Here is a 133,711-nt window from a genome sequence, read left to right on the forward strand (position 1 = left end):
GTTCCACTACAGTGTGTACATGTGAGCAAAGAAGAGGGAAGAAAGCAGAGCAAGACTTCACACAAGCACAAATCTGATCCTATGGCATTTCAATCCTTTTTTCAATATATAGGTAGGTCATCAAGCTTCACTTAAAGGCTTATAAACCTGTAAGCAGAGTCAGCAGACTGTTTTCGCACTCTTTTCTTGGAAAGGCCTTGCTTATATGGTGCTTTGTCACTCTACTTCCTGTTATCTGGGATTTGTGACACAGAATTGAACTCAAAAAATAATCCTGTGTGTGAGCACCTGTGTGAAGGCACCTGAGATTGGCAAAGAGATCAGGTTATAGGCCAATGCCAAGCTCCCCCATCTTTCCAAAGGCCAATCGTGTGTTTGGTGGCAAAAACATACTCCTGTATGGAAAAAGCAACTTGGGGATCAGCATGATACCTATTAGCATTTAATCTGTGAGTTTGGATGCTTCATTTGTCTCTGAGCCCTCAGTTGCCTATGTATGTAGAGGGAATGATATAAATACTAGACTTAAAAAAATAGAGCCCCTAACTCTGTGCCTGGCATTTTTACAGGCACTATTTCATCCAGTCTTCATAATGCTCCCATGGGGGTCAGAAACACTCACTTTGTATCATGGGGAATGGTAAAGTTCATACGATCCATTAACAGAGGAGCCTGGGTCCCAAATCCAGACCACTTAGCCACTACTTCCTTGTACTATGTCTCCTATTCTAGCAGGCCATTGAGAGAGCCTCAGAAAGAAATGTATTTAAAAGAACATGATAAAATTCTATGCAGTTTTAAGAGTTAAGCACTTCGTTACATTAGAGATGAAGAAGTAAAACCTGATTAAGATTTTAAGGGGGATGAATTAATTACCAGAGAACAGGTTACTTTTCTCTCAAGAGTGGTATTCTTTCCTATATTTCAAAAGTTTTCAATTTAAATAATAAAATAGAAAAGAATTCCATTTAAAAATGGGCAAAGGACATTTCTCCAAAGATCTATGAATGGCCAATAAGCACATGAAAAGACTATCATCAGCCATCAGTGAAATGTAGATCAGAACCACAAGGAGGAACCACTAGGTAGTTTATAATTAAAAAAACAAAAACCAAATAATAGCAAGCATTGAGGAGGATGTAGAGAAATTGGGACTCTCCTATATTGCTGTAAAATTGCAATCCCTGTAGAAAAGAGTTTGGTAGTTTCTCAAATCATTAAACATAGTGACTGTATGCCCCAGCAATTACACTCCTAGATACATATCAAAGAGAACTGAAAACAGATGTAAAAACCATACACAAATGCTCACAGGGGTACTATTCACAATAGTCAAAAAGTAGGAACAACCCAAACGCCCATCAATTAATGAATGGAGAAATAAAATGTAGCCTCTCCATGCAATGAAATATTACTGAGCCATAAAAAGGAATGAAGGACTGAAACATGTTACAACCTTGAAAATACTATGCTAAGTGAAAGAAGCCAGTAACAGAAGACCACATATTATAGGATTCTATTTATATGAAATGTCCAGAAGAGGCGAATGAATCCATAAAGACAGAATGAATCCATAAAGAATGTAGTTTAGTGGTTGCCTAGGGCTAAGGTGGTGGGGTGGATTTCCGGGGTAATAGCTAAGAGCACAGGGTTCTTCAGGGTTATGCAAATGTTCTAAACTTGGCTGTAATGATGGCTGCCCAACTACAGTGAAAACCACCGAACTGCACACTTTAAATGGGTGAATTGTATGGCGTGTGAATTGACTCCAATAAAGTGGGTTTTTAAGTTCTCTAAGTTCACCACAAACTGCATCTGCAATACAAAGCATCTATCAAAGTTTGCTTTAAACCAGATGGGTTTTTCTTATCACTGCCTGTAAGAGTTGTTAGGATCCTAATAATTTTGTAGCATTTGCAGCATAATCTCTGATATCCTTCACAAGGATTGACTTAAAATTACATTTAATTTGTGGACTTAAACATAGGTAATACCAATAGATAGAATGCTGAGACTTTCAGGAAAAGGATACCTGGAGATCCAAATACGGCATCACCACGCATCCACTTAATCAAGAAACCCAAGAGTGGCTCGTGTTTCCTCCTGCCTTTGGCCCTTGCACCCATTCCATCAGCAGGAAGCTCTGTTTGTAAACTCCGTAAGGGGAGGATTTTCTGTTTATTTACTATGGGATCCCTGGTGCTTAGAACAGCACCTGACACACAGTAGATGCTTAATTAATATTTGCTGAATAAACAGAAGAATTCATGCTCTCCTTTAAACTAATCCCTTTTAAAGAAAAAAAAAGTTAAATCCCTCACTTGATAATTTGTGGGGTTTTGTTTTTTTTTTTAAGTATAGACTGTGGACGTTTTGTCTGCTATGCCAGTTGCTGAAACATATTAAGGCTAAATTCTCAAAGGGACACAGGTATGCTATGCTGCCAGAATATGCAGAAGTAGAACATAATAACTTTATTCAAGTTTGCTCCTGTTACCTGATCCATGAATATTTAAAAGATATTTTATTTTATAAAAACTTACATCTGTAAGTAATGGACTGACCATAACAGAGGGCTTAACCTTGAATACATGGATAGGCTTAGGGGCCCATGAACCCCTAAAATTGTATGCAAAATCTAACATGTATGTTGGCATGTGTATCTTTTTAGTAAGAGTTCATAGTGTAATCATATTTTCAAAGAAGCCTATGACTGGAGAGGTTAAAAAAATTACTTAACTAGAAACAACCACAAGTCTTTTAAACATGAATTTGTACAAGAAAATAAAATCCAACAGCTCCATCTATGGGTAAGTCGTTACCGCTTAGGAGAAATAATGACAACTACCAGAGATCAGTGCATCTTATGAATGCTTGTGTTTAAATCTTCAGTGTCACTCTAGTGGGAATTTATTAACTACAGTATCACAGTTTTTTTTCCTAGATATAGATGCAAAAATTAGGAGACTGTTGATGAATTCTACTTACAGTACTTCAGCACCAAAAAATTGGGCAGTTATGCTGATATATGTATGTACAGTTCAACATTTGTCAGTCTTAAAATGCTTATTTATAGTGAAATCTATATAAAACCGTTAAAAACTTCTCTATTTACATTTTTTTAAAAACAAAAAGAATTGCTTCCTTTGCCACAACTTGTCAAAACTGTTACCCTCCCCACCCTCTTACCCCTTGCTCTACTTGTGACAGACAGTGATCACAAGACCCAAACATATTGCTTAAACAAACTGTGTCCTAAAAGGCAGAATGCTTAAAAACATTACATTTAGAACTGTAAATGAATTTTTATACATTTCAAAGGGGGTTAAACGAAACTATGTAAAAGTTATTTTCAAAGTCTCAGTCCAACATGAATGTGCAATTTCAATGTTAAGAGAGCATCATATGAATAATTTCTCCTGAACATAACTGAACAAAAGCTTCCTTTGGGCCAGAAAATGTTTCTTTTCCTCTCCTTCACAATGAAACATTTTCTCTTAACTTCTCTTTAAGTTTTCTTAAAGGTGCTGGGCAGAGTGGGAGGTGGAAAGGGCAGGCAATCCTGGTTTACAGGAAATTTGTCAGAAAGAATACAGCCTGCTTTGAAATGTTTACATTTAAATAAATAGAAGGCAAGTGTGCTGCCTTGAGCACAAAGGAACAACGACACAATAAATTAGCATACAATTGGTGAGAATGTACAAGCCATCCAAAAAGCACTTTCCCACTGGTTAGGGATCTGATTTCCACCATCTAAACAAGGATTCTTTAATGCCAGTATTTTTCTAGTTATTTTATAAACTATAAACTGAGCAAATGTAAAATGTTAATCAATTCAACACTTCCAGGGATTTGCAAAAACATACAAGATTTTTTAAAAAACCTGTTCCTGACACACCGTTTCAAAATATGAACTATTCACATTCTCCTTTTCTGATGGTGTTTTGCTCAGTAGAAACCAGTTGAGGAACATTCACAGGAAAAGTCTCTTTCCACTGCACGACAAACTTTTCCATCAGCCGTGGTCCGACAGAGAAATATCAGGTCTTAACGTCACTGTAGATGTGCATCTTTCCTTTTTTTTTTTTTTTTCTTTCCTTTTTTTTTTAAAAGTACATTCCCCTGTGAATTTTATCTTGTTTTAAAACGCTGCTCCTGCAGCAGTTTTGTTGAAACACTGCTATTTTGGGGTCCACAGCCTAAGCATGGGCAAAGTGCTCTCTTTAGACATCAAAAATCAAGGGCTTCCCTGGACACTTGGTAACCAAGTAGGTTTTAAAGTGCACTCCTGTGTCCAAAACACTTAGGACCGTTCAGCAGAACTCTGAGAGGGGCTGGGCTCGGTTCCATCTTCTGTGCTACTGTCTATGTCTTGCTCCATTGCCGTCTCATCGTCATCCAACTGCTGGCTAGTGAAGTTGTTGAGCTCAAGAAGCCCACTGGGCTCTACAACCACGTTGGAACTAGAGTGACAAGGAATAGCATACTGGGGAATGGCCTGGAAGAGAAGACAGGAGAGAGGCTTTACGGTAAGAAAAAGAACCAGAAGGATGTCCCCAACATCACTAAGGAAGAATAAGGGGACACTGACATTTACTGGACAACTACTTCACATCAGGTGCTGTGCTGGGTGCTCTCACGTATAATATTCTACTAAATCCCTTCAAGAACACTATAAGGAAAATAGGATTCCCATTTACAAATGAGGAAACTAAGAGGGTAAGTGACTTAATTGAGGTCACACAGTTGGTCAAAGTTAAAGTGCCAGGATTCAAATCCAAGTCTTGTACAATTTAAAGTGATCTTTCCACTTCTTGATGGCACCACTTCTAGTAAAGGAGGCTGAAGTCTGTGCCTAATTCAAGAGACAGACATTAAAGGACATTTTCACTCGACCATTAAGCAAATTTTAAATGTAAATGTAGTCAGATTTCACTCATTATTATCTGCAAGATGAAGAATTAATTTGCTGACACCAAAATTTTAAAACCTTCAGTAACCCTCTACTAGTTCAAAAGGAAGTTATTTATCTGGGTCACATAGTAATACTTTCTTGAAAATGAGAGAGGACAATACTGCCTTTTAAACAATAAAAACACCAGTAGACAAACACATATTATGGCCATATTGCCTTGTTAGGTTCTTCTTTCTCAACTTTATTACCTTTTTAAAAGGTCTACCTGTTTATATCATACCCCTGCTTAAAGTTCTACAATCGTTTCCTGTCGTACTTGCTATATAATATCAAACTTCTGATCGTAGCTCCAGGCATATGCCAAACTCACTTGTACCCTGGGCCTTCCCACTAGCTCTTCCCCTCTTCCTGGAGTACTTTTCTTCCAAGTCTCTCCATGGCTGGTTCCATGCTCTCATCTGCATCTTAGCTCCAATGCTTAGGGTAAAAGGCTTTGAGAAGCCTTCCTTCTATGACCATGCAACCAGATCACTGGGTAGGTCCCACCCCACTTCTATTACATTGTTAATTTTTCTTCATTGCATTTACTGTGTTTGTTAATCTTTCTTCTCGCTTTTAGAACGTAAACTCCATGAGAATATGTATCAGAGCACATATCTTGACTATCTTTTTCCATTGTTAGATGCCCAGAGCTCTGAACAGGGATGTCATGCATTAGATGCTCAATAAACATTTGCCAAATGAATAACCTATCTTTAACATTAAAAGTCCCAGAGCAAAATTGAATATCATCATTTTAAAAATATACCTGACCAAAACAATCTTCTTTTGAGGGGGGATGTAAATTTAATTTTAACATTGTCAAGAAAATATTGCAAGATGTCAAGGCACTGAATCTAGGATAGTGGAGTTTTGTGTTATTTGTTTTTCCTCACTCTGTCCCATATAGCTGATCCTTGTGTTCAAGTCCCAGGGGGGTCAGAAAACCTGGATTTTAGTTCAGCTTTGGTTCAGACTTGCTGTGGACCTCTGAATAAGTCACTTGACCTCACTGAGTTTTAGTTTAACCTCGTGTAAAAGGAGATAGAGAAGATACACTCTAAAGATCCTCAAGATTCTAAAATTCTATTAATTCCACACATTCAGACTCCTTCAGAACAGAAGATACATTCATCTTATTTATTCCTCTAGTCTCTGCACCTAGCACAGTGCCTAGAACACAGAGGTTAAATAATACATGTGGCATGAATGAATGAATGAATGAATGAACAAATGAATGAAATACAGATTACATGTCTACAGAGAACAATGCTTTTCACTCAAAGCACTTATTATTAAACATGTTGAATTTTCATAAAACATTTTTCAAGGGATCAAAGCACTTCTGCAGACTTCTTTCATTCATCCCCATACTATTTTACTGAAACAGTAAAATCAATACTTCAGGTCAAAGCTAAGTATAATTAGTAAGATCTGAAAATATTCTAACAATATATTAATGATGATTATAGTAACAGGAGCTATCTTTACGGAGTATTCCTCTGTAGCAGACACTTAACAAGCTGCATTATATCCATTTTCCCACTTGATCCTCAAAACAACCTTGTGAGGTAATTGATATTGTTTCCATTTCATAGGCAATGAAATTGAAATACAGAGGTTAACTCCAAACCACAATGCTGGTAAGGGGGAGCATAGGTGAGATTCAAATCCAGGTATTTTTGACTCCAAAAGCTTGATTCTTAACCACTATACCACTGTCCCCTTCTCTCTGACATAGCTACCTAGCACATGGTATATGCTAAAAGTTAGTTGGCATATTCTGTAGAGAGCCTACTCATTAGGTACCATCCTTGATACATGAAGTATATTTTCAGCCGTGTTCCTAAAGTGCAGAAAATCATTTCCAAATAAGCAATCCCAAATAATTTCCGATTTAGTGAGCATTCCAATTTAAACCCTCAGGAGCCACAGAAAATTTTAGCAGAAATAGTAATAAATAACTACCATGTATGGGGCAATCACTAAGAGCCAGGTACTGTGCTAGGCGCTTCATCTCACTTTGGTGTAATCCTTCCATCAGTGATGTAGAATAGGCATTCCTTATTTCCGTTTTACTGATGAGGAAACTGAGGCACAGCAGGGTTAAGCAGCCCTGCCCAAAGTTAAACAGTGAGTGGGGAAGCTAGGAACTCCCTCCTTTTCCACCACACTCTAACTTCTTCAGGGGAAAAAACCCCAACAAATCCTTTGTCAAGAATTCCTTAAGGTGTGCCTGGGTGGCTCAGCGAGTGAAGTGTCTTGATTTCAGCCCAGGTCATGATCTCATGGTTCTTGAGATGACAGCATAGAGCCTGCTTGGGATTCTGTCTCTCCCTTTCTCTCTGCCCCTCCCCACCCCCTCAAAATAAACAAATAAATAAATAAATAAAAAGAATTACTTAATTCACTAACAACTATTTTTACAGGAGGAACAAATCATTTAATAATTCAATGGCCAGTTCTTTTTGCCTTTAAGCATTTCCCCCCTATATTTATATCATATTTGGATGAATATTGGTCGGTTTGCATTCTCTCATAGCCTGGCATCACGGCAAAGGGAAAGTTTGCCACAGAAACTTCCAAGTCACACAACAGTGAATTTATGACAAGAAAACAACCCGATACCCTAACAAAGAGAAAAGGAAGTAAAACACAACTTCTAAGGGCTAGTCTGGACTCAATAATTCTTCAGTCTTGATCTATTATGCATGATGACAGATGAGTTTTAGAATGAAGGGAATGTGAGGCATAGGAAGACCTATTGCCAATGCATAATTCATTACATTCACTTACCAAGGCAGGACAGTAACCATAACAAGATTTCTCAATAACAATGATTGAAATAAAAAAGCAAAACTTTATGGCTAATCCCAACTTAAATATAAAATTAAATCATATAGAAACATTTTCTTACAACATGTTTCTCCAGATACTGCAGTTAATTAAAGTTTTATTATCCTGAAAACCATAAATCTGAATCAAGATAAAGAAGTGTGTTTTTCAAAGAAAAGGATCCCTAAAATTAACTTGAGATAAAATACAATCCAGTTATATCTCAGGAGTTTTTGAGCAAAGACCAGGGAGCCCAAAGTTTGACCCCATCAAGTTCCTGATTTTCTGGGCTGACTTTACTGAGTTAACACTGGCAAGTATGTTTTGAATCTATAATAACCAAGCTGACATATGGGCTTAGGGCTCTTGATTGTCTCTAAGGTGTGCCGTGATAATATCCACCAATTTTCTAGGATTCTCTACCAGAAAATATAAATTTTTATATTTGTAATAGGTATTAAACCAAATTTGTCAAATGCCATCTCAAAAATAATCACTTTGTCTTTTGCCATCTTGGCTTGACTCTTCCTGTGACATTCCCAAACATGCCAAACCCACAACCCCCAAGATGCCCAATGTTTCTCATGTTCCTTCCAATTCTTACCTGGATGATAATTTCTGCTGGGCTCTCTTCAGCTTTCTTTTGGCCTACATTCTGAATACGCATGAACTGGCCTGTTGTAGGCACTCCCGGTGCATCGATTTTCCTTGTCGTTAAGGGAGGGCCAACAGCAGATGGACTTGAACAGGACTCTCTACATTTCTGTTGCTGGGGAGTGGAATTCGCCATCCCTGCCACCACCACGTGGGTGGAGGGTAATGATCCTGCTTCACCAGTGAGCATACTAGTGGCAAGAGCCTTCTTTGGGGGATCCACTACCATATGCTCTACATTTGTATCAATCTGAGCTTCCATCAAAGACATTTTCAAAATGTCTGACACAGCTGTCTTCTCAGAAGCCTGAATGGGAGATATGCTTGTAACTGGTGATGTCAGCTTAGGCACAGAACTGCCACCAGTTATCTTTGTAACTGTGGGAGGCTGGCGCCCCTCAAAAGTTATCTTTGTAACAGAGGATCCTTGGGTTATAATTGGCTGCTCCACCTGAAAACAAATTGGGGTTGTGTGTGTTACAGCTACATCTCTTTGAGAAAACCTATCAAACACCCCAGATAATATGGCAAAAGAAACATTCGTGCGGTATACTAGGAGGACATTTTGAAGCTTGGTGTTTTAATACAAGGGCTGGATGGGAAAGTATCTGGTTACTTTTAAGAAACCTAGGGAAAGAGAAGGGGTTGAAAGAACCTCTGTCAAGCCAGCCAAGGTTCATAACATAAAGGAAAAAAAAGTCGTAGCAGCCTTGCTTCCCTTTGGGATTTATATCCCCATACAGTATACCTTCAACCCATTCTCAAATTATTTGTATCATCTTCAGCTTTTAAAAATAAAAAGCAGGGTTTTTCAATTTTTTTTGCTTCAAATACATCTTACAAATATATTCTCTATATATGTATTTATAACATATACACACATATATACATTACTCTAAAGCCACTGGTTTTCCCTAATATAATTTTTCTTTCGAATATCCAGATAATTCCTCTGCAATCTAGAAGATAAATCTAGAAGATAAATTTATTAACTAGAAAGTGATGATGTAAACTGCAAAGGAAGATGTTCAATGAAGCTCCTTAAAAGACTGCGTTGTTCACTTAGCATTACTACCACAGATAAAAGAGTTTACAAGCATAGGAAAAAAAATTTTGTACCTAAAAAATACAAATAATTTAGGGATCTCGCTTCTACGTGCTGCTGATCAATGCTGAAGTGATTTCATTTAAAAACTGCCTAGAAAATCAAGTTCTGAGTGCTACACTTTATTTGTCCTTCCTATATTAATGCGTGCATTTCTTCCCTAATGTCAACCTTCTGATGGGGTAAAGTAATACCAGCATAAATGAGGCTTTTGAGTTTCCTCTTGCCAGGAGAAAGCACTGCTAATCACGATAGGATCGTAATGTTCTCATTTTTTCCATCAACAGAGAAGCTTAACTTTGCATGCTACCAATATTCCGTTACCTGGCTTGCCGGCTGTTTCTCTGATGAGGCTGGGAGCGGCATTTGGCTCTGGGGGGTTTGGGGTTGCACGTAGATTTTTGGTTGGTTCGGAGCCTGCTGCAGTTTAGGGAGCTGCTGCGTGGTTTTCACTGCAAGCACCTGTACTACAGTTTGCGGGGGCTGTGCCATTAAGGTAGGAAGCTGCCTGTCTTTGGCCACCATGGGATGCTGTGTGTGCTGTACATCTGGCTTGGGCTGTGCTTGTTCTTGCTGGAGAGGGGTGAGTTTCTGATGCCTGATGGAAAGCTGGGGCATTTGCGGGAGTTTGTGCTGGAGCTGGTCTGCCTGCAGGTGGATGGTCTGCTTCTGTTTAGTCTGGAAGCACTGCAGAGTTTTCACTTGCAGCTGAGTCTGTTCCAGCTGGGGCTGGCTAAGTTTCTGCTGCTTAGCTGACTGTGACTGAGTCAGGGCAGATCGGTAAAACAGACCTGTCTGAGGGTCTAAAGTGTCCATCTCTTCAACCTCGCCCTCCTCAGTTCCAAGTTCCTCGCTGTGTTTGGTAAAAGCAGTGTGACTGCTTAATGCCTGAGTAAAAAAGGCACAAAGTAAGAATAAAGTAAAGGCACCTACATTGCTACATTTTCCTCAAACTGGAAAAGACTTGGTTATGAGATTCATTCAAAAATTTTCAGAAGAAAGAGCTTAAAAAGACCATGAAACCTCAAGTTTTCTAAATCTAAAGAGGGCTTTAAATTGAGACTCTTGTAATTTCAACTCTTAGAAATTAAATACTGCAACAACTGGTCTACTCTTTCTTATAGAAAAGTGGACCCAGAATTTATAGGTAAGAGGAATAAGGTTACCCTGCAAGCACAGCCCAACACAGAAAAAGAACAGGCTCCCTGACTCAGGACACAGCTGTCTAGCCTGGTCATCAGAGATACTGAGCCACCCAAAGAAAGAACACAGCCACCCAGGTATGAGGTGTCCAGAGAAAAGTCAAAGTTCAGAGAAGCCCACTTTGGCCATGCTGTCCAGTAAGTCAGAGTCGCTGTCTGAGGGACATGCCCGTCCAGGTCCCCACAGAGGGCCTCTCCGGTCAGAGTGAAAACGGTTCATCAGGCTTCACCAAACCCGTGTGAACCACCCTCTGTACTAGTCCTCCTCGCCCCTTTGGTCATATTCCGGGCCCAGCAGGCCACAGTTTCCCAGAGGCTCGGCTGCCAGGAGGGAAGGAGACTGGGGAGGGACAAGAGCACTCCTGTCAGCGGCAAAGGAGACTCTCCCGTGTCGGTTTTCACAGCGAGGGGAGGAGGTATTGATCTTGAGCGATGTGGTGAGGGCCAGTCTGTTTGACCTCTCTGGGTGCCTTGAAAAAGGTCAATGTCAGGACTGGTCAGGTGAGGGCTAGACTCCAGGCTGAGATCTGGTACCCACTTAAACCTCTGGCCACCTGGCTTCCCTCAGTGACACAAAATCCACCCCAACCTCATCCTTCCCACTTCCTTGTCACGTTATTCCTTCATTCTAAACTTTAAAACTTTTTGAGGTTCCACTGAAACCCTCCCTTATCTCAGAACGACCTTGCACATACAGGTTTTTAATTCAACAATTTCTTTATTGCCTTTCAGGTTAATTTGCTTACAATTAGGATCAACTGCTACCAGTCAAACTGATGGTGATTTATGTGACAACTAATGATATGTCACGCTTAAATCTGGTATCTATGATAATCACTTTGTATAGAGGCAGGATGCTTTGGGTTTAAATCCTAGCTCTGCCACCCAGAATAAGTTACTTATTTTTACTTAACTTCTGTGAACAGAGTTTCCTCATTTGTAAGAGGGATAATATACCCACCTTACAGGATCACAGTGAGATTTAAACAAATGAATGTATTTAAAGCTCAAAGCACAGTAGCTGACATAAAATTAGCTTATCCCCATTACCCTTGGTACCAGACTTTCTGTTTTATATTAACTCTTTCTCCTTCCCATTGGGTCTCTTCCTCCTATTTAATTGGTCACATATAATAAAAGTCAGATATTTATACCTACTTATTTGTAATGTTTCCCCATGAGAATTCATCATAAAAGCAAAAACCCAAGCAACACACAGCTAAAGAAGCCAACTTCTATTTCATTTACAAAAATCTCACCTACGTGATAAATTCTTCTGTAACAATAAATATACAGAAACAGTGGCCACTTTTGAAGTCACAGATTCATCTAGAAAGTGCCACCCTTTGGAAATGTTCCAAGTTTGCAGAAGATCCAAGAATATTGTTTCTTAATTACTTTCCAGTGTTGAGACTCTCAATTCATTCCCTCTCCTCAGTCCTCACAGATGAAAGAACGACACAAATACTCTTCTTCAATTCAGTTATTTCCTTTCTTTCAATAGATGAAACTAAACCTTATTTCAAAAAGGAGCAGTTATAGAAGGTAGGGAGAGAAAGAAGAGATACAACCTGCTGCATAATGTGGGTGATCGCTCCAGGGGAAGATGCCGGGATGGACTTCACCACCACCGAAGTCTGTGTTGCGGTCTGTGACTGAGCCACATGCTGGAGCAGGGTCCGCTGGGGCTGGGAGGGCTGTTGGGGCTGGGAGCGATGGCTGACTGAAAATAGAGGAGGTGATGATATTTCTCCAGAAATCACCACAGCATCTGTAACCAGTAGTCATTTTAAACAAATGTCTGTGAGATTGCGTCACAGAAAGTGTGGTACTGTGAACTAGGAGGCAGAAGACCAGAGTCTGCCCATCTATGAGCTGTGTGACTCTGAGAAAGTCACTTATCTTCTCTGAGACTCTGTGTTCTCATCTGTAAAATGGGAATAACAGAGCTATTATAAGGATGAGATGAGAAATGTGGAAGCACTTTGAAAACTGTCATCACAAAGGAGGAACAAACCCCTTAAAGTTACATCCTCCTGTGAGCCGCACTTACTTCCTCCAAGAATCTTCACCCCATTAAGGTAACAAAAACAATAATGAATTTCTGGAATCAAATCCCAGACTAGTATCTTTAAGGATACTAAGATAATACTTAAGTTACTAAGATGGTATTTTCATTTCTTGGTCCCAGTTCCAAATGCAATACAAAACCCAGAAACATTCGTTCTTTTACATGAAGTAGACACTGTCTTGCAGCCTTACAGTTCCTAAAGATATGAGAGGTCAAAATGATACTGCAGAAAGAACCGGACCAAGAGTCACACCTGGATTCTGTCCCACTCTGCCACCAACCAGCTATGCGAACTTGAAGAGGTCACTCAAATTCTATGAACCTCTAAAAAAACAAAACAAAATTCCATTAACCTCTAAAACTCAGAGGTTTTGCTTTTGTTTGTTTAATGGGACAATAAATTTTTTCTAGCTAGAAGAGGATCAAATGAAGTAACAAGCTGAAAATGTTAAGTATTAAAATATAAATTTAATTAAATTATTAAGTATTAAATTGTTAACTATCACAATATAAAGTTAACAAAAGAACAGAAAAATCGCTCTTCTTTCATCTTCTCCAATTTAGCTCATCTGACATAAACGGGTGAGAATTCAGTAAGGAAAACAACCCCATTTCTTATTCTCTTACAAAGGTACAAAGGTCCTTCTCTGGTACATAGGGCAAGAGGGGTAAACTATACACTTATGTTTATATTGATAGACAGATGTAAAATGATACATCGACATTGGTGCCAATCTATCATCTTTTACCAGCCTCAACTTCAACTTTTTAAACAGTAAAACATTCACCACCTCTTAGTCTACAGAGCTTTAGAAATGCTTATGGTTACTGGGCAACAAACTTTCTGAAACAAGAACAGAGTACAATAAATCTGTAAAATTAGCTAAGGTTTTTGAGAATATAAAAATCCTCTCAATAACCCATGATTCCAGTGCTCATATATCTTGATCTGCAATTTCAAGTAGCTTCATATTCAAGTGGTTCCAGGTTTAGAAAAATCATAGTGGAATGTCCAAGGGTAAGATGATCACTACAGAAATCAATGTCAAAGTGCTACTTAGGTATTATGAGTACAGAACTAAAACTACCCAGTGAAATATAAATAAGCTTTATTTATTTTTTAACTCATTCTATCTATATTCTCAAACACAGTTTTTCTACTGTTGCTTATACACACGCCTACATGTGATATAAGAGATTCCAGGCAGCATCACTGGTAAAAATGTAATGCAGGATCTTACTGCGTTTCACAGTATGCTTTATATGTACATTTTAAATTATATGAGTTAACCAAATCTTCCGTATGTGCTCAACCAAACGGAAAAAAAGGGCGTCAGTGTTGACATTAAAACAACTACTGCTGAAATCATTTATAATGTGACTGAGTAGGAGAAAAACAAATCACATAATATTAAAATTGAACAAGCAAATTCATAAAGTTTTTTACTGATGGAAGCATCATCAGAAATGAATGACACTTGAAAGAATAATAAGTAAAGATAATTTCTCATGAAATTATCAGATTATATGGAACATTTCTGCTGTCCATACTCATCTTCATAATTATGACATTAGAATCTTATTAAGAAATGAAATGGATTTAACAGATGATCAACTAAAATCATTTAAAAATAATCCTCACTCAAGATACTACAAATCTCTTCACAGTAATTCCCCAGCATGCAGAAACGTCAGAGAAGACTAATACCCACTCCCGGATAATACAAGAGGTCAGGGCTAGGGAGCTGGGTTCGAAGCCAAAGAAAATGCTTAATGTGGCTGAGGATATGATGGGGAGAAGATCATGGAAGGAGGTCACAGAGTGAACATTCAGAAAACAGCTGAACTGACCTTAATTGGGCCATAAAAACAGGATAAAACAGTCATTTATTTCTGTAAACAACTTTTATTTTTTCCAATGTCAAACTGCTCACTTCTGAGAAAGGATCCCACTCTCCTGAAAAAGGAAAGTCTCCTTTTCACTGAGCGGAGCTTACCTTTCCTCTACCAGATCAGAGTAGAGCGCATCCATTTCACTGGTTCCCCCCAAAACAACAATATTTTACCTTCAGTTATGCTACAAATGGATGCACACCACTTACCTAGAAGGGGAAAAGCAACCTCTGTCCCCTCATCAGTGCGTTCTGAAAAGGATAAGTAAGGGAAGAAATCATAGGTCTTTTCTTCTATTTACCATCTGATAATCTAGTCTATCCCCAGAAGTTAATACTGATTTCCCCAACATACTGCCCTCTGCTTTATTTAGCTTTTTGCTAAATATCTCTGAAGAAAGATGCTAGATGGCTTTCCATAGTCTTTAACTGGATTTTCCCTTTTGGCAATTTTAACCCGTTAGTCTTAAAAATATCTCCAAAAATGATACCATACAGTCCCTCTTCTGCTTTGGTATTTACATCCTTTAAGTATCTGTAACTTTATGTTCTCTTTTAATTACTGCTTAAGAAAACTCAAGACAGGCATTCTTTATATATTGCCTTGTAAGTCATTTCTCCTAACCCCTAATTATTCGCATTACTATTCTCTGAACTATTTCAAATCTCAAGGTAACGAAGTGTCCAAAACAGAAGGCAGTATTCCAGGTGTGGTCTCGCCAGAACACGAGAGAAAGAATCTATTATCCTTCCTGTTCCACTTTTCTATCTATGCCATCCAAAACTCTCACTAGTGTTTTGCTGCCAGACCACATTTGAAACAAATGCCTAATTTGCCTTCCACCAGAACTCCTAAGTATTTACAGGGACTTAAAGTTTCCCACATTTTTTTTCTTTACATCAAAAAAGGTATTGGATTTTATACCTCCTTTCTCCCCTGACCCATCTCCCCTCCCCTCTCCCCTCCACCAAAACTAAAAAATTTAGATGCATCAAAATATTTATTCTTCTGTAAAAGGTATTTTATCCTCTCTCTACAACTGTCACCCTATATTCACAGACGTTATTTATGGCCAACTTGCAATTTTTTATTAGCTGCCAGTTTGTAACAACTGATTGGTTTTCTTCCCTAGTCATTAAAGACAGGGTTAAGTCCCAAGGACAATGAAAATTTGCTTTCAGAGCAAACTGGAAAAAGATCTAGAAATATAAAAGCTATATTCTCCCCCAAACAACCATCCCATCAAATCCAGAAAGGTAGCTCTCCTACCTTAATACTACTTTTTAAGAGGACACCTACCAGTAGTGATGTATTCAGCAACTAGTTCTGACTCTACCACAGCAATGGATGGACTCTCAGGAGAATGTCTCTTTTCCTGGGTCATCTGAATAGGCACTGCCATCTGACTCAAGTCAATAGTGGGTTGTCTTGGTTTAGATTCCAATTTTTCCTTTACTGCACAGAAAAGGCAGGGGAAAAGTTAACTTTTGTTACAAACAAGTATCAAAACCAGAGTTGTCCATGGGAATAACGAGCCAGACCTCTGGGGTGCCACAATTGGCAGTGACTAAGGAGACAGTGAATTGAAATGAAAAAAGCAGACTGCTCTATATGGTTGTATGGGCACAACTTATGCAACCATAACCAGCAGCCTAGCAAGAAGGACATACGCAATCAGACTAAAATTCCCCATTATGACTAGGCTAAAAAATCGGTTTCCCTTGTACACACTCCTTTTAGAACATTTCCTTTACCCTTCTTCAAGGTAGTTCCTGGTATTCTGGAGTTTACCAACCTGAAAACAAAGGGTGAATAGGCAGTATACAGCATGATTTGCTCTAGATCATACCTACCCAGAACAGACAATACAATGACTAGTTTAATTTGATCTATTAAAAATTTAAGATAATCCCCAAAGAAATGTTACCAAGTATTCAATGGCTCTTAAAGAACAAAAATCTTCAGTGTTAGGAAAAAATGACCTCTCTGTTCCTACAAAAATGTTTTATGGAGTGCTCTGGGATCAAGAATGGGCTCCATGGATAAATTTACGTTCTATCTTGTCATTTTTTCTATAAAATCTACTTACTCGGTTTTCACCCTCTGTGAGACATTAATGGAAATGGCTGAGTATGTCAAAAACAAGAAACTAAGGAAATGCCTAAGGCCAAAAGTAACACCAATAGAAAGATTAACCAAAGATACTAAGTGCTCATATTCTTTGGCTAGTGTAAGGTGGATGTTACAACAAATAGTTAGTTACCAGTAATTAAGTCCACTGAGTGATCATTCAGATTATTCCCACGAAGCATATAAAGTGACAAAATCAAGATAATCATTTAAACAAAGAAAGCAAAACCAAACCAAAATAATACCACAGTCACCCCACAAGTAGAGGACACTGAATTAGGAATCAAAAGACATGGAGTCTCACTCTGCCACTAACCAACTGGGTAACTTCTCTGGATCTCAGTTTACTTATGCATAAAATGAAAGGCTTGGATGAGATCATTGCTAAGGTCCCTTAAATACTCTAACAATCTTTGACTTATTGTAATAGAAAAGTCAGTAATAACTAACATGGGTTTTGCCTAGTTTATTGAAGATATTTAGTAACTAGAAATACTAGTGGGATCTTGTTAAATGAGGGCAGCTTTGCATGGAAGCTCAAGTGGTTAAATGATACAACGAAAATATAAAGATAAAACCAATTAGAATGCTAGCAAGGGCCATTAATGGTGTTTTATGACCACAAAATTGCCCCACCAATATCAAGGAGGATGGCAGGGGCCCTTCAATCTGCCTCAAATGGAACTGACATCTATGCTACATCTATCCTTGTGCTTAGAAATGATAGAAACTACTCCCTTCTGGTGAAAGAGGCAACAGGATTGCCCATTTCAAGCAGGAGACAGAAAAGAAAGGGCTCTGCCATTTTTTTTCCTCCCTAACTAGTCTATCCTTTAGTAGTACTCCTCTGCACATCTTATTGAACTGACAAGTAAACAGACTGCAGCAATGATTATAGACCAGTCCAGAGGGGGGAAATGTGCTCAAATAATAACAAAGAAAATATAACAGTGGTAGTATTTTAGCACAACCCATCTCTAGAGAAAACATGCTTCATTCAATTGAGCATGTGAATTCATACCTGTTGTCTGTTGGAGTTCTAACAGAGCTTTGATTGTTGAAGTAGCTGATTGTGATTCACTGGATACATCCTGATAAATTATGGTGGGGCTAGTCTCCATTGCAATCTCATGTTCTGACCAATCCTGACGCCGGGAAGCAATTACATGAACTACAGGCTGGGAATCTGTTTTATATTAGTTAAAAAAAAAAAACCCTATAAACAAAGTTTCTCTTAAAAAAAACAATTTGTTTTTTTTTTTTTAATCTTTGTATTTATTGTAAACTTCATGCTTTATCTCCCCAAGAAGACTGTAAGCCCCCACAGGGCATATCTTTCATGTCTGTATTCACTTACTCATTCATTCATTCACTGATTCAACAAACTGGGCACCTATATGCAGGAGTCTATATTTGGCATTGAGGATATAAAGGAGCTTACAGAGTAATCAGAGGATGCTCAAGAAGCACACAATCTGGTTGGGGAGACAGACATGTAAAAAGACAAATTACAATTCAATGTGATAATTGCTATAATAAATAGGTGTGCATTTGTCTAAGTAGATGTATGTTTGTGTATAGTAAGAACAAAATGCTGTAGGAGTCTTTATTTTCCCCAATGCATCTGAAAATGTGTTTTGTATTACAACCTGAGCATTCAGTCAACATTACTTATTTTTGGATGGCTGAACTACTGAAAAGAAATCCTGTCCGCCAATAACAAGAATGGATAGATGATCTAGAAGCAGGATGATATAATAGCACACGTATAACATCAGAGTTCAAAGTCTTAGGTTACAGCCCCAGCTCTATCTATTATTCGCCAAGTTGAGTCCTTGGGTTTTAGTGTCATTATTTCTAAGTTGGCAATGATAAAATTACCTATCTACCTCACAGGACTTCTGAGAATATAATGAAATAATATATGTAAAAGAGCTTCATAAACTATGAAGGACAACAGAAATGTTATTGTTGTTGTGTCCTAAAAGTTCTCGATTCTGAGATGTTGTGTTAGTTTCAAAATAAATTAAGGCCCTAATTCAAGGCTTATTACATTTATGCGAAAGGTAGGCAAGTAAATACTAAATGTGCATCAAACGAAGCAACAAATTATTGAGTTTTCCATCTGCAGAATAATCAGGTTGGACTAGACTATTATTAAGCTCCTAAACTCCTTTGTCCAGGACACCATACAGGACAAAAATTATGCAGGATATAGAGGCACAATCCCCACAGCCAAGTTTAGGTTACAATGGAGGAGACCTAAAACAAACATACATATAGCTTTGTATTCTTGGGAAAAATCAAATGTCTAGGGCAAACAAGACAAATATATAGAAAGAAAAAGACTGCTTTGAATTGGATTAGTCAGTGAAAGCATCACAGAAGAATGAAAAAAATTCATATAAACGAGAATAAATTCAACAGAAGTTCAACCTTCTTTGAACCTTGTATTTTTGAAAACCACAAAGTTGTCCAAACAGAATGGGGAAGGCAAAATGACTCTTAAGAAGAAAAAAGCCTTCCCAAAGAAAACAAATCAATATACAATAGCACTGGAATTTTTAATTACCATTAACAAACTGTATTCTCTGCCCCTCAAACACTGAGTAGAATATATGCCACACCAGGGAGGTATATCCTCCCCCCAAATTCTAGAAGACTGAAGGACACTATCCTACAATGCCAAATGTCATGTGATGCACATAACAATTTTTCTTTACTCATTCTAAGTAGACAATAGAACTTACACCTAAAAGAATTTTATTAGGGAATCATTCTTTTTATAAAACCTACGTTCTCAAATTTAAGAAATTCTCATGGCAATGTAAGTATTCCTTGGCTAGGTGAGAGAACCTACAGGCACAGAATGACTGCCACCCAATACTGTAACATTCACTGAAAATCCAAAAGAAAGCAAGGATTGCATCTGTAGAGAGATAAGGTAGAAATAGACTGAGAAAGGAAAACAAATTTCCACATGGGAGCACCTGTCAGAGACATCAGCGCACATAACATTATCCTGTGGGGAGGGACTGGGGAGATGGTTCACTCTTTCTGCCCACACCCAGAGAAGAGCCAACCATCACACAGTATCACTGCGGCAACTTCAACAGCTGAGACAAAGAATGAGTGTGTGAACCTAGATGTGAAAACCATTCCTTGAGCGATTTTCCTCTCTACTCTTGGCTTCTTCTTAGACTAGATAAATCTACTGCCTATTGAGTCTGATGCTGAGGTCAGGGTGCAATAACCGAGACACCAAGAGCCTGATCTCACAGTACCATTTGATTATGAGGATGGTGGCCCGCTAACCCTCACATGTCTTTCCCCATGGGTCATTTAACAAATATTTCCTGGACATCTACTACCTGTTAGGTACCAGAAATACACACTGTACTGTTATATGCAGAGGCAGATCAGGCATCTCTGTGGAAGAATGCCTCCTGTGACTTTACCATAAAAGGCCTATAACACACTTTCATAGAATAGTAAGACCTCTCAGCTAGCAGGGATCTAACAGTTCACTTAATGCTATCACCAATCCTATACTAAAATCTTCACATATCCCCCACCAATCAAGAAATTGCCACACCAGGGGCACCTGGGTGGCTCAGTCTGTTGAGCGTCCGACTTCAGCTCAGGTCATGATCTCGCACTCTGTGAGTTCGAGCCCCGCATTGGGCTCTGTGCTGACAGCTCAGAGCCTGGAGCCTGCTTCAGATTCTGTGTCTCCCTCTCTTTCTGCCCCTTCCCTGCTCATGCTCTGTCTCTCTCTGTCTCAAAAATAAATAAAAACATTAAAAAAAAGAAACTGCCACACCAGAGAACTCACTACTTTCTAATATAGTTTCCTTCCATCTCTGCAGTTATGACAATGAGAAAATTTTCTTATATGAAATGGAAAACAGGTCTTCCTGTCTACCCAGTGGTTCTAGTTTCTGTCCACGTATCCACAAAGATCAATTCTTTTCCCTCTTCCACGTCACAGTTCTCAGGAAAGCTGACAACCCCCATGTCCCCAACCCAATCCTCATCTTCTCTTCTCCATGAGAAATGTGCTGTTTCCACTGACCATTCCTCATATAAAATGATTCCCAGATGCCTTACGCATCTAAATCATCCCTTCTAAACTAAACCTAAGATGTCTATGTCCCTTCTATGATATAATATATACCTTCCCTCTGAAGTACTGTCCTAAAACCCAAGGCCTTCACAGTACGTAAGTGCCTAGACAGCATCACTCAAAATGTTTCAGAGAACATTAGTTCCTCAAGATGTTCTGCAAAAGGTTCTATGGTCAAAAAAGTTGGGGAGTGTTTTACATTATATACACCACTCTTCATTTTTCACAAGATATATTAGCACATAACGGCTCTGAAAAGTTCTGTAGTAAGTATGTTTTGCCTAACCTGGATTTATTCCCCACCCTCACCGTAATCTACTGAGATCATAAAGCTTCTGGAAAAATCACCCTAGAAACAAATTTGTGACCTCCTTAAAGTGATGTCTTATGTATTTTTTAAAGTGATGTCTTTTATATAGGATACAGGATGCATTTCTGTATTTACCTCACACCTTAAATCCATCTTAAATCCCTACTCTTGGTTTTCTCTCCTTGTTCTCTTTCATTTTACTTCATATAATCTTGTATTCTACCCAATCCACCTTAAAACCTTCTGGAAATAAACAAAATATAAATAATCTTTATATTTTTCTTTCTTTTTTTAAAATCTGGGGGGCACGATCTTGGGGTCATGAGTTCAAGCCCCACGTCAGGTGTAGAGATTACTTTAAAACAAAATCTTGGGGCACCTTGGGGCGCCTGGGTGGCTCAGTCGGTTGAGCCTCTGACTTCGGCTCAGGTCATGATCTCACGGTTCGTGAGTTCAAGCCCCACATGAGGCTCCCTAGTGTCAGTGCAGAGCCCATTTTGCATCCTCTGTCCTCTTTCTGACCCTCCCCTGCTTGCGTGATCTCTCTCTCAAAAATAAACATTAAAAAAAAAATCTTAAAAAAAAAAAAACATCACAGGAGTTCTTTTTAACTCTTCTTACAACATTTTTGTAAGTCTGAAATTACATTAAAAGAAAAAGTTACCAAAGCAGGGGAGGGGCAAAAACTACAAAAGCAATAGAAAGGAAAAATGAACTGCTATGTAGTGCTTACATTTCCATTAGGTTTCATCCTCGTATAGTTTGAAAACCAGCATGATCTTAGACTGACCAAAATCTTTATCCCTTTCTTTCACTTTAAATCATAGCATATATATTCCCAGCTCCTGGTCTTTGTGAGAATGCACTAAAGACAGTAGCAGGGGGGAGGGGAGGGGGGAGGAATGTAGATTATAATAACTGGCTTTATAGTCAACTATATTAGATATACCTATTCTTGGGGCGCCTGGGTGGCACAGTCGGTTAAGCGTCCGACTTCAGCCAGGTCACGATCTCGCGGTCCGTGAGTTCGAGCCCCGCGTCGGGCTCTGGGCTGATGGCTCAGAGCCTGGAGCCTGTTTCCGATTCTGTGTCTCCCTCTCTCTCTGCCCCTCCCCCGTTCATGCTCTGTCTCTCTCTGTCCCAAAAATAAATAAACGTTGGAAAAAAAAAAAAATTAAAAAAAAAAAAAAAAAAAAGATATACCTATTCTGAACTGAAATTTTTCCATATTACAGAATATTTTTAAAAGAAAAAATATGTGATGATACAGAACAAATAAAAATACATGAAACCATGTATAATAACACACTGAACAGCAGAAAACCTTAGACGGAATTACTTCCAAAAATAGCCAAACTTTTGTCCCATTCTTAGAATGAAAACTGAAGACTGCCTAATGAAATGGCATGTTTGGGAAGTAATGCTTGGCTCATAGCTCCCTCAGATAAAGACTAGCAAATTCAAAGGAGAACCCTAGATTATGGATATAAAAACATCTACTGTTCATGTTCCCCTCTTAGCACCAACTCATGAGCTAAATATTTTACCTGCTCTCTATAAAAATATTTCTCAAGGGAAAAAATGGCTAGTATTATTCAAGCAACCAGAGGCTTAAAAATAAAAGAGGGAAATGCAGCTGATGTGTTGAAATAAGAATGGAATCTGTAAATATCAAATCATTAAGAAATAAAGATAGAATGAAATAGATAATAAGCATCACTCCATGGGGACTAGTACAGAGACTAATTTATAATCAGTATAGAATGATAAACTAAATCTCAGTAAATTGATTCAGAAAATATTACTATCATTGATAATATGCTGAAGAAAACTATCTACTTTGTAAAATGAGTACCATATAGTTTGTTAAAATCAACGTTTTTATTTATTTTTAATTGATGAGTTTTCAAAGACCATTTCAAATGCTATCTCTTTTGTGAAGCTTTCTTATCCTTTTCTCACTGGAATGTGAATTTTTAGCCTTCGGCATTTTTGTTTGTTACTAATAAACTTATTAAACTACTACTGAAGTTATACACGTGTATTTTTTAATCCCCTACTCTAGATTTTAACAAGAACTATATTTTACTCAATGTTTACAGGGCCTAGCACAATGCTTAGTATGTAGTATAAACTAATACGTAACTGTCAAATTGAATTAATGGATGAATGGAATAATCAGCAATATGAACCATGTGAGCAATCTGAATTTCCCACTAATCTGGGAAGACTCCTTTAAAGAATTAAAATAATAAAAGTGCATAATATGAAGAATCTGCAGTAGAAAAATGAAGATACCTAGAAAGCACTCCTGAGAGAATAATGGGGAGGTGAGGAGAGGGAATGGAGTGAGAGAGTGATGACCAGGGGAAGATAAACAGCTTTGCTTATTAGATGCATCCGAGCATACAAGCAAGCATAGGCATAAATACACCCACCACCTGACAATAAGGGCAGTTAAGGTAACTGATAGACATGAGTATGAGATGTGCAGGTCTCAAAGCTTATGATTAAAAATTTATTTCAAGAGACTTCCTAGATGAACAACATAATTAAGATAGCACTGAGGATAAAGAGCTTCCCTACTCTGGAGTCTGGCTTCATAGCTCCTTTCTTGTAATTAGGACAACCATACAGTATCATCTAAATTAGGAAACCTGTGAGAGCGGAAAGGCATGCTATTAATAATTAGGCTAGAACAGATATAAACTAGGACTTGTGCTATGCAAACTGCAATGTATGGTCACTCTATTTATAGCCCACTCATGGCCCACCTCTGGCCACTCTGATTCTTTCTCAAGGTTCAACAATAACCATTCAAAAGATACATTTACTTTCCTGCATACTTCTTTTTACCCAGAAGGAAACAAAAAGAATCACAGCACTAGCCAGTTTGATAATACCTACCTGTCAAAATCATCATCTAAAGTTTACCAATTATTTGATGAACATCATGCCATGCCATCATGAACATAACGGTAAGCCTTACCAAAAACAAAACTTCAGCTCACTGATTACGTATCAAACAAAAGAAAGTAAATCAAAAGACTCCACAAGTCAAAGCACACGTTTGTTTGAAATCCCTATACACAACTATTTCGGAACTAGGGTACTATGTCGGTAATAATTACGATAAGTCAGGAGTAAAATGGATCTTACCTTGGGAACTTTGGGAGGACTCTGTAGAAGAGGAACTACTATCTGTATAACTCTGTGGGTCTTCTTTTCCCTCTTGAATAGATGAATTACCAGCTTCTGCTACCCTAGATGCTTGCTGTAATGTTTCTGTGACCAGCTGCCTTGTTTGTTCACTAACAACTGTGGCTTGAAATGTCACTGGTTTGGGTTTAATAAGAACCTAGAAGAAAAGCAGAAATATACCCAGTTTAAATTTTAGAGCACTATTTAAAATGCTAAACTTCTAGTCATGAACTATTATTTTCCCGACATGGGAAACAGCATTCTGTACATTAATTATGCTTTGGGCACAGCACTGTTTATCAAAGACTAATTCCATCTATGAACAAATTACAGTCAAGCCACATACAACATTTTAAATGGTACATGCCAGAATGCAACAGCCATAATTCTGACAAGAGGCTCTGTCCCTGTTTTTTCTTGTCTATAATGACTTCAGAAGTCATTTACAGTCTGTTGGCTATACACTAGAATGACAGCCAGCCACCCACCATGGATTTCAGAATGCCTAGATTCCCAATGGCACAATAACAGTCCAGAATTTCTTCCTTCTGAACATTTATTTTACTTTTTTGAGAGAAAGAGTGAGAGGCAGACAGACAGACAGCTCATGAGCAGGGCAGGGGCAGAGAGAGAGGGGGACAGAGGATCCGAAGCCCAATCATTTGGGCTCTGTACTGACAGCAGAGAGCCCGATGTGGGGCTCGAACCCATGAACCATAAAATCGTGACCTGAGCAGAAGTCGGGAACTTAACCAAGTGAGCCACCCAGGCACCCCCTGAATATTTATTAACATAATAAAAACAAAACCCTAGTTTGTTTAAACCACCATTCTTCAGGTTTCTTTTCATTAGCAACCAAATGAAATTCCTAATTGAGACACCTGTGCAAAGTAAATATGGTTGGGACATAAGTCATCTTTGAAGAAATCCCAGGAGAAACACTGACTTACACAACTATCATTAGAAGCAATACGGTACAACAGATCAACTCCTGGCAAAGGTCAAAACCATAGACACTAAAACAAATAAAATGGGAGAAAAATTTCAAACTGAACTATTCTACTTCAAAATTTGAACTCTAGGAGTTGACTTCAATTGGGTGCCTGGAATGAAAATGTTAACTCACCACAATTATTTTTATTCTCCATATGTAAGACTCTAAACCCTTCCAGACTCTTATTAAGTCACTCATTCAAGAATTCAAGAATGAAAACATGGATTATACTATGACTTAGATGATGGAGCAAATGAAAATTGTTACAGTTGAAACTTAAAGGCAATTTGGACTTATTTCTAATCACAAAACTTATTTGTTTAGATATGCAAACTATTTGACTATGATTCTGAGGGAATGCATTCTAAAAGCAAATTAATACCTTTTACAAAAATTCTAGGATACCATTTCTCAACCAAAGCTGACATTACTTCCTTTGATAGTCTCACAAAATAAATAGTACCCTGGCAATGTAAGATTAAATCCTGAGTCTCAATTTTCTAGGCAAATTTCCAGAAAAATTCCCTTATCTTCTATTGCTTGACAATTGAGCAGTTCTCTAGCTTCTTCATTATTTAGGTTTCAAGTAAAATAAATTTTATAAGTAAATAAAGTGCTTTCAAAGGCCATATTAGCTTATAAAAAATACTTTTTTTTTTTTTTTTTCAATGTTTATTTATTTTTGGGACAGAGAGAGACAGAGCATGAACGGGGGAGGGGCAGAGAGAGAGGGAGACACAGCATCGGAAACAGGCTCCAGGCTCTGAGCCATCAGCCCAGAGCCCGACGCGGGGCTCGAACTCACAGACCGCGAGATCGTGACCTGGCTGAAGTCGGACGCCCAACCGACTGCGCCACCCAGGCGCCCCTAAAAAATACTTTTGTTTGAGAGATTCCAAACAACTACCACTCTCTCTCAAACACCTACTTCTCAAATAACAATACCTTCAGCAAATTTTATTCTAAGGGAGTTTTTTTCTCCAATCTTTGCTTATGACATGGCACAAATATTTAGATACCCACCACCCCCCAAAAAGTACTGAAGAGAAAAACACACATTTTGAAAACAGACAATTACACACATTTGGTCATAACTTTTAACAATCTTATTTTTTTAAAGATTACTGATCTTTTCATTCAAATTTCTAACATGGAATTTTATAAGTTTGAAATATACCAGAGCCAAGAAAATTCATCATATCTTACAGCATACCTGTGTTTTCCCTTGCTGCCCATAAACAATTTTTGTCGGGATGATTTTAGCTGCTGGTTGAACTGTGGAGCCTATTCCTTTTGGCTGAGTTACAATCATTTTGGTGATGGGTCTTGTAGCAGTGATAATAGCTGGCTTTGCTCCTGTTGGTACCGTCTGAATAGTCTTTTCTCCCTAAATTAAAGTCAGTGAATATATGAGCTTTCTGTGTATTTCAACGATAAAAACTGTCCTTTTACTGAAAAATCGCAGAGAGGTTTTACCAGGATGATAGGAACAGGAATGTAAATTAAACAGCAAAGTACAATGTTTCTAGGTGATCACAAATCCTAGACTTAGTTGAGATGGTCCTAGAAGTCCTCTGCCCAATTTTCTGTCCAAAGAAGGCATTAATCATTTCCTGATGAGTGAATTTTAAAAATTATCTCACACGGGAATACTTACTACACCATTCCATTCATAGAATACATACATTAGAGTAGTTAGGAAATTATAAAAGAATAATTATAGAGATTATAGGTCTCCCTCACCCCAACATTATCTTCATTTTCTAATTTACCCGAAATAAACACTCATGTAACAAAAAATTACTGTGCATTATACCAGTAGCTAAATGTACACATATAAATAAGCTAAGCTCCCCAAATACAAAATTATAAGGCTAAATAGCAGAATGTCTATGTGTAAAAGCATGGGCAAGAGAGGAAATTAGCACATATTAACAATCTTTCTGAGGTTATATGGGAAAATTAAAAAAAACAACAGTGCATTTCTCACATTTTACTATTAGCATGTTACTAATATCACTTTAGTCTATTAACTAGGTAGCTTAAGCCCATTAACTTTTCACCATTTTTTGTACTTTTGTCTGCTTTATTCTTAAGTACCATCTTCTGGTCATTTATAGAATCAATACTTGAGCTTTCTTAAATTCAAAGACAGTGATTTTACTAAATTATTAAAATTTTACAAGTTAAAATCCATAAAACTGAAAGGAAAAATGTTCACCTTTTTAGTTTGTAACTTTCAGTCATCATCATCTAAATGTGTGGCCATCCAACTTAGTAGCCATAAAAACAAAGCACCCAGGTGAGCTGGCCAAAGGTAATCACTCAATTTAGAACTAAATATGATTATAAAAATCACAAGTTTAACTATCTGCTATAATAATCTAAGGAAAACATAAAGTGCCTGTCAATCATATTATTACTTATTTTAATACACACACACCCTTCACAGCAGCTTCTTTGGGAGGAGCTCTAATTCATTTGCCAACAGCCACTAGTTTTCAAGTGGCTGTGCCTATCTATTAAACAGCTTGACGGGCTTGGTCCAACTATAATGACCCATTCAAAGCCTATCAAAACCAACTAGCAGGCTATTTTTAAAAAAATCTCTTCTGATGTATGTGTGTGGACATGCCCAGGTGAGCAAGCTGTTGAGTAGAGGAGAATATACATATGTGTAGTCTTATGCTCTGATCTGCTTGTTTTACTATCATTTCCTGTGTCAAACTGTTGCTCTTAGACATTATGTGGCAGATAGGATTCATACACAACTCTTCAATGTTTGTGACCACAGGACTTAGAGTACATGGCATCCCATCTTCTATATCAAATTCTATGAAGTTGCCAAACAAACTACAAAAAGGGTTCTGAAAATCTGAATTCTAATCCAGGCTTTACTATTGGCTTACCATGTGAACTCACACTAGGAACAATCTATGTTTTCCAACATGATGGAACTATCTAATGCCAACAGTTTAAAGACTGTGATGCCTAGGAAACTACCAGAGATCTGCAATGAAGTACAACATTCTTTTTTCTAGCAAAGTAGGGACATTAACAAGCCTAAATAGTTAAGCACCACAAGTAATAACAATAAGAGAAAAACTATTTATTGGTGACGTCCTATGTGCCAGGCACTGTCCTAAGCATTTCAAAACAGCTCCCAGTTACTGAACAAACTCACTGGTAAAGATCATAATCACCAATTTACCAATGAGGAAATTAAGGATGAGAGAAGTTGAATAAATTTGCCAAAAGTCAAACTACAATACAAGAGACAAAGCCCAGGTTTGTCTAACTCCAAACCTCTGCACAATTGCCTTCAGAACTATAAATTAATCTGTTATTTGCTATTTTTTTTAACTAGCTCAAAGAGGTAAAATGAAAGTAAAACCCTCTCAATTAATTTTCTTAATCCTAAATATCTCACTTGGCCCAGCCGAGGCCCATACTAGGCTTATGTCTACTGGCCAGAGGCAGGAGTAAAATTGTCCTCTAACAGAGGTCTCCCTGTAGTTATGGCAGTGGAATCTTCCATTTGGACCAAGCTAAGCATCTAAATCATGGTCATAAGCAACCCAGTTATGAGCAACGTGTTTTAGGAATTACTGTGAAAAATGGCATCAGTTAGTGGTGCTTTAACAGTTATTACATCACAGTAGTGGTAAATCAAGCATACAGGCCATTGTGGGGTTCTGAAGTCCTTAGGCAAATATTTGTATAGCTGGTTTTTAAAATCCTCAGTGGACTGCTGAGTCTGCAGTACAAGCTCTTACTTACTCCAGCATTTAGCAATGTTGTGACAACGTTTTTGCCCGGGAGGCCTTGAATGGTCGTTCCTTTTCCTGTAGTCTTTTGCACAACAATCACATTGGGCTTGGAAGTCATTGGGATTGTAGTGATTTTGGTAGTCGTTCCTTAGAGAAGGGGGGAGAAAAGGAGGCCTGAGTTAAGGACTAGTGATATTTGGTTATTTCTGTTTATGTTGTACACAATTAACACACGTAGTCCGTGTCATCCCGAGATGACATGAAGGCTGTCATGAGGATGAAAATGAAGGCTCGGAACAATAAGCACAAGTTGTCCTAAAATGAGAGAGTGTTAAGAATTGACTTTTACAGCGGTCATCTTTTTGGAATTTGAAAACCTACACACCAAAATCAGAATCTAAAAATATCACTGTCATTTTCCCCATCAATATTCCTCCCCTAACTAGTTAACTGAAATCTAAATCTGTATTCTTTGACAAATACTTCCCCAAACCCAGTATTATATCTATTTTTGACTGGTGTGATGGGAAAACTCTTCTAAAAGAATATAAAGAGAGAGGTAAATACTTATCAAAATACTTATCAAAATTCACATAACATTAGACTCTTGAGAAAATTTATGAGAATAAGCCATTTATATTTGTGTGATCAAAAAAAATAAACACTCAAAGACCAAGTCACAGATTAAACATGTGCTCTTGTTATCTGCAGCACTCTGAAGAGTCTGAGGATGATATCCCAATGTGTATATTTATACAAAAAAATTTATATTTTCAACAATTAAGATCTATTTCATAGACCTATATCTACTGAGCCAAACATATCATCATGCCCTCTTCCCCACATCCTTCCACAATCTGCTTCTCTTATACCTATCAAATTTGTACCCTATATTCTTCTGACTGGCATGGCTGGAAATCCTGGTACAAATCTTGCCTTGTCTTCCCTGTATCACCCAAGAAAACAAAAGCCCCTTGCGCTCCACACTCTATCTTTTTGTATCACTAATTCCTCAGTGCTTAGCACATACTGTATGGCAATTACTCAGTAATAGTTGTTCAGTCGAGTATGTGAATGAACTCAATCTGTCACCAACACATGTTTTCTTTCAAAATGTTATTGATGTTGACTCAATAGACCCTCATCTCTTTTAGTTTCCCATATTTTCTCCCTATTGCAAGTTTCATACAAATAGATCTGAAGCTCCTGTTATATCAAACATCCTGAAAAAATTTTTTTTGTCATGTCAAGAACCCAATACATTGGTCAAATTGGTCAAAAACCTTCCTAGGGCAACTGGCTGGCTCAGCCGGCAGAGCAGGTGACTCTTGATCTCAGGGGGTGTAAATTCAAGCTCCACGATGGGTATAGAGATTACTCAAAAAAGCGAAAAGCAAAAAGCCTTCCTAATCCCTATTTTATCTAGTTCTAACTTTCCCTCTCAGGTTTCAAAATCCTGTATGAACTGACCCCTAATCTAAAAATTTGATCTTATTTGTTCCAACTCTTACCCTACAATACATGCCACACACTAGTATAACAAGTAACTTCTTCACTATGGCTTCCTATTATCTGTCACACAGAGCTCAAATTCCTCTAATGTTTCCAGGTTCTGTCAGACTTTAATTTGCAGGATTATCCAATATATACCTCTCCTTCAGTATGTTAGTTTCCACATTGATCCTTGAGCGTATGAGTCGCAATGCTACCTCTGTGTCTGTGATTTCCTCTGCCCATGAAAACAGGCAAGTCACATTGTTCTTCTATAGGCTTGCACATCATTTATCAAATGACTAAGCACATAACAGGTACTCATTAAAAACATGACTGATTAATATGTTCCCAAGAAGAAAAGTTAAACAAAATTTTATTCTTTTCTACTGGAAAAATTTAGCATTCCTTACTAGAGTTTTAGTAATGAGACTGCACCAAGAATAAGAATATTCTAGTCAATTTTTGGCAATTTTATTACTTCATATATCATTTTAATATATTTGCCATCATCTGATGTCTTGTCAGTCCAAAGCAACACAGTCAGGTTACATAAAAACGCACTTTTATCCACACACTAGCTTCACAAATGTTTTTCCCTGTATCTGTAGTTTCTGAACAGTAAGCTGTTAAGAGCCACAAAAACCACACTGCCCATTATTCACATCTATCAACTTCAACTCTTAATTAACTCCAATCCCTCATACATGATTGATTGTGATGACTCCTTCAATAATACAGCCTCATTAAATACTTGGTTAATAAGGGGTGCCTGGGTGGCTCAGTCAGTTAAGCATCTGACTCCAGCTCAGGCCATGATTTCACATTTTGTGGTTTCGAGCCCCTCTGTGCTGACAGCTCAGAGCTTGGAGCCTGCTTCGGATTCCATGTCTCCCTCTCTCTCTGTCCCTCCCCTGCTTGCACTGTCTCTCTTTCTCTCTCAAAACTAAATAAAGATTAAAAAAAAAAAAAAAAAAATATATATATATATATATATATATATATATATATATATATATATATTTGGTTAATAAAAGAAAGGGTTTTTAGAAAGTAAGCATTAAAAACTATCTCAAGAAGTGCCCCTGGGTGGCTCAGTTGGTTAAGCATCCAACTTCAGCCTAGGTCATGATCTCTCAGTTCCCAGGTTTGAGCCTCGCATCAAGATCTGTGCTGACAGCTCAGAGCCTGGAGCCTGCTTCAGATTCTATGTCTCCCTCTCTCTCCACCCCGCCTCCACTCATGCTCTGTCTCTGTCTCTCTCAAAAATAAATAAACTTGGGAAAAAAAAAAAAGCTATCTCAAGGAAACGTTAGCCAAGCTTTAACCAAAGTACAAGGACCACTTTTTTGGCAAAACTTGCTTAACAAGTGAATTACATTTGTATCTAAGTCACCATCTAATCCTTTCCATTGCAGGGATCTATCAATTTATGAGACAGTTGCAAACCAAGTTTACCAGCTTTAACAAAATGAGGGGGGAGGATGTTAGAAAACAGAAGAAAAAGGCATAACATAAGGAAAAGCATATACAGTGTCATTTTAAAATGGAAAAGTTTATAACTAGAATTATCAAGTTATAAAAATCTAAAGTTCCAGTGAGCATATTTCTATATTTCAATTGATAACTATGTTGTAGTTATTCATTTTTTTAAAAAGGTCTTCCTCTACACTTTCACAGTAGTCCAACTACAGTTCTCACATCACAACAGAATGTACAAAAATTCATTTGTTTAGCATTCCATAGGGCAGAGAATGCATCTCATGTGCATCCCCTATGTATCACAGCACCCGGCCCAGAATTTGGCTCATAGACTATCAGAGAACCCACTGTCTATACAGTCTCCACATAAAGACTTAAGATACAATGGGTGCAAATTACTCTTAAGTCACATTTGGATCATGGACTATGATACTGGATGCGTTCCAGGGATTTCTACTTAAAAATACAATTCCTGTAAAAATGTGAGCAGTATGGTAGGATCGCTTAAAGAAACTAATTTAATGGCCCAGATTTTACTATTCAGAGATTTTTTTACATCACCCTGACAATTTGGTCTCCTGGGTAATGGTTTATGTTGCTTTGCTCAAAGAATGAGCAAATGAACGAACGAATGCAAAAGATATATAAACACTAGCTCCTTGCCTGAACATTGTACTAAAGATCAAAAGAAGAATAAAAATCAAGTCTTGCCATTGCCAAAGGTTCTCATAATGTCCTTAGAGTCAAGGACTCAATGTCCTAATGAGTTCATCTCCAAAGGATCCAATCTTCTAACATAAAATAGGCATGGTTCCTTTACCAACCAACCCTCAACAAAACTCACAAAAAAACTTACGTATCTGAAAAGCCTATCTATATTTACACATAAGTATCTGAAATGAAGGAGTTAAATAACTGAAAAAAATAGTTCATATCTTCCATTTAATTGCTTATTCTGATGAAAAGAAAAACTTGACCTTTCTAGAAAGCACTCTGGAAGCATGACCTTGCTTTCCAGAGGAAAGGAAGTAAGGACTTCACATAATAATTTATGTATAATGATGCTCATCGCAGGATTATTTATAATGACAAAAAAATTAGAAGCAATCTAAAACATTCAACAATGAGAAAATGGCTAAATATGGTGCATCAGATAAGGAAACCCTGTGTAGCCATTAAGTGGGGGCAGAGGAGGTGTCAAGATCCATTTAAAAGAATAGGAAAATAATCCTATCCCATGAAAAAAAGGCAAAAGCTGATTATATTAGATCTCAATATAATTTTAAAAACATATATATGACATATATACACACATTTATAACCAAAATAAATGAATAGAAAAAGGAATGAACAGAAATATTTTAACATATTTCTCTGGATGGTAAAAATTGTGGGTTTTTAATTTTCTTTGTATCTTTCTGTATTTTCCAATTACCCACAATGAGAGGAAAGTATCATTTTTTTCTTTTTAAAGCCTTCTATTCTTACAGGTAGATGTCTGGGTATATTTTAAGAAAACCATTTCATTTTTGTTCAGGGGGTAGGGGAGTGGGGTAGGCATAGATTCTAGAATCCAGCCTTTAATTATGAATTATCTAAACTCATCCAACTAGGTTTACCAGCTTACTAAGGACAGACAAGCAGGGACTGAAAACTACTATGAACTAACCTGTAATCCCACAATCATGGAATAACAAAATATTATAAAATAAGAGAACTATCTTTACAAAGAATATTGCTATGTAACATAAGGATCAGTTTAGAGCAGTCAGAAATGAGAAATTCCTTAAAATAAAAGGGTCAAACAGTGAAGCAGAGACAGACACAAAACAAGCTCGATGCAATGAACAGCACTGTTTGAACTGTGTGCCAAGTGTATCTTATGGTGCAGAAAAGTTTAAGAACTCTTCTCATGTATACCCAATGTACTTGAAATACCAACTAACCAGGAGGTGCTTAATATTTACATGCAAATGTGGATAAAATGTATACATGTACAGGGTATACATCTCACCACCTCTCTAGGAAAATGTGCTTTCTTATGCTGCTCTAACCTGGTACAAAAGCCGCTAAATCCTAAAGAAGGTCTGAAAATAGCAGCCTCATGATATCTAGACATTCCTTCAAGCTGTAAGGTTATTATGAATTCATGTATGAGTAAATAAAAACCATTACGGTCATAAAAAGTTACACACCAATGAAAAATGATCACTTTTTGAAAAATGTTTTAGAGAATGTGCTCTATACCATTTAAGATACTGTCATAATAAATCATAATTTGAATTTTCACTGTATTATTTAAAAAATCCTCTTAAAGCTAGAGTATGATTCTTTCCCTACTGGTTTCACCCTCCTCAGTTTGGCAAACGTTGGATTTTCTCACTTACACTAAAAAATAGAGCCAAAATTAGCAGCTTTAAATATAGTGCGTTACGCCAATACCATTCCCTGCTTTGTTTTTGTGGCTTTTTTTCTTTTTTTCACTCCCTCAATTATCAGCAATATCGTATACTGCCAGGAACGTCAATCCCTTCACTTTAAATTGTTAGAACAACTCACCTGGGGCATACAAAATATGGCTAGTCTACAAAAATGGCAGACAAAGTCCACAGGGCTTACTTGATGAGAGATTATTTACATCATTTTAATTAAAAAATAATAATGAAAACAGATGCTATGTTAACATTCTACTTCAGAGTCTACAACCCAAATATTCCAGGAATTAATGAGCTGATAAAAACCAGGTAAGGTTTCTGAATACTAATAAATATTAGCTTTCACTATCTGGGTAAATTGTTTTTTAAAAGTAAACTATCAATATAATGGTGAAAAGAAAAGCATTGAAATATTTTTATTTTTAATAAGCTAAAGTGACATTAGTAATTGAAATGATGAGATATGGTTCCCTCAAACATATTTAGATGAATAAACCCTAGTTCTTTCGTCCACTATGTAGCTTGTGTGGTCTTGAAGAGGTCAATTTCCTCTCTCTAAACTTAAAATCTGTCTGTATCTGTAAAGTGCAGGTGAAACCAACTTTTCGGATTTATCAGTTTGGAAAGGAGTGACAAATGGGAGAACACTTTGTAAATGAAAAATCACTATGCAAATGCAAATCATAGTATTTCTATTCTGATTGAAAAAAATTAAATGTTCTTTCTGTTTTAAAACTATCAAAAGCTTAATGTATGAAGATTTAATATTAGAAATAAAAACTATACTTAAACACTAAACATCACGACTAAAAACACAGCTCCAGATTCCTAAGCAGAAAACTGAGATCAGACAGAATCCTTGAACAGTAAAATATGGTTTTTCCTCTTACTGTTACCTATACCTTCAACATATTGCAGATATACCTACCAGAAACTATATTACTGCTAATTATCTTGCCCCCCAAGGTAGCTAATGATTTGGGTACTACTGTAATGATGCTACCACTGGTAGTTTTCACATAGGTTGCAGCTCCTGGGGTTGCAGCCATCCGACCTATGGATGGGCTCACTGTTGGCCGGGTATAGGTTGCCTGTGTGCCTATAAAAAGGGAAAAGCCAAAAGAAAAACTTGTCATTACTTATAGAAGAATGACAATTTACACAGTTTAACTATAATTCAATGTAATCTATATTGCTTTAACTTGAAAATGGAATTTCAAGGTGTCAAGACATTAAGTAACAATTTATAGCCAATTTTCAATGCACATAGCAGGAACTACAGCCAAGTCAATTTGAATTAACTTTACACATAAAATTTTGTGATGTGTCGCATCAAATTACTAACCCCAAGAAAAAATATAACTAACTCTATTCCTTTCTTCCACTACCCTTCTTCCACTAGTTTTATGCCAAAAGAAACTTAAATTTAATCATCTTTCCTGCCAGAGCGTTTTAGATATTTCTGTTATAGATTTTAAGGTCTCTGCATCTGTTTCATACTGTCTCGGTGCCAAACCCAATGTCAGCACTCAGCAAATAAGGCAGTATTGTTTGCTTAAAATTTTATAAACTTTTACTATTTTGTACTCTGCTACTCTCTAAATATATTTCCATCTTTTAAAGAGTTATTCCATCATTTTACTAGAGATTAAAGTTCAAGCTGCCAAGAGTTGCCAGGAATATTTCTTTTAGTCTAAAAAGTTCACTATTTACATATTTCCTCAACTTTAACTGACCCATTAGAGTATTTTTCTTCATGTCTCTCAAAGGATTTTACACTCTTTCCCACTATTCCAAGGACTTTTTTTCTTTTCCCAAACAGGAATTAAAAACTAACCAGATGAGCCCATTGTAGTTTCCTACAAATACAGTAACTCAGAACTACTATTCCTAAGCAAAGAACTACTAGTCTGGGGGAGAATGAAGATGACTGAGATTAACATCTTCAACAGAAAAAAAGTTTCATAATAATGGTCATTGTGATAACCATTCTCAACAAACCCCACCCCACAAAAATGCTTTTTAGCAAGACATTTAAAAATTTTTAAATACAATCACTACCCAAAAAAGGCGGAGGGGAAGAATGTTAGGTAGAATTAGTTTAAATTCCTTATAAACATACATCTGCATCCAAAAAAAAATCTAGTGCAAAGTAAACATGCTACAAATGTAAGGTGAATCAGTTGAATTATAATGATAACAAAAAATTTTCCATTTAAGCTTTTGCTCTAAAAATAGGAATACTTTTTCTAACGTAGATACAAAGGCACAGACAGACACATTATTATTTTTCACTACCTTTCGCTAATGGGAAGAATCATACATATATAACACTACTATCTTTATACCAAATGGGAAAAAGTTTTGGGGGAAGTATGATAAATGTAATGCAAGAATAGTGTTTTTTAAGCCAAGGCTTTGTAGACACAGCAAGTAGAATCGTTGTTGGGATGAGGGGGGAGTGGGTGGAGGGGAGATGGAGAGTTACTGTTCAATGGGTAGTTTCAGTTTGGGAAGATGAAAAGGTTCTGGAGGCAGATGGTGAGGATGGTTACAAAATAATGTGAATGCAATGAATGCCAATGAACCATTCATTTAGAATGGTAAATCTCATGCATGTTCTCTATATACCACAATTAAAAAAAAAAGCACATCTGAGAGTCAAACAGATCTGACTCAGTTCAAATCCCAGATCTGCCTTTTATTGGCTGTGTGACTTTGGGCAAGTTTCTTAACATAAGTCTGTTTTGCTGCTAAAAGTGGAGATATTAAAGTCTAAGGGAAATGAAGTGTAATGTCTATACAAACCTTTACATCCTGGCCCATAAATGGTATCTTTATAAACTTGAGACAGATACCATTTTACACTCTTTAGATTCTATCATCTAAATATTGGCTCTTCTCAAAAAAATCTGGTAAGAGTTACACAAATTTAAAATAACAGTAATGACTAATTCTAATGTAAATTAATAGTAATTACTATTGAGCACTCTGCTGGGGACTTTACATACCTGATTTCCTCTCATTCTTATAATAACCTATGGTACAGGTATTGTTGTCCCATTTAAATAGACCACGGAAAAGATTACAGGGATTAGTAACCTGCTCAAGAACACACAGGATGGTACTATCTAAAATGTCCTACACTGTCACTTCCTTGGGCATAGCCTGGTTGCTCCCATATCTGAGCAACACGGCATCTTGTGCTTCTCTCAGTCTGAGCAATGTTTACTACATGGCAATGTAACAGACTCAACTTCTTAAGAGTAAGTGAGATCCTTGTGGGCTAGGAGACCGTGTTTCCATTCCCTCAACAAATCCTGACTAAACACATACTCCAAGACCAGCTCTCTCTATATACGGTGAATTAAACAGAGATGGTCCCTTATCATGGATCTTATGGTCTAATTAAGTAAACAAATCAACAAACAAGTAGTGAAGTACTTAGAAACTGTAGAATGTGCTATAAAGGAAAAGAACAGAGGACCATGACAATAATAAGAGAGAGCTAATTTTCATTGGGGGGAAAAGGGGAGTCAAGAAAAGCTCTTAAAGAATGGTCTCATTATCTCTATATCCCCAGTGTAGCACATTGTTGCCACAAAGAAATTACTCAATGAACGTATGATGAATGAATGGACTAATGCTCAAGCAAACTTACCAGTAGGAGTGGTTACCAGTTTAGTTGTCATAATTGCACCATTACTGCTAACCACCATAATAGGGGAATTGCTACTGGTGGGCAGAGTTGCTGTCACTGGCTTAGGTAAGATTTTACTTGGCTGTACTTGTTGTGTGATGATTTTAACACCTTTGAAAGAAGAAAGGGAAGTCTCAGTACAATTATTTTCAAAAACATATTCCTTATACCAACCCAAGAGGGCAGCAGTTACACACAGTCACTCAGTCTTGCTGAAAGAGAAGCTTTTTCCATAATGATGAAACTCTCAATTTGTATTCCTCAAATTCCCATCTTTCCTAATTTCTCATTCAAGAATATAATTAAGGTATTATAGAAGCTATTAACAACTTCTTTAAAAAAAAAGTTTTTCCTTTTGTCTATGATTATGTCATATAAAGAGGTTTCAAACCCAATTAGTGTAGTGATGTGGATTTTTTTACACTTTTCAAATTGTTATTTAAATGTTATAATTGTTACATTCACTTTCCAAATGTAAAATACCCATTGAAAAGAAATCTTTCAAAAACAATAAAATAAAAAATAAAATGAATCTCTCATGCAAACTACAAATTTAAGTACAAATAACTGTTTGAGGAAATTCTGGTAACACTTTTCCCCTGCTAAACTTCATTGAAATAATCTACATAACAGTGTATTGCACTGGCAAATAAAAATTATATTACTTTATGGATGGTGACTGAGACATTAGAAAGCAAACAAATCTGTTCATTTAACAACCTTAAATAATTTTAAATTTCTTGTAGTCAATTAAGAAGTTAAAATTATGACACCTAGGAATAACTGGGGGCAAATTATTTAGTCTCTGTAACTCAATTTTTTCATCTATAAAGACAATATCACTATATAAATCAAAATTATAAAGTGCCTAATACATAGCAAGAATGCAATAAACTATTATTATTGTAGAGATACAGAAACTATTATTTATTATAATAAATCATAACCAGTGAAGTTGCATGGAAAAAATTTTTTATAGTATTACCCTATAAGTGAATTACAATAATGCTTAGGACACATAAAAAGAAGCCCCCCAAAATAACAGAAAAAACACAATGGAATCATTAGAGATTACATGGCTTAGTCCTATGTAAATAAGTTGAAAATTTAGATCAAACAGATAATTTTCTAGAAAAATATTGTTTATCAAAATGGACCTCAGAAAAGACAAGTATCTAAACAGACAAATTTCCTTAAAATAAATTTTTAGGAACTCCTTCCCCTTCACCACTAAATAGCAGGAGGCCCAGACAATTTCACAAGACAATTCTACAGTCCTGTAAAAAGAAGGTAATTACAATGTATTTAAAACCATTCCTCTTCAAAGTTCTCATCCTCAGGAAAAAAAAAAAAAAAATTAGATGTTAACTCAATTTGTTGGGATAATATTTTATAATATATACACATATCAAATCATTACATTGTACACCTAAAACTAGATTAGCTCTGCTAATCTGCTCACCTAATGGAACCAGTAAAATGATAACCAATGAAAAGCTCTGGAAACAGTCCCAAGGACAAAAGAAGAAACATCTATTCAACATGTAGAAAAATTCAGTAAGAAAGGAGAGATCTGTGGTTTTCAAACCAAGATCTGTTCCTTGTTACCCACTATGAGTGAGGCAAAGACTCCTCTCCAGAGGAGAGAACTTGACTTGCCTTGACTGCAGAACACAAAGTTTCCTTTCACTGAAGCTCCCTGTTAGAAGGCTTTCTTCTGAGGAGCAGCAGGACTTCAGCTTACCTCATCCTGGCCCCAGGTACATATTGCTAAGTCCCAGGCAAGTGATGTCAAGAGATGGGCATTCCCTTCTTCTGACAATCCCCCAATTTGTGGAACAAAGGCTATACCTTGGATACAATGCCACTGAGAAAACTGGAGTCCTGATCACAATTGCCCTGCCTTGTGAGGTGGTGGTTCCACCAGCAGGAGAAGCAAGCCAAGATGATAACAGGCTCCTGCCCAGCCTCCCACTCTTGCCTTCATTGAGTGCTCAGCTTCTAGAGCAGGGGTGTCATTCAGAGAGGCTTGCCAATGACCTTATTACCCCCAGAGCTCCAGAGCTATCTGAGGGTAGAAACAGGTAATTAACAGTTTGTAATCTCTTCCCAAAGGAACTGATTTCATTTGCAATAGAGCATGGAGAAGTTCAAGCTCTCGAGAACTGTGGAGGATGTGATGAAACGCAACTGGAAGAAGATTTCTGGATTTAATAAAAATACAACCTAGATAATAGGCCAGACAGCTTATAGGAGAGAACTGAGACATAAATAAGCTGAGAGGAACCCTCCTATGGTCAGAACAAATACTAAAAGTAGACCTTCGGAACTATTCCTTCAAAGAAGCCACAATCAGGAGTGCCTGGGTGGCTCAGTTGGTTGAGCGGCTAATTCTTGATTTCAGCTCAGGTCATGATCTCACGATTCGTGAGATCAAGCCCCTCACTGGTCTCTGTGCTGAGCATGGATTCTGTTTGGGATTCTCTCCCTCTCTCCCTCTCTCTCAATGCCCCCCCCCCCCACCTTGTGCACTTTCTCTCTCTCCCTCAAAATAAACATTAAACAACAAAAAAACAAACAAGAATCCAATAATCAGCAAAGCTATCTTTCAGAAATGCAGTCAAAATAAAGTCTTTACCAGATAAACAAAAATGGAGAGAATTTGTTGCCAGCAACAGTGTGTTGCCTTACAACAGATTCTAAAGGAAGTTCCTTATAAAAAGGAGGAAAAAGAAACAAAACAATGATGTCCACTCTTGAAAGCTATTTTACTAGAGGCTCTAATGAGGGAAATTAAGAAGAAAAAGAAATACAAGGCATCCAGACTGTAACAGCAGCAATCATCTCTATGTAGATGACATGATCGTTTATATAGCAAATCCTAAGAAATTTACCTACAACTATTAGAACTAAATAATGAGTTCAGCAAAGGTGCAGGATATCAAATCAACAGAAAAATCAGTTGCATTTATATAAATTACCAATGAACAATCCAAAAAATGAAATTAACAATTCCATTTACAATAGCTTAAAAAAAATGCTTAGGAATAATTTTAACAAAAGAAGTGCCAAGTTTATACTCCAGAAACCACACAACATTGTTGAAATAAAGAAGGTCTAAATAAATGGGAAAACATCTCGTGTCCATGGATCAAAAGATTTAAGATTAAACTGACCTATACATTCAATGCAATCCCTATCAGAATCTCATTGGACTTCTTTATAGAAACTGATAAGCTGAATTCCAAAATTCACGTGGAATTATAAGGGACCCAAATAGTCAAAACGATCTTTAAAAAATAGAACAAAATAATAGTAGTGACACTTCCTGGTTTCAAAACTTATTACAAATCAATAGTAACCAAAACAGTGTGACTGGCATACGCAAAGACATACAAATTAATGGAACAGAATTGAAAGTACAGAAAAAACCTACACAGTGGTCAACTGATTTTCAAATGGGTGCAAGAACCATTCAATGGGAGCGGGAAATGGTCTTTTCAACAAATGGTACTGGAACAAATGGATAGCCATATGCTAAAGAATGAAAATGGGAGGCTTACATCATAACAAAATTGACTCAAAATGGATCAAAGACCTAAAGTTAAGAGGTTAAACTATCAAACACTTAGAAAAAGATACAGAGATAAATCTTTATGATCAAAGGTTTGGTAAAAGATTCTTAAATACGACACCAAAAGCACAAACAACATTAAAAATAAAGTGGGCCTCACCAAAACTAAAAACTCGTGCTTCAGGGACCCCTGAGTGGCTCAGTTGGTTAAGCGGCCAACTTCAGCTCAGGTCATGATCTCACAGCTCCTGAGTTGGAACCCTGTGTCGCGCTCTGTGCTGACAGCTCAGAGCCTGGAGCCTGCTTCAGATTCTGTGTCTCCCTCTCTCTCTGACCCTCTCCTGCTCATGCTCTGTCTCTCTCAAAAATAAATAAACATTTAAAAAAATTTTTTGTAAATACTTAAAAAAAGGGGTGCCTGGGTGGCTCAGTCGGGTTGGGCGTCCAACTTCGGCTCAGGTTATGATCTCGCAGTCTGTGAGTTTGAGCCCCGCGTCGGGCTCTGTGCTGACAGCTGACAGCTTAGAGCCTGGAGCCTGCTTCAGATTCTGTGTCCGTCTCTCTCTGCCCCTCCCCCGCTCTCACTGTGTGTCTCTCTCTCAAAAATAAAAACATAAAAAGAAAATTTTTAAATACTTAAAGAACTTGTACTTCATAGGGCAATCATCAAGGAAGTGAAAAGACAACAAAAAACAATGGCAGGAAATATTTGCAAATCATATATATAACAAGGGTTTAATATCTAATATATACAAACTGAAAAAAAACTCTTTACAACTCAATGATAAAAAGACAAATAACTCAATTTAAAAGTGGGTAAAGAGGGGCGCCTGGATGGCTCTGCTGGTTGAGTGTCTGACTCTTGATTTCAGCTCAGGTCATGATCTCAAGGTTTGTGGGATGAAGCCCTCTGTCAGGCTCTGTGCTGACAATGTGGAGCCTGGTTGGGATTTTCTCTCTCGCTCTCTCTTACCCATCCCTAACATGCGCACACACATGTTTTCTCTCTCTCTCAAAATACATAAACATTAAAAAAAAAAAAAAGTGGGCAAGGGATGTAAATCTTTCTTTCTTTCTTTCTTTCCTCCCTCCCTTCCATTTTCTTTCTTTTTTCTTTCTTTCCTTCCTTCCTTCAAGGAGGATAAAGGGCCAATATGCACAGGAAAAGATGCCTGACATTATTAGTCATCAAAGAAATGCGAATCAAAACCACAATGAAATACCACTTCACACAAATTAAGAGGGCTAGAATCTTAAAGTCAGAGAATAACAAGTATTGGAAAGGATGCAGAGAAATTGAAACCCTCATACACTAATGGTGGAAATGTAAAATGGTGTAGTCATTTTGGGAAACAGTCTGTAGCTTCTCAAACAATTATACATAGAGTTACCATACAACCGGGCAATCCCTCTCCAAGATATATACAGAAGAGAATTGAATACCTAAAAACTTATACACGAATGTTTTCCACAGAATTATTCTTAACAGCCAACAGGCGGAAAAAATCCAAATGTATATCGATGGACAAATGGATAAACAAAACGGGAAATATTATTTGGCCATAAAAAGGAATGAAGTACTAATACATGTGTGAATCTTGAAAACATTGTTAAGTGAAAGAAACCAGTCACACGAGGCCACATATTATAGGAGACCATTTATATGAAAATCTAGAATACAGAAATCTAGAGATAGTAGATTAGTGGTTGTTTAGAGCTGGAGAGGTTGCCTTAGGGAGTAATGAATGATAGCTAAAGGTTACAGAGTTTCTTTTCGAAGTGATGAAACTGTTCTAAAATCAACTGTAGTGATGGTCACACATATCTTTGACTATACTAAAATACCTTACTCTGAATGGGTTATTTCAATGGTATGTGAATTATATCTCAATAAAGCTGCTTTTAAAAATTCCAGAATATTTTTAAAAAAGGAAAACATTATCATTCTTTCTTGAAAACACACATAACATTAAACTAAAGCCTAATAAAGACTGAACGCAAAAATAAAACTACAGACCAACTTCCCAAGACTACCAATACACTGTATTATTAATACCTCATACTAGGATAAATTCCAAAATATTTAAATATGAAAAATGTGACCTGTGACTAAAAATCTAGAAGCGGTAAAGATTACACAGATAAACTCAACTATATAGAAACAAAAAAGATCTACACAGAAGTCCCCACAAATAAAGTCAACAGACAGACAAACTTGGAAGAAAATCTCTGCAAGTCATGAAACACACAAAAGTCTTGCTAATTACCCTAATAAAATTCCCAGAAATTGATGAGAAAAATACCACAGTAGTGGTATGAATGAATGAATACAGACTGTACACAAATTCATGCTCGATATGAGAAATGAAAATAAAACAACACTGAGAAGATGAAATACTTAAGTATAAAACAAAACACGTACAAAATTTGTACTGTACTGTAAAACACTGATGAAAGAAGTGAAAGAAGACCTAAAGAAATGGAGAGACACACTGTTCATGAACTGGACAACTCAACACGATTTCAATTCTTCCCAAACTGATCTACAGGTTTAATGGAATTTCTAGGAAAATCCCAGTAAGGTTTTAGTACACACAGGAACATTTAATCTTAAATTTATATAGCAAGGCAATAAAACTAGCATAGCTAGAATAATTTTGAAATAGAAAGATAAAGTGGAAGAAATCACTCTATATACGTTACAGCTTACTATATAGCTATAGTAAGAGAGATAAACACAAAGATCAATGGAACAAATGGAGTACCTAGAAATAAACCTACACATATGCCAAACTGATTTCTAACAAAGACGCTTTGCAAAACAAGAGTTTTGAGAGCCTTTTCAACAAAAGGTGCTAAAGCAATTATACCCACAGGCAAAAAAAATAACCTCATCTAAACCCCACACTTTATACAAAAATTAACTCAAAATAGATCATGATTTAAATATAAAAAATAAAACTATGTGACTCTTAGAGAAAAAAATAGAAAAATGTTAAAACCTAGAACTAGGCAAAGTTCTTTGAGTTGATACCAAAAACATAATCCATAAAAGGAAAAATTAACAAACTGGACTGAATCAAAATCTATTATGAGTGAACAACCCAGAGCTATTATTGGGATTTTGTTAATAACACATTCCTCCTATAACTATGTTGGTTAGATTTCTTAAAGCAGTCATGGCATAAGACTCCACAACTGAGGAACTGAAGACTCACGGGGAAAATAGGGTTAAAAGACTAAGGTTTGAGTCACTCTAGAAAAGCTTTTATATTAAAAGCATTTTTACATGAAGTAAGAGAATCCAAACAACATAATATATAATATCTTACAGCTTTTATTAGCCATACTAGATTTTGTATAATTAACCATACCTTGCTCCCCAGAAATTTTTTAGTATCTCCCACCACTCCTATTCAAAGAGATGATTACAAATTCACTTTTGGGATAAGATAAGCATTACCCTGATACCAAAACCAGGCAAAGACACCAGAAAAAAAATTCTGATGAACATGGATGCAAAAATCCTCAATAAAATACTAGCAAACTGAATCCAACAATACATTAAAAAAGTCATTCACCACCATCAAGTGGGATTTATTCCCTGGGATGCCAGAGTAATTCAACATTCGCAAATCAATGTGATACATCACATCAATAAGAGAAAGGATAAGAACCATATAATCATCTCAAAGATGCAGAAAAAGCACACCATCCATTCATGATAAAAGCCCTCAGCATAATAAAGGCCATTATGTGAAAAACCCACAGGGAACATCATCCTCAGTGGGGAAAAACTGAAAGCTTTCCCTGTAAGGTCAGGAACAAGACAAGGATGTCCACTCTTCCCACTTTTATTCAACATAATACTGGAAGTCGTAGCCACAGCAATTAGACAACAAAAAGAAATAAAAGGTATCTAAATCGGTAAGAAAGAAGTCAAACTTTCATTATGTACAGATGACATGACCCTCTGAAAAACTGCACCAAAACAACAGCTAGAACTGATAAACAAATTCAGTACAGTCACAGGATACAAAATCAGTTTATAAAAATCTGTTGCATTTCTAAATACCAATAATGAAGCTGCAGAAAAAGAAATTAACAGAACAATCTCATTTATAATTTCACCAAAAACAGTAAGATAACTAGCAACAAACCTACCCAAAGAGGTGAAAGACCTATACTCTGAAAACATAAAACACTGATGAAAGAAACTGAAGACACAAAGAAATGAAAAGACGTTCCATGCTCATGGATTGAAAGAACAAATATTGCTAAAATGTCTTTACTACTCATAGCAATCTGCACATTTAATGCAATCCCTATCAAAATACCAACAGCATTTTTCACAGAACTAGAACAATCCTAAAATTTGTATAGAACCACAAAAGATTCCTAACAGCCAAAGTAGTCTTGAAAAGGAAAAAAAGCAAAGCCAGAGGCTTCACAATGAATTCATAACTCAAGTTATATTACAAAACTGTAGTTATCAAAACAGTATAGTACTGGCACAATAGAGACACATAGATCAATGGAACAGAATAGAAAACTCCAAAATAAACCCACAATTATATGGCCAATCAATCTTTGCAAAGAAGGAAAGAATATCCAATGGGAAAAAAGTCTCTTCCACAAATGGTATTGGGAAAACTGGACAGGAACATGCAAAAGAATAAAACTGGACCACATTCTTAAATCATACACAAAAATAAACTGAAACAAATTGAGGACCTAAATGTGACAACTGAAACCATAAAAATCCTAGAAGGGAACATAGGCAGCAACTTCTTTGACATCAGCTGTAGCAACTTTTTTCTAGATAGGTCTCCTGAGGCAACGGAAACAAAAGCAAAAATAAACTTGGGGACTACATCAAATTAAAAAGCTTCTGCACAGTGAAGGAAACAACAAAACTAAAAGGCGGCCTACAGAATGAGAGAAGATATTTGCAAATGACATATCTGATAAAGGGTTAATATCCAAAATATATAAAGAAGTTCTAAAACTCAGTACCCAAAAATCAAATAACCCAATTAAAAAATGGGCAGAAGACATGAACACTTCTCCAAAGATATCCAGACAGCCAACAGACACATGAAAAGATGCTCATCGTCACTTATCATCAGGGAAATGAAATATCTCCTCACTACAATGACGTATCACCTCATGCCTGTCAGAATGGTTAAACTAAAAACGCAAGAAACACCAACTGTTGGTGAGGATGTGGAAAAAAGAACTTTTGTGCACTACTGGTAGGAATGCAAACTGGTGCAGCCACTGTGGAAAACAGTATGCGAGTTCCTCAAAAAATTTAAAAAAGAACTAAAAAATTAAAAGAAGAAAATAAAAAAAAAGAACCCTAGGGTCTAGTAATCACACTATTGGGGGTTTTTAACCAAAGAATACAAAATCCTAACTGTAAAAGGATACATGTACTCCCTCCCATGTTTACTGCAGTATTATTTTCCATAACTGTGGAAGCAGCCCAAGTATCCACTGATACATGAATGGATGAAGGAAGTGTACACACACACACACACACACACACACACACAGGAATATTATCCAGCCATAAAGAAGAATGAACTCTTGCATTTACAACATGGATGGAGCTAGAAAATATAATGCTAAACAAAATAAGTTAGTCGGAGAAAGATAAATGCTGTATGATTTCACTGAAATGTGAAATTTAAGAAACAAATCAATAAAGGGAAAAAGACAAACTAAGAAACAGAGTGTTCATTATAGAGAACAAACTGATGGTTACCACAGCGGAGGGAGGGTAGGTGGATAGGTTAAATAGATGTTGGAGATTAAAGAGTACACTTGCTGTGATAAGCACTGGGTGATGTATGGAACTGTAGAATCACCATATTGTAGACCTGAAACTAATATTACACTGTATGCTAACAAACTGGAGTTAAAATAAAAACTTAAAGAGGGCACCTGGGTGGCTCAGTTAAGCGTCTGACTCTTGATTTCAGCTCAGGTCATGACATTGTTGTTCATGAGATTGAGCCCCTTGTCGGGCTCTATGCTGACAGTGAGGAAACTGCTTGGGATTCTCTCTCTCCCTCTCTCTGTGCCTCTCCCTGCTATCTCTTTTTCTCTCTCTCTCAGAATAAATAAATACACTTTAAAATAAAAAAAAACATAAAACCTCTTTAAAAATAATAATAAAAACTTAAAAAAAAAGAAATCCCGCCACTTGCAACAACATGGATGGACTTTGAGGGCATTATGCTAAGTTAAATAAGACACAGAAAGACACACACTGCATGATCTTGCTTATATGTAGAATCTTTTTAAAAAAATGGATTCATACATATAAAGAATATTGGTGATTGCCAGAGGCAGGGGGTGGAAAGTTGGCCAAAATGTAGTCAAAAGGTCTAAGCTTCCAGTTATAAGGTAAATAAATCCTGAGGATGTAACATACCATATGGTGACTGTGGTTAACAATACTATAGTTACTGCAGTAACTATACCGTAGTAACTGTACTGTATTTGAAAGTTGCTTAGAGAATAAATCTTAAAAGTTCTCATCACAAGAAAAAAATGCGTAACTATGTTTGATAATGGATGTTAACTAAATTCATTGTAATCACTTTGAAATATATAAATAAATCATTATGTTGTATATCTATAAGTAATACAATGTTGTATGTCAATTATATCTCAAAAACTAATAATAAAATATTCCCATCAAAATCCAAAACAAAGCTGAAAATGTTGGCATCTTCCAAATGCTTCTTCTACCACCAAATAAAGTCCAGATTCATTAGAGGAAAAAAACCCATCCACTTTCATTTCTTAAAGATGTACCTATTAACAGTCTTTTTAATTTCCCTGTGTTTGAGCCTCCACCCTACCTGCCTTTTTATTCAATACTTTTATGATTCAATAACTTCAAATAATTGATTCTTACTTCTGAGTTCCCACTGCCCTGGAGATGCTTTCAGTAAACTGCTAAACTGTTATTCCACAAACCACAAACCTCTTCTCTGTACACAATGTCCTACAATCTCAGCACCTCTGCTTGTACAATTTTATGCCAAATTCATAAAATGGCATTCTAACACAGAACTCTCCAGACTAATTTTTCAACTGCCTACTTTCTATAATCCCAATGCATCCAGAGTATAATTCTAAAAACTGGGTTGTTTCCTCAGCTTCTTTATCTCCCTGGAGAGTCCAGGGGAAATAACTGCTACGGCTGAGCAAACTGCTTTTTTTCCTCATTTCTATGCCCAAGCTCCAGTTCTTTCTACATATGTATTTCCAACAGGAGGCTCTCAAAATATATTTTAGAATTAAAATTCTGGGGCTTGAGGAAACTATATCCATGTAAACAAGCAGTCTTCAGAGAAGTAGCGATTGGGGAAGAATTACATATTGTAAACATTTTCCAGTTACCTGACTCCTGTTTGATTTGAATGGTAGGCTTGATACCAGGTGGCAAAGGAGACTGCTGAGGCTGTTGCTGATGAGATACTGGAGCAGGCTGGGCCACCTGCTGCTGGGTCTGTTGCTGCACTTGATGTAACTGCTGCTTAGGAGACTGTTGATGCTGTTTAGGAAACTGTGCAAGAATCTGAGTTGGGGCACCCACTAAACTTTTGGGGGAAGGAAGTCTGGTCGATGCCATTTTGATCGCTGATGTAGATACGCCTGTAGAAGAGTAAGGGGAAAAGAACTTATTTAACAGTAAAGCATACTTAAAGATACTTCTTTTTAAAAATTTTTTTAATACATTTAAAAAAAATTTTTTTTTAATGTTTATTTATTTTTGAGAGAGAGACAGAGCATGGGCAAGGGGGAGGGACAGAGAAGAGGAGACACAGAATCTGAAGCAGGCTCCAGGCTCTGAGCTGTCAGCACAGAGCCCGACGCGGGGCTCGAACTCACGAACTGTGAGATCATGACCTGAGCTGAAGTCAGACCCTCAACCGACCGAGCCACCCAGGCGCCACTAAGATACTTCTTATACTCGGTAAATCGATAAAAACAATGACTTATTAAGCACCTATTAAATGTCATATATAACATATGGTATTTTATATATTCGCTGTACAGTCCTCAAACCTTGCAAGGGAAAAACTGATTTCCCTTGGTGGACAGTTAGAATGAAAGAAACACAGAATCAGGAAGGATATTCACACATGTCTCTCAGGAAATTTTCTGTTAGAAAATACAGGTTCTTAATGTGAATAATAAAAGAATAAGTCAAACTAAGTTTTGAATTTTATTTGTAATACATTTTTTTTAAATATTACTTTTCAAGTTCTGGTAAGTCAATTTAAACAAGACATGAGAAAATATCTCACACTGAAACATTCACCTTTTGGACTTTTCAGCATGACAAAGTAGTTTTTCTAGGTCTCATTTCTGATAATCTATAAATTAAAGTCATTTCTTGAGAACTCTGTCATTAAATAATCTGTGAAAATTACAAGTGGGCGTACTCAATACATCCACAGAAAAAAAATTCTTTTTTTTCACATTTATTTATTTATTTATTATTTAATTTTTTTTTTTTTTTTTTTTTTAATTTACATCCAAGTTAGCGAATAGCGCAACAATGATTTCAGGGGTAGATTTCTTAACACAGCAACAAAATTCTGATTGATATAAGGTAGTAAGACATTGCTTCTTAGTATAATGCTAATATTAGCAGTATGCATAGGTAAGGAGTACCAGTAATCAGTAATTTTCTTATAATTCTTCAACAACTCAACAGGACTTTTATCTGTAAATGAATTAATTTTCCTAATGATCTGGAATATAACTCATCTTATCAACTTTTTGAGCACTGCTGGAATGAAATGAAACTCATAAATAGCCGAATTATCAAATTCTTAGGCTATTTCACACCTTCTTCTTTCACACCCCCAACATGACAATTACTTTGTATTACAGAAAAAATTTTAAATACCACATTCTTATGTAAAATGCTTGTGGAGAATGATAAAGACAGAAAAGATACCTTGAAAAGTCATTCTGACTCCTAGGACCTCAGCTTCCCCCATTTGTTGAATTGTCTCCAAGCAGGAGACTGTTGCTGTGCATATCAGGTAAAATCACAGATTGAGGACTGACAGGCAAAAGGTGTAAATAGAATCCCCTGGAGGGCTTAACCACATTACTTACACATTCTCCCACCTCACTCAACCCTATCCATCCCCAAATACTAATATTTTGGTGACATATGTGTGTTATACTGCTTAGTTGTGCTGAACTAGATTATCTCTGGAGCCCCATTCAGCACCAACATTTTATGATTCAAGGAGCATAATGTTTTATATGAGTGATAGATAACTATTTTTAAAAGCTCTAACCTTTATATTGAATTTATAATGAACTCTTGTATTAACTGTGGTAAATTGTGTACATGAGAAACTCCCTATGTTCTCCATATAGTTTTTTATGGTAAAAGTATCTGGTATAAAAGTAGTCAGGATAACTTTAGAATCAGAGAATTATGTTCACATTGTACCTTCAACTCACAAACACATTAACAGCTGTATGATCTGATTAAAGTACTTAAACTCTCTGAGTATGTGTTCATTCAGTAAAAACTTACTGAGCATATACCTTATGGTAGATCTTCGGGAAACTAAATTGTATCCATGAAACAGTCCCTACCTTCAGAAAGGTTACAAGAGAAGATAATCAAATGATTATAAAGATTTACCATTACAAACTGTAATAAATGCTATTTTTGTTTTAACAAGTAGAAAATTCTCTTCATTTTGTCCTTGCTTCCCAAACAATTCAGTGCTAAAGCCATCAGCTGGTACAACGCAGCTAAGCAGAAGAGTGGCTTAGCATGAAATGTCAGAGCCCATTGCAGAAACTGGACTAGCATGGAAGTCAATAAGATGAGGAGGGTGTCAATGCTGGGGAAACTCAGGGGATACCATGCATATAGCTTTAGAGCCCAAGTAAGATACAGAGGGGTTCCATGAGTGTGAGCCACCTAATAGTCTCAAAGCTTGAGCAGAATGTCCACAGGAAGGGGTGGCTAAGGTAAGGTCAGAACCCAAACTAAGTGAAAAGGTCTTCTGGATGGGAGGGCAGCCTGCCATAGGTGTCAGCCTGCCTTAGGTGTCAGTTGAGTAGGGTGAGAGTGGCATCCATACAAAAGGGTGACATGGGCAGGGTGTCAGAAACAGGTGTGGTGATGCAGGACTTTGCAGAATGTCAGAGCCTGAGTGAAGATAGGAAGGCATATGCAAAAGCATAGAGGTGGGGGCAGTAACAGCAATGACAGACTGGCTGCATACTGGGAAACTGACAAAATAAGTACATATATGAAAGATAATAGAAATTAGGTTTTTTACTATCAAAGAAGGGAATGGAGAAAACTACAGTTGTTTAATTAAAATTAGACATAGCAATATGAACCCATAGTTTTCCATATATAGAAATAAATATAGATGTAAACATGTGAGTGTGAATATAAATGTACACACAGGTGCTTTTGCACATGTACACATACACACATGCCCATACTTGCACACACACAACATAGTAGTAGCATATCTAGCACCGAGATTTTAGCTTCTAATTATCACTTTCCATGAAAAGGAATCACGGTTCCTTGGAAAAATGGCTCACCCAGGGCTAGAGTAGGAAAAGTACAAGACGCGCTTGCTAAATATAAAAGACTTTTTACTCCTTGTATGTAATTTCTTTAAAAGAAAATTGTTTAAAGCAAAAATAGTCAACAATGCAATCTGGGGCTTATAACATATAGAATTTAAATGTAGGACAACCATAGCACAGTATGAGAGAGAAAAAAAAGTATACTATTCTAAGATTCTAATACAATATAGGAAGTGGTATATTACCTGAAGACAGGCTGTTATAAATTAAAAATCCATATTGTAAGCTCTAGAGCTCAGTTCTCAACTAAGGGCAGCTTGCCCCCTCCTACCCCCAAAGCTGGCAATTACTAAAGACACTTTTCACGGTCATGACAGGGGGTGTGCTTAGTATCTAGTAAGCAGAGGTCAGAAATGCTGTTAAACATCCTCTAATGTACAGGTCAGCCTTTCATAGCAAAGAATTATCTGGTCCAAAATGTCCATAGGTGGAGGTTGAGACCCAACTCTAGAGAAATTATTTAAAAAGTATATATTAAAAAAAGTAAATATACACACATGTATATTTAAGAAGCCAACAGAGGACATAAAATGAAATACTTTTTTTAAAAAAAAATCAATAAATCTAAAAGATGAGAAAAAAGGGAAAAGGAAACAAAGAACAGAGGATGAATAAAAAACAATTACCAAGATAGTAGACTTGAACTCAATCATATTTATAATTACATTAAATGTAAATGGACTAAATAATTCAATTAAAAGGCAGAGATGGCCAAATTGGATTAAAAAAAAAGACAACTATACAATGTTCATGAGATGCATTTTATTTATTTTTTATATGTTTAATTTTGAGAGAGAGAGAGAGAGAGAGCGCACGCACGCAAGACAGTGTGTGTGAGCAGGACAGGAGCATAGAGAGAGAGGGAGAGAATTCCAAGCAAGCTCCACACTGTCAGCAGAGCCCGATGCAGGGCTGGATCCCACCAAGTGTGAGATCACAACCTGAACTGAAATCAAGAGTAGGACACTTAACCAGCTGAGCCAACCCAGGCACTCCAAGAGATGCATTTTAAATGCAAAGGGCGGATGGGTTAAAAGTAAAAGGATGAAAAAAGATATATTGTGCAAACACTAATTATAAGAAACCTGGAGTGGCTACAGAAAAGGTAGACATCAAAACAAGAGGTATTACCAGAGAAAAAGAGCAACGCTTTATAATAAAAAGGTCATTTCATCAAGATACCAAAGTCAACTACACTTCAATAATAAAATTTTTTTTTAAGAAAGACAACAATCCTGGGGTGCCTGGGTGGCTCTGTCAGTTGAGCAGCTGGCTTTGGCTCAGGTCATGATCTCACAGTTTGTGAGTTCAGGCTCCACTTTGGGCTCGCTGCTGTCAGTGCAGAGCCTGCTTCAGATCCTCTGTCCCCTTCTCTCTCTGCCCCTACCCTGCTCACTCTCTCTCAAATGTTTCTTTAAATAAACATTAAAAAAAAAAAAAAAGAACAACAATCCTAAATGTGCATGCATCTACCTAATAGCAGCTCAAAATACAAAAAATAAAAAATGACAGTGTTAAAAAGAGAAATGCACAAGGCCACAATTATAGCTGGAGATATTTACACTCCTCTCTCAGTAAATGATATTATAAGCAGACCAAAAAAAAAAAAAAAAAAAGATAAAAGATTATTTGAACAATTCTATGAACCAATTTAATCTTATTGATGTGTGTGACATAAGACCAAGTGAAAAACTAATTGTTCTAAAATCATTTATTAAATAATCTAATGCAATATACATGCTTGGTTGTCTGATTAATTTTTTTTCCTCCTCCTTCCTCTTTTCTAACAAAAACCTATTTCTCCTCTCAAAAGGATCTACCTTCCTGGGCACTGGAATGTATTTTTATGGAAGGCTGGCCCCACGCCAGCTCTAAAGGGCAATTTCTAATTGATCTAATAAGTCAGTCATGATGGCCCCATTCCTCTCACCAGGGATTACTTTAGGCTAGGTATATGACAGTTGTGGCCAAAAAGACATGAAGGGAATCTTCTGGGAAAGGTTTTCTCTTTCCTAAGAGAGACTCACAAAAGGGGACTGTCTCTTATTCCTTTGCTGGTTTTTATATATGCATGTGGTACATGGAATTGCTGCACTCATGCTGCAACCACGATATGAGCTACCTGAGAAAAAAGCTGATACACCAAGGAAAGAAGAGAAGAAAGGTGAAAAGAAATTTCTTGATATAACCTAACTGGAATTTCTCTGCTTCTGGACTTTTACTTTTATGAGATAATAAATTTTCTTCTTTTAAAAACCACTCAGTCAGATTTATGTAAAGTAATTTAATTACTTATCGAATTTTGTAATTCAACTTATATATTAATAATCCAGGGCTCTGTAAAATTTATTAAACATCTGAATGCAAAAGAATATAGACTGCTGTGAATACCACTGACATAACAGTCCACATTTGGAGGAATTAAATATAGTTCAGGCCACACTGGTAATTCTGAATAAACATGAAATACTTAAGAGTCTTAACATGAGCCCCAAAGAAAGTGAAGCCCAAAACACATCAAAATACCAAAGTCATATAAGTGAAGGGGAAAGAAGATACATAACTGCAGGAATATTACCTGTGTTTTGTCTTATAGAGATTAAAGGGGGAAAAAAGGTATTAAACAACTGGCTAGTTAAATATTATGCCATTCAAAAATTTGTTTAATCTTAGCAGTTATACTCCCTCGCCCCCATTTAAAAAAAAATTTTTTTTTAACGTTTTTAACGTTTATTTATTTTTGAGACAGAGAGAGACAGAGCATGAAGGGGGGAGGGGCAGAGACACAGAATCGGAAGCAGACTCCAGGCTCGGAGCCATCAGCCCAGAGCCTGACACGGGGCTCGAACTCACGGACCGCAAGATCGTGACCTGAGCTGAAGTCGCACACTTAACCGACTGCGCCACCCAGGCGCCCCTCACCCCCATTTTTTATAAACAGGAGAAACAAAAACTTAACAGTGGACACATACTAGTGAACTATTCCAAGAGGATATAGTTCAGGGAGCTAAAATATAACACTTAGCAACCTCTATAAAAAACAAAACAAAACTGCAACCTTCTGATTTGGTAATCCTGCTCCTGAAAGCTGGTTCTGATAAAAGAGAGGGTTCAATTAAATTCACAAAGGTGTATAGGTAAAAAAGGCTATAGGTAGATCTCTAACATCAAAATCTGGAAATACACCAAATATCCAACATTAAAAGAATAATTTAATAAACTCTAATAGTAATAGAAATATTAAATAGTATTGAAAAAAATTAGGATAGTTTAGAAAAATAGAAGAATGTTATATGGAAAAATGTATGATTCCAAATGGAATACAGGTTTTTTATTCCAAATAAATAAAAAATATTATCCAAATAGGTAAAAAGGCATTAATAAATATATAAAATGGAAAGTGCTATTGTGATAGAGTGGTAGGATTACTGATGGACTTTTGTTCACTAAAATCATTTAATACATTAATACTTTTAGGTTTTAAAAAATTTAAATGATAAACGAGGACCACATTTGAATTGACGGGGTTGAGGGATTTCCTAAGGAAAGGGTTTCATGAAACAGAAATGGAAAACAGGATCTGCATTCAGGATGAGTCTAAAGAAAATAAATACAGTGAAGAGAAGAGCAGTATTTAGTGGATACAATTGAAAACAATATGTTATTTAGGATAAAGTGGGGTCAAGGACAGAAAATAAAAGGTCAGTGGAAGACAGACACAGTATTGGGTAAATAATTCATGAAGTCCACAAAAGAATATGAGGAGAAGAATGAGACGAAAGAAAATTTCTCTCACCAAAATATGAGAAAAGACAATGGCAATAGGATTTAACTGAAAAATAGGTAGAATAAAAGGTAGAAAGGTCACAGTAATCAACCTGTGTAATAAACAATAGCCTACTTTGCCTTAAGAGGAACAAGATTTTAAGAGATATAAATCATATAGATTTAAGAGATAACAAAAAAAAAGCTATGCAATCTACAGGAGAAAAAAGGGGAGGAATCAAATATGAAGCAGTCATCTAAAATAAACTACTTCATTCTATACACATAAGGCATATTTTAACTACCACCTTTTTTGGTATTACCAGCACCAGACTTATAACTACCAAATAAAAATTCTCTCTCCCAACACTAAAGTATCCAGGTGTCTATATATATGTTACCTTTTATCAAACAAAGAGGGAATATGATATATACAAATTTGCTTACATATTTAAAAAATGGAAGGATAAATAAAAAACTAACTAAAGGAAAAAAAGGTTACCAATCAGGGAAGGACAAAACAGGGTGTAAGAACCATAAATAACAGACAGATTTCTAAAAACACACCTTGTTTTGTGGATTTGACTCTGGAACATAAACTTCTATGCAATTATAAATTACGGAAAAATATTTTAAATTGCAATCAGTAAAAACAAAACAAAATGAAACATATTAACCTAACCGTATATTAAATTAGAGGTTAAGTATAAGGAAAAAAGTCATTTCAAGTGACTTTAAAATATACTAATTTGACTATATATCCTTAGTGAGGATATCCTAAGAACCAAAAGAACCATAATAATTTTAAATTCTGTTCAATGATTGTATTGTTAGTCATATTGATTTTGTTATTCTGAAACTATTATATATTACAGGATAAATCAAATATATAACTTTACTGTCAGAAACCAGGATTTTCAGTAAAAGAAGAAAAAAGATACAATTATACAAACAAAAACAAGTTAAAAATCCTTAATTCTAAATTGGAATTGATAATATCAGTATAAACTGATGATGTATTTCCTCCTTAAAAAAAGGACTCTAGTTCTGTCCACAGAAAAGATTTAGAAATAATGACCAATCCAGTAGCAATGATCATCCCCATGGTGCCCAGACTATGGTATCTAAACACCATTTCTCACTAAGAAACGAGGGCGCCTCAAAAAATGTGTAATTCCAAATCTGGGGCAGAAAATGTAGAAGATGAACCCAGAGAATCTTGTCATATCACAAAATAAGGGCTATTAAGGACTACTGTGGTTGTGTCAAAAGAATTTAGGAAGCAACTTGAAGAAATTCCCACTGTCATGATGGGAAAATTTGAGCACCAAAATTTAATATCTGCAACTGAGGTGCCTGAGTGGCTCAGTCGGTGGAGCATCTGACTTCGGTAAGGTCATGATCTTGTGGTTCGTGGGTTTGAGCCCCATGTTGGGCTTTGTGCTGACAGTAAGAAGCTTGCTTTGGATTCTCTGTCTCCCTCTCTCTCTGCCCCTCCCTTGCTTATGCTCACTCTCTCTCAAAAATAAGTATTAAAAAAAAGAATATCTGTAATAGATTAATAGACATGAAAAATCTTAACATGGAGAAAAAAAATTTCACTGATCACTGAACCTACTCATTTGAAAACAAAAAACAGAAGGAAATACTCAGGCATTTATCCTGCTTTTCCTATATGAACTATACTCAGAGTAACCAATGGTAATAAGGCAAAGTTCTTCTTTAAGAATTCCACCTAATAAATGAATAAAGATAAAATACATTTTGCAAATACCAATAAAATAATGACTGAGGCAAAGACTATCAATAGCTGTTTTAATAAACAGTTGGTAATACTTATACCTACTGATCAATGTTAATATCGTTAAAGAAAGAAATCAGACATTACGTGCCTCCTAAAGGGATACAACAGGAAGTACACGATACCACTTATAAAATGTTTAATCCCCCATCTCCAAAAACAATCAGACTTAAATCTGATCAAGCTTCTGGATTAACTACTAGTTTTATAGAAATACATGGAACAGGAAAACTTTTTGAATCATATCATGGGGATAAACATCAGCAAAATCCAGACTATGGGAAACTCTCAGGAAAAATGACCGATTTCTTCAACAAATGAATTGCAAAGGAAAAAAAAAAGAGAGACTTATTAAGTTAAAAAAGACATAACCATATCAATCAATATGTGGACCCTGTTTGGATCCCAATTAAAATTTGGGGGGGGGGGGGGCGCTTGGGTGGCTCAGTTGGTTAAGCATCCAACTCTTGATTTCGGCTGAGGTCACGATCTCACAGTTCATGAGTTCGAGTCCTGTATCGGGCTCTGTGCTGACAGTACAGAGCCTGCTTGGGATTCTGTCTCCCTTTCTCTCTGCCCCTCCCCTGCTCATGCTGTCTGTCTTCTGTCTTTCTTTCTCTGTCTCTCTCAAAATGAATAAATGAACTTAAAAAAAATTTTTATGACATAATCAAGAAAATTAGGAGAGGAATTGAATATTTTATTGTATCAAGAAATAACTGTTAAAAATTCTAGGTGACAGTAGCACTGTGAGTTGTGATCTTTTTTTAGGGATACATCAGTAGAATTTATAGCTGAATTTATGTAATATCTGGGATCTGCTTCCAAACATTCCAGGTCAAGGGTGTATGAAGAAAAACAGTGGATTCAGGTGAAACAAGACTGACCATATTCTGCCCATCTCTCAAGCTGGGCAATGGGCACATGCAGGTTCATTTTACTAGTCTCTCTACTTCAATATGATTGGAATTTTCCATAATAAAAAATGTTTTAAATTTTCCTTTCTTCTAGATAACAAAATCAAAATAACCATTCTAATCAGAAGAATTTTCAGAATTCCCATATTATAAATATTAAGGAGTTCCTTTTCCTTCCCAGAGCATAATCCAATCATACACAACCCCCCTACTCCCTACCTTTGGAACCACCTCTATACTTATAAACGTGGAATCACCCGCCAAGTTACTGCTACTAAAACTCTTACCCACTCCACCACCAGCTGCCTCTATAAGAATAACCAGAGACTGATACATCAACTCTAAAACAGCCTGTCTCCTGTCTCCAGTCTCCAACAGAAGCAGACACTGAATGCCCTTGTTTCCCAGGTACACAGAGAGAAGCTGCTACAGAAGCCCTACAGAAGCCCTATAGTTTGAATGACAACTCCAGTCTGTATATTACCACTTCCACTAACATTTATCTTTTTTAAAAGAAAATGACAACTTTTTAGCACTAATAAGTAAGTTAAATATCTCAAAGGCTCAAAAGAATCATGTAACTATATGATTATCTACATCCTTGAGTATCTACATTCACATAGTTTACTTTTATAGCTCTCATTATCTATTGAATTTCAGTGAATTTCCAAGAAATCTCTGAGAAGCCCTGTCCAGCTCCCCTATGACTATTTGAAGCTCAAAAAGATATAGGATGCTAAGAAGCAAAAGAGAAAACAGGAAGTCCAAAATTCCCAAGAGTTTCAGAGGATACCTGAAAAAAACAGAGTGAAAAACAGAAGCATGGAATATTCATTTTGCCTAAAGACATTTTATTAGTAGCCAAGAGAAATACCCCTTTTATTTAAAAAAAAAAAACATGTTCCTTTGAAGAACAGTAATATTTCTAACAGTACAATAAAACTTCAGCAAACTGTGTGATGAGTACTAGAAGAGAAAAATGTTTATCATTGGATGACAGTTTTGACACAGGTGTCACCCAGGTGCAGAGACAGGTGGCCTTTCCTTCTCTCATCTTCAAATTTTAAAATAATGAATTTGGATCATGTGTGCAACCAACATTTTCAATAAATTTTCTGTATAAAAATTCTTTCTATTTTTAATAATGCTATATTATAGTTTACTGCTGTGCAAATAGAGAGGTTGGAATTTTTTTAATTACTTAAAGTAACAAAAGAAAACTTCAAGCCTGCTATTTTCCTATTGTTGATGGAGACATTAAACAGGTGTTAGAGCCAGGAAACAATGACAGATAATTTCATATCCTAGCATTAGGGCTGTAAAGAATACTGACTGCATCGCATCTACAGTATAGCCTCTTCCTTGCCTACACAGTTATACAGAACACACTAAACATTACTAAAACAATTATGAAAAATACTTGTGTTTTTCCTATTCTAGTGCTTATATTCACTACTAGTTCATAAACTAGGATATTTCCAAGTCCCACTCTATCTTAGGTACGTAATGTTCAAGTAAAACTTAATGAAAACGAATACTAAGTCCCATTCTGTATTGCTTCTGTGCTCCCCTTGAGAGATTACGATGATGGGTATGAATTCTGTACAGTACATGCTTCTCTCCCATCCCCACTTTAAGATTCATTAACACTAAGAAGAAAATTTCTGACAGTGTGCTATTTGCCTTTCATAGGGAGAAATACAAGGATATGAAAGAGAGCCAAACTTATTTAGGCTAACATGGAATTGAGATTTCTACATTTCCTTTCCTCTGCTATTGTTAAGCAGCAATGGTCCTTCAGTTCAGTCTTAGTTCCCCTTAATATCTCCCATCATCCACCAATAGAGAAAAATTTAGGAGACTGGAGAAAAGGTGAATGCCATGTCCCTGAAATCATCCTCTTCCTCCTGCTTCTTATCACTGGGTAACTTACTCGTAATGTTCCTCTGAAAAACCTTGAGTAAAATATGGTTGACTTAAACAACAGAGGTTTGAACCGCATTGGGTCCATACACATAGAGTTTTTTCGATAAATACAATATAATATGATAAATGTATTTTCTTTTCCTTATGATTTTCTGAATAACATTTTCTGTTCTCTAGCTTACTCCGCTGTAATACAGTACATAACTGTGCCTCTAACCCCTACGGTACTCAAAGGTCAATATTGCAATTTCAAGTTCTTCTTTTAAAAATTTCATTAGAGGCACCTGGCTGGCTCAGTCAGTACAGCATGTGACTCTTGATCTCAGGGTTCTAAGTCTAAGCCCCACGTTGGTTGTAGACATTACTCAAAAAATAACAAAACTCCTTTAAAATAAATAACAAATAAAACCTTCATTCTATTCAAGATATTTGCTTATTATGCCTTTGAAATCTGTTGCAACAGAGTTAACCTACATTTTGTGAATGTTAATTGCCTAGGTGACTAGGTACTATGCATGTGAATAAAAATATCTTGGAGTAAGCATGTTACTAAAAGAAAATAGTAAGCAACTATCTTGACATTCTCAAACTAAGGGAAAAGGAGTGGTAAATTTCTGATATAAAAGCAGGGACCTTCATACCCAAAGCAGAAAAATACACTCACATGGTTTTCTTCAAAATTCCCATATATACCACAGGGACAGAATTACATGGTGGATCACCACTCACCTTGTGCTACTGTTGACATGACCACTGATGGTGTGGAAGAAACCACAGCTGTTACTGCAACTGTACTAGGAATAGGTGATGGTGTAGAACTGCTGCTGCCACTGCTGCTACTACTGACCAGGGAGGACTGTGAAGCAGTTATAACCACTGGTGGCTTCTGGGTTGTGGAAGCAATGACTGATGTCGGTACAAGCTTAGTGACTGCTGCATAGTTATGGGATTTGGAGAGAATGTTGGGCACGAAGGTTGAACTTGGTGATGTGGTCACTATAATAACCTAAGGAAGGAAAAATAAGTTATTTTCATGAACCTACTATACTGCTAATGTATCTAGGCCTATAGTTACACATAATTCAAAAATAGCTTATGAAATACGAAGAAACAATTCATCAAAGAGAAATCTACAGCTAAAAATACATGAAAGCTTTTCTTTACTAGTAATCATCAAAATGTATTTAAAAGAAAAAACAATTTTACCAATGAAATATTTTTAAAAACAACATTCAATGCTGTAAAGATATGGTGAAATAAGCATTTCAATATACTACTTAGGGAGTATAATGGGCACAATCTTTCTAGAAAGTAATTTGGATAATCATTCCTTTATAAATATTTGTTGAGCATCTACTATGTGCCAGGCATGGTTCTAGATGCTGGGGATAGTGGAATGAACAAAACAGACAAAGCTCATACTTTCATGAAGCTAAATTCTAACAAGTAGGGAGGGAAACAATAAACAAATTAGAAAAGTAAATATATGTCACGTAGAAAATGGAAGAGACAATAAAGCAGGGTGGGAAAGAAAGCATATTGGGAGCACTGTGTTACTTTTTATAAAGTGTTCAATAAAATCTCTCTGATAAGGTAATATTTGAGCAGAAACTAGAAGGAGTGTGAACAATGTTGCCACCTTGAGGAAGTGCATCCAATGGCACATAAAGCAGCAAATAAAATGGCCCTGAGGCATAAGCAAGCTTGGTATAGTCAATAAACTCCAAGGACCTAATGAACAGGATTAGAATTTATGACAGAGAAAGTAGCAGGAGATAGAATCAAGGAAGTCATGGGCGACTAGACGATGTAAGCTCCTGTTGATACTATATACCCTTGGTAGATTATGATGAAAATGGCACTTTATAGTCTCCCTTCCGAAAACCCAAAACCCTAGTCTAATCATGAGAAAAACATCAGACAAATTCCAGTCGTGGGGCATCCTACAAAATATTTGACCAATATTCTTCAAGACTGCCAAACAAGAGAAGTCTGAGAAACTTTCACAGCCAAGAGGAACCTAAGAAGACATGACAAGTAAATGTACCGTGGTATCCTGGAAGAAAAAAAAGACAATAGGTAAAGAAATCTGAGTGAACCATGGACTTTAGTTAATCTTAATGCATCAATATTAGTTCATTAATGATAACTAATGTACCATGCTAATATAAAATGTTAAGAGTAGTAGAAACTGAGTGCAGTGTATATGAGAACTCTCTGTACTATCCTCTCAATTTTTCTGTAAATCTAAAACAGTTCTCAAAAATATTTTTCAAAAAGAATTATTACTCTATCTGCTAGATGCAAAGTACAGTAGGGAAGAGGGAGTAGAAACAGGAAGATAAATAAGGACATTCCTGGTTTAAACCAAGAAGAGAGGATCACTGGCTGCAGAGGTGGTGAAAAGGAAACAGATTCTAAATATATTTAAAGGTAAAACCAACAGGATTTGCTCATATAGCTTGATACAGGAAACGGAGGGGAAAAAAGAGGCAGGAAAGAGACTTCAAGGTTAGCCTGTATGGCTGGAAAAGTTTAAGACATAGGGAGGCAAAGCACTTCAGATGAGAAAGAACAGGATGGAGCAAAGGAGAAGCAGCTTGATGTATTCAAAAACAGAAAGAAAGCCAATGTAACAAAAAGCATATAGAGCAAGGAGGGGCTGGCAAAGGAAGTAGGGGCCAGATCAAATTTATAAGCCATAGTAAAGGATTTAAATTTTATATTAAGTACAATAGGAAGCCATAGGAGAATTTTAAGTGGGGAAACAACAAAATATGATTTATATTTTAAAAGATCATTCTAGCTGCTATGCTATTCCAGCAAGAATGGAAGCAGTGAGACTAGTAAAGAAACTACTGCGGTAGACCAGGAATAATAGAGGCTGCTTGGACTGGGGTGTTAGCAGAAATAAAAAGAAGTGATCGCATTCAGATTATTTTCAGAGGTAGTCAATAGGACTTGTTGACGTAGGGAAATGGTAGGCCTAAGGAAACTAACGAAATCAAGATGAACTCCTAGAGCTAATGTGCACTAGCTAATTTAAATCTCCCCCAAATCCTATGACACGGATGCTTTTATTATCCCCATTTTACAGTTGAGGACACAAAAATAGTTTACAAATCTATAGTATCACAGTTTTATTCTGGGGGACTATAATGGTGGTATGGTGATACCCAAAACAGAGCAGAGTGTCTTTTTCTTCTTTCACCAAAATTACCTCTACCTACCTAGGGCAGAAAATTGTTTTAAAAAATCCAAAGAAATTAAGGGAGAAATTCTCTTTTATTTTCCTATTAATCCTAAAGAAGGCCCAATGTTAAATCAGTCAAAATTTACTGAGTATGTCCGTACTCAGTACCTACATATCAAAGAAGCTTTGACTATATCATCATTATGTATTTGTAGTATCACAGAGAATTATAAGATGTAACTACATTAGCAGTTTGTTAATTATTTGACGAGTCAAGAGAGATATCTAAGTCTTGACAAGCAAACACCTATACACAGTTGACTAGGATACTTCTACACAGACTTGATCAGCAAATACCTATATAGCATTATTATGAAAACAATCATAAACCACCACATACACTGAGAAGAAGTAGACCAATATGGTAAAAAGTCCAGAAGTTTAAGAATCAGATGAGCCTGAGCTTAATCCTGCTGCGGCCACTGACAAATGGCAGGCCCCTGGACATGTTAAAATCTCTAGGCTCCAATTTTCATCTATAAAATAGGGATAATAATACCTACCTTGCAAATCATTACAAGGATTGAACGAGATAATGATGTGAAGCATCTAACATAGTGCTAGGCACATAGCAGGTGGTCAATATTTGGCGGTCAGCAAGCAGTAGTTATTAGCTTACTATTACTACTTAATAAATGTTAAAAAGATATTAGTAAAGGTATTATAGATCAATTCAATCTGGAAGTATATTGTAATGTACTCTATTTTTGTTTCATTAAAAAAATGTTACATAGCTTTCCCTCAAATTCTGATACCTTGAAGAATCCAAAGAACTCACAGCTACTACCACAGTCAAACCAATTGTGGTGGTAATGGCAATCAGGATTCACATTTGCCAATTCTGAACTAATAGTAGTAGCTTTCTGGAACAGTGTTTATAAGGACTCTGTGGCACAGATAAGGATTTACCAAGGCTTGGCAGGAAAGTATGCCACAGTCAATTAGCAATGTCTGTCATGGATAAGGGAAGGGGAAGTATTCACCCTTGTGTCAAATATTTCCCATTTTAAAATTAGAGTATGCATGTAGGCTTCCAACATTAAGACAAAATTTCAGCAAAATAAATCTAGAAGTCTTTAAGAGCATGTTTTAGGTTATAGATACAAATGATAAAACATATTTTGAGATTTCAGTCTGAATGTTAATTTCTGATCTGAAAAGGGGTTATCCAAAATTAAAGATCCACCTTAATGAAAATTTACTTGTACTTTTAAAGTTACTTATTACAACAGGGGAAATAAAGGGATTTTGAAACCAAGTGAACCAAACAGTGTTTATTCAGGCCATAATTCAAATTACTGACCTTCTAGCACTCACAAAAACTCCTTAAGAGTGCTGGGACTTGCACCCTAAGGATAAAATGAAAAATATCAATCAAGCACATGAAAGCATAAAGCTATATTTTGTTGCTTTGTTTATATAAGTGCTGTACCAATGTTATACTTAAAATGAAGGCACCACATTAACATAGGTGGAAATTTGTCTATCCTGAAAATATATGACCTATTTGAATTTGAATCAAGTCCACAAATTCATAAGTAATTATATTTAATATAAAAGTCACTTTACCTAAAATAATTCTTAAGTTGACTTACACAGGATTTATGAGAAATCCAAGGTGAATGCAATAATGAAAACAGCCTTACAGAGATTTCAAAGAAATCCAATTATCCAGCAGAAGGAAAAGAAAAAAAAAAAAACCCAAAATCACAAAGAATATCTCTTAGTGCTACCACACGCAGCTTGTCCAAAAAGCAACAAAACTAAACAGCATTGAGTATACATGAAGTAAAAGAGTAGAGTTTTGCCTCCAGAACATAGTAGATACTCAGTAAACATTTGTGGAATGGATGAGTCTTATTTTTAATTTAATTTGTTTTAAATACTTATTTTTTAGGTACAGTAGGACAAATCTAAGGTTCTGAGCTTGGAATCTCATGGTATGGTTTATACAGGACTTTGGAGATAAATATGCCCTCTAACAAGCATCATATGTCTGATGACCTCAACTATCCATTCTCACTTGGCAATTCAGAAGCAAAAACAAAAATAATGAGAAAGTCATTAAACAAAAAAAAAATTGCCAACTTTACTTACTGGTGAGCCTTCCATCTTTTACAAGTATTTTTATATATGTCTACCAAAGAAGATTGGAAAGTTAGTAATGTTAGGTGACATTTACTAAGCATTCATCATATACACTATGTTAAGTACTTTCCATGAATCATCTCATGTAATTATCTTGATAACTCTAGGAAGTAAGTTCTATTCTTTGTTTTTTAAGAACCTGAGGCTCAAGACAGGTAGCAGAGCCAGATCTATTTATTCATTTTTTCATTCATTCATTCAACAAACATAAATTAAGACCTTCTATATTTCATAAACTATTCTAAATACTAGGGAATACAGTGATAAACAAGATAAAGTCCCTACCCTCAACAACATCTACTCTATGGAAGAAACAGAAAATGAACAAATATGTAATATGATATTAACGAGAAATAGAAAATGAACAAATATGTAATATGATGTTAACTAGTTATAAGTATAACAAAAATAAAATAGAGTAAGGGAACAGAAAGACATGGATGGGAAATGGGTGCCATTTTAGCTATAACTCTGCTACACTATTTCCCAAATACCAAATCAAAAGAATAGATAAGAAGGGAGAAGATAGAAGAATTACTGATAAAATAAGTCCCAGAAAAAAAAGGCAGTAAAAAATTATAATAAGTAGACTTATAATCTCATAGAGTATAGCAGGCTGCTAACACTTAATACAGGGCTAACCCAGAAAGCAATAACTATATTATAATATTGTATGAAAAGTGATACTCAGAAGGATTACCTTGGAGTCCTCATATACAAATGCAAAAAGTATGTTCAGTGTTAACATTCACAAAGGTATCAAAAATAGTCAATTTCTATATATTAAGGAATAAGCTTCAGTTAACTGATGAATTCACTTTTTGGAAGAGCTCATTCTCAACAGTGCAAATAAATAAAACACTGCTTTACATAAAATACTGGCAAGGGAAGGAACCTAATTTTTTTGAGTATATACCTATTACTGCACTTTAAAATATACAGTCTCAGGGCACCTGGGTGGCTCAGTCAGTTAAGCATCCGATTCTTGGTTTCAACTCAGGTTATGATTTCACGGTTTGTAGATTCAAGCTCTGCATCAGGTTCTGCACTGGCAGTACAGAGCCTGCTTGGGATTTTCTCTCTTTTCCTCTCTCTCTCCGCCCTCCCTGACTCATGCTCTCTCAAAATAAATAAACTTAAAAAATAAAATAAAATAAAATAAAATAAAATAAAATACCCAGTCTCATTTAATCCTTACAATAACTTTTTAAGATTGGCATTATTCTCATCTTACAGATGGGAAAACAGATTTAGAAAGACTAATTTATCTCAGGTCATACTGGAAGAGCTGGGGTTCCAATCCAGGCCTCTTTGACTATAAAAATCCTTGCTTGATTTTAACACTATACCATAATGCTTCATCCTAAAACTGAAAATAGAATTATATTCCACAGATCAGCTCACTATCACTCTAGTTCACTAAGAAAATAATTTTTCATATATTAGGTAATGATATCTTTCCAGGAAAATTCAAGGAGGTTCTTTAAATGGAAGTTACCATGAATCTAAAGATTCAAAAGTGGTAAAGATCACCTGCTGAAGACAAGAATGTACCTCCATTCCTTCCCCAAAATGCCTCTAAGACATTATGGAGAGATTTTTTAAAAGGGGAAGAGGCACATAAACCCATAAGGTCAAAACAGAAAGAAAATAACAGCTGTGAAGTTTTGTAAACTAGAAAACAGACAAGTAGTAATCAATCAAATATACTCTCAAAGGTGGAAACTAGAGAATCCCAGAAAGATTAAGGAATAGAGAGCAGATAAGTCCTTTTTTTTTTTTTTTTAAAGTAGACTTCACGCCCAGTGTGGAGCCCAACCCAACGCAGGGCTTGAACTCACGACCCTGAGATGATCAATGCCCTAGCTGAGATCAAGAGTTGGAGACTTAACTGATTGAGCCACCCAAGCGCCCCAGAGCACGAGATACGTTTTACGTGGGAATAAAAGTGGCACTAGAGAGAGGAAAATTAGTTGAAAATCTATTTATGCAGCATTTAGACCCACAGCTATCCTCCCCCATCCTAAAGGAAGACTAGGAATTTACTCTCTTGAGGGAGAGATTCAATCCAAAGGAATCTTAGAATACTGGGCTGGGAGGTAGAGGGCAGGGGGTGAGTGCTGTGCTACAAACAGAGGGGTTCGTAAAGTCTATATATACTGAATGGTGAGACTATCCAGCCCAGTCCCTCCATTTACTCCCCAAATCCTGGCAGACTGGCTTACTACTACTCTAGAAAGGAGACTGGAAAATTCTTCTCGGAGGAAATCTGACTAGTCCATGAAAATGCCCTACTGAGAGTGATAACTGATAGAGGTAAAAGGGTAGTGGGTTTTTCTCAACACAACAGCCGAGCTAGCTCAACCTACAATGAAAATCACCAGCCAACATGCCCCACCCTACACATACAGCTTTCTGTCAATTTTTAGCACCCACGATCATATACAAGAAGACAGCCAGCATTTATTTCTGAAATGAAACAGAGATCAAAACAAATAAATAAACTTACAGGTAAGAGAGAAAACATGAAAGAATAAAACATCAAAAAAAAAAAGTCATGAATATCATCAGAATATAGTGATTTTATGAAAGAATAGGATGCTATTAAAAAAAAAAAAAAAAAAAAGGAACTTCCAGAGAATAAGAACTACTAGAAATTTAAAGTACGACCACAAAATTGACAAATCCAGAGAAGTAGTGAAGGATGACATTAAAGGATAAAGAAAATAATACTTACAGAGCATTTACTATGTGCTAGGCTCTATTCTAACAGTTTTACATTTATTATCTTATTTACACCCCAAAACCCTATATTGTTTTCCCTATTTTTCAAATGAGAAAACTTAATTCCAGAATTTAGTTTTCCACAGTCACAAAACTAGTTAAGTGGCAAAAACTGGGATTCAAACTCAGAAAGTCTAGTTCCAAAATCCAGGCTTTTATTTATTTTTTTTAAATGTTTATTCATTTTTGAGAGAGAGCACAAGTGGGGAAGGGGCAGAGACAGAGGGGGACAGAGGATCCGAAGCAGGCTCTGCATTGACAGCAGTGAGCCCAACACAGGGCTTGAACTCATGAACTGTGAGATCATGACCTAAGCTGAAGTTGGACGCTCAACCAACTGAGCCACCCAAGTGCCCCCAAATCCAGGACTTTTTAAATAGTATATTATAGCAGGAAAAAAAAAATGGAAAATGGGAATGAGAAAAGATAGGAAAGCTAAAGGATCAATCCAGGCAGTTTCAACATCCTGAATAGTTGATCCACAAAGAGAGAACATAGAAAAACCTAGGAAATAATTCAAGAAATTTCCCAGAACTGAAGGACATGAGTATCTAGAGTGAAAGCGACCACTGAATGTGCAACCCAATGGATAAAATAAAGACTCACACTGAGGAAAATTACCTTGAAATTTCAGAACTCTGAAAGTTACCAAGAGTTTTCAAAGAGAAAAAGAGGATATTAGAATGGCATTGGGGCTTCTCAAAAACAGTACTGAAGCCAACAGCCAATGGAGCAATATCTTCAAAATTCTCAGGAAAAATTACCTCCAGCCTAAAAAATGCTTTAAGCGATCAAGAAAGTGGGAGAGTAAAATAAAGAACTTTTCAGTCCACCAATGCAAGGTCTCAAAAAATTTACCTTCCATCCACCCATATACCAAGAAGCTACCAGAGGATGTTCTAGCAAATGCATAATTAAACGAAGGAGGAAGATCAGAATGATGGTGAAGGGGAATCCCAGGTGTGCGACAAGCCTAAGGTGCCGTCAGCATCCAGGTCAGTGTGGAAAGTGAGAGGGTTCTAGTAACATAAAACTGAGAATTCTGATGATCTGAACATACTGAGAAGAGTTTAGGAAAGAACTATTCTTAGCATACAAAGAATAAAAAAACAAAGCAACAATAATCACGTAATCATATCTTTCCCTTCTTCTATGAAACACCCAATTCTGACAACTTTGTTACTCTGGCAAAGAAAAAACTGAGTTCCTAACGGTAAAATTATCCAAACACAGGTTAAAAAATCTTGTATTTTAATTTTCTTCATATGGCATTATAATAATAAAATAAAAGACTTAGAAGTATGAGAGCTGCTGTGTCATATTAGACAAGTCATTTGACATCGCTGAGCCTCATCTACAAAAAGTGAAATAATAATGCCTATCCCAAAGTTTTCTGTGCAGAATTAAAGTAAGAGACCTGAACATTCCCAGCATAATGCCAAGCACATAGTAAGCACTCAGAACATGTTTGTTAAATCTGAATCATACTGCCTGAAAGAGATGGAAACAGCAATTGGCAGACAGACACTCCCTCCCCCACATACCTTCTGTGTTGTTGTGTTTGTCGTCTGTGTTGATGGTTTGGTGAAGGTTATTTTCACAGGAGACATGTGGGGCGGTAAGGAGTTGGCAATGCTCTGCATGATGTTGCTCATCTTGGGACTGCCACTCACAGGCACAGTGATCGTCTTTGAGACCGGAACAACAGCCTTTGGAACTTCCTTTAGGACAACGGGGGACGAGCTAGAAGAATTTGTTCGCCTTCGTTTTCTGGGTTTTTCATCTTCATCTGAACAGCTAACACCTGAAAGGCAATGAAAATTTTGATTTTTAGATCACAACCTAACCTCGCATTTTATACTTCATTTTAAATCTCTGTGTCATCAGTCATCCTTGACTTCTCCCTCTGCCTCATGCCCAAACAGTAAGTCCTATCAATCTTCCCTCAGAAGTTTTCTCTGAATGCCTTTCCTCCTTTCTTTAACCCTGTGGCTCTATCAGGCCTTCTTATCTCCTGCCTATATTTTAGCAAGCTCCTAAACAGTGTCCTTGCTTCCAATCACTCCACTTCTACCCTCCATCCTACTGCCAGTTATAGAATCTCATATCTAATTGTGCCAATGCCTTACCTTAAATCCTTAAGTAGTTTTTATCTCCCTACAAGATGAGGCACTTAAGTCATCACTACATCATTCAAGGTTCTGTATCTTTCTAAGAACACAATACAGTTGACCTTCAAACACAGGTTTGAACTGTGCAGGTCCACTAATATGTGGACTTTTTTTCAGTAAATACAATAACAGTACTGTAAATTTTTCTCTTTTCCTCCATAACATTTTCTCAGTAACATTTTCTTTGTCCAACTTAACTATATTGTAAGAAAACTATAATACATATACAAAATACATGTTAGTTGACTGTTTATGTTATCAGTAAGACTTCTGGCCCACGATAAACTATTAGTAGTTAAGTTTTTGGGAAGTCAAGTTACATGCAGACTTTCAACTGCACAGGGAGTCAGTGCCCCTAAGCCCCACACTGTCTAAGGGTCAACTACACCCTGTTCCACCCAACCCTGTGCCCTCCTATAATCCTCCTATAATCCTCATACACCAAACTGCTCATCATTCCCCAAAGCCACCTTACCACATTCTATCCATTTAGAGTCTCTATATATTATTGGTCTACTATTATACCACCTACTATCAATGACCTCTTCATCATCCTACAATTATCACCCTGCAAACCATCTCCTCAGTGAAGCTTTCTTTCCCTTACTCCTCTAAGTAAAGCTAATCCACATCCTTCTGTTTCACTTACCCCATGGCAATGTGGCCAATCAGTCTGCACATCTCCCCTTATTAAGGGGCTTCCAGAGGGCAATGACTAAGACTTATTGGTTTGTATCCCTAGTACACTGCCTTGCACATATGAAGATAGATTAATGAATAATTCTATCTCAAACTAATGTTGTTTGTGTGACTTCTCAAAATAAAGCAATAAACTTCCTATTATTTGAAACTGTATATTATGTGAAAAGGTTTCTTCGTGTTTGAGATTCACTTTCAGGTTTTTTTTAATGTTTAATTATTTATTTTTAAGAGAGAGAGAGAGCACGTGAACACATGAGTGGTGGACGGGCAGAGGGGCAGAGATCTACAAGATCATGACCTGAGCTGAAGTCGGAGGCTTACCCAACTGAGCCAGCCAGGAGCCCCCCACTTTCCATGTTTTAAAAAATGATCAAAAACAGCTCTTGGGTCACCTGGCTGGCTCAGTCAGAAGAGCATGTGACTCTTGATCTCAGGGTCATGAGTTCAAGCCCCACGTTGGGTGTAGAGATTATCAAAAATAAATAAACTTAAAAAAAAGAATAATTAAAAAAAATAGATCTCTTACAGTCACCTTGGCTAAATCTGCAGAAATCAGATATAACCTTAATAGTTTCAGATTTTGGCTTTTTCTTTAATGAACTAAAGCCTCAACTGTTTTTGTAGACTTTTTAAAAAAAATTAAGTGAGAAATGTAAAACCTTGCAACATACATAGGAAATCTCTAGAGAGCAGACATAAAAAAAAAAAAGTGTACAGCATGACTCATGGAATTGGTAATAAAATAGAACTCACACCTTCAATTTTTAGACTTTAATTTAAACAAGGTTGACAATGACCTAAAATCATTCCTAAAACAGCAAACTCTACATCTAAAAGTTACAAAGAAATCAAGTTTATAACTATGTTGAGAAAAATGAAAATCAAATATTAATAATCTCCAGTTGATAAAACAAAAACAAAAATAATATTGGAATAACAGGCATTAAAACCAAAAAGTGACCTGGTCATTAAACTGCTCCACAGAATAGAACCGAAAGGTTAAAAAATGCAAATAACTTCAAAAACTTATAGTTAACTAGAAATATAAAAGATGGGCTCTCTAGAATGTATCACTGAATCTAACAGTTGGATGATATGTTATATAAACAATTTTTAAAACAACATTACAAAGATTACAATTATAGGAGTAAACACTGAATAAATCACCTAAGTACATTTTGTCAGTTTCCATTCCCATTTCTATTCCATGACAATCAAAAACAAGTGAATTCCTGAAAGACAGTTCAAGGCAGATTTCCCACAGAGAACAAAAAAGAAGTAATTTCTCAACCCCCAGAACTGATTAAAAAGCAATAAATACTAGTCACGTGTAAAGAAAGGAATTCTTTAGAACCTTCAAAAACTAACCACTGCTAATAGCCAGTGGACCGATGATTTAATCCAGGAAGGAAGATCTAATCAGAGCCTATGTTGCAGCATTTAGCCAAGATGGCCCTGATAACACTGAGAATATCACTTACTTTTGACATAAACAGTACTTCCACTTGGCAAGACAACTACATTGGAGGCAGGACTGGCAGGTCTTGGAGACTTAACCGTTGCTATGCTGCCACTTGGAACAGGGGTAGAGGTTGGGGTTGACGTGGTACTTGTGTAGGAATAGCAAACCACTACTGAAGAACGATAAAAAAGTTTGCTGTTAACTTTCACCAAAACTGTCCACGCATATACAGAAAAATTATTTTTTTACTGCAGGCCAATTTTAACATTTTCATGTGATCAGAAGTTAGAGGCCATTAGGTCCATTAAATTAAAAGGTATAATAACCTTTCCTGAAAATCATCATTTCACTGGGTTTTCCTCAAGTATTTAATAGCTGTCTACAGGTGACATTGCCAATGGAGAAGAGCACAGTTACAAAGAAATCAAGTTTAAAACTATACTGAGAAAAATAAAAATAATTTTTTATTCATGAAAGGAGTTAGACAAAAGGCAAATACTTGTATTCCCTTTTAATAGTGATAGCAGCACCAATGATGGAGTGATGGATAATTTTTCCCTAACCATAGCAATTTCCAACTTGGCTACTGGGGGGAACCATGGCAAGATTACTTTATTGTAAAACAACTTACTAGTCCCTTGCCATTGAAGCAGTGCAACACTAACTCAATAATGACATCATATGTCAATTTCTTGAATAACAACAACAAGCAAGAATAGTTCATAGGCACCATTTACTGAGTTCCATGCACTATGCTAAATCCTTTCCATATATTATCACTAATTCTCACAACACATGCTCATTTTAAAGATGAGAAACCTTAAGGTTCAGAGTTGCTGGACATCACACAACTAGGAAATGGCTAACTAGGACTCCAACACAGATTTGACTACTGGAAATCCTATATTCTTTTCACTCTACCACAAAGTAGGTGGATAGAAAAAGTAAAAGTGGGAAGAAAAGAAAGATACCTCTCCTACAACAAAGGAAACAAACTCAACACAGGCCCAGGTTGCATATTAATACCTGTCTCTCTCTAAATACAGCTTCCTTCAGCCTAAAACAGAGCCTGGCATGCATGAAGAGTGTCTTATCCACTCCAAAACCCACTGCCAGTCAAGAAAAGACAATTCCCCAAAGTAATCTGACAACTGCATATTCGGGGTTATTTTCAAGCAACACACAACTAATCTACTAGAATCAATATGCACTCTTGAATTTAATATTACTCTTGGTGACTTCAAGAGAATTCAAGAATTTTTACAGCATGTGCCAATTACTAGATTAAGTAACAATGAGAAAGCCTTCTCCATCTGCCAGGCAATCCCTAAAGGATTTAGAACCCTTGACTAGAACTGAGAAGCACCATATAGCATTGATTCCTGAAGATAAAAAACAGAGTTTTATTTTCGAAGTAATCAGTTAGGCATCTTTCTCCAGCAGGTAAATGACTTCTATCATTTATTTTCCATGTCACCCATCAAGCTCTTTTATCCACTTCTAACAAGACACACTGATATCAAGAATTCATTCCAAGAAGGCTTTTTGCAATTTTGTTATTAATATAATTCACATTTTGAACAAACAGATTTTTTTTTGGCTGAGACTAAAAACTTGGCAGTTTCTAGTTTCAGAATAAGAGTTGCTCACTATGTTTTTCAAGCTTCATACAGTGGGATTAAAAACAGATGAAAATCAAGACAACTGTTCTTGAAGAATCTGAGAAAAGTCTTCTTTACACACAGAAATAGTTTCCTACTCACCTTCCTTGCTTCCTGTTTCTGCAGGCACTGGAAGAGATGCATTGTGCTGGATAGCTGCATTGGCAACAGCATTAGCTGTTACAGTGAAGGCGGTTTGGGGAACCAACCGGGGCATCAGTGGGACCAATCGACGACCTTCAATGGACCATTCTGAAGAGCTATTAGGTCCAGACATACTAAACAAAAAAGAAAACGCTGCTACAAGGGTTCTCAATCACTAAAAATGAATCAACTATTTTCTCAAACAAATATAAGTTTTGAAATTATCAAAAGTATCCTGAGTGAATAGGAGAGGCTTAACTTTAAGCAAGCAAAATCAAAATTATGGATAATTATCAGAATTCAAGGGATTTCACATACACTTAAGTTTTTACACATTTTATTCTATTATCTGAATCTTAGAATGAACACAATGAACACAAATGAAACTATGAAAAATTTTCCTATGCCTTCTAAATACTGACATCGTTTTCATTAGTTTAAATCTGGTATTGCTAACGAAAACTAGTGTATCTACTAACTTTTAGAACTTAATTTTGTAATTCAACTAAAAAGGTAAAACGTACTAATTTATTTTTAAAATCAGATTTTCCTTAACAATTAAGGATAGAATTCACTGAACCTTTGCAAAATTATCTAACTGCCTGCATGGCCAGAGGTTCTAAGGCTTTCAAACAAGGGAAACTGAGGCAGTAAACGAGGGAGACCAAGTATGGAGGGATAGAAAAGGACTATGTGCATATATACATATATATATAGATATATATCTATATATCTATATATATATCACTGCATGTATCACTGACAATGTGTTATATTAGTATGCTTCCTGTTAAAAAACAGACTAGATCTGAGGTTACTGGAAGAAACCTGTCACTATTTTAATTTTACTTATACCACTCTTCACTCTAAGAAGTATTTGAGGCCATTGAACTATACCCCTAAGCAGACACTATTCTGTTTCTCCACTCTAAACTTCTTGAGCAAAATTTATCCCAGGAATCCAATTTAAATATGGTTGAAATACGAAAGGACAGTTGTGTCACTTCTCTTGATTTGACTCCACAAAAAGTAGTTGTGTCACTTCTCCTAGTGATTAGTGTCAAGGTTTAAAATTCACCCAGAATCAATTAATCAATCTCTTTACTAAGTCAGAAATATTTCTGCACCTTTTCCAAACCAAAGATTCTATAACCCAATCTAGGGCTTAAGAGTCTGAATGTCCACTGATTCTTCATATTTAGACAGCATACACAAAAGCCCATAATGGGATGATGATGATGATGATGATGATGATGATGATGATGGTGGTGGTAGTAGTGGTGGTAGTTAACATCAACTAAGCACTTACTCTATGTCAGGCATTGCTTTAAACATTTTCTATGCATTAACTCATATAATTCTCTCAATAAATTGGCAATTATTATCTCCATTTTGTGGATGGGGAAATTGAGTCACTGAGAGGTTAAATAACTTCCCTAAGGTCACACAGCCACTAAACGTTTCCTTCAACAAGCATACATCACACTACTGACATTACTTGCCATACAACAAGTAGAAGGTACACAATTTTTCAAAAGGGTTTTATGCCTAATATTTGCTTTGACTTACACTAATCGAGTACTGTTGTCTAATTACTACCAACCTTCACCAAATGGAACAAATAAATTACAACTTGAGAAAGATTTACATTCAGTTCAGAAAGGAATCTCTAGTAGTTGATGAATCTAGTTGGGTTACTACTACAAGAAATCTGCAAGTTGTTTAACATAATCCTACCTAATAAAACAAGGGAAAGAGGAATTCCTAAGATCCCAATTAACTCCACAAATTTGTTATATAATGCAATTTATTGTTTGCATAATCTCCAATTTGACAGTAGTTCTGAAACAGAGAATGGTATAAATAAGAGAAACCGAAATGGGCGACACTGACTGTCAAAGGAAAAATTCTAAGAACTATTTAGCATTTTCTTGGCTTACTCCTCTTTTGGTATCATTTTATTAGAATATCACCAGTAAATTTGCTTGGTGAGTTTACACACAAATAATGTCTACACTTACCTGGTGCATTGTTTAAATGGTGGCAGGAATTTGGAAGATTAGTAATTTGAAACACACGAATATTTGCTATCGAAAAGACAGAATTTGCAGTGCAAAAGATACAACTGCAATTTTTTTAAAAATCTAGAAATCTTCCAAATTTCTACTCATGCCATCATGCTCAAACTTTTTTTTAAGTGAGTGAAAAATTATGTTAGAATTAGATTAAAAATTCCTATTTGCTTAGTAATGAGGGTGTGAATATGCATTAGTTGCACAAATCATTTAAACTGAATTTTACAGATTTGTGTAAAACTCTCACTCCAGGACTTCCCTGGAATTCCTAAGTTTCAATGTAAGGATCACTTCTCTATTTATATTAAGTATGGCAAGGGAGGGTAGAAACCTTGCTCTAGCTCCTTTCCTGAGAAATCTAACATGATACTAATGAAACTATCTTGGCCTTCACATCCTGTGGTGTGTAGGGCACCAACAAAAACTCCTTACTCTCCTATAGAAATTCACAAAGTATCCTATGAATGTTTTTGGCTTATGGGGAAGGAGTTTAAGAGCACAGTAATTCCAGACAGCCACTTTTTTCCAACACTAGAGACAATGCTGGCAAGAATGGTGCAATTAAAAATTTTGGAGCCCCTTGACACTCCAGGCTTTGCTATTATAACATTCTGACATGTTTCAAAACTGGATTAGAGTACCAAACTTAATAAATGATATGGTGCCAAATAAACGCGTGTTATGCTTGGAGCCATAAGCAAGGCTTTTCTTTGATCCCAGACACCCTGCTCCTTTTGTTTCCACTTCCTTTGTGCTCAGTCTTCTCGGCTTTCTCTTCACCTTTCAACCACATTCCTTCTGGCCTAAGCTGCTGTTTGGAGTGGGGGAGGGACGGGAGAGGAGAAAGGGAATGCAGTCAGTTCAGATGCATCCCTCTTGGGCTCCAGTTGCTTTTTTCAGGCTCAGGGTATGAAGACTTCCTATAAATAATCTTTGGATCTAGGTTCTGGTGCTACTTCTGAGGGAAAGAGGGCAGAGGAGATGTCGAGAATAAGGAATCTATGCCTTCCTCACCAATCCACACTCCCCGACCCTTGGGCTCAACAAGTAAAATACGACACCTAGTCAAACTAAAACCATGGCATAAAATATTAAAACAGGAGTATGGAAAGACCTAAGAAGCTTAAAATTATACGCTGAAGGAAACTCTTCAGAAAATTAAATTCATGTATTAAAGAAATCAGAAAGGAGAGAAAAAAAGGAAACAGGCAGATAAAAGCCAACTCTCAATTATCCATGCTAATAGAGAGAGGAGGGAAAGGGAGAGGTCAAACAGATTAAAGAAATCCACATATTATCCAAAAATACTTTGGCATACTTGTAAATTCCTCCACCAAACCATTTTCAGGATAACTAACAAGTAGTAAAATGACTAATTACAATTTTCACCTCCTCTCCCTTCCCACCCTCTGGCTAGAGGTACTCCCAAGCAGCAAAATGGCTAAAAGGTGGGCAGTATTAGGAGGGGGAGGAAGGGAAGAGAAGGGAAAGCAGAGGGCACGGTTAATTCGTAAATGGGAACATGTGCCCGTGAATAATTGAGAGCTTCAATTTTGAAATAAATACAAGAAAAAGCCTGAAATAATAATAACCTATTTGCATACCTGTAACTTGGTCTTTCACCCAAATATAAGGATAAATTCATTCTTTAAAGGGGAAAAAAGGAAAAGGAGACTAAATAAATGTTATCCTTTAAGTATGAAACTGATGCATCAACTTACAACTAATTGTCCCACAATACTGTTTGTTCCAATGCTTTTAAAGTACTAGCTTTGCCTCTAAGTGCCTCTGAATGTAAGCGATTGTTTACTACTTTATTATCTAGCACGTAAGCATCCTATTACCTTCTCAAACTAGAATCTAGGCTCAGTTATTATTTTGAGAGCATCCCAATTCAAAAGTTTAGAGCAAATTAAAGAAGGAACACATTAATATTTGAATGTTTCAACCATGTTGGCCTGACAACTAAATACTTAGCGTCTATAGTGGAAAAATTCCAAACTTCTACAGTGCATACATACCTACCACTGAAAAATCTCAAAATTCAAATACCTAATCCTTCAAACTACACAGTTAAAAAGGTAGCACCCCATTTTATAAGTTAAATAAAATGAGGAACAGTAAAGCACAACATGAAGCTAATGGATCTACAGGGCCAATTCAAATACTGCCAATTGGTTTAAACATACCATTTATCACATTATGGAAATGCACTGAATTTTTTCCTTTAGTTTTATTTCACATTAAGACATAAAAATAAAAAACAAATGAGTTATACTCTAATGTATCTTATTTTATGAAATGTTCCTGTCATCCTGCATAAACATTTAAAGGATAATTTCTGCTCCTCTCTATTCTGTAGGAGGCACTGTCTCCATAGGCACTCTCCTAATGTTTGATCCCTGCCCTTCGTCCTCTACCACCCTCCACCCCATCTATCAAATAGTTATAATGATCTGAAAACAATTTTGATAAGAATTGTTTATAACTTTATTTTGTTGGCTTTTTAACGTATACTAAGTAAGATACATTCATAATTCTTAAAAAATGCAGAACATAAATTTTTACAATCTTTTTTCTGAATCTCAAATTACATGAAATATTAGTCAGTTATAAAAAAAATTTATAATGCCTATTTACAAAGCAATATACATACCAAATACCATTACAAAGAACCTCTAAGGGGCTGCTGAATTAGGGGAGCATACTACTTTATTATTGAACTTTGCTTCAAGTTAAGTGAATCATCTGCTGAACTGTGGTGGCCTTTAGTTATGCAGAGATTACACTGTAGTGGGATTTGACCTCAGTACTTAAAGCTTGCCTGACCAAATGCAAAAACATAACCAAGTGAATAAACAGGTAACACCTCTATGGTCAGGATCCCTGAGTACAGAAATAATTACTATTAAGATAAAAGACTCAGGAATCTGCTATACAATCAGAAGACTGTTTCAAAACTATGTTATACTACGTAATAAAAAATCAGGGGTTGTATGACTAATGGCTTACTTATGTGCAATTGTTGTTAACCGTTCATCGTTTACTGCTCTCCGAACTTCAGCACGGTGGCGCTCTGTTGAGATGCTATGAAAAAAAATAGCCATTATAGAACTCTGCCAAGCAGGCAGCTCTTTTCTATACTTTTATTAATGTTCTAAGTCAACATTCTGCTTGGGGAAGAGGGGGGACAAGATTGATTTGTGAAAAGATATAGACAGGGGCCTAATATACACCTTCAGATGCTTTAATTAAAATCACAAGGAAGGGTTCATAATGATTTGGTGTAACTGCAGGATTAGTTGCAAATTAGGAATCATAGGAAGACAAATCAGCTTGATATCAAGTCATTACTTCCAAAACTCAGAAATGTCAGACCATGTTCAAGATTAGCAGAGGTTCCTGTTATCTAAATACGCAAACAGCCACTGAATGACCCCTAATCGTGGTTACTAAGAGGATTCTGGCACTTGGAAGAAAGTCTTCTGAAGTTTTTTCTAAAGCTTAAGAGTCTATAATTTTATGTTTAGTAAATATAATAAAGAAACAAACGTGGCAGGATAAGCTATCTTTTTCCGGTGGCTATATGCTATGTTCAATGAATATATTCAGTGAACTTTATGTTCAGTGAATATAATAAAGAAACAAAAGTGGCAGGATAAGCTATCTTTTTCTGGTGGCTATATGCTATGAAATTTGACACCAGGACATTACTCCCTTATTAACTCAACACTTCACCTGTATGTCTTCTACCTCACGTTACCATTACGGTAAAAATGTGCTTATATTGACCCTGATTAAATACATGTAAGGTTAACACTAAACAAGTGAAAAAAAAGTTATCCCCATTCCATTCATAAATACTCAATAAAATGAGTATCACTCTTCAATTGTAATCTTTGCTGCTTAAACTAAATCCATAACATGGGTTAAAATATTTAAAGGGCTAGAAAGCAGATTTACGAGGAAATATAAACAACAAACGGAAAATATATAAATTGTTAAACATGAAGACAGTAAGATTAAGGATTTCACTTAAATTAAATTTAAATCCCTAAATTAATGGTAACTAAATATAGGAAAAGCCTCTTCTCTATTTTCATTTAAAAAAAGAATAGGACAAAATGGTTTTATATGTAGAAAGGTAACTTCCATTAAAACAGAGTATTTTCTGAAAAAACTCAAGATGTCAGAATGGATCAAGACAAGGTATCTAAGAATTCCATTCACTAGAATTTTTTAACAAATTTAAAGTGCCATTCTAGCAGGAAGCTAGGGGGTAAACTATCCTTAGGGCTATGACTATATAAAACCACCCATTTCTCTAAATTAAGACAACAACTAAGAAGTCTCCTTCTTCCCTCCCAACAAATGCCACTGGGCCACTCTAGGTCTTCAGATCTTGTTGCTACCAACCCTTCTTTCCTTCACCCAGGTCAAAACTACCTCCCCTTCCCAGGTGACCCAAACCTAAAACTGTCTGCCTTAAACCCTTTCTGATTATAGAATAAATGATAAATTATATAACTCTCTGTAACAAAGCCTCCACAACTGGGATGGGATACCTAAGCACCAACAACTTGAATACCTGTCTTCAACTTGAGAGTAAAAAGTACTAAAACCCCTCAAAATGAAATTTCTAGAGTCATGTCTCACAAATTTTTATGATAATTTACCTAAGAACTTTTGAGAGTTCTCCAAGAAGATCTTTCTTTTCCTTGGTGAGATCCCCCTGTGCCCGAAGTGCACTGATAACTCCAGCATATGCCTCCAATTCTAGAAGAAGAAAATTATTTTATCAAGATAGGCCTTCAATATTTTAAAACTATGGCTACATATAGTGAAACTTCAGGGCAAAAAAACCTAGAAATCAATAAAAAAAAAATCAATATGCAAAATTTTAAAAATTCCTCTCAAAAATCCTATCTAAGAACGTAGATTAAAATGTGGCTTTTATAATGTTTGTATATTTTTTTGCTGTTGTTATTATCTCACAGAAGTCACATATATAAGATGCTTAGGTAGAAAAATCCAATGGTAAATACTATCTTGCACATTATCACTGAAGAACACTTAACTCAGATGCTACCAACAATTAGGAATAGGCTCCAAGTGATGTAAGGCTGATAAGATAAATTTTTAGCTTTACTGACAGGTACCTACACTGACCAATCCTTAAAACAATTCCTTAGGCCTGCCTGAAATTCAAACTACATTCTACCTCCCTCCTGGGGTTGAGAATATCATGAGCACTGTCCAGTAGAAAAACTCCTAGAACAAGAGTCAAATGACCAGATTCTGGCTCCAGCACTACCACTCACTCACTAGTTGTGTGACCTTGGACAAGTCTCTTCTCATCTCTGAACCTCAATTTCTTTATCTAGAAGAGACTCTGAAGTTATCTTCCAGATCTAAGATCCTCTGCATCTACCATCAAAATGACTAAGGCAAGTTAGGAAACATGAGTTGCTCTTATAGCAACAAGGATATAATACACTGAACCCTAATGCCAGACAGTTTGGTTTCACTATTTTTCCACAACAACAACCATTATGAAATGAAACTGTCAATCTCTGACACTGGTTAGACTCTTGATATCATCTCAGGTCATGATCTCCTGGTCCTCAAGCTGTGATCTCAAGGTTGTGAGATCAAGCCTTAAACTGGGAATAGTGCCTGCTTGGGATTTTCTCTCTCTGCCCCTTCCCCTACTCTTCCTCAGTCTCTGTCTCAAAATATACAAATTAAAAAAAAAAAAAAAAAAAAAAAAAGACAAGGCGCCTGGGTGGCTCAATCAGTTAAGCATCTGACTTCAGCTTGGGTCATGATCTCACAATTTGTGGGTTCGAGCCCCGCATCAGGCTCTGTGCTGACAGGTCAGAGCCTGGAGCCTGCTTCAGATTCTATGTCTCCCTTCTCTCTCTGCCCCTCCCCTGCTCTATCTCTCTCTCCCTCTCTCAAAAATAAACAAACATGAAAAAATATATATATGGGGCACCTCGATGGCTCAGTTGGTTGAGCATCCGACTTCAGCTTGGGTCATGATCTCACGGTTTGTGAGTTCGAGCCCCACATCGGGCTCTGTACTGACAGCTCAGAGCCTGGAGCCTGCTTCAGATTCTGTGTCTCCCTCTCTCTCTGTCCCTTCCCTGCTCATGCTCTGTCTCTGTCTCTCTAACTCTCTCAAAAAATGAATAAATGTTAAAAAAAATTTTTTTTAAAAGACAAAATAAGATATACAACCAAAAACTCCTCATTGGCTCCCAATAAGCCATGCCTGCCTCCCAGCACACTCCATGGAAGTTGTACTACTTTGTATAGTCCTCTCCCACACTGACTCTGGGCTTGGCATGTGCCTTGCCCATGTGCCTTGCCCAAGTGGAACATGAGCATACCTGATGCAAACAGAAGCTCAATACGCATTTGCCCACAGGGCCTTGCTACCTTGAGATAACCAAGATGCAAAGAAGCCCAGGATGAAAAGCCACATGGAGAGACAGGCCCAGCCATCTCAGCTGAGCCCAGTCAACCATCTAAGCTACCAGTTGAATACAACCACGTGACAGAATTCAGAATTCGCTCAATCGGTTAAGTGTGTTAAGTGTCGACTTTGGCTCAGGTCATGATCTTGCAGTTTGTGAGTTCAAGCCCTGTATTGAGCTCTCTCTACTGTCAGTGCACAGCCTGCTTCAGATCCTTTGTCCCCCACCCTCACCCCTCCCCTGCTCACGCTTGTTCTCTGTCTCTCAAAAATAAGTAAACACACACACACAAAATAAAAGAAAAACCCCCAGCATCCATAGCATCAAAAATAATAATAAAATAGTTGTCTTAAACTATGAGACGAGTATACCTGAGCAAAACTGAATGATGGGAAATAAGTGTCCAAACTACATTTATCTTCTTACTCAATTCAAGTTGCTACTAGTTAGTATTTGCTACTTCCTAATGCCGGACACCCAAATAATAAAGGCATGCATATCTGCATCCTAAGTACTACACCAATAATAAACTAATAGCCTCATTCAGTTCATGTTATTCATAGTTCTGACAATCAAAAAAAGACCTTTATATAGTAGAGTAAGTGAGTTGACTATATTAAACAGAAATGTCTGGTCCAACTGAATTATCCCATGTGTAAACACCCTGTATATTCAATCTATGCTGAATACTATGTAGATGTTTCATGGGGTCTCTCTGGAAGGAAAAAGCTTTCCCATTCTGGAGAAGTGAAGAAAATACTTAGTCACAGGAAATGTGTATTTCAGGTTTTATCATGACCCAAAGTAGAGTTCAGAAAGGCACTGGGGATAACCAACTAAGAAATCACTATACTAAAAGTTTATGCCTCATTTATGGAATATTTTATTCAACAAATCAGTACTGAGTCCTATTATAGATATCAGTATGCTAAATTCTACCTTCAAGGAGTTAACCTTAGAATAAAGCTACAGTGAAACAAGTCATCAGACAATTATGATACAGTTTATAATACAGTGGTAAAAGCACAGAGGGGAAACACATCATCTGATCTAGAAGCATAAGCTTTAATCAGAAGTGTGCTCTAAGCAAGCAGAGGAGAAAAAATGCAAATGTGCAAAAGGAATAGGAAGAGTAAAAGCAAATAATATCTCATATAGACATTAAACTTCCAATAACAGTCAGTGACCATTTTCAGAGTTTTACTCTAGGGAAAGTAAAAACATGTCTGTACTCGGACAGTCATTAATTCAAACCAAACTATTAATTGCACATGACTACTATTACAAGGTACCATGGAGAATGATTATATAAATAAAACAAAGTGCCTATCTTCAAGGTAATTAAAATCCAACAAGAGATACATATACAGGAATAAAGAAAGATAAAAATGGAAAAGTAGTTTGGGGCCAGACTAAGCCTCTAATTCCAGGCTAAAATGCTTTTATTTGATAGGACTCTGTAACTGACTGAATGTGGAAATGACAGCAGAAGGAAAGGAACGAAGTTTTACTGTCTGCAAGATATTTAGGAGAAGGGGCAATACCATACAAAGAAATGGAGAGGTCAGAGAGAGGAAGTGGCATGAGGACAAAGAAAAAGTTCACTTTTGGCCTATGCAGTTTATGGTGATCAAGATACTACTTCAAAAAGAGTGAAATTAACTAAAGAAATGTGGCAAAGATTTTTGACATTTCAAGTGTCATTCCAAGTCTAACTAAAAAATCATAGACAAAAGTATGAGGTGGCAACCTCACACAAAACTGGGACTCAGACAACAGTTATCATAGGTACACGATTCGAGGCACTTCCTCCCTCCTCCAGAAATTCACTCATTGTAAAGAACCTTCACTGGCTTCCCAACCTCCTTCACATTTGATTTCCATTTTGATGGGTATCCTCAGATCCTGACAAATATCAAACTTAGTTGAATTTCTGGCATTATTTTTGGTGCCATTCTACTGTAGTGCTAACTCTAATGATACATAAATATACGCAAACACCACAGAAAACAAAAAGATTCGCCAAACCACTTTTATAAAGTCCTCAACCCATTCCATTTAAACAAATCAGTCATAAACAACATAGTCCGTAAAGCCCCAAGTTGGAGTTGTAGCTCAGGAATGGTTTTTAAAAAAATAAGGCAGAGGAAAAGCAGGCTAGAAGGAGGGAAGGAAGCATTTATCTATTACTGGTCTGTTTAACGTATCATAAAAAAATTCTCTATCCCAGTTTCTTTTTATTTAAGTAAAATCTCAATGTTTAACATTTTATGTTATATGATTTATAACTATTTTTGGAAGGACAAACCTAATTCTTAAAATATTTTAAGTTAATTCCTAAATACAGTACTTTCTCTAAACTTTGGACCTAGAGCTACTATTTGAAGGCAATTCAAAGGTTTCATTGTTATGATAATAGGCCAACGGGTGGGGAGGAAGTCTTTCTGCAAATCACTACCAAGGCTCACCTCCCAAAGTGAAGGGTCATTGAAGACGACATTACCCTGCAGGAAGGCTGTTTTCTTTTGTACAGAAACAGCTCTCTAGCAACAGTACCCACACAGCTCTGGCTAAAGTTAAAGATAAATTTAGACTTAAAAGTTACCATTTTTATATTTAAACATAATCTCTTGACTCAAGGCCCCAAAAGCCCAAAAACTCTAAACCAGTCTACTATATTTGGGATCTGTTCCTCCGCAATTATTTTAGCTATGAAATTAATACAAGTCCAACTTTATAAATGGTAGCTAGCAAATTATAGCAATTGCATGTAAGTGTGTAGAAAATCATCCTCAAATTAGTACTAAAAGTTGGATGTAAGGTTAAAGGAAAAATATGATAAAAGAATGATTGCCTCAAAAAACTCTCTAAACATGCTAAAATACAATGCAAAAAGGTAGTTTAAAATATGAGAAATCCTTGTAGTGCTCTGAGGAAAAATAAAAAGGGTAAATGTTACTAGCAGACAGCGCCAGGGCAGCTATGATTCAGATTTACATATAGGAATTCCCAACAAAAATTTCCTTTGAAGATTCACCTGCAACTACATTAACGTCTGAAAGCAACTGCTCTAAAACACTATACCCTCAGATGTCAAGCACTGTGATAGGCCCCTTTTATATACAACAAATCCACATAACAAATCTATGAGGCAGATATTATTATGCTTCTTTTACAAAAATGTCAACAGATTTACGGAGATTAAATAAATTGATCTTGCGGGTCATCAGTGATAAGACAAAGACCTCAGGTCTCTGAAATCAAAGCCCACACTTTACCCTTCAAAATTACAGATATCCAAATAACTCATATCCACTTCCAAAACATTTAATGTTCTTTTTTCAAATAATTTTTTCATTTGATGAACATCTACTATGTGCTAGCCTGCAACGATAGTGGTAAAGAAGACAACAAGGTCCTTCTTGGACCTTACAGGCTAAGGCGGCAGTTCTCAGCCAAGGATCCTCATCTGAACCACAGAATACAGAAAATAATTCGAGTAACTTTTTTTCTCAATTTTCCCAAGAACAGTACATAACTATTACAATTCTAAATGCATAAGTTAGTTCATTACATACAATGGATTAGGCTCAGCATTAGTACTTAATTCTCTCCCTAAAATGCTAGTTGAGAAAGGCTGCTCTAAAGGAAAAAAAGCTCAAAATAATTAATTATAAATACAAAGAATGTCTTATTACTGACAGTAAAATATAATTTAGAGAAGTCAGCATAGCTAACATTTACTTAGAATTTAGAAACAGTATGTAATTCACACATACATTCATGAAGGTTAAAAGTATGCTAAAGTGATATTGGAATCATATTCCCTGGGTTACAATCCTGACTCCAGCATCACCTTGGGCTCTAAGCTTCAGTTCTGTCATCTGTAAAATGGAAACAGACAAAAAAGAAAAGAAAAAAACCTACCTTTTCCATTTGAGTGAGGATTAAATGAGATGCTGAAAGAGTAAAAACCTCACAACAGCCCAGTACCCCTCGAGAACTCTTAGCTACTATTTTTATTATTATGGTTCATGCACCTACTAAGTACAGAGCACTATGCTAGGCACTAGGGAAATAACGAGTAAGATGGGGAATACATCTCCAAAAAATTTCTAACGCAGCATGAGATAGGACATCCAGGCAAACAGCCATGACAAACAAAAAAAAAAAAAAAAAAAAGAGAAAAGTATCATAGAAAGTCATAAAACATCAAAAATGAAAACCGTACCCAATTTTCGAAGAATCCTTTTGCATTCATCCCTGCTGAGATCCAAAAGGGTTGGCCACACAACAGGCATTGCTGCTTCTTTTTGGTAGCCCCAAAGAGCTTGTCTTCCCTAACAAAACAAAACAAAACAAAACAAAACAAAAATCAAATTAACCAAGTACATTCAAAAGGCCACTTGCCTGGAGATCCACACCCTAAGAAGTAAAACCAGTAAGAACAATCCTATTTCACCACCACAGTTTTCAACTTTTGACAAATGAAGAACTAAACAGCCATTCCGGAGCTTATTATTCCGGCATAAGACAGTGGAAAGAGCACAGGCTTTAGGGTCAGACACCTCTAGGTTCTAGTTCTAGCCTTCAACTCACTGGCTGTGCGATCCTGGGTGAAGGGGCCTATCTGAGCAAAAGTTTTCCCCATCTGGAAAACAAAGGTATTATCATCCAATTCGTCATGAGGATTAAAGGACAGTATGTGAAGTTCTTACCACAGTGGCTGGCATGTTGTTTAATAAATAGGTGCTACTACTTGATTTGGGCAAGTCACTTGATTTCTGTTGGCTTTCTCATTCAAGACTTACAAGAGAGAAAACACATAAAGCTGCCAGCTCGTTACAAGGGCTAATGGAACTTCAAAAACTGTCTTCTCAAGTCTGAACAATGAACGACGAATTTACACCCAGGAGTCCTTAGACAATCATTTACCAAAATTTCAGATGTCAGGAATTTACTTTGTACTGGGAATTGCCTGGTTCAGAGGATAAAAAGACAACTTAGCGCTGAGGGCTTGAACAATACCTGCTTAGCACACAGCAGATCCACTGTAAATATTGGTTAAGTAGGTGAATGAAGACAGAGGAGAGTAGAATGAATGAGTGAGTGAGTGAGTGAGTGAGTGAGTGAATGAATGAATGAGCGAGCTCACTCCCCAGTTGAGGAGTCAGGCACCGAACCGTAATAACTGCTATATCCCGTTCCAGGCACTGGGGCTGCTAACTCCAACTCTGCGCCCGGAGTTGACCGTCCCGTCCCCCCCCCCCCCCGCCCCGCTCCGACTTCCCATAGTCCTCTCAGCTACGAACCAACCCAGAGCTAGGAGAACTGGACTGCGCGCCCCAGCCGGCAGGATGACATAAAGAAAAGGGGTGGGGAGGAGGAAGAAGGGGCAGAGCCAAAGGAATCCGCTCCCTCCACAAGCCAGTCCCCGCCTCCCGACAGGATCTTGGAGGCGGCCGGCGACCGCCCGAACAAGCACCACGTCACGGCATCCCGACGCGTCCCCGCCAGCGCACCCCACCGCGGGGACGCAGCGCACTGGAAATCTAAGCAGCAGTAGCGGGAGCCCGCTCCGGCAGCCGGGATCTCGTGCAATCCTTCCCCCACTCAAGTGTCAAGGAGGCAAGCCCGCCCCGCCCCCTCCCCAAACACGCACTCTCTCACAGCACCACAACAAGAGCAGCCCGCCCACCCTCCTCACTGGTGCCGCTCAGCGCCAACCCCAATGTCAAGCCCACTACCCAAGCCCTTCAGGACCAGTAGCCGGTGTCAGGGGCCACGGTCGGCATCAGCGCCTCGCTCCCTCCTCAGCGGAGAGGACAACGGAGAGAAACTAGGCGCGCGGACAGCCAGGCAGACGACCGAGACTCACCGGGAGGCGCCCAGAGCTGGACCCCCAGGATCCCAGCACCAGGCCTGCCAAAGTCCCCCTCAGCCCACCTCAGGGAGTCCCACGATCCCGTTAGGAGACAACGGAGGATGGGGCTGGGCGCCCCAAGCCGGGGACCAAATGCTTGGCCCGGCGCTCCTCCAGCCCGGCTAACCTGCCAGCTCTTCCCGGCACCCTGTCCGAGAGTCACCCACCTGCCCGGCCTTTCGGGGCTCATCTAAAAGGCTCCTCCGCCAAGACTAGGGAACACCAGGAATTGGGTTTGTTTGCGGTGCCTCAGAAGGGGCAAGATGGCGACAGGCATCAGGGCGCAGGCGCAGCCGCGCGCTGCCAGTCGGGAGGTGTAGTTCGCCTTTCCCGCCTTTCGGAGAACAGGCTCCAGAAGGCTTCCATTCTCCCAGTCCCTCTTTTCCTCCGCGTTTTGAAAGGAAAGAAGAGACATCGCGGGAGGTGCTGGGAGTTGTGGTCCCGACCCAACTCCCTCCTCTTTCGCTGTCGGTATGCTGTCGCAGGCGCAAGGAAGGCCGGGATTGTAGTTTCCCTGGCTTCTCCTCCATACCCTCCTTCTCCGGCTTCGCGCGCCTCTCCTCCAGCTGCCGTCTCCCAACCAATCGGCTGCGCTCTCTGCTACGTGTGGCGTCACACGTAGAGGCCAAGATGGCGTCGGTAGCTGGAGCTGGGGCTTTGCCGCGACCTTTACTCTAGGCGAGGTTAGGGACGGTAGGAAAGCAGCTTTGTCCCTGAAGCGCTGTTGAGGATTAGGATCGGATTCCTCAGAGTCATGGGAGCAATTGTCAGCGGCCTCCACAGCCCCCACCAGACGCAAGTCAAGGAGAGAGAATCCACGCTACGAGAACCGACATAGCGGACGTTGCGATTGCCAGAGCCCAGGCTGGCGGTTGCCGAGTTGCCGGTGGAGAAGTGGAACCCGAGCGTTCTTCACTTCGGGTCTCTCTCCACGTGTGAAGTGGGAATGATAGTGATATCTCGTGCTTTAGCTGTCAAAGGCAAGAAGGAGAAGGTATTTGTTAGAGGCCCTACGACGTGGTAGGTTCATCCTTCAGCCTTTGTTCTTATTTAATCACAGAACAATTGTGGGACGAAGGTATTGTTGCCCCTATTACACGTATGAGAAAGGGGGCCCAGTGTGTAGTTACTCGCGGCCATAAAACCGAAACCAGTGCTTGGTATTGTTGAAGAGTCAATCAAGTGTTGTGATTGCCCTTCCTCCTAAATTGTGTACTTTGGGAAATCTCGGATCTGGTAAAAATGCCCAAGTCAAAGGGGGTTTTTAATATGCTTTCTGGTATTGACAAAGTTTTCTTGTAAAATGGGGTTGATACCACCCTATGGGGATATTGTGATACACAACATAGGGAAGAGTTATTTGTGGATTGCGAACCTTTGTGCAAACGTGTGAGACTGGTCATATCCTTGAATGGAGCAGTAGATTAGGAAGAGAAAATAAAGAACAGCATTTAAGTTTCTTACTACTGTTTACTCATTAGCTAAAAATACTCTGTAAGGTCCCAGAAAATTGTTATTGTTGAAACCCAAGCCTGCCCCTGCAGAAAGTCTTCAAGTGGGACAGATGACCTCCAGGCCCTCTTCTCCCTCCCTTATCTTGTAATGCGTTCTCTTCCATCTATTTCCCAGTAAATTTAGGTGCCACCTGTTTTCAGGTCAATGACTCAACTTTCGGAAAGATGGTAAAAGAAACTTTTAAATATTTTGTTGTTGAACATACTTTCTTTGATTTGAGCCTTATAGTATCTGAGGTAGATATAGTTTAGATCTTCCCTACCCCCCCCCCCCACACACACACACTATGAATGAGGAAAACACAGAAATTGAAGAACTCACCCAGTTTCACAAAGCTAGGAATTGAAGGGAGCTGGGCTTTTTAACCCCAGGTCTTCTGACTTCCAAGTGTCTTCTATACAATAAATGTCAAGGTGACAGGTAATGGAGTGGAAATGGAAAGCCAAGCTGCTTATAAAACTGGCACTGACCACAATCAGTAGCATATAAGTCAAGAATTATAGCTTACTCCTATGCTTACTTAATGTTAAGTATTGCTGTAAGCATCTCACATACTAATTCATTTAGTCCTTAAAATTTTATGAGGTAGAAACTATTATGTCTAATTACAAATGAGAAAACTGAGGCAGAGAAAGGAGGTTAAATAGCTTGCCTAGAGTCACACATTATAAATAAATGGTAAAGCCAGGACTTAAACATAAGCAGCTTGACTCCAGTGTATGCTCTAGACTAGTGGTTCTCAAACTTTCATGTTCAGTAGGAACCCCTGAGGATCTTGTTAAAATGCATCTTGAGTGTTTCTGGATAGGTTCTAAGATTCTATATTTCTAACAAACTCAATCTTCCACACATCCTCCCTTTCTTCCTAACTATATTTGTATTTTGTGACCAGAATCTGCCTTCCCCGTACTGCCTCTGATTGCTCCATATTCCTGAATATTCCCAATATTAAATTCTCTTCCTTAAGGGTCAGAGTCATACTTCACCCTCAAGAAGTTTATCCTGCCCCTGACTTTTCCTTCTAAGACAGGCATTCCTGCCTCTGCTTCTACACATTGTATTACAAAATTCAGAACATTTGATTTATGGTCATTTGTTTGAAAATCTTTCTGACTAGACAATGGGCTCTTCAAGGAGAGATCTTTGCACTCTAGTACCTAGCACATAAAAATAATAGCTAATACTTATCCAGGGCTTTCTCTGTTCCAGATACTGTTTTATACGTTAACTTGTTTAGTCTGCACAAAACCCTTTGGAGAATACTATTACCATTTTACGGATGAAGAAACTGAGGCACAGAGACATTAAGTAGTTTCCCCAAGACAACACACTAGTTAGTAGCAGAGCCATGATTTCAAGTTAAGGCACTTTGCACTTTGAGTCCACGAAATGTGTGATAAATAAAATGAGAGCCATCCTCCAATTCCACAAAAGAAAAACCAAGACTTACTGTCCTACTAGACATAACTACCTCTAGGGAGATGTATTGGAGTACAATATCTGTCTCAAACTTTATTCCACTATTGACCAAGCAGGTTTCTTGAAACAAACTTCTTCAAGGGGCCTACCATCTACCATTCAAATTTTGTAGTGCTATATTGGAGAAGGTGGATTTCACCATTATCATCAAAATAATCTATCAGAAGATCAGAAGTGCTTTGAACAGCTCAGAAAGGAGGTGAAAGATCTGGACACTGCCTCGTCAACTGACAACTCCTCTCCCTCATCGTCCATGAGACGCTGTAGTCTCTACTTCCTAAATAGCTGGCCCCATTGTTTTAGTGGGATGATGGTGAGGCCTCATCACCTGTGTGGAGTGGACTTTTTCCCAGCCCTATTCTTCCAAAAGCACCTCTCCTCACTCCTTGCCTAGTACGTCTGTCATACTGCCACTGCTGTCAGGGTGAGCTTATAAAAATTCAAAGCTCACCATGTCAGTCGCCGGCATAAGACTTTCCAGTGGTTCCCAGTTGCCAATAGAGTAGTAAAGTTCCAGCTTTTTTACAAGCAAACCCATGCCAATGCAAAGAAATTTCCTTGCATACCTAATATTTTCCTAGAACACTGCCATCACTTCTTTATCTTGCCAAAAATCTGATATTGTCCTAAAGTTAACTGTTTCTCTTGAAGCCCTTGCAAATGGAGTTCTTCCTTCTATCCCCATCTTCAATATCTTGAACCAGAAGGAAAGGATGGTATTCTCCTCACCTTGTAACTACCAACTTCCAGACCGGCTACCCTTGCAGTGAGGCTTTCAAACCCTGCAAACTCCATTCAACTGTCATTCCATCTCTAGGGATGATGGGATTTTTTTAGGGAGAAGCTTTTTAAGTCTGCTATCATCAGCTTGTGTTGCCCTGTTGTCCCTTCTGCCCTTGTCCTCACCAGAAAGATTTTAAAAACCTTCCCCCAGCACTGCCATTCAACCACCCATTTCTTTGATCCTGTGCTTTGTTCTCCAGAACTATTCTACCTCTGAAATCAGTAACTAAGGTATTCCACCTTCTAAACAAGACCTTCTTTTATTCCAGAGTTTTTTTACTCCTTTACCCTCACCAAACCTGTTCTTCAACTTCAGTGAAATCTACAGTTTACAGTCTACCAGTTCCAGGTTTGTTCCCTCCTCTAGCTCTATTTTCTTCTCTTTCTACGAAGGTCCCTGTGATCATTCAAACTCTGTCTCATTGGCACTTCCAACTTCATTCAGCTGTCTCTGTCCTTCCACATAGACCCTAAAACAGCCCTCTACCTTGGATCAGTTTCTCCCCTATAATCCTCCCCATGTTGATGTAGCTATTAGTTAACTATTGGTACATAAGAAATTATCCCAAACCTTGGCTTTAAGACAAAATAAGGTTTTGGTGGTTGTGGTTGTTGTAGTTGTTTTAATTTCATACAAGTTTTGCAGTTTCTGTGGGAATCAAGTTAGCTGATTCTGGCTTGGAATCTCTAAGAGGTTGCATTCATGATGTCAGCTAGGACAGCTATCATCTGAAGACTGGGGCTAAAGGATCAGCTTCCTAGGTACAGTAAAAACGTGGTTTGCGAGCATAATTCATTCCAGAAATGTGCTACTAATCCAAAGCACTTGTATATCTAAGCAAATTTCCCCCATAAGAAATAATGGAAACTCGGATGATTCCTTCTATAACTGAAAAATATCCATATAAAAATGATTACAATACTGTTATATAAAACGAAATAATTAAGAAAAATAAAAACCTGCACTTACCTTTGAAAACGTTTGTGGCTGGTGTCAGGGAGACGAGAGAGGAGGATTATTGTGTAGGACGACTTTCAGTATCACTAGCAGAATCACTGCTATGTCTTGGCTCAATGGAATCTTTTTCTGCCTGGGGGCCATTGTATACGCTCACCTGGATGTTGATTACAGTAAAATATTAATAAGCTCTTCTCATATAATGTAATTGGCAGTAAGGCAGCAGAGGAAAGGGTCTATGTCTGCAGGCAGCCTGACCTAGAATGAAGCGAAGCATTCTTAAGCTTACTCGTGTACAGAAAGGCAAAGGACTGTCCATAGGTGCTTTGAAGTGACAAAAAATACACCAGTACCAGTTGTGGGCACCTTCCAACCTTCTGAAAAATCACTGATTTCTGCCAAACACCATGGCCTGAGACTGAGCATCCAAGCATGGGAGACGATAACCCACAATCCTGCAGAGAGAGAGAGAGAGAGAAGAATCATTGACTCAGTTGTGAGCATGTGATGCATGTGACATTCAGCGTCATGTACTACTTGTATTGCAAGACATCACTTGTTTATCAACTTAAAATTTATTAGAAATGTTTGCTCATCTTGCAGAACACTTGCAGAACAACTTACAATCCAAGGTTTTACTGTAGCTTGTTCACATGGTTGGCAAGTTAGTGAGGGAAGAGGTCTGTTTCTTACTCTGTGGACCTCCCTATAAGGCTGCTTGAGCATCCTCACAACCTAAGTGATGGGAGGGAGCAGTGTGGAAGCTGTAAAGTTGCAATGTGCCTATCTGTTCGTGTGTGTGTGTGTGTGTGTGTACAAAATCAGGTTTTAGGAATTTATACAAAGCAGCAAATCTAGGACAACTTAATGAAAGTAAGTTGAAATAATATTAAGTAGCATTTATTGAAATTCCATTATAAAAAGCACCTGTGTGCGTTATCTCGTTTAAACTTCACAACATTCCCATGGTATAGTAATTGTCCATTTCATAGCTGAGGAAACCAGGGCCTAGAGAGAAAAATAATTTGTGCAATGTCAAATATCACAAGACTCTTCCCAGGAACACACAGATATTACAGAGTTCTGGTTATTTGTGGTTGCATATCAAAGCATTGCTATAGCTTAAACAATTTATTTTTGCTCACAGATCTTCAAATTGGTAGGGCTTAAGAACACAGTTCATCTCTATTCCTCTGGAGTCCACTGGGACAGCTTGATGGCTAAAATCTGGAATCATCTGAGGTCTCATTCATTCATATGACCAGCAATTGATGTTGCTTGGAATCTTTGCTGGGATTATCAGCAGAAACATCAGTGTGTGGCATCTCCATGTGGCCTATGCTTCCTTACAACATGTGGCCAGATTCCAAGGCAAGTGACTAGAGAGAAAAGAGACAAAAGAAACTGGAAGTTTTTGTCATCAAACTATGGAAGCCATGCCATTATTTCTGCAATACTCTTGATTGGAACAGTCAAGCCCACCCAGGTTCAAGGGGAACCTAACAGAAGAATGGTAGAGTTCTGAAAGAACACATGGAACCAGAAATACTGCTGTGGTCATTTTTGAAAAACATCATCTGCTGTAGTCAGTCTTGGTCACAATTCATATCTCTCTCACATGGCAAAACATTCATTCCTTCCTCCCCAAACCCCCAGTCTCTTCCCATTGTGATAGCAGAATCAGGCTGCTAAGAGGCTAAGAGGCTGCAGTCAAACTGTGAGATTCCATTTATATAAAGTTCAAAAGCAGCAAAAGTAATCTATAGTGCTAGAAGTCTGGATAGTAAATAACTTTAGAGGAGCAACTACTTGGAGCAGGTAGGAACCGTGGAACTATGAATGTTCTAGATCTTGATCTGGGTAGGGGTTACATGAATAGATAGGCCTAAGTAAAAGCTTATCAAGCTATACGTGTAAGATTGTATCCTTTATGTAGTTTATACCTCAATAAAAAGTAAAAAGGTGCTGTAATGGTGGATACACATCATTACACATTTGTCAAAACCCATAGAATGTACACCACCAGGGGTGAACACTTACGTAACCTTTAGACATTAGGTGATAATGACACATCAGTGTAGGTTCATCACTTGTAACAAATGTACTACTCTGGTGTGGGATGTTGATAGATCATATATGAGAGGCGGGAACTTTTTATACAGTTTGAACCTAAAAGTGCTCTAAAAAATAAAATTTATTACTTAAAAAATGCCAGTAAAAAGGATTTTTAAAAATCCTATTTGTACCAGTTAGGAATGTGTGGGTGTGTGGGGATGGATGGATGGATGGATGGATGGATGGATGGATGAATGAAATGGTTTAAGGAATAATGAAAGTTTGGGGTTCACTTTAAGTCCTAGAGTAGTTCTGGCTACAGGCATTACTGAATCTAGAGTATCTCTCCATCCCTCAGCTGTTTTCTACTGTGTTGGCTTTGTTCTCATGTTCTGTGTGTTGGCTCCCAGCAGTTCCAGGCTTATATCATCCTTCCTGCTTATAGCCCCAGCAGAAAAGAGGCACATGCTATCTCTTTTACGATCTTATTAAAAGTCTCACCCTGTTGCTGTTGTCTCCATCTGGGGCATGTGCCCATCCCTAAACTGTGGCCAGGAGAATGTAATGCCCTGATTTGCCTTATCCACATGTTACTCTCTGGAAAGGAGGAAGCTGAGTGGTAAAGTCAATTATTCCAAAGTACATGGAGTGGGGGTGGGGGTGAGCTTGGCTTCCCTTAGGAAAATTAGGGTACTGTTGTCAGAGGTCAGTGAAAGAATGTTACACAGCAAAATCAGATGCTTACTAAAATAAGCCAGGGCACTGTGTGAGTCATAAAAATGTTCATACCCTTTGATACAGGATTCCCATTTGTGGGAATAATCTAAAATATGAGAAAAGTTATATTTACAGAAATTTTAATTTCAGTGCTATCAAAAAATTGACAACCTAATCATCTTACAATAGAAAAGTATTTACATACCCCACATATCTACACAGACTAAATGTAATTTAAAATGAAAATTACAGGGGCACCTGACTGGATCAGTTGGTAAAGCATGTGACTCTAAATCTCAGGGTTGTGAGTTCGAGCCCCATGTTGGGTGTAGAGATCACTTAATAAATAAAACTTTTTAAAAAATGAAAATTCCGAGTAGTTAACATTAAGGAATATGTTTATGATAAGTGGAAAAATCACATACGTATGTGTATATACATACCTTTATGTAAAAGGACATATATAAATATGAAAAAAATTGGAAGAAAACATGCCAAAACAGTAACTTACTAGAGTAAGTTCTACCCCTAGAGTGGTAGAACTATGGATGATTTTTTTTCCTTTATTTTTCAAGTTTCCTTTTTGGTATTTATATTATTGTTATGATTTATTAATGCACTTTGTAAAACTTAGTATCTTAAGAATAGTCCCTTCTCCTAAGTACTATGGAGTAAAACCAAATAAACTTTTACATCAGTTGACTAATGATTCTGGTAAAGGTCATAAAACATTAGAGTTAGAAGAAATCTCAGAGGTATTCAGTTTAATCTCCCATTTTACAGCAGAGATATCTGAGACCCAGAGAGTCAAAGTAACTTACACAAAGTCGCACAGGAACCAAGGGCAGGTCTCACGATTTTCAGGCTAACATTTCCTATACTGATTGAACCAATCAATTAAGATTTGGATTTTTGGGGTACCTGGGTGGCTCAGTTGGTTGAGCGTCTGACTGTTTGGCTCAGGTCACAATCCCAGGGTTGTGGGATCAAGCCCCGCATTGGGCTCTGCACTGAGCATGGAACATTCTTAAAATTCTCTCTCTCTCTCTCTCTCTCTCTCTCTCTCCCTCCCCCCCCTTCCCCCCTCCCCTCTCCCCTGTTCTCTCCCTCTGTCTGTCTCTCTCTCTCTAAAAATTGAAAAATAAAAAGATTTGGATTTTTGCCTGCTTTCCTGAAAACACATCCTCAAGTTCAAGTTGATATGCAGCCTTTCATTACTAATTCAAATTAAAGCAGCTATTGTCACTTGCTGGAAAAGTGATATTTTTAAAAGGATATTAAAAACTAACATTATGGCCCTTTAGTTCCTTGCCTTGCACATGCTTGCATATATTTTTTTTGTGAGCAACTTAGTCAATAAATACCGAGGACACCCAGATCTGGCTAAATTAAATGGACCAGTGTACGGTCTACTTCTTTTGGGTGTCAGCCTCCTCATTTATTCTTTGAATGAGTGTTGGGCCCCATGCCGGGCTTTGGGATAAGAAGATGCACAAGGTTCCACCATTATCCTCCTGGAGCTCACAGTTGAGTGGGGAGGTTAGACACATGCAGATAGCTCTATATACCATAGGGGAACATGATAACACACGATGTTCATTAAGGTGTTTAAGAAGATGCTATGGATCAAGGAGAAAAAGGTTGTCATCACAGAAGGGTTCATAGCAGAGGTAGCATTTGGGCTGGCCTCTTGAGTGAACAGCCATTACCAGGCAGAGAAGTGGAACAGGAGTATCAAGGGTATCACAGCAGAGGCAATAAGCAAAGCTTGGAAGTATAAAGGGGCACATAGAATGGCCTCAAGGAGTGAAATGAGGGATGTTAGACTCTTAGTGGTGCTCAACTAGAAGTGCTTGTTGGACTAACTTAGTGAGCTCTATCAAATTTCAGAAGATTATAATGTATACCTTTGGCTAAGAACCTTAGATGTCTGCTGAGATCTTACATATACCCTCAAAGTTTTGGGGTCTGTGGTTGCCACAGTATCTCATGAGAGAGCACCAGACCTAATGACACAAGTTATTGCCATTTAATCCACGTTGGAACCCAAGTGGCAAAAATACCGTCTGTGCTCTGTATGATTTGACACTGATTGATGACTTGATCATTAGAAAACCAAAGGGAATTGCAAATGAAAATAGAAATAAAGACATCATCTCACACACTGAGTTTTCCCTGGTTCATTTTTGGGGAAAAAAAAGACTTTTCAGGTTCACCCAAATGCTAAGGCATCTCAGGTGAGGAGCTGATGATAATCAGTAATTATCCAAGGTGAGATCCAAGATATTTCATAAAGATGGAAATAATAACCCTGTCGGAAATGGAAATCAACTATCATGGGGGAGGGGGCTATAAATCCAAACATAATATTCAACTTGTCTTCACCTCAGAGAGTTTCCAGCTGTTTATGACGTTTTGCTGTGATTCGCCAGAGATGAGATGCATTTTTTAAAACTCTGCTCCAGCCAGCTGAACGAAAGGCTTGGGAGCCACATTCTCTTCCAAGAAGTGTTGAGCACTTGTGAAGTCTGCAGAGAAATGGTAGAAGGTGTATGCTTTCTTGTCAGTTCCAATGAAGACTTTTTCCTTGCAACCCTAGGATTAATCATTATTTTCTAAGAGAACTAGAGAAGACCAGGTCTCTCTTGGGTTGAAAGGGTACTTGCTGCGATGCTATGAGCTTTAAACTTACCACGTCAAAGCCAGCGGTTCAAATCCAAGCCTTGCTAAAGGCAGAGGTAATAAACGAACGCATGCTTACTGAGAGCCTGGGGAATGTATTTGTTGAGAAACGATTGTGGGAAGGAAATGGTCCAAATGATGCTTGTGTGAGTATGTGCCCGTACACACACACGCACACACACACGCACATCCTGAGCTGAAGTGTAGAAGACAGTCTGTGGTGAAAGCACTTAATCTCACCAGACTGATTGGAGACTTCTTGAGAGCAAGGACAGAGGTTGGTTTCTAAATTCCCAGCACTGTTGACTAAATTACTGAATGACATGTTGAACCTGAGAAGACAGTGGTGTGGCCATGTGGCAGTGTCTTCCCACAGTCACTCCAGATTGCCTAAGCTTCCCCAGACAAACCTTGCACCTTCATGTCCTGCCCTGGGGCTGTTCTCCTCCCATTCTTCCTCTGTCTGGAATGCTTTTATGCCATCTCTTCTTCCACGCCTCAGCTTTTTGAAGCTTATTAAAACTGTCATTCTTTATAGTCCATCTTAAATGTCTTTTAAAAATAATTTTCCACACACAGATGGGAGCAGGGAATGTTCCTGGACGTTAAAAAGATCTGGGTTTGAATCCCAAGTCTACCTCTTTCAAGTTCTGGAGCAAGTTACCTGTTTCCTCTAGATGGGTTTGGGGAAAGTTTAATGTGATAACATAAGTACAGGGCCTAGCTCAGTGACCAGCATTGGGTAGACGGTGACTGAGTGTTAGCTCTTTCCATTCATTCACCTTCCTCCGTGAAACCCAGCTCTGTGCTTAAAAGACGTTGCCTCTCTCTGCCTATACATTCTTTAACACTTCTTCCTCACGCCCCACCACCAATTCTATCCTCAGATATAATTGCTATCTCCTCTGTCCCATAGTGCTTTGCTTAATGCCTCTTTTCTAGCACTTATTATGGGCTGACTTGTGCTATAACTCATTGTGTTTCTCTCCCACTCTGGCTGAAAACACCTCAAGAGCAGTATCTCCAGAAACTAGCATAGGGACTAGTTTAGGATGGACATTCCATACGTGGTTGTCTAATTGAAACAACATTTAACCCAGCTTTCCAGGAGGCAAAGTGAGCATGTAACATGTCTTCTCCCAACAAGTGCTGAATGGTCTAAGTAGCAAGGAGGAAATTCCCCTACAATTAAGTGGTTCAAAGTTGATTGCTGTCTGTCCAGCCCGTGAGCAGAGCCTCCATTTCCAGATGTCTTTGTTTCCCCCACTTCCAACTCAGCCAAGCCAGAAGAGTATTCCCATAAGGGTAACTCAATATATCTTTTTTCACTGATTTGATTAGGGTGTGAAATACTTTCTTTGGAGAAAATGCACAAGAGTGAGGTTTTTCTCTGTTTTTGCAAGGGACAGAAGGTGAAGGAGAGAGAGGGAAATCGAAGCCAGAGGAAAATCTATTGTACCCCAGGAGATGAAGAACACATGTAGCCAACACAACAGATATTGTCCTGGGAAGGAACTTAAGAGCCTGAGCCATAAATGACTCCATATCTTACACCGATCTTAGGGAAAGAGTTAAAAAGAAGAAAAAAAAAAACAAAATAAAAAAAAATCTTCTTCCCCAGAAACTGATCTTTGCAGTGATATACGTACTAATGAAGAACTGGAAGCAACCTAAAAATTCAATTCAATGAATATTTACTGAACTACTAAGTGCAAGGGGGCACTGGAGTTAGGAGATACTGGTGAAGCTAGATTTCTAAACTCAGTCTCTTCACTCCACTCAATTATTTTCACCTTTGGGGAAAGCGTGCTCTATCAGTCAGCATTCAACTAAAGAAGCAGAGGTGCTAGGGGTTGTGGGATAGGAGATTTATTATAGAAATTAAAATTTATACAATCGTGGGAGGGATTGGAGCAGTAGAGCTCTGAAAAGGGGGGACGTTCAATGGAGTCACCAACCAGTCGATCCCAAAAGCCAAGCGTACCAGCTGATTCGGAGCTGTGAAGGAGGAGCTGATGGGAGAAGCCTACAGGAGAAGGCTGTGAGTCCACAGCCGGATGGCTGGTGGTGGGCTTAAAGCTTCGACTGGCCAGCAGAGTTAGCCGTTAGGAAGAGCTGGGTGTGGAGTGGAGGAGAGTGAAGACACGATGGAACCCGCTGGCCCCTCCACGTCTCTCCATGACTTCAGTGGTCAATGGCTGCTGATTCACTTCTGCTTTCCAAATCTCAAGCAACTTTCTTTTTAAACCAACTATAACCTACAACCATGCAATTGGCAACTTAACCAAACTGACACACATAAATTTCCTCCATCGCCATGAAGTCATTTCTGTCTCCTCCCAATTTCCTACAATGGAGAATGAGTGGGCTTTTAAGTCTGACAGGCCTAGGTTCTAATCCTGGGTCTGCTCCAAACTAGCTGTACGACCTCAGATAAATCACCATTTCCGGACCTTAATGGATTAGGAGTCCTTCCTTTGTGCTACTGTAGCCCCTGTGCTTCTCTTGGTGGTATCCTTTAACCCCCTTTCTTGTCATTATCTATTTATGTGTCCATTTCCTCCACCAGACTACAAGCTTGAGCACAGGGATCATATCTGATTCTGCTTTATAGTTATGGTGCCTAACAGTGCCTGACACAGAATGAGATGCTCAATAGATGCTGGCTGAGGATGATGAATCCTTGAGATGGAGAAGAGAAACTCCCCAGACTATCAAGCTAACAGTGGAGCCCAATACTAAGACATTACGGGAGTGAGACCCACCTCTGTATAGATGTACGCTCAGTACCCTCTATAAAAACAGTCTCCAGACACCCTTACCTCATCTATAGCTTCTATCTTAAACCATTCCACTTTCCAACCTATTGAAATCATCCTTCTTCCTGGGTCTTGGGCTTGTCTTCTCTTTATCATCTGCTATCACCTCTTGGACCTATTACTTTAAATGTTCGAGCCCCTGGCTCTCAATCTTGCTTGAATTTTTATTTTCCCTTTGATTAAACTATTTTCCCTTTCTTGACATATTTCCCACCCTCCTCCCTGAGGTTCTTATGTCAGAGACCACAAAAGTCCCTGCCCTCAGGGAGTTCTCAGGCTGGTGAACAAAAGACAAGGAAACCAGCAATTCCAGGACAGTGTGGTAAGAGGTCTGTTGAAGTATGTTCAGGGTACTGTGAGAGCGTAGAGAGGAAGAGCACCTAATCTTACAAAGACAAGGAAATCTATATTGATCTGAGTTTGAGAAATTGTTTAAGAGATTCCCAGGCAGGGGGCACCTGGGTGGCTCAGTCAGTTAAGCATCCGACTTCCCCTTAGGTCGTGGTCTCATGGTTCGAGAGTTGAAGCCCCGCGTCGGGCTCTGTGCTGACAGCTCAGAGCCTGGAGCCTGCTTTGGATTCTGTGTCTCCTTCTCTCTCTCTGCCCCTCCCCCGTTCATGCTCGCCCTCTCTCTTTGCTCTCAAAAATAAATAAACATTAAAATAATAATAATAATAATAATAATAATAATAATAATAAAGGAGATTGCCAGGCAGAGAAAGGAAGGACATGTTTTGCAGACAGAGCCAAGCAGAGGTGTGAAGACAGGGGAGACAGGGTCCAGGAGGCTGCAGGTGGGTTGGTGGTGGAAAAGCATGCAAGCACAGTTGGGAAGTGGAGGGAAATGAGCCAACATTGTAAAGTTGGGAGCTTTCACGTGAAATTCTGGATCTCCCATTTCTGTTGAAAACTCAGAAGATCTGGCCATACTGAGCTCACCCTCTCGTATGAGCTGAGAGTTCTTCATCCTTGTTAGATGCCATATGTGCTTTTTGCTGTTGTTTAAAGAGTGGATCGATTATTTATTTATTTATTTATTTATTTATTTATTTATTTATAAAGTAAGCTCTAGGTCCAAAGTGGGGCTTAAACTCACAACTCTGAGACCAAAAATTGCATGCGCCACCAACTGAGCCAACCAGGGGCCCCACCATATGTGCTTTGTAACTTGCTTGTCTCCGCCACACTCTTTTGTCATCATACTTACACTCTTGTTTTTCTTTAAGGAGAGAAATATTTCTTGGTACCTGGGTCTCTGTGAAAAGTGGGGAAGTGGCATTTAGACACAAGAGGCAGGCATTCCAAAAATTGGGAATAGCATGTTTCTTGTGGACGTGAAGAAACAAATGTATCCGTTGTAGGACTGCACCTTTCACTTAAACTTAGTCCCCTTCACTCATTTATGTTACCTGCAAGGTTTGCTCCATAAAGAGTGATGACTTCATGAGGCCGCCTTACTTTTCATAAAGCCTTGCAGTGTTCACAGACCATCAAGAAGGAATGTGCCAGGGGCGTTAGTCTTAAAGAAGGTGTAGGAGACATGCACATGTCTGGTTTGCCGAAGGGACGCCAACGCTGACTCTCAGAGCCTCAAATAGGTGATGAATCAAGTAGAAAGAAATTGAGAGGACTCAGAAAAGGGCTTGTCCGTGTCCCCAGAGCAGCTAATGGCAAGAGTTCTCCACAGCCAGTCACAACATGGAGAAAATGCAGTGCAACCCTCCCTTCCAGATCCAGAGCCAAAAGACCAAGGTGCTCCCAGTAATGGTGCAGAACTGGCCCAGCTTCTCAGTAAGAGAGTTACTTTAGAAACCCCCTTGGTTCTCACATCATAGGATAGATAGCACTGCACCGTAGCTAAGGCCTCCAGCCTTCCCAGAGCCTAGAAATCCTGCTTCGAGGTCTGAGCTCCTTGCAGCTGGCTGAGTGAGAAGAGGCTGCCTTGGGCTCCTTTGGGGCCTCTTGTTTTCACTGATGATTCTCTGCAGCTCGGCTCTGGCAGTCTTACTCCCCCCCCCCCCCCCCCCACCCCGTGTAACTGATCCCTGTCCTTTGGCTCTGTCAGCACCTCGGCTATGTACACCATGACATGCGGGAGTCTCGAGCCAGGCAGGAGCCCTCAGAGTGAGGTGTAAGTTTCTTTGCAAGCCATTGAAGCTGCCTTTTTGCAGTATGCTAGACATTTGGGCTCTGCTAGTCAGAAAGCAGTGCCTTCACTAGGTGATCGGGGAGAAGGGATCCCCGAAGTCTTCACATTGGAGTCCCCATTCCCCATCTTTTCCCACATCGATTCTGCATGTACCTACCTGCTGAATTCACGTACATTAAAGCATAATGTTAAGTATGTTATATTTCTGATGAAAAGCTTTCATTGGCTCCTCATTTCCCACCAAATTCAAACCAAGTCACCTGCCCTGGCATTTTGGACCTTTCCTAGGAAGCCCCTAAATGCTTTTTCTAGGCCTGTCTCCCACTATAAACACCAAATACTCCAGCCAGAATGATACTTGCCTTTCTCTGCAGACACAGAGTTTTCTTGCCTTTGTTCTTCTCTTCCTTCCTCCCTGATCATTTCCACGTGCCCAAAGCCTACCCATCCTACAGATCTCATCTCAAGGCCACCTTCAATGTTCCTAATGGCTCCAGTCACATGTCACCTCTTCTTGCTTGAGGTTCCTATCACACATTATGTTTTTCTTGTTAAACTCTGGGCATAGTGTCCTTATTTTAATCACATGGTCCCATGCCTCAGCCTTCTTGCTTAAACTGAGATTAGATGGCAGGGGTTATGTATGTTCCTCTATATCACCATGTCCTAGACAGGGCCTGGTACATGTGATATACTCAGAAATACTTATTTGAATTGATTGTGTAGATTGAATTGAATTTGTAGATTCAGAAAAGAGCCTCCTGGTACCTCTCATGGAATCCTAGACTCTTCAGCAAAGGAATGGATCTTAGCTGTCATTTTTCTCAGTCCTGAATTTGATGATAGGAATTTCTTCTTGACATCCCTGCCAGGGGCTAGTACCAAGTAATTTTCCACTGGGGCAGTTGGACAGTGATTAGGTCCATCCCTCTGGAAATAAATACCTGGGCCAAGAGAGGGATTTCATGTATAAAAGCACCAGCTTTGTGTCTCACTGGGAGCCAGGCTGTCCATTTCAACAGATGTTCTCAAGCCCTAGAGAAGGCCCAGTCTCTAGTAATAGGGGACCCAGGTCAAACCAACCCATGTGCCTGGGCCCCTCTCACTTGCAACAATCCTTCTGTGCATCCTGTGGCTGCCCCTCCTCATCCTAATGGAGGCCATCATTTTTTAAATGCCATACATCATGGAGTCCAGTTTCTGAGAATTTCTTTCCAGAAATGTGGAGGGGCACCTGAGTGGCTCAGTTGGTTAAGTGTCCAACTCTTGATTTTGGCTCAAGTCATGATCTCAGGGGCATGATCTCAGATCGAGCCCTGTGTCAGGCTCTGTACTGAGTGTGCAGCCTGCTTAGGATTCTCTCCCTCTCTCCTTCTGCCCCTCCCCCACTTGCACTCGCTCACTTGCTCTCATGTTTTCTCTCTCTCTCACTCAAAAAAAAAAAAAAATTGTGGAGGAAAGATATGATCTTTGGAACCAGCCATACTAGGTTCCATTTTCATTGTCTTGCTTAGTATGATGTGGTTAAGAACTTTGGCTTTGGAGTTACGCAGAACTAGGTTCAAATACTTTTCTGCCATTTCCTGTCTCTGTGACTTTAGACAAATTACCCAACTTCTCGATGAGTTCACTTTCTAGTATGTAAAATAGGGACAGTAACACCATCCTCATTGATTTTTTTTTAAACAATTAAATAATAAAATGCATGTGTATCAGCTAGAATGTCTTCAGCTGTAAGTAACAAATAAGAACTGATTTGTTAATAATAAGGAAATGTATTATCTGAAATAATAAGGAAAATGTATTATCTCATATAACAAGAAGTCCAGAAGTAGGGAAGTTTCAAGATTGGTTAATTCATTAAGTGCCTAAATTCATTCTGTCTTTATGCTCTTCTAACCTTAGCTTGTAGGCTCTCCTAGGCTGGCTTTCCTCGTGATCCTAAGATGGCTGCCACGGTTCCAGGCATCACATCCAGACACTTTCTCTTGTGTTTTTTTAAGAATGAGGAAATATTTCCCTGGTGTTCTCACAGAACACACTGTCTCTCCCCTCACTTTACATATGCTCACTGATGACCCTCCCACATCTTTGGCTGGAGCTGATTCACAAGCCCAACTCCATAAACCTGCAGGAGCTGGGTCACAAGTGATTTAATCCAATCACAGACAAAATAGAATAGACTACAATGATCATCTTGGGCAGTCATACTGGAGATAGAGTCCTTTTTCTTGAGGGATGGGTATCTGAACAAAATTAGGATTCTGTGAGCAGAAAGATGGGATGGTTGTTGAGTGTGTAACCAACAGAGTCTGCTGCAACATGGAATCTAGCACATAGTAAGCATTAAATACATGTTAGGTATTGTTGTTATTAACTCTTACTAGCTATGTGAACTTACTCAAATCACATATCTCTTAGAGCCCCAATTTCCTCATCTGTAAAATTGGAATAGGATTATCTAATTTGTTGGATGGTTATACAATGAAATGAAATGACATAGGTAAAGTCTTAGGTGCTTAGTAAATGATGACTATTTATTATAGTTGTAATGATTATTGCCAAAATACTGGGCAGCAGGTTGAGGTCTTCAACAAAGACTGAAGTTTCCTAAGATTAACCTCAGCCTGAAAAGGTCAAAAGCATGAGCACTAGAAGCAGTTCATACTCAATGCTCTATAGTTGTGGTTGTGAGTATCAATTTGCCAGACCCTAATAATCCATCAGGACACAGTTGCCACCACCCAATAGTTCCTTGGTTTCAGGAGACCCAGTAAGACAAGGATTCCTGCTAGAGGGCCCACTCTCCTGGTGCTCTTGCCCCTAGAGGGCATTAGACGCAATCTCACCTCCCCTGCTGCAGGGATTTGATGGCCTAAGACCAACAACTCATCCAAAAGAAGATGTCACTTCTTGGCCTTTGAGTCCTCAGCTTAGGATGGGAGATTGATGGGTTTGAACCATCTATAGCCTCTTTTCCTTCTCCACAGCACCTGGGACTATAGCTTTGTTAGATCCAGGTTCCCATCTAGCTCTGCCACTTACTTGTAGTGTGGCCTTAAGCAAAGTTCTTTATCTCTCTTTGAATATCATTTTCCTCACCTGTAAAGTAGGGATGATAATATCTACTTCATAGAGTTATATTAAGGATTCAATTAGATGATGACTATACACAATGCTTATCAAATTGAGCGACCCTCAGTAAATGGGGGCTGTGTTCTTGTAGTTACCTAGCAACTATTTGCTGGTTGATTGTAGAGGGTGAATTCATGTACATAGGCACTTGAACAAGACAGTGGTAATTAACATAGATCCAATGCTAACACTTTTACAAATTAAGTTTTTCCCAAAGAAATAGAAATTAGCCTTATCCTAATCTTTACACATGATGATACTGAGGTTCAGAGGATAAGAACTTGGCCCAAATTACACAACAAGTTAGTGACAGAGCAGGGATTTGAACCCATGTATCTCTGGTTCCAAAACTCCGTACCCTTCCACTGACCCCTCTTTCTTTCTTAATCTGCTCATTTAACATCTTCTCTGAAATCAGAGACCCTCACTGACCACACCTCCCACATCCTTTCCCACCGTGGTCTCTCTAGCCTCTGAGTTCCTAGAGCACATGCTTGAACCTCTCATTGGTCCATACTTAGGAGCACATCCAGCTAGCCATGCCATAAAGCTGAGCTCACCCTTGACCCTTCCATCTCTCTCCCTCCTCATGTCTAATGGGCTAATAAGGTCTGTCAGTTCTACCTTTTAAATAACCCTGAAATTGTGACATACTCCTCTCTTCCTACTATTGTCACCCTGTTTTAGACCCGCAACATCTCTTGGAATGATGCAGAAGCCTCCTAATTGATCTGTCCCCAGGTCACCCTCCAGAATGACATTTCTCATCAAGAAAGTTGACTGTGCCATTCATGCACTTGAAACTCTTTCAGAACAGGTGGCCCTGCTCTCCTCCGCAGCCTCATCTTTAGTCACCTTCCCTTCGAGTTCTGTTCACTGGTCACTTGGAATGACCCATTGTGTCTGTACAGACCACACTGTCTCTCCCCCTCCTCCCCCGCCAAGCCTTTAAACATGCTACTTCCTCTGCCAGGATCAATGCCAGACCCACTCCCATCCTTGCCTGGAAACCCCTCCTCACCCTTCAGGATGGGTTCAGGAAAGTATCTCCTCTTTCTCTACCTCTTACCCATAGCTCAGTTGATCCTGAAGCCCATTATTTCTTCCACTGCACTTCCAAAGCACTTATTTCTTCCATTGCATTTCTGTTCTTGCTGGATTATAACTGTCTTTTACTTTATCTTTACCACTAGATTATAAGACTGTGAGTAGAGAGCAGGGTCCCCCAATATATTCACTGCTCTAGCTTCAGATATATAGAGTGTTAAAGCATTATCACTACACTGAAGTCTTATCAATGGAGGGAAGTTCTGCCGTTTCCAGTGAAGTTGCCATGGGTGTTGTGTGGAGTTCCAAACAGCACCACAGAATCATTCACCATCCCTCCCTCTGTACCCCCCAAATCCCAATCACAACAAAACAGCATGATGACTTACTTCTTTGGGAGACTTCCAGCAAGTGGAGCATTTCAATAAACAAACAATAAAAGTGTGGGACAAATGGTAGAAGGAAATGTAGTTCCCCAAGAGGAAGATTGGAATTGGACTTGGCAAGAGACTATGAATGCATCTAAGGCTGTCAGATTTATGATTGAGAATTTTGTGTTTCTACATGGACCTTCTCTGCCTTTAGTATACTAACAGGCAGGGCTGGACATGGAGTCAAAGTGATTTGGAGGACATAGGGACCCTAGATTCATTTGACTTGGAAAGAGCTTTGAATTTTTATATTCTGTCTTCAAACATGGAGGTGCCGAATGGGCCTAGTTGGGTACAGGTGCCTTTACGCACATATGTGCTTGCTCTCTGCTCTCCCTCTCTTTCTCTGTCAACACACACACACACACACACACACACACACACACACACACACACTTCTGTATGTGAGGTTTTTTTTTTTTTAAATCTTGATCATACTTCCATGTTTCCCCAAGAAATTAGGTAGATAGAAAAAAGCCTCATCAGCTTCTTTTATTTGTCTGCATCTCAAAGATTTAGGCATTCAGATTCTCCTGTTTGTCTGTGTCAAACCAAGTGTCTCTATTCCAAGTTCCAGGGTCCCATTTTTCCCCATTCATGCCTTAACTTTCATCTAAGAAGTTTAGGAACTTGTGAATCCTACTAACATTATAATTCTGCAGCAACAGTATCAAAGCTTGGGTGTGATGTTCAATTATATTAGTCCTGAAGCTATAATAGGTTTAAAAAATATTTTAGAGCTATAGTAGAAACTCTCAGATTCTTGGACTGTGCATAGAACTTGAGAGTTTCAAATTCTGAACTTGTCATTTTCTTCCAATAAGTCCTCCAGTGCAGTCAGAAGCAGCCAATCCCTCTCAGAATCTTTGTAGTCAAACTTCCTACCATAACAGTCCATTTCAGCAGCAACTTGATCCCCCAAAGACTTGCTTTTTGATAAACATACCATCCCAGGCATCCACAGGTGATACTTTCTAAGTAACTCTTTTCCCTTTTGCTGTTGCATTTCATGGATTACTAGTTATTGGAAGAGGCAGTCCACCAGAGACTCCAAGTGCCCTTGTTGAGTGTGCCAAACTATAAGACTTAACCATGCTCTGACCCGGAGTCATTTCTATAACTAGTCTCAAAGACAATCAAGTAGGTCAAGGTGATCACAGCATGACTAGTGTATAACTATTCACTCCCCAGGAGAAGGAGACTGGCCTGTTGACTGCTTGTTATAAAAGGTTCTGAGCCCTTGGCTCAGGATTCCTCAGCTATGGTGCAACCACATTACATGGGTTGTAACCACATTACATAGCTGCCATCTGGGCCCGTTGCATTGCCCCCATGGGACTTGAGGGCTAGGAGTCCAGCCGTACCATGGTGTTGCCCCTGCTGTTGGTGGTGCTGTGAAATAAACTGTCTTTCTCCAATCTGCTGAATCTTGTCTACTTTCAGCACCTATAGAGTGTGGCAAGCCAACCTGGAGTCCTGTTACTCTTTGCCATCTTCCATGAGGTTGGGGCTCTTCCCTGACACAGTATCCTATTTTCTACTGGCAGTGAGGTCACTGCTGAATTCCAGGCAATCAGGTCATATAACGGTCCTAGGGTTCTCTCTTTGAGGATCAGTTTCCCACAGTTACTTTCCATATCAACTACTGTATCAGTCAGTGTCCCGTGATATGAAAAACAGATAATTTTAGATATGTACTGTTCGGTACAGTAGCCGTTAACCACACGTGGCTATTTACATTTAAATTATTAAAATTAAACATAATTAAAAAGTCAGTTCCTTAGTCACACTAGCCACATTTCGAGAGCTCAGTAGCCACATATGGTTAGAAGGCACTGTTTTGGCCAGCATGTTAGGACATTTCTGTCATCACAGAACATTCTATAGGGCAGCACTACTCTAGATCTTTCTCTTTTTTTTTTTTTTTTAAGTTTATTTATTTATTCTGAAAGAGGAGACGGGGAGGGGAGGGGGCAGAGAGAGAGAATACCAAGCAGGCTCCACACTGTCAGCACAGAGCCCAGTGCAGGGCTCGATCTCAGGAACCGTGAGATCATGACCTGAGCGGAGATCTAGAGTCAGACGCTCAACTGACTGAGTGACCCAGGTGCCCCTACTCTGGATCATTTCAAGAAGAAAAGGATTTAGGGGCGCCTGGATGGCGCAGTCGGTTAAGCGTCCGACTTCACCAGGTCGCGATCTCACGGTCCGTGAGTTCGAGTCCCGCGTCAGGCTCCAGGCCGATGGCTCGGAGCCTGGAGCCTGTTTCCAATTCTGTGTCTCCCTCTCTCTCTGCCCCTCCCCCGTTCATGCTCTGTCTCTCTCTGTCCCAAAAGTAAAAAATAAAAAAACGTTGAAAAAAAAAATTAAAAAGAAAAAAAAAGAAGAAAAGGATTTAAATCAGGCAATTGTTTACAGAGATGTTGGGCAGATGGGAGTAGCCCAAGAAAAAAAAGGCTTAGAAGAGTTAGAAGACAAAAAAGGAGGTTACAAAGGTGCTGCTACCCTGAGTAAAGGCCAGCCCACAGTAGGTACTGATCTGTTAGGGGTGCTACTTCTGAGAAGGAACCCAAGAGTCTGTGCTTGGTGCTGCTGCTGGACACACCACCAAAAAGCAAGACAAAACAACAGCTTCTTCCCACCACACATCCTTCAGTCTCCTGCCACACTTTCCATCTGGCAAAAGAGTCTTTAACAATGTAATTTTCAAGTTTCCATATGTCCTGTAATACTACAGAGAGCAAAGAATGTGGGAATGTATCTTAAGACAGACAAATTACTGAAGAGTAGGGATTTTTATCAATAATAATATTATTAAGGGTGGTAGGGCTCCCACTCTGTAGCTTACATCCATTCTCTTATTTCTAGCAACTGTCCCTTGCCCTGTATGTTCCAGCCATATGGAACTACTTTCTTTTTCTTTTTTTTAATATTTATTTATTTTTGAGAGACAGAAAGAGAGCGTGAGTGGGGGAAAGGGAGAGAGACAGAGACACAGAGTCCAAAGCAGGCTCCAGGCTCTGAGCTGTCAGCTCCAGGCTCTCAGAGCCCCATGTGGGGTTTGAACCCATGAATTGTGAGATCATGACCTGAGCCAAAATTGGATGCTTAATGAACTGAGCCACCCAGGCGCCCCCAATATGGAAGTCCTTTCAATTCTGCTCTGAAACCTTACGCTCTTTCTCCTCCTCCAATCTTGCAGATACTGTTCCCTCTGCCTGGAACATGTCTTTCCTTGCTTTTCACATAGTTGACTATAGATATCAGATCAGATGTCACCTTCTCAGAGAGATGTTTGGTGACCTTGTCAATCTGCCTAAAATAGCTTAATCTCCCTGACCTCCTGCCCTAGTCATTCCCCATCAAGCCACCCTGTTTGTTTTATAGGTCTTGTTTCTGTTGAAAAGTATCTTCTGTGTTTATTATCTGTCTTGCCTCACTAGAATGTAAGCTCAAGGAAGGGAGAGGCCTTGTCTGTATTGTTTGGTGCTGTGTTCTCAGAATTTAGAACATGTCCTGGCATGTAAGAAAACTTCAGTAAATGTATGCTGCCTGAGTGAATAGTTTCTATCAAGTTTTCAGGTCTGATCTTTCCTGTCTCTAACTGGATGAGAGTTAGAATCCATTCTTCTCCCATTGTGACACTTACAGCAGCTATAATTACTTATATCTGATCCCTTGGTAGACTATAAACTCAATGGAAGCAGGGACCATGTCTATCTTGTTCACGGTTGAGTCCCCAGTGCTTAGCACAGTGCCTGAGATAAAGCTGGAATTAAGAGATTATTTGATGGCTTTGGTGATCATATTATTCTATCAAAGAGTTTGGGAGATGATTTAGTGATAAGTACATTGAAACTAAGCAAAAGAAAACAATGAGGAAACTCTAGGAAAAACTAAAATGTTAACAAAAATGCAAATATAATCACAAAGCCCTACATTACCTGGCTGTGAATGATATTTACATAGTCATAATCAGGACCAACAGGGCTGTATTAGTTATATTAGACTTTATGGGTTGTTGTCATTTTTCTATACTGGTTAATAAATAGTAACTACCCCCAAGCTCCCTGAGTACCCCATTGCTACAGTTCCAATTGCCCTAGCTCCCCAGCTTAGAACTCCCTGAACCTTCCCAGGATCAAGCAACTAAAGAGACAATATATGGCATAGCCAGGGGCTCCAGAAACCTGCTGGAAAGGCCAGCATCTCTTTGGATCAGTTAGTACTTGTGCCAACCAGCAGCCTCCAGCCCCTCCTGGGCATTGCCTTTGGCTCCCCCGAAGGTTGACCTCAGCCCTGCTTGCTATACCTCCCTGGGCCCAGGGAGCCAGCCCTACATGGGAACCATCCAGAGACACCAGGCTTCCAGCCAATGGCTGGCCTGCATCACCTCCCCCACATCAGCCCCTTCCCCAAGTGTTCTGCCTTCCCCCAGCAGGCTCTGACCTCACCAGGAGAAACAACAGTCCTGGAAGCGGGCAAATATTTTTAATGGTACTTCTGGTCATAATATGTAAGCACCATATGATGATTTAACCCAAAACTGATACAATTATATCAGAAGATGGGGCAGGGAGGTCGTATTAGAGAAATCTTCATTTCTCAAAGTCAGTAGGTAATGTCTAAACTTAAAAATCACAAAACAGGGACTCCTGGGTGGTTCAGTCAGTTGAGTGTCTGACTCTTGGTTTCAACTCAGCTCATGATCTCACAGTTTGTGGGATAGAGCCCCATGTTGGATGCCTCACTGACAGCACAGAGCCTGCTTGGGATTCTCTCTCTTCTCTCTCTGCCACTCCCCTGCTCACACTCTCTCTCTCTTTCTCTTAAAATAAATAAACTTAAAAAAAAATCACAAAACAGCAGTATAGGCTGTTGGAGAATTATTTGGAGAATGAAAATAAATACCAAAAGCTGGAAGAAGTGAAAGTGGCTAGTTGAGTGTGAGGAGCAGGGCTTGGGGTGGGGACGGATGGGAAAGGAATCTACTTACAAGCCTTGGAGAAATTTTGACTTTTTTATTATTTTAATTTTTTTTAAGTTTATTTTTGAGAGAGAGAGAGAGAGAGAGAGAGAGAGCGAGCAGGGGAGGAGCAGAGAGGGAGACACAGAATCTCAAGCCTGCTCCAGGCTCCGAGCTGTCAGCACAGAGCCCAACGTGGGGCTCAAACTCATGAGCCGTGAGATCATGACCTGAGCCAAAGTCAGACACTTAATCAACTGAGCTACCCAGACGCTCCAAGAAATTTTGACTTTTGAACCATGTACATATTACTCTTTTATTATTATTATTTTATTTTAGGAGACTATTGCAGGAATCCTGATGAGAGGTTATGGCCAATGGTGATGGCAATGAGAGAGAGATAAGTGGATCCAGCAGTATGATTAGATTATTGATTCGCGTAAGTTGGTAACTGCCTGGTGCAGAGAGTGAAAGGGGGAGAGAGAGAATCATACAGATTTGGGCATGTAGCTGGGGTTAGAGAATGACTTTCTTGGTGAGCACTTGGATGCCAAAGGTCCCTCCAGCAGGAGAACTAACTCTGCGTGGGAGAATTGGAATTAGTTCATGGACAAAGGGGTATTTAAGCTGGGTCTTGAAGATAGTATGAAAGTTCCCAGTTCCATAAAGGGTGAGCTCTATGGTGAGAGGGCATGTTAAGGGAAGAATATTCTCTGGCCAGGGTGATAGAGAATAATAGAAAGTACAAAGGCATGGGGATATAATTGTGGGGGTGAAAATAATGAGTTGTCCCGTGTAGCTGCAGTATGGGAGAGATGTTGGGGGAGAAAATAGCGGGAAATGAAGCAGGACCAACAGTTTGTGAAGAGCCCAACAGCCTATAATGTAGTCCAAGTGGTCCTCTCCCTCGAGTTGGTGGCAAAAGAATAGGTAGAAACCTTCTGAAAAATAATTTGGAAATGCGTATCAGAAACCATTAACATGACTCTAACCTCTGTCCTAGTGATCCTGATTCCTGGGGATTGTTCCCAACGGATTACTTTTTATAAAGGATCAAGTGAGCAATATTCATTAAGGTGTTTGTGGCATCATTATGGAAACAGTGAAAAATTGGAAAACAACCAATGTTCCCATCAAAGGAGAATGCTTAAGTAAAAGATGGTGTATTCGTCCAATGAATAAGAAATATGGTATGTCTGTCAGAGTTTAGATGGGCTAGTGCAGGAGGCCTGGTGGGCTCAGGGAAGGGGAGAAGGTCCAATGTGGTCAAGAGAGGAAGGGTGAAAACAGAGTGGACCCTAGGTCAGCCCCAGCAAACGTTCAGGAAGGGGAGCTACCGTTGATTGGGCATTTCCCTTTTGGTATCCCATTACATCCTCCCAGCAGTCCTATGAGGTGGTATTAAATACAATCCTTATTTTTCAGGCAAGGACCTGAGGCTCAGAGAGATGCAGTGATCTGCTCAGGCCACCTGGCTTTGAGACTGCAGTCAATTTCTATGTGATGACACAGCAGTCAATATTTTTCCTCTGCACCATGATGCCAGTTGTCGATGATGATAATGTTATGTATGGGGCATCCCTTATTCATGCCCCAGGCATCTTTCTTCAGTCTTGGGGAAACTGAGCCAAGCCTGTGTGGACACCAGGAGTTGGCAATAAGTAGCAAAATGGAAAAAGGTGTATGATACAATTCTGAGCAATAAAAAATAGAATATGTAATTGTATCAGCAATGAAAGCAGCCAAAAAAACCCAAACCAAAACAAAACCCACACATTCACACGAACAGACATCAGCAGGAAAGGGCAAGGAGAAATGGAAAAAGATAACCTGTGAGCAGGTGTTCTTTCCCCGTTCTCTTATTTTTGGGGTTTCCGTTCTTATCACTATATTATTTGCACAATAAAAACCAATTTACAATGAAAAATGGAAAGACTGAGAAAATATGAGCCCCTGGGGTGGGCCCATGGCCATGCCTTAAGTCCAGCTGCAGCTCCAAGCCTTCCAAGCCATTCTGACGGCAGCACTCATAAAAGAAGATGCTGGCTTCTTCTGGACGAAGGAGGAAAGGAGAGAAACTTAGCACGTGACCATGCCAAGGGGCTTTGGGTCTTTGCCATCATGCTCCAGATGTTGGTGTCGTTGCTACATCCCGGGTAGAACTTTCCCCTGAGTTGGGGAAGTGTGGCTGTGACCAGCATTTTCCAGCCCCAGCCTCTTTGCATCTGATGGCTGTTGTGGTTCCCTGTTCCTTCGCAGTTGGCTCTCCTGGCTGGGGGTTAGGTTCAGCCTCGCTGGAGGAAGGGCTAGTATGGGATTTCGCTCTGATTGAGGGACAGAGGCCAAGGTGACCTAGCCAACAAAGAGAACAGTGAAACAGCAGTGTCCATGACTAGGCTTCAGAGCTCGGACCCAGTGATTTTTCTTTTGTTCATGCTCACATCCCATACCTCACTTGATTTCATTGTGACGCCTAGACCACCATTCCTTTCAGAATTCCATGCATTTGCCTGTGCTGTTCCCTCAGTCTGGAGTGCTGTTTCTTCCGCTTCCTGACAGAGCTAAATAAACCCTGCCCATACTTTCATACCACTTCCTTGATGAAAATCTTCCCAGTTTCCTTTTAGGGAATGAATCGTTCCTTCACCTGCCTCCTACAGCACTTGACTTGTATCTTTCCTTTGGCAGGTTCTTCTTCTGTAGCAGGTTATAGTTTTTTGTGTCCGCATCTGTTTCTCCCACTAAATGGTGAGCTTCTCAAGGTGGCCAAGGAACTTGTCTTACCCAACTCTGACTTCTCATACAGCGTGGCCAACCTCTGTCATATGGTGGGTGCTCAATAAATGCGTGGAATGACATGAAATTACAGTGGCTAAGTTCTTCTACTTTCTATATCGTGACTCTCTGGGAAAGCAGTTGAGATGGTAGGCAGATGACCAACTGGTTTTATATTCGTTTCTCTCCTGTGCATCTTGAAAGGGGCAGGAAGAGGAAGAGAGTTAAAGCTATCTGTGGATGCATATTCTAGAGATTTCAGCCAGGGATCCTGAGAAGGGGTAATAATATATATAATAGCTAACATGTGCAGACTCTTACTTATACTTTCACACCCATTAACTCTGCTGGGTCTCACCAGGACTCTGGAAAGTAGGCTGGGTGGCAGCATTTGGCTTGTCCCCAAAGTTTCAGTTGAGAAAACCAAGGCTCAGAAAAATGAAGTGATTTGCTCAAGATTCCATCAATTCAAAGTAGAGCTGGGACTCAAACCCGGACCTGTGGACTGCAAATGCCATGTTCTTGATATTGTGGAGGTGACAAGGACACCGGCTATCCTCCTCTTGATAAACATTTGCAGAAGGAAACCCATGGCTTAAGCCTTGATAAGGTGTATCTGCACCAGGCCTCAGTTTTTACGCTCATGAATGTTTCTCTGCTTATCTAGCAGTTTAGCTCCTCGAGGGTAAGGGCCATGCCTATTCCTTTATTTCTTCCCCCCCCCCCAAAGCCTCCGGTCTTTGGCAAACCCCACACCGTTACTGGATCTCGGTTTCCATGTCTGTAAAATGAGCTAGAAGTTTAAATTGGGTCACACTCCCACCAGTGCCCAGGGCAGAGCCCGGCCCACAGTGTCCAGCACCTTCTTGGTGGACGACTCCCAGCTCCAACACTAGAGGCCTCCAGGACTCCAGCTGACATGGTGGAGTGTGTACCCTGCACGTTGTAGCCTCTTTCCAGGCTGGCTGCGGAAACTGAGCCTCCTCCAGACAGCGGGGCTGCTCCGCTCACACGGATCAAGTTGGGAGCCTCATTAGTCATGTCAGATGACATAGTTAACACTTGGGGCCGGCACAGCCAGTTCATCAAAAGCTCCTATGTGCCTGGCTCCATCGCTGCAGCTGAGGAACTACTGTATGTGGAGCAGGCAGCACATCAGAGGAGCAGGGCCAGAGTGCTTCCAAATTGGTTTTGATTAATTGCATAGACATGTCTTTAATTGGTGCCAGGGTAGCAGCCAGAGAACTTATGGGAAAGCAGGATGTTATGCTTTCATTCCCTGAAGTCCCATAAAGCAGTGAAAGATGAGGAACAGAATCACTGCTCGTTGAAAATTTATTGACCGTGCAGACCCAGAAAACACAAATAACTATCTGAATCGAAACCTAACCTCATTTTCCCAACTCATTGGAAGCCATGCATGTTCCTCTCTGCAACCCCGCCTGCCTGCTGAGATGTACAACTGAGCAAAAGGTGTGATTTCTAAGAAGTGAGTGCCTTAGTACAGGGACAGCACACTCAGCTTTCCCAGATGGGCGCAGAGGTACCTGGGAAGGCCCCTCCCCTTGGAAATATCTCTCCCTCCAGCCCATCATCATCCTAGGAACTGAGATTAGAGGCTGATTCACTTTGGATGACACATTCGTTCACATATTCATTCTTTCTTTTCCACCTCTTGGAGATTTAAGTCACATGTACTGAGTGTGTACTAAATACAAAACGCTTCTGGTGCCAGGAGGACTATAGAAGGGAGTGAACTAGAGACCTTCTGTCAGGGAAATGGTCACCCAGAAGAAAAGAGAGGACAGATCCCCAGACGAACTAACAACACTTCGTGAGCGCGTCACATTGAAGATGAAGCTTTGGGCTTTGGCACCAAGAGGACTTGAGTTCAAATCCTAGCTCTGATTCTGACTACCGAGACACCTCACAAGTCACTTTTGATGCTCTGAGTTTTAACTACAAAATAGGATAATAACACTTACCATAGATGGCGGTTGTGAGGCTTATGAGAGCAGAACTGAAAGGCCCCAGCACAGGGCCTGGCACTGATCAATAAGTGGTCGCTAATTCTGAAGAAGTGTCACCAGGGAGGTTCTGACAGAGTACTACGTGAGCGTTCATATATTTGAGGAACACGTAAATGTTTACTGATCACAGACTCTGGGCCAGGCTCTGTCCTGGGCAGTAGGAGTTTAAACAGGAAGCTCTGCCCTTGATGGGACTGAGGTCCACAAGGGAGTAGCGATGCTGTAGTATGGAAGGAATGGCAAATTGTTACAGGTATGCTGACAGACACGTACTTGGACTTGGCGTCAATGGGGAGGAAAGGAGACAGTCACTTTGATCTGGGAAAATTAGGGTAGAGTTGCCTAAACACGAGATGCTTGAGCCAAGTCCTAAAAGATAAAAAGATTTTCATCTGCAGATAAAGCGAGAGCAAGTATTTCACACACAAGGGCAGTTTCCTTTTGTTCCTAGAGCAAGCAAAGGTTATCCCCTTGGATCTTGGAATCAGCTGCTCTCTTTGTATGGAAAGTTCTTCCCTTAGATATTCACAAAGCTGCCTCCTTCTTGACCTGGTATTTTCCTATTTGTTCCTTTGTTTATTGTCTGTCTCCCCCACTAGAATGACAGGTCCATGAGATCATGAGATCTTGGCTGTCTTTTTCTCCACTCTATTAGAACATTGTTTGGCATAGTGTAGGTGTCGAATATATGTTTGTTGCAGGAATAAACAAAAGGACGCAGAGGAGGGCATATTGCAATCAAGGAACTATAAGCGCCGTGCGTGGTGCACAGTGGACACTGAATTCTTTTCTCATAAAGTTGAACAATGAGGAATGCCTGCAGCATAGCCCGCAGGAATTGAGGTGGGGGGTAATAGAAGAGGTGACCTCTGAGCTGTGCTCTGACGGCAGAGAAGGATGGCAACATGATGGGAATGTTAGGAACAGGATCAGCAGGATTAAATCAGATAACTTACAAATCTTTTCCAACCTTGAGCCTCTAAGGATTTCTCCCAAACAAATAATCTCCTGCCACCTTTCCTGGTCCCCTCACCCACACCCCTCCTTTCCACTCCACCCTGTCTGGAGGCTGTAAGGGCATCTGACACACCATTTCCTGCCAATGTAAATCATGGACCGATGTATGATGCTCATTCTTGGTTTTTACCATCCCCCAGGTGGAGATGGTCCCATAACTCAGGGTGGAGGCCACAAGCAAAGCCAGCCTTTCCACAGGGTGGCAAATAAGGGGGGACTGTTTACCCACCAGCACCTTCCTGGCCCTGCTCCCAGATAATTTTATGTCTTCTGGTCCTGGATCTGCTCCTTAGTTGGATGCACCCCAGTTCACTTGCTGGAGCACTGATGTGTGACTGTTTAACTGCTGCTTCCTGTCCCAGGGATCCTGGGCTTCAGGGAGCATGGGAAAGAGACAAGAAAGGGAGCTTTATATGAGGTAAGCTTTGACAGTAATAACAAAGGCCAAAAACCTAACTTATGCTTACATAGTGCTTAACAATTTACAAAGCCCTAGAGAACTCCTATTCATCCTTCAAGACCCTGCACAAATGTTACCTCTTTTCACCAGCCTTCAACTTTCCCAGGCAGAGCTAATCCTTCCCTCCACACTTTGTAAAACCTCCATTATACCCCTAACTACCTTGTAATAAATTTATTTGTGTACATGTCTCATTTCCTCCATTAAACCATCAACCCCTCAGGGGCAGATCTCTTCTCTCTTACTAAAACCCATTTTTTTCTTTCTTACAAAGTAATTTTCATTGCACATATTTTTCTAATTATAAAAGCAACACTTATAGTAACAATGATCAAAAATTGTATGTATAAAAGTATAGTGAAGAAAATTTTAAATCACCTGTAATTTCACCCAGATAAAACCACTGATAACATTTTGAGTACACCTTGAGCCTTTTTTTTAGCATATAGAAAGTAAAAATGGGAATATAGAATGCATGTAGTTTTACAGTCATATTTGATCACTTATTCTATTGTGAATGTATTTATTTATTTATTTATTTGTTTGTTTGTTTGTTTATTTAGAGAGGGCGCAAGTGAGCAAAAGGCAGAGAGAGAGAATCCCACAAGGGGCAGAGAGAGAGTGAGAAAGAGAGAGAAAGAGAGAGAAATGGGGCTCACTTGAAGCAGGGCTTGGGCTCACCCGAAGCAGGGCTATTGTGAACATCTTTAAACATCATTGATGGGGGCGCCTGGGTGGCTCAGTTGGTTAAGCGTCCAACTTTGGCTCAGGGCATGATCTCACGGTTCATGGGTTTGAGCCTCATGTCAGGTTCTGTGCTGACAGCACAGAGCCTGGAGCCTGCTTCAGATTCTGTGTCTCCCTCTCTCTGTGCCCCTCTCCACCTCATGCCCTGTCTCTCTCTTTCTCTCAAAGATAGATAAACATTAAAATTAAATTTAAAAACATCTGATGATTCTTCAAAAACATCATTTTTAATGATTGCCTTATTTAATTTAGTGAATATACCACAATTTACTTGGCAGTTTCCCCATTGCGGGACATTTGGGCTAGTGACTTCTTTTCACTATTTTGCAAATAAAATGAATAGCCGTATACGTAAATCTTTGTCTGCATCTTTGACTGGTTCCCTAAGAAAGATTCCTAGAGAGGGAATTTCTAGGTCAACTGGTTTAAACTCCTTAAAGCTTCCCGATGCTCACTGCCAAATTGCTCTGAGAAGGCAATACCAGTTTACAATTCCACCATTACTTGGAGTGGACCCATGTCTGGTGCCTTAACTTGCATTAAGTATATCCCATTGGTATATATTTACCAAGTCTAGTGGTCTTCTCACAATGCCTCTCAAGGTGAGTAATTTAAAAAAAAATTTTTTTAATGTTTTTATTTATTTTTGAGAAACAGAGAGAGACAGAGCACGAGTGGGGTAGGGGCAGAGAGAGAAGGAGACAGAGAATTCGAAGCAAGCTCCAGGCTCTGAGCTGTCAGCACGAACTGTGAGATCACAACCTGAGCCAAAGTTGGACACTTAAGCGACTGAGCCACCCAGGAGCCCTTCTTTCTTCTTCTTCTTCTTCTTCTTCTTCTTCTTCTTCTTCTTCTTTTAACGTTTATTTATTTTTGAGAGAGAGAGCAAGAGCAGGGGAGGGGCAGAGAGAGAGGGGAACAGAAGGTCTGAAGCAGGATCCTCGTTGACAGCAGTGAGCTTGACGTAGGGCTCAAACTCACAAACCGCGAGATCATGACCTGAGCTGAAGTTGGGCACTCAACTGACTGAGTCACCCAGGTGCCCTGAGTAATTTTTCTTAAACACAGCAGAAATGATACAGCCAAACTAAGAGTTGTCTTCTTCTAAGATGTCAACCTGGGAGGGCATATTTATTGCAACAGTGCTTCAGCTATTTTAAACATTTCTGTAACTTAATTTGAAAATTGCCTGAGGGGGCACCTGGGTGGCTCAGTCGGTTGAGCATCCGACTTCGGCTCAGGTCATGATCTCACATTTCTTAGGTTCGAGCCCCGTGTCAGGCTCTGTGCTGACAGCTCGGAGCCTGGAGCCTGCTTCAGATTCTGTGTCTCCCTCTCTCTCTGCCCCTCCCCCGCTCATGCTTTGTCTCACTCTGTTTCTCAAAAATAAATAAATGTAAAAAAAAGAAAAAAAAAAAGAAAATTGCCTGAGAAGCTGACAATCCATGCTTTTACATCTAAATTGCAATACAGGGGCTCCTGGGTGGCTCAGTCAGTTAAGTGACTCTTGATTTTGACTCACATCATGCTCTCACGGTTTGTGGATTCCAGCCCTGTGTCAGGCTCTGCATTGAAAACATGGATCCTGCTTGGGATTCTCTCTGTACCTCTCTCTCTGTCCCTCCTTGAGAGTGTGTGCTCTCTCTCTCTCAAAATAAATAAATAAACATAAAAAAAAATAAATTGCAATACAGTTGTCTTTGTGGCATGATTTAATTTTAAGTTTATTTATTTTGAAAGAGAGAGAGAGAGCAGGGGAGGAGCAGAGAGAGAGAGGAAGAGAGAGACTCCCAAGCAGGCTCCACACTGTCAGTGCAGAGCCTGATGCAGGGCTTGAACTCACAAACTGTGAGATCAGGGCCTGAGCTGAAGTCAGATGCTTAACTGACTGAGCCACTCAGGCGCACCTGGGGAATGATTTTTAAAATTTTTGGCATTAGTCATAAGTCATTAGGAACTGATGGTAAATGAGACGAGGAGCTGCGGCTAGGGTTGGGGTCAGAAATGAGGTGTAATTTTACAGTAATGATTGAGGTCTTTTTATGACTTGTGAAGGCGAATCCCATTGGAATCCCGGGCAGTGGTGGTATCATCAGGACAAGTGCTGAGCCTGCTGAGGCTCCCAGCGTGACTGTTCCAAAGTGACTGCATTCAGGCAGAGGCATGGGTCTAGCATGTGGAATTATGGAAACTTCCCATGACTTCATGGTTGCTCCACGTACAGCCCCAGGGTTAGGCATCAACTTATTTAAAGTTAATCTCTTTTCACCTTCTCTCTTCATCAAGCCCACTTGGGCCTGATGCGTCTCCAAAAGCAAGACCTTAAGGGCCAGTTTAGTGGGGAGGGGGTGCATGGCGAGAGAATGGAAAGAGCCTCAGAATGCCATCAGAAAGTCTGCATTCTGGGTCTGAGGCCTGGCTCTGCCTTTTACCAGCTGTGTATTAGGTCTCATTTGTAAAAGATCCTACTTCACAGGATTGTTAGGAGAAACGGATGGGTGCCTGGGTGGCTCAGTCAGTTAAGCTTCTGACTTTGGCTCAGGTTATGATCTCACGGTTTGTGAGTTTGAGCCCACATCAGGCTCTGCGCTGACACCTCAGAGCTTGGAGCCTGCTTCGGATTCTGTCTCCCTCTCTCTCTCTGCCCCTCCCCTACTCACTTTCTGCCTCTCTCTCTCTCTCTCTCTCTCTCTCAAATATAAATAAACCTTAAAACACTAAAAAGAAATGAAGAACACATATAAACCACACACAGATACACAGAGGCACATACAACATGCATTGAGCACCTTTACTCTGTGCCAAGTACTGTGTTTTATATGCATGCAACACCCCCTGTAATTGGCCAGCCAGAAGCCATTTCTCCTATGTTACCTCCCACCACCTCTCCCTTGTTGTTAGGAGTGGCGGTGTGGCCCAGTTCTGGTCAAAGAGATTTAGGTAGAACTGGGAATTTAGGTAGAACTGCCTGGGAATTAATGGGGGAGATTTTGCTTTCCTAATGAAACAAGACAGCTGAGTCTGAACTGTCCTCTCACCTCAACCCTTTCTTGCCTTGAACTTGGAGGTGAAGGCCAAGCATTGCAGTCATCTTGTAATTCAGACGGAAAGGGCAAAGGAGCACCTCTGGAATTCTTGGTATGCCAGAAAATAACTACCTATTTGTTCAAGTCATTGCTCATTATCATTACTTGCAGCTAAAAATATTCCAATGGGCATCCACAGAAACTATCCATACATAATAGATGCTTAATAAAGGGTTTCTATTAAAAAAAATTTTTTTTAAATCTTTATTTTTGAGAGAGAGAGACAGAATGCAGAGTGTGAGCAGGGGAGGAACAGAGAGAGTGTGAAACATAGAATCCAAAGCAGGCTCCAGGCTCTGAGCCGTCAGCACAAAGCCCGATGTGGGGCTCGAATTCACAGACTGTGAGATCATGACCTGAGCCCAAGTTGGACGCTCAACCGACTGAGCCACCCAAGCGCCCCAAGGATTTCTATTTAAACTCATGTTTACCTATATTTCCTCCCTCTAAAGCACTAATGATATTAATGATGGTTATCTCATATTTATGCATTACTTCACAATTTTCATAAGCTTTTCACATCCATTTTCTCATTTGATCCTCACAACTCTGCAAGGAAGGCAACTTTTTATCCTAAAGACTTTTTTTGTTTTTTAAATTTTAGTTAACATACAGTGCAATATCGGTTTCAGGAGCAGAATTCATTGATTCAGCACTTATATACAATGCCCAGTGCTCATCACAAGTACCCTTCTTAATACCTATCATCCATCTAGCCCACCCCTCACTCACCTCCCTCCATCAACCCTCAGTCCGTTCTCTATTGTTAAGAGTCTCTTGTGGTTTGTATCCCTCTCTCTCTTCCCCTCCCCCAAATCCCCTTTGTTCATCTGTTTTGTTTCTTAAATTCCACATACGTGTGAAGTGATACAGTATTTGTCTTTCTCTGATTGATTTATTTTGCTTAGCATAATACATTCTAGCTCCATCCACATCATTGCAAATTTCATTCTTTTTGATGACTGAGTAGTATTCCATTGCATGCATATATATATATATATATATATATATTTCACATCTTCTTTATCCATTCATCAGTCGATGGACGTTTGGGTTCTCTCCACAGTTCGGTTATTGTTGATAATGCTGCTATAAATGGGGTGCATAGACCCCTTCAAATCAGTATTTTTGTATCCTTTGGGTAATTACCTAATAGTGTAATTGCTAGATCGTAGGGTAGTTCTATTTTTAGTTTTTTGAGGAACCTCCATACTGTTCCACAGTGGCTGCACCGGTTTGTATCCCCACCAACAGTGCAAGAGGGTTCCCCTTTCTCAGCATCCTTGCCATCTCCTGTTGTTTCTTATGTTGTTAATTTTAGCCATTCTGACAGGTGTGAGGTGGTATCTCATTTTGCTTTGTTTTTCCCTGATGATGAGTGACGTTGAGAATTTTTTCATGTTTCTATTAGCCATCTAGATGCCTTTTTAATTGCACAAGGATATGTAAAAAGTATTCTAGAATGCTTCTATGTTACATATAGGCTTCTCTCCTCTCCTCTTCTTTCTTTTTTCTTCTTTCCTGCCCACCTTCCCTGCCAGTCCTGGGCCTGTTTTTCCTAGACCGATTCCCTAAGCCTTCTCCTGCTCTGTTCTGTTTTGTAACACAGGGAAGTAGATCCATTCAGCCTGTGAATCCAGGCTCTAGGACATTTGGCTTCCAGCTGAGTTTGGCCAAAGTTTGGGCCTGATGTGTCTCCAAAAGTACTAGCCAGAGGTTGGGAGTAGGTATAGGGGGAGAGGCCAGGGTGTTTCTTTTCCTCCCCATCTGCCTCAGGTGGCATCTCCATTGCTCCTGCTCCCATGGGCAGGCCTGCTAGGGCTCAAGCTGCTCATCACCTGGCTCCTGGGCCCTGGTGACACTGGCTTCCCACTCTGCCCCTTTGCCTTATGCGTGGCAGTGGTTCCTGCTCTTGCTAAGTTCTGGGATGCCTCTCCATCCCCTGTCCCGCCACCCGTGTAACCAATCCATCTCATTAAGGCTCCTCTACTGTAAATAATTGAAGTGTCTTCCTTCTGCTCAGATCTGAACTAATCCGCATCAATCTACCAAACCTTGGCTGGGTGCCCACTCATGACCGGGCTCCGTGCAGTATGCACAGGGAAAGAGGTGCTCCCAGGTTAAGGGAGCTAAGTGAAAAGCCTCAGAGTATTCCCAAACCCAGCAGAACTTACAGGTAAGTTCTGCCATGACCCGGGCTTCCTCCTTCTTTCAGAGGCAAGCCAAAAACAGTGCACAAGACCCTTGGTATGTCCCGTTCACTGTCCATTGCACAAGTAATTTTGGGGATGCTTCTGGATGGAGAGGGAAATGCCTGTTGGCTTTCACATTCTCCCAGCCAAATGCTACTACCAGGGGTTCTCAGGTTTAAGAAAGCCCAGCTTCCACAAATTGTTTTTTACTCCTTCTTTTTCTCCCCCAAACAGCCTTACCTAGGAAGCAGGAGGAATCTTTTCCAGAGTATTTGCTTCAGCAAAATGCCATGGGTGAATTGCCCATAAAGGCTAACAATGGAGAAAAGTCAGAGGTACCAAGTGCCTTCTAGATGCCTAGATATCTTGCATGAGATTTGGAGACAACTTGAACACAAAACCTATTTCCCCACTTAAAAGTTTATGGCTTTGGCAATTTAGACAATTATTCTGAGCTTCACTTTTCTTATGTGTGTAATGGCAACAATAAGTGTCTTCCTCGGGGAATTATTGTTTCTCATTATTGCAACATCCAGAAACATGACCAACTATGTTAACATCGATAGGTGCCCCATCCCACTCCCTGCTACAGACACATAGAGATGCTAGATGAACTCCAGCAGAAATGTTGTATTTTTACCACCAGATCTGAAAAATGTGAAGAGAAGGCCCAAGATGTCAGAAATGAAAAAGAAATGAAAACTCAAAGCCAGAACAGGGTACAGGTGATGTGGCTTAGCAGCACACAGGGTTTTCACACTTAGCTATCGATCCTGCGGGCTGCGGGCTAGGGTTCCACCGTACATTAAGGAGTGGGAGATGAGGTTTCAGTCCCAGCCAGGTGAGGAAGCTGGAACAGAGACCCCTGAATGAAGCCCTGACATTGGAAGATCTGCCCCCTTCCACGCAAAGGACTGGGAAACTGTACCCCAGCGTTAGCGAACTTGTAAGGAAGCCTCATGTCTAAAGAGGCTGTAGGTGGGGGAAAAGGACACTCATGAGAAATGAGAACCCTAATCTCTGCCAAATGCATATGGGAGAGGTGTTAAATTTACTTTGCCTATATGCACAGGCACCTACTGAGATAAAGTGACATAAAAATTGGTCCAGGCCATTAAAATTCTTAGGTTAGGACTGAAGTCAGACCTATTAAAATTCTTAGGTTAGGGCTGAAAGGTATATTCAAAATAGCTCTGTGGGGATGCTTAACAATCCAGGGCTTGAGGAAGTCACTAGGAAAAACAATCCCTGATGAAGAGACTCACAAAATATAACAAACCACATGTGGAAAGAAATGACCAAAATGGAGCGTCAAAGCACATAACAAACTAGATAGAAAAGGGGTAAAAATAGAACCATCTGAAAGAGACTCTGAATTAGGATGATTAAAATAGAGATAAGAAAAGGAATAGAAGCCATAATAATAATAATAATAATAATAATAATAATAATAAAACAGAATAGTAGGAGAAAAGAGTTGGGAGATTTGAAAAACATCCACATAGAACTTCCAGAAATGAAAAGCAGCCCCTGAAATTAAAAACTCAACGGATGAGTCAAACTCATATTAGATGTAGTCAACTACATATTAGATGTAGTTGAAGAGGTATTCGAAGAGAGATTTGAGGAAATCACCCCAAATGGAGTAAAGACAGAAAAGGATAGAAGCCTTCAATAAGAGCTTAAGAGATATGAAGGATAAGAAGAAAAATTCAAGCATAGGAGTTCCAGAAAGATTTAATAGAGGGAATGGTAGAAAATCATTACTTAAAATATTATAGCTGTATTAGTAAGGGTTCTCCAGAGAAACAGAACCAACATATGTGCGTAGGGATATGTATCTGTGTATACATGCACACACACACACATACACACACACACACAGAAATTCATTATAAGGAATTGGCTTACACAACCATGGCAGCTGATAAGTCCCAAGGTTTGCAGTTGGCAAGCTGGACACCCACGAGACCCAATGGTATATTTCCAGTCTGAGTATGAAGGCCTGAGAACCTTGAGAGGCAGTGGTGTAAGTTCTAGTCTGGAAGCCAGCAGGCTTGAGACCCAAGAGAAGCTGATGTTTCAGCTTGAATCTGGAGGCCAGAGAGGGCAAATATCTCAACTCAAACAGCTAGGCAGGAAGAGTTCTTTCTTACCCGTCGGGAGAGTCAGCCTTTTTGTTCTAGTCAGGACTGATCTGATGAGGGCCACCCGCATTAGGGAGGGCAATCTGTTATGTGTCACCCCAAAATGCCCTCACAGACACACCCAGGATAACATTTGACCAAATACCTGGGTGCCCCCCATGGCCCGTTCATACCCTGATGAAACTGTGAAACTGCAAGGCCAAGAGAAAAAAAAATCAAAGCTCTCCGTGAAGAGGGACAGATTCCCAATGTGTTAATTGCAATGAAGGCAGCCTTCTCATCAGCAACAGCAGAAACCAAAAGACAGAAGGATAATATTTGCAAAGCGTGGAAAGAAAATAAATCTCAACACGGAATTCTATACACAGTTAAATTCATAAGTGAGAGCTAGCTTTTCAGGCTATTTCAGACACGCAAAGCCGATGAGTTTACCTCACACAAACTCTTGCTGAAAGACCACTAGGGGATAGGCTTCAGTGAGAAAATTCAGGCCAGAAAGAAGATGTAAGGAGTGGGATACAAGTGAGGTCAGGGCTCTAGCCAGCTCCCCCGTCAGCCCGGAGAGCCGAGTATGGACATTCCAGGAATTTTGAGATCTGGCTGCTAAATATGGTCATCGTTGAACATCAAATTATATAAACTTACAGTTAAATGAATGATTTCTTTAAAAAGGTAAAAAAAAAAATCCTCACAAATGCATCACTTCTTAATTATTTTACTACCATGTTTCTACTGTCTACATTCTTGGGGTTATTCATATTCCTTGTATCTAATGGTAGAAGGTGCTACAAAATGGTGTGCTAGTGTGTATTTCTCCTCATCTCTGTATTTCAGTGATGTCACGTTGGCAACCTGAGCATTTATACCCCAGAGATCAACAAATGCTACAAATCAGGGCTCCCTTACCCAATACTACGTAAGAACTGGCTGTTAAAATATCTATCAGCACACCACTGGATACAAGAAATAGTGGTTTCCACTTCCAGGTATGTATCCGAGAACTGAAAACATATATCCACAAAAATACTTGGACACATAAGTTCACAGCAACCTTATGCATAACAGCCAAAGGGGGGAAACAATTTAAATGTCCATCAACTAGTGACTAGCAAATAAAATGTTGTTTATCCATACAATGGAATAGTATTCAGGCATAAAAAGAACGAAGTACTGATACATGACCCAACATGGATGAGCCTTGAAAACATTATGCTGCGTGAAAGAAGCCAGACATGAAAAGCCATATATTATATGATTCCATTTATTGAAATTTCTAGAACAGGCAAATCCATAGAGACAGAAAGTAGTTTAGTGGTTGCCAGGGGCTGGGGATAGGAGGGAATGGGGAGTGACTGGTAATAGATATGGGATTTCTTTGGGGGGTGATGCAAATGTTCTAAAATTGGATAGTGGTGATGGTCACACAATTTTGTGAATATACTAAAAACTGCAGAATTGTATACTTAAAAAGGGTGAATTTCGTACGTGAATTATATACTTAAAAAAATTTTTTTAATGTTTATTTATTTTTGAAAGAGAGAGAGACAGAATGTGAGTGGGGGCAGGGGGCAGAGAGAGAGGGAGACACAGAATCCAAAGCAGACTCCAGGCTCCAAGCTGTCAGCATAGAGCTGGATGTTGGACTCGAATTCACAAACCGTGAGATCATGACCGAAGCTGAAGTCAGACGCTCAACCGACTGACCCACCCGGGAGCCCCACGTGAATTATACTTTGATAAAACGAAGGGACTAAAGAAAGGTAGGCAAAGAAATTAATACTCAGGCTTGTAAATATAAATAATACTGGCTGTTAAATCATCTAATGGGGAGGGGAGGGTGGTTAAAATAAGTTGGAACCAAAATACTATAAACCAAATTACTGGAAGATGGAGGGGGTGGAGATTGGAAATAAAGAATTCTAAGGATCCTGAAATCTTCACAACGAGCTAGAGATAGTGACTGACTTAACAACGTTATTTCAAGTGTGCACATTAATAATGGAAGAACTCCCACTGAAAGAACAGAATTAGAATGTATAACTTCCAAACCATTAGTGAGAATAAAAAGGAAGTAGAGAAAACACCTAAATCAAAGACATCAGGATAAAAGAATAAAGCAAACATGTGGCAAACAAACAAAACAATGGAAAAAATCCCCGATATATCATCCTAAAAAGAAATATAAACATGACTGAGACAAGACAAAGATTCTCAGATTCGATTTTTAAAAATCCAGCTGCACGTTGATTACAAGAATACATTCACAAGGTAATGAACCAGAAATGTTAAAAGGCTGGGGGAAAATATACTGAGTCAACACTAATGAAATAATGCGATCATAATAGATTTTAAGGCAAAAAGCATTGTTAGAGATACGGTCATATACTTTAGTGACAAAAGGGACAGTTCATCAGGAAGATATAATGACCTAGAACCTCTCTGTACCAACGGAAAACACTGCCTCCAGATAAGATTATGTGGAGACAAGGACAAATCCACATAGAGATTCTTACACGTCTTCCTCAGTAGCTGATTAAGTTGATGAAATATTTGTAAGGCTGTAGGAGATTTGAAGACCACAACAGTCAAGCTTTTTCTTTTCATCTTTCTACGCACACACACTCCCAGGCCTCGAAAGTTCCTCCTCCCTGTAGCTGCGGAGTCCACTGCCAAAATTTGTGGATTCTCACAGTACAGTGGGGTTGGTTCTGTGCCAACCCCCTTTCATCCTATAGCTAGTTCTTGGCTCAGACTGTAGTTGCCTCTTGCCTGAACCACTATAATTGTCTCCTAATTGACCCCCCTGTATTTATGGAGGATCGCCCAAATGACATGTGGCTCAGTAGTTTCATTTTGATGCTATATATTTTATCTTTGGATTAGGCCAGACTAAAGGTATTATGATATTTCAGTCACAGTGGAAGTACTTTTACTAAACTGAGTTCTAGTGTGAAGTTATTGGTTATTTGGAGGGATGGTAAAGACAGAATCCTAGGGAACTCCCTCTGGCTGGTATATTATTCCAGGTACATACAGTTCTCTCCTTATGAGGAATCTTGTGGGGGAAATATTCTGAAATCTATGCTTCTGTCCAACCAACTTCTATATATTTTATGGACACCAAATCATGCAACGGATATTTCCACTTTGCTAGGGTCACTAGGAAACTCAGTCAAATTGGTAGGCCACTTATTTTTAATGGTTTTTAAAATTTATTCTTGCGAGAGAGAGAACACGAGCCGGGGAATGGCAGAGAGAGACACACACAGAATCTGAAGCGGGCTTCAGGCTCTGACCTGTCAGCATAGAGCCCCATGCGGGGCTTGAACTCACCAACCGTGAGATCATGACCTGAACTGACGTCAGATGCTTAACTGACAGAGCCACGCAGGTGCCCCTGCAGGCCACTTTTAACAGGTATATAAATAACTAATATTTATTGAATACTTGCTGTGAAGCAAGCACTGCTCCAAATGCTTTACATGTTTTAATCTATTTAACCCCCATCTCATTCCAATGAAATCTGACCACTGAGTCTTCAGCATGCATGTGAGGAAAATACCTGAGACCAGAGAGAGAACTATCCCAAAGAACTAGAAGGAACGATTCCCAAAGATCACCCAGGCTCAGTTCCTGTTCCAACATTCAGAGTGGCAGGCATGTTTCACAAGGCATCAGGTTCATCACAATAGTGGGGCAAAATTAGCCCTAGACCTATATTGCTCTGGTTCCTTCTAACAAGGTTTAAAAGTAATACCCAAAAGTTATTTCCAGAATTGCAAAATCCTTTGATTGAAACTGACCAAGATAAGTAGAATGAGTAGATAAGAACACTAAAACAGTTACAACTGAAGTCTGTGTGTTCAAGAAGCTACAGAAAAGACTAAGCTGTTAATTAGAGGCATAGAAGATACAAAAAAGATTCAAATCATAGTAGCAACAAACACTCAGTGCCCTATCTTGGTTTCTAAATACCATTCTCCAAGAAAAGAAACAAGCATCTTTTAGAGAAAGGTTTTGATTGATGATCTAGAACAGGGAAAATACAAGATGATTCTGGAGCACACTGTAGTACCAGAAAGTAAGAAAGTGTTTAAAAACAAAGGAATGGGAGCATGTCAGAGAGACACAGAAGTCAACCTGAAAGAGCATCCAATGGCCAAAACTGGAACAATGTGAGCAACAAAATAAATAACATCGCGTTGGATTATAATGCAAAATATCAAACAAATATACATGAGATATAAATAAATATATATCCGACTGAATAAACAAATTGGGGAGAAAGATAATTATTTCATACAGAACTCCAAATAATATATGCAGATACTCCCCTTTCGCAAGAGGTGGAACTTAATCACTCCCCTTCCCTGAGTGTGGGTTGAAATGGGTGATTTGCTTCCAAAGAACAGAGTATGGAAAGGGAAAAACTGTATCTTCCCTGTAGGAAAATCTATCAAAACTACCTACTCAAGTGATTAAAGTGAATGTCACCAAAGAGGTCATGTGGCTCTCACGTGGCCTCTAATTTGGTGTAGTAACAAGAACACTTTACCTCCTATTCTTTCTCAAAATCCATAACCCAAGTCTAATCGTGAGAAAAACATCAGACAAACCCAAATTAAGGGATGTTATGTAAAATACATGACCAGTGCTCTGTCACTGGGGACTGGACCAGTGTTCTTTAAAACACTCAAGGTCATAAAAAA

General features: G+C 38.8%; 1 protein-coding gene across 10 annotated transcripts; it reads right to left on the reverse strand.

Moving 5' to 3' along the window:
* Positions 1-4,094: 4,094 nt before the first annotated feature.
* Positions 4,095-90,086, reverse strand: EMSY (EMSY transcriptional repressor, BRCA2 interacting). 10 transcript variants are annotated; one of them, XM_047878602.1, is made up of 22 exons: positions 89,980-90,086; positions 88,121-88,229; positions 82,084-82,183; positions 80,420-80,494; positions 79,012-79,053; positions 75,291-75,466; positions 73,547-73,696; positions 70,737-70,996; positions 61,737-62,013; positions 49,347-49,601; positions 38,315-38,464; positions 35,582-35,752; positions 29,256-29,392; positions 26,689-26,862; positions 24,440-24,638; positions 17,866-18,030; positions 16,014-16,169; positions 14,924-14,965; positions 12,322-12,473; positions 9,873-10,436; positions 8,394-8,894; positions 4,095-4,498 (listed from the first exon to the last, which is right to left on the reverse strand). In XM_047878602.1, exons 2-22 carry the CDS (start codon positions 88,188-88,190, stop codon positions 4,304-4,306), a joined length of 4,011 nt encoding a protein of 1,336 aa, XP_047734558.1. In that variant the 5' UTR covers positions 88,191-88,229; positions 89,980-90,086; the 3' UTR covers positions 4,095-4,303. The 10 variants fall into 10 exon arrangements, with proteins under 10 accessions (XP_047734558.1, XP_047734557.1, XP_047734562.1 ...); XM_047878601.1 differs by having other exon boundaries at positions 73,547-73,699; XM_047878606.1 differs by lacking the exon at positions 79,012-79,053.
* Positions 90,087-133,711: the final 43,625 nt, after the last annotated feature.

Source organism: Prionailurus viverrinus, chromosome D1, assembly GCF_022837055.1.
Source record: "Prionailurus viverrinus isolate Anna chromosome D1, UM_Priviv_1.0, whole genome shotgun sequence".
In the NCBI taxonomy this organism is placed as follows: Eukaryota; Metazoa; Chordata; class Mammalia; order Carnivora; family Felidae; genus Prionailurus; species Prionailurus viverrinus.

Bases quoted from the DNA above. Each gene is read 5' to 3' on its own strand.
- EMSY (XM_047878601.1), bottom strand. From the start codon at position 88,190: ATGCCTGTTGTGTGGCCAACCCTTTTGGATCTCAGCAGGGATGAATGC. The intron at 12,474-14,923 runs GTAAGTGGTGTG...CTCTATTTTCAG, and splicing joins GGTTGCTTTTCCCCTTCTAG to TCAGCCATCGCTCCCAGCCC. The intron at 10,437-12,321 runs GTTGTATCTCTT...TTTTTTACTCAG, and splicing joins TCACCCACATTATGCAGCAG to GCATTAAGCAGTCACACTGC.